The sequence below is a fragment of the Haemaphysalis longicornis genome, unplaced genomic scaffold (assembly GCF_048455015.1).
Source record: "Haemaphysalis longicornis isolate Haplotype H1 unplaced genomic scaffold, Haemaphysalis longicornis Haplotype H1 scaffold_9, whole genome shotgun sequence".
In the NCBI taxonomy this organism is placed as follows: domain Eukaryota; kingdom Metazoa; phylum Arthropoda; class Arachnida; order Ixodida; family Ixodidae; genus Haemaphysalis; species Haemaphysalis longicornis.
The window spans coordinates 36748672-36891732 of NW_027526460.1; the positions used below are offsets into that span (position 1 = coordinate 36748672).

Consider the following 143061-nt stretch of genomic DNA (forward strand, 5'->3'; position numbering starts at 1 on the left):
GCGCCTGGAAGCATTGCCAAAGCTATCGTTATCAACAGCACGGAGCGGCAGCGCGTAATTTGCTCGTCGCAGCACAACTGTCCGCCTGCCGTGTGTGCCTTGCTTTGTGGCTTTTTTTCTAAAACGGCTATGGAATGCGTTTACTGCTGCAACAAAGAGGAAGCGGCCAATAGCCGCGACATTGCTGTAATGACGTATTTCGAGCGCTGAAAGAACGCGAAGACTTAGCAAAGAGAAAAAAAAGTTTTTGAGCAGCTTTCCAAGTTACCTGATGAGCACATAGCAGTAATTTTTGGCTAAGGCACTTTGTGACCCCTATTCTAAGTATGACCGTATTTGTTGACTACGTTATGAAAACATTTAGGATTTAGAAGAAAAAAAGTTCAGAAAAGTGGTGCAGGGCCCCTTTAAACCCATTACAGATGTGACAGATGACAGAGGAAGGAGCTAACGCGACGCTTCGAGGCCCACGTGACTGCTGATTTTACGATGAATGTTCATACCCTTCGCAGGGGCAAGCAGTTATTGGGCTACGCGGACTCGGACTTCATGAGCCAAGGCGGATACGATCTGGTCCATTTTGATGATCTCGCCTACGTGGCCAGCGCGCATCAAGAACGTGAGTATTCGTCACGTGCCCACCTTGCTTTCCCTTTTTCCCGCCTGTCTTAGAGCGCCTTTCACTATGCCTCCAGTTGATTTGCCCTGATTTGTGCTTGCTAAAGTCCTAAGCCACGGCGCTGTTTCCGTGGCGTATGAAAGAGCAACCACGCCGCCCTTTCGAAATCCCTCACGTCTGCTGGACGTGCTTGACAAGCAATGTTTACATTAGAGTGGTGTGTCACACCCTAAATTTAGTTTTTATTAAAACAGCACGAAAATAGTTTCAACTTGGTTGTGTGCAAAAAGTGTCCGTGCATGCTTGATGTGTAAATAAGTGACTTCAAGATACCTGAGTGTATACAGTTTTCAAGGGAGCAACAGGCTATAACACGAATGTCGCGTTTGTATTAAAATTTTTTATTCAAGAAAGGATGCGCAAATTCCGTAATTAGTCAACGGAGCTTAGTTATTAATTTTGTACTTACTGCTTAGTTGCCACCTGTTTGTTATTACGAATTATTATGGAGGCAAGTAGTAAAGTTTGTTTCTTCCGCTGTGCTGTGCTCCATCTGGCATATTTGTGTTGATCATTACGCTGCGCTGCTCTCCTTTGTCGTGCGCTTTTCTCCATGCTGCTCAGTGAGCGAACAATGCGATAATAATAAACTAGCCTGCGCCGGTATCAGGGATAGGCAAGCCGACTGACTACGCCTGAAGGGGTAATGTAAAAGGGGAATATGCGCAGTAACGAGACGGCGGAAAAAACTAGTAAAGCTATTTAAAGATTTACTTAACGCAAGTACAGTCCAGCCCGGTTATAACGAACACATCGGGAAATGTAAAGCAGTTCGTTATAACCGTTTTCTCTATAACTGGACATAAAATCTATGTATGCAAATGAAGGGCTTGCGTTCGGGCTAGTTGGTATTCCATAACGTTCATCTTAAGCGCAGAAAAAAAAAAACGCTTGTCCTTATCCTCTGTGTCCGCGTATTTTTCTGCGCTTAAGATAAACGGTATGCAAATGGTAACGGGAAGATTTGTTCGCTGTATCCGGATTTTGTTAAAATCTGGTTCGTTATAAGTGGGCTATACTGTACTTGCTGTTGCAGACCAGTACAGCAACGATATTGCCAATGACGAGCGCTACTTCAATGAATACATTTATAAAACACGTGGAAAAACAAATACATCCAATTTAATTTTATTTAACACTACTCAGCACCTGGTGCTAAGCGTATACTTGTATAAACTATGGTCATCATCTGTTCCTTTGTGTTCACGGTATACTTTGTAATCCTGAGTTAGCAGTTTTCTACAGTACGATTCATTCTATACTTCTATGTGTTGCTTTTAAAGAATCAACAAATGAAACCGCTCTGTTAGTATACGTTATTATTGCTCGCTGTATTGTTATGCATTTTAGGACTGACTATCATATTTTATGATGTTTGTGTTCTTTTTTTTTCGCCTGCTATGATCACTGATGATATTGACCGTATTTCTAAATAATAATGATATTATTTCCATTTTCTCCTTATAATGCCTTCAGTACAGCTGCTTAAGTGCACTGATTCGACTGTGTTTAGCCTTTAGGTGTTTTACGAGCGCTGACGTCAGTCCTACGCGCTCGGTGCCGATGCAGGTATCGCGTGCTCGGCAAATGGGCCGAAATCTGCCGTTCGTTCAACCGTCGCGCCTCCTAAGCATTCGACTGTCGCTTTCTGCCGCTTTGCTTCTACTTTCCAAGCGGACTCGCAATGCGAGCGCCCTCTCCCTGCTCGACGCGAAATGCTTCTGCGGACACGAAGCGACGCATAATCGCGCGCACAAATCGAGAGAGAACTCCGCCGCGGCAAAACCGAACATTTCTTTTTCCTATTTCCGCAAAGCGGCATCAGGTATCGGTGCCTGGCGGCAGAAACGACTCTGCAGACTGAGCCGAATCGATTCTTAAGGCCCTTCTCCCTCGCTTTCCGCCTTACTTGATCGCTTTCGCAGCAGCCCCCAAAACGAGCGACTGCTCGTGTTTCTTTCTTCGCTTTCGGTTTCCACGTAACGGCATTTCGCGGGATACGTTGCGCGTTTCGTTTTCCCCATTCCTCCTCGAATGCCTCCCCTTTTCACCCTCCCGCTTTCCCTTCACACGCGACCACGCGTTCCGATTTCTTTTCGCCGCGGCGGAAGGTGAACACTTCCGTTGTTGTGGCTCCTGTTTCGACAGGGAAACGCGGAAAGCCGAGCGACGCGCAGCTCGTTTTATGTTTCCCGCTTCATTTCACCGCTCCCCCCTCTTCATCTTCATTCGTCGTTGAGTGCGCGCGTCGAATTTGTTGCGAGGCGCATTGAGTCTGCGTCTTTTTCGCCATCGGGCGGATACGGCGGGCTCTCGTCTACCAACGAATCGTTCGCGTCTCTTTCGGGGAGTTCTGTACTGAGTCGCACACGCTGTGTAGTGCTGTATGTGCATGAAACGAACGTTTTTGTTTTTTCGACTGCCCTGCCACTGATGAGCGGCTGCGGAATACTCGGCCGGTGGCAGTGATGAGACAGTCGGGGCAGAGCTAAAAGCGAGCAATAATTCCGAACGCAGAGCTCCGTGAATATTGGGTTTGTTCAAACGGAAGGGAGACTGCAGCATACGTACCCGTACGAGGACAAGCGAGGACGTCGTTTGTCTCCCTGACATGCTCATCTCTTTACTGAAAAAGAGGAATGCACCCAGAGAGCTGCTTCGTATAGGCACATCTTATTTAGCGCGAAGAGAGAGAGAAAAAAAAGGAACTGTTTAGCGCACACGAAGCGATTACTTCGAGGATGCATTTCGGGACGCGCGGTTCAGAGAGCGCACGTTTTGTTTAGCGGAACTTTGGTACGGTTTAGGGGCAACCAGGCTGTGTGGTATAGCAGAAATGCGTCGTATTCCTGGTGTTCCGGCAATATTTTAGGTGCTTCTTCTGATTACCTTGCAAGCGTGCGCTGCCACATGTAGGGAATTAGAAAAGAAAACAGTGTTAAATAAAATACACACAAACTGAGAAGGATGCCCTTCTTCTGTTCATTTATTTTGCCTTCGGGACCATAGATCGCAAATCACCCGTCGTGACTGAGGGAAAACAGAAGCGAACCGGACGGTAAGCGGTTAGTAAGATGCGGTTATCTTGATGACTTTGTAGAAAGCTCTGGCAGACCGCTATTACAGTGGCGTATTCGCGCAAGACAGTTGGAAAGCGCGGCATTGGCGCACGATTATTTCGGCAATAAAACAGGCTAAGAGGCTGTAGCTTAATGTCGATAGCTCACCAACGAGCACGAGAGTCAGAGGGAACGCCGGTGCTGCTACGGCTCCTACCGTCCCTGCCCTCGTACTATGCATCAGGCTTTCTTCTTTCCGACAGATAACTCTTCGTCTTAGCAGCGCCCCCTTTCGACAGATGCCTCATAAGCATGGTTTATTGACCCGCTCACGGAGCTCTACTCAAGTGTAATAAAAAAAATTTCCGCAGTTTGCACTAGTGGTGCAATGCTGAAGAAACAGGGGAACTGGGGGTCGACCAAGCTTTCTTTTTTTTTTTTTGGTTTTGCTAAGTTTTGGTAGGTTTTTATAGGCATTGCTAAGTTTTGTAAGGTTCAGCGATGTTCTTGCTAGGCTTGACTAAGTGTTCAGGGGTGAGGCCAAGTTTAGCCGGATTTTAAAAGGCCGGAAGGTCGGTGCCCTGCTCTGACAGCGGATCCCAGGAGGGAGGAAGCTATGTCGAGCCCCAGCTCCGCTGTTTCTCCAGCCTTGCACTAGTGCAAGCTGCACCATTTTCTTTTGCGTTTTAGTAGCCCAAAAAAGGCTATCACCTTTAAAATTGTATAGTAAGGGGTGCGCATGCGCATGTGCTCCTTGTGCTCGCACTCGAGCAGTTACGAAAGCCAGCTTCGCTGTTATAATACCCTATCTGCGGCGGTGCACCCTTTACAGGCGTCGCAGGTTTTTTTTTTTTTTTTTGTTTGCTTGTTTGTTTTGTTATTGTTTTTTTTTTATTTGAGAAGGCCACCGGACCAAGCTGCTTCAACAGCTCAGTTAAGAAAAGCCCTCGAGTCACGCTCGCCTACATGTGTGCAGTGCTGAAGACGGGTGCATCGGGGCTGATCGCCTACCGGCTGGCCACCAAGGACGGCAAGTGGCAGTGGCTGCAGACGAGCGCCAGGCTCGTCTACAAGAACTCCAAGCCGGACTTCATCCTGTGCACGCACAGACCGCTCATGTGAGCCCACCTCATTTTCCTACAACGGTTGATTTCCGCGTCACAGGGTCTCGCCACGAATGGATATTAAGAATTAAAGATTTCTGCAGGTAGTTTAAATTAACCTGGAGCCCTCCACTACGGCGCGCCTCAGAGCTCAGGTGGACCTTCGGCGCGTTAAACCACCGAAATTTGAATAGGAAATAAACAGACAGCACCGATTGAAAGAGAGCAGTATTTTGCTTTGTAGCGATGACTACTTTTAGAGGCGTACAGGGCCTCCGGAGTTTTCGTAGCTCGTTGGCTTTAGGACTGTTAAACGTGTCAAAAATGTTGAGGGGTGACTAGCAACTTTGCGCGCTTGTTTGCGTTCGCAGGGAGGAGGAAGGCCGAGACTTGCTGGGAAAGCGGACGATGGACTTCAAGGTCACCTACCTGGACGCCGGCCTCACGACGTCCAGTAGTTGCTCTTCCACGAGCAGCGAGCGAAACAGCGCCGGCAGCAGCAGCGGAGGCAACGCGGGAAGCGGCGGAGGCAGCGGCACCAACTGCAACAGCAACGCCACAAACGCCGCCGGCGGAGGACTCATCTCGGAGAACGACTTCATCCTGCGCTGCCAGCGGAACCGCCGCTACAAGTCGCAGATCCGCGACCTCCTCAGCCGCGGCAAGAGGAGCAAGGCGTCCTCAGCGGGCGAGGGTCCCACGCCCCCGCCGCCGCCCGCGTCGTACCTCGAGGACTACGGCAACATGTACGCGACGGCGGCGGCTGCTCCGTACGCGGCGGCAGCGGCGGCAGCAGCCGCGGCTGGTGATGGCAGCCTTCCTCACGGCTACGGCGTGGCGCAGAACCTGTTCCTGGACAACTCGCGGTTCCTGGCGCCCGAAAACTTCCTCCACTACCGGCACCTGAGCGGCTACTACGCGCCCGAGTACCCGCAGTACGGAAATGGATTCCTCGACCACACCGCCAGGCAAGTGTATGTGCGCTACGTGAGCGCGAGCAGACGCGCCTCCGTCATAACGCAGTGCTCTACCACACGGTTCTTCACCCCTGTTTCTGAGGCATCCTAGGTGCCGGGTTCGAAACTGGCCCAGTCTGTGATTACTTTTTGATGATGGCAGTCGTTTCGCTGGTCACAACCAAGGACGCTAAAGTTCTAACTGCTCTGCCAAAGTGCACGGGTGGTAACGACAGTTCCCGACAACAACTGTTCGGGTGTGATTTTGACGTGTGGACGGCCCAGCTCAACGGCTTATAGCCTAGCACCTAACCTGGTCAGTGCATGCATCCTTAGGCTTCCCTAACGGTATGATTCCTCGAAGATAGGTTTAAGAAGCACTGATTATAGTTTTCCAAAGCACATTTAGTGCGGGGTAAAACAATGTAGGCCAGACAAAGCTAATACGGTCGAAAGCTTAGGACTTACCTTCATCATATGTATACCACAAAGAAACGAAGAAATTAACCTTACCGCGCCCAGAGAGAACGATGTGACCGTATGATGCATCACACCATTACACCACCACCATCACACCATTACACCACTTTAATACAGTGCTGTTCTCAGCTAGGGGGATGAAATCCATAGTACAAGCTCAGAGAAAGTTCGAACAGCGACGAGTGACAGTGTTCGTGCAGGCTCTGGTAAGCGTGCTCACTACTGGGCGGTGGCTTACGTTGACGTGCCTGCGCGCAGGTACACGCCTTACCAGGAGCAGAAGGACGACAAGCTGTACCCGTGCCAGCTGGACAAGTACAACGGCGTCCAGGCGCCCAAGGCCTCGTGCTGCGACCCGTACGGCGCCGTCCTGCCCGACCGGCAGCTGGGCTTCGGCAGCCTCTCGGACTGCCTGCTCAGGCCGGCCAAGGCCTCCGCCCCCAAGGAGGACGTCACAAGGCAGAGCGTGCTCATGTGGGGCGCACCCCCTCCCCCTCCACCCCCCGCGCCCTCCCACACGTCACCGCACCCTTCGGGCGCGTCGGCAGCGGACCCGACCTGCAAGTGGGGCGGCCTCGCGTCGGCGCCCAAGACCACCTCGCCACACAACAGCTCGAGCCCCGTCGGGGCGCGGGTTGCGCCCGCGCCTTACGCCGCGGCCCCCACGTACACGCACGAGATGGTTCCTGAGGTGAGGAAGCGCGACTTGACACTATAGTACACTTCACAAGCTGCGTGCAGCACTGCGGATGCTAAATTGTTCTCAACAATACTTGTTTATCGTGGCAATTATATGTATATGGTGGCTGACCCAACGCCCATTGTCGCTTCTCAAGCGACTGCCGCAAATCAGTGTCACGGTGAGTTAGACACGCCGCTGCGGGTGGATTGTTGTCAATAATGTAGCTTCCACTGCGGTGCACGCAGTTTGTGAAATGAACTCATGAAAGTACGCGAAGGTCAAAGGTCATTCGAATTATACACCCGCACAGATGTCAAAATAGTAACGGCCATCTGACCTCACGATGGACTCTGCGAGAAATATTTCGAGCTCAGTGGCTTTGCTCAGTCCTTCGGGGTGAACACTGCATACAGTAGCGGTTCGATCATCGTCATCCTACTCCGCATGTCCCGTACACTTTCTGTGAGACTGTAAAGCCGTAGCACCAGACATACCTCCCAAGGACTGCTACTTGTTGCTCTGAAAACGTAACCGGATTTCTCGGAATACTCCCGCTATGTCGAGTGTCTATTTACGGGGTCTGGACACAAAAACAAATCATGACACTACATCCGTAGACGAATTCTGCTTTTGTCCGCTATCATAATACAGATACGTCGAGAACGGTCTCAACGTCCGTCGGCCCTTGTATATATTAATTAACTCAATAATCAAGTTAAACCTTACAATTTTGTTTTCGTTTTAGGTAGTTTGTGTCACGAATAAGACTAGTTGAGAATTTGCAGAGATCGGAGGGTGCACAAACACGGTTACTGCAGCAATGATATGCCGGATTATAGACCCTGCGCGAGGAGACAGTTCCACCATTGGTTGGAGGCCTAACAAAAGAAACCACGGTCAGGCGCGGTTGACAAGTCGATGCCACTGCGCAACCGATCAGGCGCCCCGTTTCGACAATTCAGAGGAAGAGACCGAATAAAGGACGCCTGCACACAAAGAAACGGGGCGAACAGCCGGAAGGCGGCGGGGTTGTCCAATAGCTTTTGGCGGACGATTATGGCGAGGGGTGGGCTGACAATATCTGCCCATTCGTGATCGTGTGACATAATAATGCGGGCACGCATGCCCCCGTGCGACGCTGTCGATATAATGATGCAATCGCTCTGTTTCGCCGACCTTCGTGATTGCGTAAATTGGTGGCTGTATTTGTGTATAAAACTTCAGCACCGTTAATGGCTTGTGGAGGCAGTTGTAAATAGCAATCACCAGCATGCTTATTCAGTAGGGAACGTATTTTATGCTATCATGAACATACAATATGCTTGAACTAGGCGCCATGGCATTCGACTGAAGGGGGGGGGGAGAGAGAGAGAGAGAGAGAGAGAGAGAGAGAGAGAGAGAGAGAGAGAGAGAGAGAGAGAGAGAGAGAGAGAGAGAGAGAGAGAGAGAGAGAGGGGGGGGGGGGGGGTCAAATATTTATTGATGAGCGTAAGCGCTGATATTAGGGCACTTGCCCGGTGGAGGTCAGCCCCATTACTGGATTCCCAGGCTACAACCTTTCGTCCAGACCCTCTTTATACGTAGACTTGCCGATGTCTAAAGCCCGGATCGGCTTTGGACTATAACAATCCACTGGTCTTAAGAGCGGGAGGGTATCGGGGTAGGTTTGAAGTTTGTTGGCACTCCCATATCTGGTGGTACAGGGTACCGGGTGTGGGACAGAAATTGCAAAGGGAGGGATACTGAGTGGGGTAGATAGAATGGAGGAGGGTGCTGCGGTGTGGGGATAGAAATTTGTCTGCACACCGAAGAGTGGTGCTTGTTGTCTGGCTAACCGAGGATGAGGTGGTGGTAATTTTCTTCTGCCAATCCTATACTAATGTGCCAGGACGTATGAATACTGGAGAAGTGGGTCCGTTCCTTCTTGGGTAATGGCCCGGTGTATGCACGTGCAGGAAGCGGCGTGTGCCACTTCAGTGTACCGTCGACAGACGGTAATTAGGGGTCCAGACGACGTGAATCTCGGGTAGCTGCGCGATGGTTTTAAAAATGTTCAAGGTAGGAGTGCGGGATGTAGACGATGGCAACGCAGCGGGGTATACAAGCGGACAGTCATAACGGGAGCCGAGATCGGCTAGCCGTACAAAATGGCCACTAAAATTACGGTTCTTCCTCACACTAGCCGTTGCTTTCCTGCGGCAGACTTATAAATCGTAAGCGTTTATGACTGATGCTCTGACGTTTTAGTATCAAGGAAGGGGCTTTACCTGTTGACTGAGTCATTACTCATTAGCATCGTGACCAACTCAAGTACGTACAGATGAACGGCGTGTGTGGGTCGGTCGGTTTTGTGTTTCGTCGTCGCCTTCATTGCCTTCGGAGTCTGACGCTCTCGGAGTTCTTCCGATTGCGTAGGCTTACCAACGGTCCGGTGCCTATGCGCCTCAAGAGTCGTTCCTCTTCTGCACGCTGTTACATTGGCGAAGGCGTCGCAGAACCGACCTCCGTGAATGCCTTGGTAGCGTAGTGAACGAGCGGCTTGCAGGGGAGTTGCCTCCGTCTCGACAATGCAGAGCCAAGAGCGTGGCGAGGAGAGAGCAGCGATGACACAGGAGCGGCACCCTGGCGTGCTTGCAGCATGGCAGCCGAACGGGGAGAGCAACGCTCTCAGTCGAGTCCGGTATACTAACTGATGGGTGCTCGTCGAAAACCCATTTTTATAGCGAGGAGCCCCAACGGTTCACAGCCTTCCAGCGCATTACGCACTGCACCAAAAACTACAAATATACAAAACGCTCTCCACAGGTACCGTGATAGGAGCCATCGTATGCTGATAAGTGGAAGGGAAAAGGAGGCGTCCAATGGACGCCAGACTCAAACACACATTAAAAAAAAGCACTCTTGCAGAGCCGGAGAGGCAATGAGTCAGTCGCCGCTGTCGTCAACGGCCGTTCGAGAGAGTTCTTGCCGCGCCGTGTTTTCGAATTCGCATGGTCGAAGCAAGTGGTGTTCTCCTCCTAATGCCAATGCTGTGTGGGAAAGTATCTTACCGCGCTATTCGCTGTCAAAGCCCGCGCACCATACCAACCCACGCACACACACACAGTCGATTGGTAACAGCTCCTACGCAGCACTGAGTACATTTTCCCCAGGCCACTTAGCGCAGTTTCCTCGAACGGGGGGAAGAGCGCATCCACTTGTCTTCGTTGAGCTCCTTCTCCGCGTCTTATTTCCTGCCGTCAGTAATAATTACGACGTCAGTCATGTTGTCGCTTCGTTGTAGTCCTTGTCCGTGCATTGATACTGATTGTGGGGGTTTAACGCGCCGAAGCTGCACCAGGGCAACCATAGTGGAGGGCTCCTGATTAACTTTAACCACCTGGGGATCTTTAACATGCACCGGAGTCCTTAAGCTCAGCTGCACAACGTTTTAGCAAATCCTTGTCTATGCAGCTGCTCGCAGTTCAGCATAGGAATTGCTGCAAGCTGGCCACCCTGTTTCACAGAAGATAATTCCGAAAGATGCGGTGGGGTCAGCGACAGCAATGAGATTAGGCTGTGCGGCAGATTTGTGTAGAACTAAATTAAGTTCATCTTTATTCTTCCCTCTCACCACACCTCTACCTCCACCCTCCTCGCCACGCCGTCCATTTCTCCACTTTCGGCGACGCTTCACACAGACAACCAAGGCAGCCGGGTTTTAGATAAATGGCACCGCTAGCGCAGTAGAAATGTCTTTATCAATGCCCAAATCTCGCTCGTCTACATTTTCGTGACAAGTGCTGATATACTCCCTCAAGGGCATGCTGGGCGAAGATTACGCGCCTATTAATAAAAACTTTTCTGAGTTAAATTCCTAAAACGCTTTTGCCAGCAACGACGCCACCACAATGATCGTGGCGGCATGTCACGCAAGTTTACTAAACTTCTTAAACGACTCTCGTATGTTTTACGGGTGCTGTTTAGAACAATGGCCCGCGAAGCGTCCCAGAAATGAACGAATGCATCGCTGCTTCGTCGTCTGTTGCTGCGCGCCTGACATCAGCACATTTGCCTCCAAAAAGAGGACAGGGGCGGTATTCCCGTGTTTTGTCCCTTTTGTGTCCCTTTCAAAAGTGTTCTTTTGAGCGAGCCCTGATTGGCTAAAAGCGAACACCCGGATGTGACGCCATGCAAATACGGCGGAGCTATGACCCGTGGCTACTCGGAGCAGACGATTTGGAGCAGACGATTTTTCCTCGCGGTTCGCTCGCGGAACAATAAACACATAAAAGATACTCTGATACGGTTTCAGTTCTTTAAAATGCGTTTGCAAGAACAGTTACGCTATTTGAATAAAAGGCCCACTGCTTAACCGGAAGTACGTCACGATGAAAGGGACGCAAAAGGGACGTTTTCGAAAGGGACAGTTACGAGAATACCACCCCAGGTGTTTGGAGCTATGCGCTCTGTATTATCCCTCGTCCTTCGTTTTTTCGCGCTGTTTTGCTTCAGTTCATAATGAACCAACCGGCCCCACTTCAGACATTAATTTAACCACTGTCTTCGGTGAACGGCTCTAAGTAGGCTCAGCAGTACAGGTGATTTCGGCAATCAATGGCAACATTTTAGATACCTTTAAAACATTACTTTTTTAATATGTTTGAGCCACCAAACGCACCTTGTAAACTTAGCAAGCAGCGGGCACTGCATATACAGTTGAACGAATCTTTTTTGTATTGAGATAAGCATACAAGCAAGCTCCAAAATTTTCACTTCACAAAGGCAAACGCTTGTTGCCCTTTCTTCGCCATGCCTTAGTGATGTTTAAATTGTCTCTCTTTCCAGGGATGGCAAATGGATGCCATGGCTCCTTGGAGGCCGCACTTGCGTAAGTATACCGCGCCATTTTTTCCCGCCAATTGTTGGCCTGTTCCAGCTGTAAGAGGAATACAACTCGACAGCTCTTTGTTGTTATCTTATTTCTAAAATAATTTATCTACGGACACAAACTATGCATGCATAGATCCCATAACTGTTCCAAGTGCAAGGTATATAGTTTGAGCATTTTCCCAAGATGCTCATAGCTTCTACTCCACCGTAAACTGCCAAATACGAAAAGAGCTCCCCAGATGCTTCGCACCTTTTTATGGCAATAGAAACATTTTAAAGGCCAACTGCACTCAAAATTTCGACTTCTTAAAAACCCTATTTTCGTATAGTCTGCTTAAAAAGAAAGCAACATGCAAAATACAACAGCTGAAATACGCGCGTGGTCGCCGCAAGCGGCCTGCAAAAATCGGCGATTTTGAAACCGAAACCGAGGAGAGCACGGCCATTGCAGTGAAGTTACAGCTGGCCAGCGAGCGGCCGGACGGTCACCAGCTCGGGAGAAAGTCTGCGCGCAAGCTCTACGCGCGCACGGGGCAGCAGAGCTCGACCGGTTCTCCAGCGGCGTGGCTGGCCAGAGGAAGAAGCTCTTGTCGGCTGGAACGTCATGGGCGTGTCATGGCTGTTTACGCGCTCCGCCGGCAGGTGCAGCGTGGTCTGCGGTGGAGCTTTTTTAAACGCTTCTAACTGATTAACGAGGCGTTTCACGGGGCTACCACTTGTGTCCCAGCTGATTTGGGGGTACTTACTACGCATTAAAAATAAATTTGGTCGAGGTGAAATCTGAGTGCAGTTGGCCTTTAATGGGCTTAAAAACCATACTATCCTTATATTCGTCGGCATTCTCAATCACCATGATTGTATTGTGGTGTAAGAATTATACTAGCACACAAACTTATTTCACATGGATGTGCTAGTTAATTTCCCAACTCAAAAGATCGGCACTAAGCTGGTAAGCCCTACCAGCAGAATGCATGCAGGCCATTCGTGACTCGACCACCACTTTATATTTTTACCTGTTTACTGTCAGAATCCCCAAGCGAAATGCCTTGTGAACGGAAACGAAACATAAGAGCTGAAGCTATTAAGCGAAGCTTTCCGCGCCTCACTCGTGTCGTCTGTAGTCCACCCAAAACGCACTGAAAGAAAGCCAACTTTCTCTGACGATGATGATGATCGTTGGTGAAGTGAAGAAAAATTAAAACGCTTCCCGTGGTCGGGATCGAATCTGGGTCCCTCGCGCTATGAATCCGACGTCTATCCGATTGCGTCATTACGGCGCGGTCGAAGCATTTTGGATTTGGAGAGGGGTGCATGGACGCAAAAAATTAGACAGAAAGTGCACCCCTCCGTCTAACGATGAAGACCAAAAAAGTAGGGTCCATTCGCTTATGGGTTGGTTTTGATTTTGCTTTTGATATTGGAAAGCTTCGCGTTCCCCCTTCGTTGTTGTTTCGACAGAGGGGTAGTTGGTTTTTCCTGTGCCAATCGTTGTTTCTTGGTGTCACGTTCGCGTGTTCTTTAGACTGAAGGGAGTACCAAACGGGAGCCGGGCGAGGCAAGCCTCATCAGTAAAAACGTTCACCATTTCTTTAGCGTTGCAAGCAGAGTGGTAAAATGAAGTGATATCAGCTAATTTACAAGTACGCTTTGTGTTTTCTCTCCTTTTTTAGCTGCCCTGGGTTAGACGTGGACGTTGGCGTGAATAACGCGAGTGCGTGGCTGTACAGGCGACGGCGTCATCGAAACCAACAAGGCTCCCAAAGGCACTTCGTGGCTCCACAGCACGGCCTCTGCCGGGATGGACACTTGCACGACGGCCCCCGACATCGAATACACTGCGCAGTGAACTGAGTGAACTAAGCGACTGTGCGCGAGCGTGTGTCTTGTGCAACGGGCCTCCAAAGACAGAAAAACGGACAAGCAGTTTCGACCGGTGGATTGACATTATAGACAGACTAAGTAACATCATTATGTGTGCCTGTGTTTGTGAATGTGACCCTTTTGTTACTGTCTCGGCTGCGCGAAACTTTCGATGACGTTAATGGCGAAGAGTCTGCACGAACTGCGAACTGAGACCCGAGATGTGGAATGTGAGTGAGGAACGCTACCACAAGCCTTTGCCCCACTGCTTACCGATCTTTAATTCCGACTATCCTGTGTGTCACGATCTTTTTTTGTTAGAATCGTAATGCCGTAGAGAAAGAACAGGGGAAGTTTTTTTTTTTTTTTTTGGTACCTCTGAGCGCTTTCAAATCATTAGCCCTGCTAGAGCAGAGTGCAAAGTTTGGCTTTTTTATATTTGACTCGGATTACCAATTGGGCGCGTCAGCGCAAATATTAGTGTCGTTTCTCTGTGTCACCGTCTGACGAGCTATTCTTTCTTTTTTCAGGAGAACACTATTAGTGAGCTCAAGTTCAAAACTATTACAAAACTTGTGCTGCACGGAGTGGCAGTATATCTAAAAGCCACAATACTAGAAACGCTCGTGCGGAGCACTGCAGTGTGTCCCAAAGCGGCGAAGGCGCTGAGTTAACGATGCTTCCACAGTCGACTTGCTTACTTTCCTTTTCGAAATCGTATAAAGCACGATGGTGGGGGGCTCTATGGGCTTGATATTGACTCTACCCCACAATATGATCAGATTGGAACCAGAAAGCATTTATCATACTGGCTCCCAGCCTTCGTTACGAAACTAAAAGTCAATCGTGACTGCTCTCCAAAAGGTGGCTACTTAACGACACTAGGATAGTACCCCTGCAGAAAGGACACCTACTCCGCGAGCTACTAATTATCATTAGCCAAGCAAAGAGTTGAGTAGTCTGTTCTACGTAACAAAGTTCCAGAGTAGGATGTCGCTGAGTCACAGCTACAGTTCTTGTTGTGATGGTTTGAGTTCTGAATCCCCACTCTAAAACAATCCTAAAATTCAGCTTCACCACTATGCACTGGATTTAATAATCCACGCAGCTAACAATAAAGCCTCGACAAATGGCGATGTCGAGCATACGGTGACTTCTCTCTGCGTTGTGGCATCCCGCAGTGCAAGCATGGCGTTCGGTATTGCGCAGTGGCGCTGCGCATATCACATTTTTTACTCAAATTGCATACACATTGCTCTAATCCGACGAATTTTATTTTTGTTTTGCAGGCAGGATGAATTGGGCAATGCAGCGTACTGTGGTGAAGCGAACAATGAAATTGCCTTAGAGTGCATTGAATGCACTTATTTGGGGCCTTGCTCCCTTTTCTAATAATGACCCAGGGGTTTTTCTTTCTGATGAATTAGACCGGCTAAAGCAAATAGTATTGTTGTAAGCGCTGGCATGCACTAAAAAGAAGCAACAAAGTCAATGCCGTACTACTTTATATTTCTGTTCAAGCCTGTGTGTTTCGAAAAGCGTTGTAAAAACAAAAATGACGACAAATCGCCGCTGGGCTATTCTGTGGCGTACGACGTGGAATGTTGCAAGACAGACTACCCACGTTAGCACATGTAGCTTAAACCGTGGGTAACTCCCAATCTCTTCATGACATCAGAGCGCTTGCTACTGCAATACAATCCACTTCCATCCGACAAAATAACGCGCATGCAGCGCCCCTTAAGAACCGCGGTGTGCACAGAAGCGCGCGACGTGCAGATTTGACCTAACAACGACGGCATCTAGAGCGGTGTTCCGCCGATTTGATGTGAACGGATACAAATTAAGCGCTCATCTACCTGCATCCAGCGCGTTCTAGCAACAGCAGCGCCCGCAGAAATGCCACGGTTTCTTTTGTAGGACCCTAGGTGGTTGCCGCTTCCGGATGTTCAGACGTCTCTCGAGGGGACACCACACCAACTGCACATTGCTCTCTCTCACACAAACATCCTGATTTCACTCTCTGCTTGACCAACAGTTCCTCCGTTTACCCGACTCTCTTTTCCGCAGTCGCTGGAAGACGACCGCGCGCATGCCGCAAGCCACAACAATACAGGGCGAATGGCCCGAGAAAGCTAAACGATAAAATTAACATAAGCAGCGACGGCAACATAAAATTGTGCACTTCTCCCCTAGTCATACCATCAGGGAAAAGGAGCAGAAAACACGTCACGGGAGTGCATACGAACGTTTAGTATAAAACGATCCCCTGCCTGACGCGTGGATGGTTCGGGATCTTTCAGTGACTTGTTCGTTAGCATGCAGTGCGGATCATTTACCTGCGGTGTCACCAGTGTCCTCACACGTTCATGTAGGATATTACCATCATTTGCATTTCGGGCACTTTTCACGGGGCGACATAACTGCATCATTTGCGCGGCAAGGTTTGCTTTACCGCGGATGCCTACTTCGTGGACTCGAGTTCGTGCATGAGTTTGAAGATGCCATCAGTGCCATAATACTCTGAACAACCATCACGTTACATGCAATACTATCCTGTTAAACCCATTCCTTTTCCCCCCATATTTTCGCAGAAAAATAAATGCTTGCCCAGAAAGAAGTTTAACAAGCTTGGTATCGCTTTGCGCAAGCAGCCACCACAACGCTCGTACATTTAAGTGAGGCAAGATGAGCTCGCCAGATGGCGAGGTAGAGGTAGGTTGCGAGAAGCTACTCCAAGGTTGCTTAGCGATGTTCTAATGCGAGGTTACTTCAATGTTTAGTAAACATATCTGCGCAGCACATGCGGCTTCCGGTGGTTCACTGCGCTCACAAATCACTTGCGTTGTAAAGTCAATCAGTGGAGATAAACAAGTGATTATTGTGCATGACACGAAACTAAGGGCCGTATTCTGGGTCCCTCCTCCACTCCATTTGGCCCCTCCACTCGGCTGAGGGGAGGAATCCGCAATGCTTATGCATGGGGAAATCGATTTCAAGAATCTCCTCCACTAGAAACTCGGGTGGGGGAAGGAATTTAGAATACCAGGGTAAGATTGCAGTATGAAATATCAATTCCTGTGCAACGGCATTGCTTCGCATCACTTGTCGGCCTGCAATAATGAGACCACCAACAGGGACGTGCGCATAGATTTAAATACGGGACTGCTTGTTTTAGAACACACGCTTGTGACTCATTGTGTAACTGTGAAGGATGCTAGCAGGGTATGCTTGCCCTTGTGTCAAGAGACATTGCCTGTGTTTGTACATGAGACTGTGTATATTTATTTAAATATGTACATATTATACAGGTGCACTCTGAACGTGTTGTGCTTTACTTTGAGAAAATAATTACTCCTAAGAAAAAGGACAGAGGACGCAGTGAGATGTTGCTCACTGCCTCTGAAGGAGTAAAGCAAAGTTGATACAAGTGGCTTGTAAAACTGCATTCTGTTGTTTGCTTGTGTGTCAAAAAGTATCTATATTAGGACAGACGAAGCAGTTTTTCCTTAAGACTGAGAATAAAGCCAGTTCTCTGTCAGAATACTGCAACACCTTGGTATCTTTTTGGTGGATTGTCCGCGACCATGCATGTACAGACGCAGACCGCAACCGACGTACCCACCGATTGTTTTGTGAAACGTATTATTTGTTAGTGCCATGGCGACCATTTTTGAATGATTGTGGGGTTTAACGCACCGACGCTACACACAGGCGACGAGGCGTGCCGTAGTGGAGGGCTCCGGATTAATTTTGACCACCTGGCGATCTTTAACGTGCGCCGAAATTTCGAACACATGGACGTTTTCGCTTTTCGACTCCATCAGAACAGCGGCCACCGCGGCTGGGAACGCGACCATTGTAACAGGCTGTTAACCAGGAAAGCAGTCAGTCATTCGTTAGGGTGTAAGCCCGCTGAGCAAAGTCATTGACGAAAAAGAAATGATTTAATTATGACGTACAGCCGTCCACAGGCTTAGCTGGAACATCAGATTCGGATTTATCGTGATATATCTGCAAAATTCTAACAAAAAACTTTTCAAACAAATGTGGAGGGTGTTAAGTGGCCCGTGGCCCCTTAAACTTGAAAGAAATGCAGCCGTTGTGACTATTACCTTACACCAGAGCAGGAGGGGGACGGTAAGTTGGTAAAGCGTTAATGCAGTTAAGACAGTGAACGACTGTACTTTCATAAAAAAAAATAGTAACCACACCTCATACTAATTACTATATTTGTATGGTGATACGCCTGGATTACATCGACACACGAAATAAAAGAAGTGAACTTATGCGTATCGCCAGCGCCGAAGACAAAGCGTAAGATGCAAATGCCACGCGTATTTCTCGCATTATACATGCATGGACTGATTATAAGGCTCTCTGAAAAAGAGTCCGGTGACTCTGCTTGCTCGATTCACAGTCAACTGGACTGCCTTTGGTTGTGGATTTGAAGTTGCAGTGACTGCGTGCTATGGTGTCCTCCATTCACTTTCTCGACTCTTCGTCTGAAGGAGTGCCGCGACTCTCTACAAAAAAAGAGTCTTCTTAAACTCCGCGCAAGGATCATAAATTCAGAATGGTATCAATTCTCTGGCGAGCCAATGACTCCGTTAAGAGAACCTCTATGGATTTCTTTTTGTGTGTGCAGGCTGTCATAGTCGCTTTGTAAATACATCGCTTCACCTTGAGCTATGGGCCGTCTCACTTCTCCTGCCACCATGTGACAAGTTTAACTGCCGTGTTGATACCAGTTAAAATGAGCAATTCCTGTTCGAGGTGCGTACCACACGTTTCGGGTGGTGGTGGTAACAAGGATGATTATTTACAGAGGTGTACAACGACGCAACGTTATAAGGCCCTGGCGAGCTTTGGTGTCTAGGGAAAGGTTACGAGAACTGGAAAAAATAACAAGATAGTAATGGCTTTTATTAATTTAGTAGGAAGCTAACGGAAGCGGCGGAGGCCTGATGTCTCGAGGAAAGTGAGCATGCAGACGCCGTCCACGGCTTGGATTCAGCAGGCCTGGGTAAAGTATCGGCAATCTGTTCCTGTACTTTGTACATACATCTCCTAGTGAGGGATTAGTGTATCGTGGCCAGCACCAATAACCACAAGACGACAACGCCAAGGCGCGTGCTCCCGCGCTCGTGTTGCCGGTCACTCGCCCTTTTTGGGAGCCGCCGTCCAAGTTCCCACGTATACTTCCCCTCTCTATTAAGCGCCACGCCTGCAATAAGTCGTCTATCGGGACGCGGCTATCGGGACGCAACAGCAGCAAACCTGATTAAATTCAGTGGGCCCGAGGAAAGCGAATTTTACCCTACGGTCGGTAAATCAAGGCTAGGAATTTAACCTATGCGGTCCAATTTGAGTGTGCCGTGTTAACCGTGGTTTTTGAAACACCGTGAAAGTCGAAGAGCGCATGAAATGCGAAAATGAAATTCCTGACTCGGAAAGCCAGCAACCAATGAGGCGGGCCGGCCTCTTTATAAGTATGCGGAGGGCAGTTCATTTATTCTACGCCAATGAATGCCTGGGGATGAGCCTGGGGCAGTTTTCGTGGCAGCGGACAACAATATGTCTAGGCTTCAACCGGTTCATATGAGCCTTATTTGGTAAAGGCTGATTTATTTTCGCTTGAAAAACCTTCTTCACAGCAGTGTATGAGTGTATTGTAGTGGATACGTGGATACATTGAGTCTTACGGAGGTATTTACTAAGACTGCTTCATTTCAACGGAAAAAAATGTATTCTGAGCAACGCACACGGGAGATACGTGGAGTATTGTGGGTGTCTACAATGTCCCCGGGGCCTTTATACTTTGATATGACTGCTGATAATGCTCCTGAAAGAATACCAACGAAATCGACTTTAGATGAGCTCTGTACAGAGCGGTCAAGCCCACTAAACAGTTGGTATTTGTAAAGTTGGCTTGCTGATACCATCTTCGTGTACTGCAGTGAACCCTGAACACAATAAATGAGCCGCGTCAGAAAGCCTTGGCGGAGGGAAGAAGGCAGCTTGGGTACGTCTATAGGTATACCTCGGCGAAACTGAACGCCCCTCACTCGCACTCACTAAAAAAGTATATTTTTCCTCAAACACTCACTCGCGCTCACGCTCACCCTCACCCTCAACACTCGCACTCACTCGAACATACAGACAGACAGACAGACAGAGACAGACAGAGACAGACAGACAGACAGACAGAGACAGACAGACCGACAGACAGCAAAATTCTTTGGGTTTAAGTAGCCCGAAAACGACTACCGGCTTTAAAAGCCGCGTGCAGGAGCGCTCGCGTTCGCGAAGAGGTGCTGCTGTGAAAGGAGCAGCCCCCGAACGAAGGCCCGCCAAGTGACCGGGTGTCTGAACATCAGTGACGAAGCGTCTGTGCGCCGATCACGGAGCGCTTCACCTGGCCCAGCGACGTTGCACTCAAAGCCCAACTTCGCATTGTCCCGGCGTCACCACCGTTATGGCTAGCAGTTATATCTGTATATGTAGAAGTTTCGGGGAGAGTTTGCGGGAGCCATTTTCGAGCGTAGTAGCCAGTTTTCGAATCGCATAATCTACAGAGGGCTCTATACTGCCATTACAAAAACTCACCAAGTGCTGACACTGCTATTTGCTGATGTTTGTTAGGGCGATTCACAAACGCAGTCACGGAACACGATACGCAACAAGGTGGACTAAGGTCAGCCAAAAAAACCTTGCTATTTCTCGAACCGTTTGCCGCAGCGGTTGTGGCTATTACTAATTTCCCATGAGCGAAGTATACACTGTTTCCATTCAGGGAAAATTGACGGTTTAAATACCAAGCTCACCGGCAATCTTGGTACCGTGCTGATCCATCCTTCGAGCCAGCCGGCGGCACACAACTTCCGCTGGAAGTTCCTTGTATCATCAGCATCGTCAGTCAAAGCACAAGTTCCAGAACATGTTCTAAGTTGCTCCCCACCTGCAGTCTCCTTCACCACCACTGTGACTGACACCAAGACAGAACTTACGCGCACTGCAGCCCCCGACGCGGAAAAATTTCCTTGCGGTCAACCTGCCCACCAACACCTGGTTTAGAAATGGTGAACAGGGACAGCTGTCACTTTTCAAAGGCTCCAAACAGAAGAAAACTTCTCTTCACCGTAGTTCAGAAGGCAGCGAATACCGACCGAAACTGCCCAGCGTTACCGACGGATAGCGGTCGTCATTTAGGCCACAGGGAACGGCCTGACCCACGTCTCTGTCACTGCTACACATATCCGCACAACTCGCACACCCATCGAGGAAGGTGTTCCCAACAATTTACACGACGTTTCCACGCAGGCAACTACGCAAAACAGCCCAGAATCCAAGCACGGGGACGCGTCCCAGAAGCGACGGAACTGAAGCATCGTCTGCGAGCGAAGACGATGCTTTCTAGACCAACGTGACGAAGCGTTTTGCGCGGCGGGCGGCGCACGTATCACCGGCGTTGGGCAGAAAACGCTATCGCCGGCGTTGGCGCAGGCAGCTCGCAACGCAAGCATTGCAGCATTACAATTACCGACCACGGCAACCATCTTCTCGTCGGACGAAGAAAAAATGAGGCGTATATTTTTTTCTTTTGAAATGAACCATATCTGCCACCAGCGAATTTGATAAAAAAAGCAGAAATTTGTTACCGAACCTAAATTCAACGCTGCCAAAGCTATTATGTGATGTTTTACATGCCAGCTAGGGAAAGTTTATGGCTACAAGTAATTTAAAAAATATTCGGTGCATTTTAACAATATTGAGACGATAAGTTTGTATTTGACTCATATTTAATTTGAACACTCAATTTGATGCGGCATTCTTATGAAAACTTTATTTAAATGGACTTTCAAGAATAGTGCGATTGAGTTTTCGGCGGAAAAGGCACTAAATATATGCAACAGGGCTTCAAGAACAGTAGAACTATACATGCAGAGCCGGTGAGTCCTCTTGGCACCATTAGCAGCTCTTTTCGAATTCTTCCCTAAGATAATTTTCTTGGGCACGTCTGAAGGCACTCACGAAGTAAGGAAGTCCTTCATTGCCTTGCCACGAATTTCCAAAACGCCTAACAAGAAGGCGGCTCATATTTTCTTCTTAATCTTAAAGGGGCCATGCAGCTAGACAAAATACGTTTGTTTCATTCGAAAGATTTGTTGTTTTACAGTGAGCCCAGCGCTTTTTCGGCTGCAAGTGATGCTTTATTCACTGAGAAATGAATCCATTTAAGTTAATATTTTGATTCTCCCGCGAAATCTTGTGTTTTATGACGTCTGCCATAAGGTCACATGGACGGGTCTTCAAACGAACTTCAAGCGCGCTGTTCAGCATGCAGCGGACTGCGGTACGGCTGGCCTAGAGCGCAGGTGCGCTGTGTTGATACTGCGAAGCCTTGTTTACCATCAGTCTTCCTATATGACGCCACATACTGCTATGCACCGCTATTTGCCTTCGCTTTGTTTTTGACAGTATTTGCACCTGGCTTGTTTTTGTTGCTGTAGGTAGTAATCGTTTCGTGAAGCATGGGGTACGTTCGAGAAATTGGGTGTCGCTTGCGCCAATCGGCCAGTGTCGTGCGAGACTACCCCAGAACGCCGCAATGCTGTGCAGCATAGTGCGCGCAGTACCAACAGAAATACGCACTGGTACCACTGGTACTTCTATGTTTAGGTGTACTTTTGTAACTTCCATTGTTTCCCCACACCATTCTCACCGCTCGTTCTGCAAGCTTATGGGCTTGAAGCGAGCCTATAAGCTTGCAGCGAGCTTATAAGCTTGCAGCAAGCTTTATACCATCTGCAAGCTTCATACCCTCAGACAGAGGGGTGGAGGAAATTTGCCCATGGTTTGTAAGCGGTGGCTATTCAGTTCAGTACCAAAATGGTAAATATTGGAGTAAAAAAAATTAATATAACCAGAGTTACTCCGTAGGGACGGGGGAGACGAGATGAAATCATTGTTTCACATCTCTCAGTTTCATTTCGTTCATTTCTTCTTCCGTTCACTTCGTCGTTGACATCTGGGGACAGATCTTTCGCCGATCTCCTAATTGCCAACGAAATTTATCACAAGCCAGCTCCGAAAAGCAAGAAACTTCTGAAAACCCCTACAAAACAGTCTCGACTCTCACAAGTCGAACCAAAGGCGAAATCCCTTTGGACAAATGGATTCGGCTCATTTTGATCCGTGAAACAGCAGGATTCGGCTCATCTTCGATACGAACTACGATCTGCGTACATATTTGCAGGGCGTTATCAAGTTTCTTGCCACCTATTTTTAGAGGAAATTTGCCAAGTTGTTCTTACCACTGCAGTTTTATCTGACTTTCTTGCTGCGAAAGGGAAATTTTCTTTCTGCGAAATGTTGTCATTTTTTGACGTGGTAGAGTACTAGTATTAAAAATACAATGAATGGCCAACGTGCTTAGGCGACGCGAAATAAATGCTTCGACGAGCGATCCACGATAGCCGCCTGCCGCCAGATAGACCACAATTTTGGTCGGATGGGGGATCTGTCCAAGACGAACGAAATTTATTGCTTGTAAGTGCAATAAATTTTCACCTTGATCAATTATATTATCCCTTGAGGATGCGGCGAAACTGCGATGCTTGCAGTGCTCGCATCGTGCCTTCGCCGTGAGATGGGCCGCTCAAGCGTCTCGAAAAAAATATGGTTGCGGCTCAGCTCAGCTAACCTTAGATATGCAAAGCAACAGCTTTGCTTAGTTTGGTCGCGTCTTGGTTTCGCTTGGTTAGCCTCTGATTTAGCTGTATTGCCGACCACGTCTCAAAGCCGTTCGGTGCCGTGCAACCCGCGGGCGAACCCGCTGGACGAAAGTAGTAACGCTTTGAAGTCGAGACAGTGACGGAATCCCGTCTGGCCGGGAGAATACATTTCAAACACACGAGACGCCGACCAGTCAAAAAATCGTTCTTGACGTTTTCTTTGCTTTAAAGCTTTGCTTTAAAAAAATTGCGCCCACCTCCCCGCGAGGGGAACCCTGTGTAGATGCGACGCATCGTGGGGTTCACTTGGTGTTCCCGTTGGATTGATTCTGAAATCGCGTGAAACGTGTCGGGAACGCGTATGATTATGTTTTATGATTATTATTATGTTTCATTGGCCAATCTTGGTCAATCTCTCTAAGTGGTATGCTTGCATGGGGCTTCGCTGTCGCAACGACCTTTACTCCATCATTGTTGCTGTAAGTGGGAGCTTCTTTTCTTTTATTGCAAGTGTTAATCATTGCCCCATCATGCGTTGTATCAGTAGCATCTTGACGTAGTTTGAATGAGTCAAGGATATAAGGCGCGTTCGTAGCATTTGATTCTGTCTCGGTTTTGTGGCGCATATTTTTTTTTTTTTTTAGTGGGAAGAGCACCATGTACCTCGCGTTCCGCCCACAGGGTCATGGGATCGAAACCGGGCGCCGCTAACTATTTTTTTTTATAGTGTAGGGGGAGGGGTGTGGACGGACAACAACGCCGTATGGAGGGACAAGGCGAGTGAATGAGATGCAGTCGCATCTAAAACTCAAAATATCAGTTTGCCCTGGGCGAACGGACTCAATGTATTCTTTTGTTGCGGCCTCCCGACGCTGGCCTATACAGCGGGCGTGCAAGGCCACTAACTCTAACTATCATGAAATAATCACTACCGATAATTCTTTCAGTGCCACCGCCGCAAGCTATACGCACTAACCATATGTGGCTGCTATGCGTGCTTTCATAATGACGATGAACCGTTTCGCGATTTCACTGGGGAAACCGGGCGGCCACTTACGTAGAGCACGACATCATCGCAACATTTTTATTGAATTCATTTTTGGTTTTGGCTTTTTACACCAGTTTTGGTGCTGTGTAATTTACTTTTTTTAATAGATGCTTTACCTTTCCTTTTTTCCCCTCGTCATGAAATCGTGCGTCCGCCACTGCCTCCGGGCGACGCAAAGAAACCGAGAGCAGGGAGCGTATACGCTGCCTGAGGCACCGCGTTCAGCTTAAGCGGAGCTCGAAAACAACAATGAATATGCTTTCCTTGGTATAAAGCATCTTAAAAAAAAAATTCTTGAAACGCGCCGCAACAGCATCAACCTTCAGAATGGCTCATTTAGGCTGTTCTGTCACTCACCCGCCGCGGTGGCTCAGTGGCTAAGGCGTTGCGCTGCTGAGCACGAGGTCGCGGGTTCGATTCCCGGCCGCGGCGGTCGCTTTTCTGATGGAGGCGAAAAGCAAAAATGCCCGTGTGTACGAGATTTCGGCGCACGTTAAAGATCCCCAGGTGGTCAAAATTAATCCGGAGCCCTCCACTACGGCGCGCCTCATCGCCTGCGTTGCGTCGGCGCGTTAAACCCTACAATCAATCAATCAAATGTTCTGTCACTCGCTGAATATTCGAAAGGCCTAGCTCGAGTCACTCGTCAGTTGACCGTACGGTACACGAAAGTTGATTGATTGATTGATTGTAGGGTTCAACGCGCAGACGCAACGTAGGCGATGAGGCGCGCCGTAGTGGAGGGCTCAGGATTAAATACACGAAATTGTTGCGGAGGTTGAGGAGCAGAAAACTACAAGAAGGTGCGATGGCAGCGCTAGGATAGCTAGGCTCCCCACCTGTAAGGTAGGCGGCCAGCGACGGTCCGAACCAATGACACATCGTTCCTTTAGGGCGCCGCGCGGCCAGGTCGAGCCGTCGGCGCAGGCGCGTTCTGCCAACCAGGGCTTTATCCAGAATTGCGATTTTTTGGGGGGGGGCGGGGGGGGGGGGGGTTGGGCGGGTGTTAAGGGGGTGTGTATAAATTCCTTGCCAGGAATCGGGGCTTCGAGGAGCAGGTGCGTCCGTTTCACAAAATTCACGCAATTATGAACTGGAAACGCAACATTGGATGCGCAAATACGTAATTCGCACAATTAGACGAAAAAACAAACCCGAACAAAGAGGCACAACCACGGTACATCAGATAAGCCAGTCGAAGTAATTCGCGCCATACGACGAAGAAATGAAAGGTAAAGACCCGTTCACACTTGCGAAAAGGCGACGCGATTTCCGCCGCGGCGACAAAAATTGGTCGAGACCAAACGACAAAAACTATAGCAGGGAGATTAATGCGACAGAAATACTATCGCTTTTACTCGCTTTCGTCACAAGTGTGAAAGGGCCTTAAGAAAGTGACGCAAATACACATTTTTGTGGAGATACGAGGCGGTACGTTTTTCGCATCACGCATTCGGTGGGGTACTCCCAAAAGAATGCTTACGCATTAAAAATTTCTTTACCGCTTAGGCGATGTGCGAAAACGGTAAGGAGATCGCTCGCACTTACCACGTGGCAATATATGCCAGAACATCCATGGGTATCGCAAATGACGCGCATTGATTAGCATTGTTTGAGAGCTGGGTTCCTCTGGGCTGAGTTGAGCAGACGACACATGGAGAGACGCATGAGGAGACGTCAGGGGCGGATCCAGGTTTTTTCTGAGAGGCGGGTCAGCTTCCATCAGTGATGATAATTATGATGATTATGAGGAGGAGTGTTTTTTATTCACCGATATTTCGGAAAAGCAGAAATTCAAGAAATAGAAGAAATCGTCAACTAGATTTTTTCACGACCTGAGGTATCATCTTCTTCGGGGTATTCAGAAATTAAGGGAGGGGTCCGGACATCCGGACCCCCCCTCTGGATCCGCCAATGGGAGACGTCATTACCGCCGTCACGTGATATCTCGCTTGTTCGCGAAATGAGCTCGAGTTCAGTGTTGCACAGTCTCGCAGTTTAAATGTAATTTTTTGTAACAAATTTGACATTTATTGCATAAGTTTCTTGATAGCCTCTTATCGTGGGAGTACTGCCACTGTGGCTGTTCAAAACGAGGCCAGACGAAGATCGCATGCTCAGGCATCGCCTCCTGTACACCCTCACGAGCAGCGAGCTGAATTTGACTTCTGACGTTGGATTGCTCGCGCGGCCGTAAACATTCACATGCACGGAGCGTTTGCAACGTTTGCCGGTTTGCTGTGACGATTGCATTTGGCATTCTGCTGGGAGTTACCGCACCACTTTTCTTTTACATCATAGCGGTGCAACGAGGGTCATATCAGCTGAGAGGTGGTGCAAAAGCTAAGTTTGGTTTCGCTCGCGTGCGCACTTGCGTACGTTCGCCTTATCGGTGCCCCGGCGTTGTGGCACGTGGTATGTACCACGTACATTGCGGTGATGACGTTTGTGGTACGTTTTTATCTCCTTCAGTGCACTGAAAAACAAGGTGCAGAACCACCGATTTTGGGAACGGACGCGGGAAGAACGGATCATCCTCGGCCTCACTTGCAGCTAGCACGCGGGCTGGTTGTCCGAGGACTGATCATGCCGTGCGATAGGTATATAAAACGAATGCGAGATTTTGCCGGGTAGGGACCGTGGTGAGCTCTGGACTGACTGCAGCCTTGACAATAAACGGTTGATTATCTAGAATACGACCTGAGCGGCAAAGTTGAAAAGACAAAATGATCAGTTCCAAGAAAGTGCGCTGTGTTTCGTGAAATAAAAATAAAATACAAGGTGCGGATGTCGTACTCTGTCATCTCCATTTTTACGGATCCGAAAGCTCCATAAATAAAAACGCGTTCTCTGTCTCTGCCGTCCATGGGTTTATCCTGAATTTCGATTTTGAGAGGGGTGTCGAAGTCCTCCTACGGGAGTGTTGGGTGGGTGCGTATAAATCCCTGCTGGTGGTTGTCGAATCTCTAGGGAAAGGGGGGGGGGGGTGCTGAGGGGGTGTATAAATTTCTGCTGCCACCCGTTGTGCACGTGCGCTTCATGATGTAACGGTATTGACATAAAGGGAGAGGTCCATTTTGGGTTGTGTCCCTGGAATAAATATGGCAGTTTGACATCACCAGAGGCACCATTTGTCCACATGTGAGGCAAAAACATCTTGTCAATGACTGGCTTTGCATTTACGGCCAGCACAGTATTCAGGACAAGCACGCCATGCGGAAAAATCTGCATGAAGTTGAAAACGAAACTCCATGGTTGTTGATGCTTGTTGACGTTTACCGACAGCTATCTCTCAAAACATACATAAACTTGCGGTCTATTATCATCTGACTCGCTATTGTAGCCTTGCTTGCAGGAATGAGGTGTGATGCGCTAGAACTGTGCCCTGCGAACTCAGGCAGAGTGGCTGTTGCGCGAGCCTACTGTAGCTGTAGTACGAATCTAATGCATTGCAGCCCGACCTAACATTTTCAAAATGGAACAATACTAAACCTGTTGGAGACTGTCTGAATAGACAGTTCTACTAAGGTGCAACACTAGACCTCAGGAGATGCCCTCGTATGGAAACGAAATTGGCCGGCGAACATCTGGCGGTGTGTAAGGCCGGTTTGAAGCTCTCTCCTTGTCGGAACTGATATGGCGACTGGGTGTTATCTTTTGACTTGCATTGGAAGTTCTTATTACAGAACTCAGGTTAGGGTGGGGTAAAATTAGGAGCAGCATGCTTTTTTTGAACATCAGTAGCGGACGCTGAAGGAACAATGGCAGATTGGCTTGAAGTGGGTAAGTGCGTAGTAGACCCAAATATGAATTTTGCGGTGCAGAAACGAAGCCAAAACTGTTGTAAACTGTTTGTGAATGGTCCTGTGGTTAGTATAGCTACTATACGACTTAGGACATGTGCAAAGACAATAAAACTGCCTAAACTCAACTCATAAATAACTTTGCCAACAGGCACTGCTTGATATTTTTAGCCGATTCCAGGGATTATTACTGTTACAGTGCAAACCTGACGATTGAAAATTATCTTCTGATTCACAATTCATGCCCTGATAACAAAAAACAAATGCTGATGCAGAGTAATTACCAGTGGCATGTCGCCTTCTCTAGTAGCAGTCACGCTCAATGGCAACGCTTTTTCACACCCAGGTGATGCTAACGCGTGTCAAAAATCCCGTTTGTTGCAAAAATGAAAACAAAACTGATTTTGAAAGGGTATTTTCTAAGCTAACTCCGAATAGCTTTACTCGTTCCAGAAATGCCTCGAACGCTATGAAAAGAGGCTCCCAAGTATCGTTTGAAAACTGAAAAATTTACAAGAGGCACAGTAGCGAAAGAAAACCTCGGCCGGTCTGGGCGCGCGCGTGTGCTCGCTTGCGTGCACGTCCAGCCCGGCAGCGGTGCGACAAAAATGGTGACGTCATGGGCGCCCTTCTGTAATAAAGGCTGCTAGGCTTTCGTTTTGTCAAAACCCAAAATGACACGAATAAACGGCGCCAATGTTTATGTTGCAATCAACCATCTAATGTGCCATTCTATGATTAGTGGGCTTGTAGTCACCCATAGCAGTGAAAAAAAAAAAGCAAAACAAAACTTTTGTGTCTACTCCTTTAAAGCAGGTTTGAGTAAAGAGCATTACGTGGCTCTTACAGTCAGCCCTGACACACGCACACACACACACACACACAGAGAGAGAGAGAGAGAGAGGGGGGGGACAGCTTTACAAAAGAATATGGATTTTGTAAATCCTGTAAGCACGTTTGCGAGCCACTGCAATGGAACAGGCAAGACAGGAGGATTTCAGAATTTTTCTGGATCAACCATTTTGTGTTCAAACCCACTTTCACAATTTCAACTGCTGTGGGGTACATTCTAATTTTTCATGGTGTAGAACAGGAACGTGCTCATGCTTTAAGATGAGAGAAAAATATAACCAGGCACTTTTGTCGGAGCAACTGCTTGCGTGTGAATGGCAAAGAGCACATTTATTTTCATGTGTACATATTATACAGGTTCTGTCCGACGATGTTTCTCTTCAAGGCGCAAAAGGTGTGCTTCCATCACTGGAAGGGAGAACACAAGCAAAATAATGCAGTGAGTCATTTGTTTTCTACACATATGCAAAGAACAACAAAATGGTAAGTAACAAACATACTTCTTTTTTTGTATCTATCATGTTAAAATAACACACACGTCAGCTCACAAAGAAGCATGCCTTAGGCCCAGAACAAAACAATTTTATTTCGGTCCACTTGCTCCTGACAAGTTCTTGAGTGATCTGTCTAAATAACCGCGCAAATTTAGGAACATGCCCTCGTAGGCGCAGGACAAGTGGAGAAGAAATCCTTGCATGGCCTTCTTAAGGATACCACAAGACAAATGCTTCCAGCTAGTGTGTGATGCTGAAGGTCCCAATTTCCAATGACAAGCATTTTAATCTGCCCTGCACACGGCAGGTCACAAAACGTTGCCTTGTTACTAGGCTTGGTAACATAAATGCATTTTAAGCTTCACTGAAAGGCCACGTGGTTGAAATATTCCCTACACAAGGTAATACAAGGGCTAAAGACCAGATAATCACACAGGGATGTTAATTTCGTTACACTGTGCTCAAAGCAAGATTTTTCTGATTGGAAGGTGGAAGCGATTGGAAGTTGGAAGCAATTGTGGAATTCTCAGCCAAGATATGAACTACAAAACACAAAAAGTGCTACATTCGAACCCCACTGATATGTCCCCCGGACTTACGACGACCCGCTTCTTACGTCAAACTACCGTGGTCCCAGCAAACTCCCCATAGCAACAATACATTTTATACCCCGATTATATGTTGCTCGGGTGAACGCGGTCTGCTTCATACGACGAACCCTAGGCCGGATAAACTGTTGTTTTTATATGTTGCTCGGGTGAATGCAGTCTGCTTCATATGACGAACCCTAGGCCGGATAAACTGTTGTTTTTTCCATATTTTACACCACTTCGCCACCTCTTCCTGATATTTCGTTATTCTTAACCCCCGTTTGACGCTGCTTGATGTGCAAAGGTCTGCATGCGGGCCAGACCACTTGCTGAACAGACGCCACCAAGCAGACAGGTACTCGTGAGCGGGAGTTAACCTTCCACATCCCCCTGCGACAGCAGTACGCCAAAGCACCAACCGTGAGAAATCGAAGTTCAGGTAGCCGGCAAACCGTGAATTTGGCGCTCCCATCGAACTGCTGACGAGTGCGAAAGCACATACGACGCAACCGCACGGCAATTACCGAACACCCGCTTTCCCCGCCCGCTCGATCCAAGTTTCTTCCTGTCACGATGCTGTATCCCCATATATCTCTACTCTCTGCATATCAGTGTCTTTCAAAGCCGCGTTGTCACTACACTCGTTTCTTTGCTAAAGTGCCTCGATTCACACACGCCCGCCGCCATGGTGGAGACACGTATACGATGGCGCCGCCATTTTGAGCCACTCGCTGGCCGCCGCAGCAGGTCACCGTAGCAAGACCACGCTATCGTTTTTGCCGCAACACGGTTTAGTCGCAAAGTTTGAATCATATCTATTTCACATTGCTGGGTTTTGTGGGAATAGAAAACAGCTAAGTGCTGAGCACTTTCCGTGCCCTTTCAAAGGGTGTCTCCACCCTGTACGGGAAGGCTGTTTCTTTTCATCTCTACCTTGTACTATCATTCGTTTCACTTAGCCTTGGCAGTTTCACGCTCGCTTTTTCCCCTCTCAATTTGCTCAACCACATCGGCCTTATCTCGCTCGCACGAGGCACCGGGCTAGTAGGCTATAATTAGGACCGGACAACACAGGTGTCGTGTAGCGCGCGCGGCTGGTGGGCTAGCTTGGACTACATAGGCATTTCTTCTTCATTTAATGTGCGATTTCAGCTGAAGGTTATCAATTCACGCGAGAACGCGCTAAATATAGCAGTTTAAATAAGTTCTTTGCCAACCTGTCGAATGAGACAGTCTACTAGGCTGGCATTTACCCACACCCTAGTGGTATGACACTCCAGTCATACGACGCTTTCTCGCGGTCCCTTGAAAGTCTGATCAAATTTCCAAAACTTCAAATATTTAGCAAACAGTGTTTGTTACACTATTCGATTCGCGGGGCAGTTCCACTGTTCGAAGTATTCAGAATTTTCTAATAATAAGGCAATAAAAGTTGGCTTTGCCGCACAAATCGCAATCTTCAGGCTTCACCCCACATCATGCCCCTCCGGGTTGGCTTATCTGCACGACACCGAAGCTGTGCAAAAAAGCATGACACATGCAAACCTTGCGCAAAAGAGAAACTCAAGTTATGCAAACTGCAGTGGAATGCTACTTGCAGTAGAATGCTACTTGTGTAAAATTTATAATGCTGGAAAGAAGCCTGTTAATACCATGCGATGAGTGAGGAATCAAGAGTTATTGTTGTAAGCAATGCATGCAATAAGGTCTCACCACTACTGGTATACCTAGCCTCCTTGCAATGAATGGAAAGACTACAGCCAGCCAAATATACTTCCTGTATTCACAGCATGTTGAGGAACCCGCACTTTTCCATGCAGTGGTGCCATCGATGAATGGTGATTTTAAGCATTTTTTCTATCAGGAAATTATTAACTTGGTGCAATCTGGAGCACCTATATGCCAGTTTTAGAGCACCTTGGAACAACTAAACATCAACTGCTAGATGTGTCCAAAGCGCCTCTCAACACTAAAAATTGACCAGTATTGTCCAGTAATTGACGTAGAGGTCGCCTAACAATGTCAGACCGGATGGAAGGCGCTTCAAGTTGCTTTTCACACATGCGATCACAAATGAACAGCACTGCTGAAGAATAGTGGTCTCCTTGTCCTTGCTAGGGGAAGACTTTTCCAAGGAGTCACTGAAAACGCTTCCCAGTTGGCAGGCTCAAACATGCATTAAAAGTAACTTTCACAATCGGCTCCCCCAATCGCCCAAAAAATAGCCAAATAGCCAATGAAAAAAAAAAAAAATCCCGCCAGCCACAAGAACAAGTAGCCCAATTTGGCGACTTGTAGGCCAACCTAGCATCCCTGGAATCAGGCAATGGGATTTTTTTTTCACATATTTCGAAACAGCTGCTAAATGTCGCCACAAGTTTTATGCAATTAAATCTCCTGAGTATACTCCCCCAAAAGCAAAAAAATGCAGCAAAACATAATTTTCAAGGTATTTAGTTTTTTTTCTAGTGCGGATAAAAGGCAGCATGCAACACGATAATGCTTGAAAGGCTTCGGCAAACCTGTGTAGCAGAAAAACAATGCGTCTCTCGCGCCTCTTTCCCAGTTTATGAATTGTTGAGTTACAGTGGCTAGAATAGGAAAGTGTGATGACCGTGCCCCCTCCCACGTGCCGCTTTGGGGAAAATTCCAGGTGGTGCTGTCACACGCTTACACGTTCGTTGCGACGGCGGCGGAATATGGAGTACGAATGTATTCGCGCGCAGCACCACATCGAGAAAGCCTCTTTGAGAGCTTTTCAACGTGCCCGCGCAAATTGAGATGCAATGAATGTCGTTTTTTTAAGAACTACCGTATTTATTCGAATGTAGGCCGGCCCCGATTCTAAGCCGACCCCCGAAAGTCCGAAGGCGCGAAAAAAAAAAAAAAACTTGCCTCGAATGTAGGCCGAACAAAAAGGCGAGGTCAGCGTTCACAAAAAGAAAACACGTTTATTGAACAGGAAGATGCGGTGCTGGAACTCAATCAGTTTCTCTTGAAAATTACCGGGCAACTTCTGGACGATTGAGGTTCGACGACGGAGGCTAAAGCCGAAGTGCTTCATGAATTTTTGTAGCCAGCCCCGACTGGCTTTGAAGTGTGCCCGCGATAAGCCTCGTTCCCTTAAAAGCTCCCTTGCTTTTGCCTGGAGCACTTCCGTCGTTACTGGAAGGGCAGCTGCTCGCTGCGTCTGAACGAAGTCAGCCAATGCCATCTCCATTTCATGGTGACGGCATTCTCGTGGTTCGGTGATTGCCAACCTCGTTGCGGCGCACGCAAATATCCTCTCCCGTTGCGTCCTCCAACGACGGACATTTTTTTCATCCACGCCGAAGTCCCGCCCGGCTTGAACGTTCGACGACAACTCCGCGGCTAAAACAACTTTTCTTTTAAAAGCGGCACACACCGCTTCTTTTTGCGCTGTCAAAACCAAACGCCACACCGCACGCAGGCCACTGTCCGCACAATTCAAAATGGCGGCCTATGGCCCTTAAGTGGCTACTGGCTCGTCTAGTAATGGCTACAATACTTTCTTTTCTGGGTGGCGCTAGCTGCGCTCTACTTCACTTGGAAATTGGCGCGTATTTCAAAATCCTCGAATCTAAGCCGACCCTGGAGTTTGTTATATCAGTATTTCAAAAAAACTATCGGCTTAGATTCGAATAAATACGGTACTACAATCGAAGTTTACAACCGACTGGACGCGCTTTGACAGCCGAAAATAGCCGGCTGGCTCGGACACTTATGAAATGCAAATCAGATAATTGTGGACTGGTAACTGGTAAATACGCATTTTATTTTCGACGTGCTCGTTACAGACGGACAAAAACTGCTCACTTTTGGTGAATTTCTCATGATTCGTTTAAAATTACAATGTCTCGAAGCCATCAACTTTCTTTGCTCAATGGGCCTTGCCTTTCGCTGCTAGTTCTTTTTTGTGTGTGTGAACAAATTCAAGCATTTTTTCTCGAATTGTCTTCGGAAAAGTGTTTTCGACCTTCGATTTTACTGTTACGTGAGGCAATTGAGCTTTAAGCGCTTCGACAAGGCATGCCTTCTCCTTTTTCAATGCCTTCGTGTAAATAAAGTGCAGTTACAGGACCAAAAGGAATTTGATAACCATGGACGGGGAGAGTGGCAGACTTCTTCAGTATGTCAATTGTTTCGTAAATGCTTCCAATGTCAGGAAGGGTACGTGTACGGGCTTTGGCTTTATCCTGCGCAATGCGACACACGCTGCAAGCCACTGTGAAGGGCGAAACACTCGACCAGCGTGTGGTTTCCCCCATGTTTCCGGAGGTCAAGTTCTTCACAGAAAAGGGGCATGGGGTTCTTCAAACTCTGCACTCACAGAGGAGTCACCATCCTTAGCGTTTTTATTGTTGGGTGGGGCCACGGGTGCGCTTCTCGCTTGACTCTTTCTGCTCGGGGAAGTTGTTTCAGCTTGTACTTCGGAAGATTGGGAAATTGCGTGGGCACAGCTTCCGGGGGCAACCAAGGCCTGCCCCTGTATATTGAGACAACTTCTCCGTTCACGGTATGTTCAATGTGCCAGGAGATTTACCTTACGTCGAAGTGTAGCTCGCACATAGCGGTGTTTTCCCTGAGCAGCTTCTCAGTACGTGGTACTGCTCGTCGCCACTGCGCCAATATAGACGCACGTTCTTTGGAACGCCAAACAACGACAGTTTCTTTTTGCAGGACTTGTACACCGTAGAGCGGCCCGGCGCAAAATTGTGGCTCCGCTTTGGCGGCAGTTAAACCTGCTATGGCACAGGAAACAAGCGGTGCTTCTCTCTGGTCAAAGCAGCAATCGCATTGCAGACGATCCGCGCGCGCCTTACCAGGCGACGTGTAAACGATCGCGCGCGCCCCCTCGCGGATCCCTATCGGCGGCTTCAAAGTGCCTCATAGGCGCTGCATGCCGCTAATCACACTTTCCTATTCTAGCCACTGTAGTTGAGTCAAGCCGTCATATTTTACTTTTTCATTTTATTAAATGCAGGCGCTTGCTATCAGTCTTTGTGAGCATTTCCACCCTAGCTTTTTCCACCCTAGAATGGCCATTTTTATGGCCCACTCTGCTAGTGACGGACTACGGTCAGCAGGAATGTTGTTAACTGCTTTGTGCCACCACTACAATGACTTGCTAGACGAAAACACTGTATCGGCAATACAGCGACAGCACCAACCATACTCGCTTCTGTGGAACACAAACTGCACCAGTAGGCCACGGCAATTGCAACGACAGGTGCTAGGAAGTTCGAGTTATCAAGCCGAATTAGTTATACGTGTCTAGAGACCACTCTGAAATAGTACTTAAAACAGGCCACCCGTGATCTGCACGACACAAATTTTGGCGCACTTGTTTGCGAAATCATGGTTTTTTTATCAGGGTGGCACAGGAGTGGGAGCCCTGTTCCATGGTAATGTGCAGTACATCTTTGTTACACTGCTCCGCCATCTTCTCTTAATGTTCTATTTGTAACTTTTTATACCATTTTCTTATCAGAAATTAGTATATGAGGACTGAGACATGCTAAGTCCCGACTGCCTAAGTTACCTTTTTTTTTGTAGCTATACACGTAGCTATACATGTAGCTATAAAGATATGCACATTCAAAAATATTTGATTCGACTCATAGTCAGTTTTTGTTATCCGTATTCAAAATTTTCAGTCCCAAACGTGACACTTGCACACCTTCAGTGCAAGACCAGACACTCTCCAGACCGAAGTCTCCATTTCATGAAACAGTAAGGTTTGGCCATATGATATCCCACAAACATTTCCTCTAAAACCCAGGTGGCCTGTAAACATTAAATAACATGGCATTTTGAGATGCACCCATATGCCCATTGTTCGAATTCAAATTCTGGGGTTTTGCATATCTAAGTTTCACCTTTGCTATGCGGCGTGCCATAGTGGAGTGCTCCGGATTAATTTGACCACCTGGGAATTTCCAACATGCATTGTAATCTCAACACGCAGGTGTTGTCTTTTTTCGCATCCATCGTAAAAACAACCGCCGTGGCCGGGATCCAACTCGTATCCTTGGAGTAAGTAGCACAACACATTAGCTACTGAGCCACCGCAGCCGCTGAATGGCCATATTTGAGCAACACACTTAAAGAGGCATAAATAGAGCATTGAAGCTGTTCCCAAAAAAATGTTTCAAAAAGAAAAAGCCTTCCAACTTTGCATTTTTAACAACAACCCTGTAACACCGTTACATCTATTTATTACACTGGGCAAACTCGAGGGCTGTCCCCAACAGAACCTTTGACAACCCTCATGCACCGGCTTGGTGTGGCCCAGTTCATTGACTGCCAGTACAAACTGCATGCTGATTCTGCTAATGGATCAAGACAGGGAAGCTGTCACTAGTAACTTTACTCGGTTACAACTCAAGAACAGCACCACCTCATGTAGTGTATTACTCCGCCAAAGCGCCGGACCCGTGACGTCAGTGCGCGCGCGTTTAGAAAGGGGTTTGCTATGAATGCGTGATATCATCTGCCTTGTCTCACGCAGTTTGTTTATCGTCACTGGAGTCGTTTATAAGCATGTTAAGTCCAAAAAATCACGGGAACGCCTCACTCCATGTTCAAAATATTCCCAGTAACGCCCTACTTGCGCCGCGCGGAGAAACATCCGGCTACGGTGATGAGGCACAGCGGCAACTTCCGGTGCCGTTATCGAAGGTCACACCCCACACTGGACACTGCTGGAGTCGGTCACGATGACCTCTGCACATGCCCACCACACACACTGAAGCTCACTTCCCCTCTTCTCCTTTGGCACACCCCATTTGAAGGTTCTCTCTCTTGAAATGAAAGTTATCTTTACATCCCTACTAAGAAGAATGGCATTTCCTATGACCTCACCTGTTACCCAACCCTTTGCTTGTAACAAGAGCCCTTTTTGCAAGCCTAATAAGAAGGGGTGGGGGGGTAGGGGGGCACAAATAAATGCCCATGCCCTCCCTTGATCCCCAAGAAAACCCTTTCTGTGCAAGCCTTCTTGCTCCCAATGAAAGCTCCTCTACACTCCGAGTGGGAGATCTCGTCAGTCATGGCCTACCAACCTGTAACTTGTTGCTTTGTATCAAAACACTGTCTGCATGCCCAGTGAAGGGGGCATGTCACTTCCTGTGGCCTCCCCTCAGCAACCTCACAAAAGTCCAGCACCTATTTTTTGCAACACACATGCCTGTCTGACATTTCAGAGAAATTTTACCATTGAACATGCTGCAAGCCTCACTCAAAGGAAAGTCGCAACCGAGTCACACACTACAGTTTTTTTTGGAGAAGCGGAATCCATCTCTCTTCTAAGTGGGAGGAGTGGATTTAAGCGGAAGGGAGTGTCTACATAGCCGTAGGTAGACCTGTCATCATTCATCTTACCAAATTACTTCTAAAAGGGGGCATGCCTCGCATTTTTTTGCAGGCAATGCCATGTAACGCATTCCGCATTTTTTAAAGTCTGCAGCTAGTTCCTTTTTGCAATAAGGACATCAAAGATGGCTACAAACTATTAGCACAGACGTGTGCATGCAAGAATGCAATTCCACTTCTTTCCAACAAGAGGCGAGGGACACTGGCACACTTCGCTATGTACTGCCCAATCGTGTTCCTCTAACTAGGAAATGGGCCGCGACTGTTCCTCCCTCTAATCTTGTTTAACACCACAAGTGGACTGACTGCATACCATCAGAAGCGGGAACACAATACCACGGATCATTCCGCTCCCTGCACCAGTAAACAGCAGGTCACCATTACGCTGGGCATGCCGTGACACACGCAAAACTGCACTGATTATGACTCGCAGTGTGTGAGCGGTGGCCGGGCTACTTAGGCAGAGACTGGCAGAGGCATGTAGCATCGCACCCGACACAAAATGGAGACCGTGTTCTGCTATTCCAAGTCATCCCCACACTCCCTCGTGTGTTCTGTCCCCTCCAATAAGAGCTGACGCAATCTTCTGGGAAGCGAGCAGCCAAGACAGTGGCTACAGCTGCCACTTGGGCGGCAAGTGGAACTGAGCCCAGCAGCACTTACTTACGTACAGATTTCGGATTAAAGCCAGGCATACACTCCATGATAGGACTGGGAGTGCACTTACCTAAACAGCCTGTGCCGCGTCACTGCTTCTTTTTCCTACGTGGCGGACGAGACGGCCGCTTGCTGTTGTTCTTCTTGCCCGCCTTCGCCTTCAGCTCCTTCTCCTCCTTCTCCTGCTGCTCCCTCAGCTGGTCCAGCACGGGCACCTTCTTCTTGAAGGGCAGGGCCTCCTTGTCGATGGGGTCGATGACCTTCCCCAGCTGGGTGACCACCTTGGGGGCCGTCAGCGCGCGGAACGAGGTCTCGGGGTTCCAGGTGTGGCCCATGGGGTGGCTGATGACTGCCTCAAACTGGCTCACGTTGTTGAATGGGAAGGGGAGATCCTCTACCTGCACAGTGGAGTGAGGGGGGAAAAAGAGGTTGGGCGCTAGCCACCGGGCGAAACTCAAAGGTACGGTGAGACAAGGCAGGGGCAACAAACTACGGAGCGACGTTGTAGAGCAGGAATAAAAAGTCCAATCCTTCTATATTACAGTGTGGTGGAACACAGGACGTAGAGTATCTGCCAAAGCATGTTACTTAGTGTCGTCACTGTGTCAGCAACACTGTCTCATAAGCAATCATGGTCCACCGAAGTTTCCCCATAAGAGGAAGGACCACAAGTGCATTTTGACGAAACACGGTCTACAAAATGTTGTGCAGCTTTTATAAAGACGACCTTTAAAATACTGTCAAATCTAGGGCCTTTCCTTATAAAAAAAAACTTATCCAAAGCACACACATTTATGTAATCGGCAATCTTCAAAACCATGGTGTTTGTGAGGGTTCCAACGCAGCAGCCCATGTAAACTTGGGCCTTGCTGAACATGTAGGTGAAGCGATGGGTGTCCAGCTGTCTACTGCCCAAAAATGCAATGCAGATTTGACATTCGCCATCACCACAACCAAGACTCGAAAGCTCTAAACTTTTGCTAGACTTTCCAGACGGACATGTGCACTTTTGCCAGAAGCAGAACCATTAAAAACACTTGGGAACAGCATCTCAGAAGTGCTGAAAATTTCAGTGTGGCATAAGGATCCTGCAAATGATATCATACTCTATTACGACACTTCAATGTGTGTGTGTTCGTGATGTGCAAGAGAGCGAGAGAGCGAGAGAGAGAGAGCGAGAGAGCGAGAGAGAGAGAGAGAGAGAGAGAGAGAGAGAGAGAGAGAGAGAGAGAGAGAGAGAGAGAGAGAGAGAGAGAGAGAGAGAGAGAGAGAGAGAGAGAGAGAGAGAGAGAGAGAGAGAGAACCACTTTATTTTACAACTGGGATTTAGGGGGGAGGGATGGCTGAAGCCCATACGGCTTCGGCGACCGCAAGGGCCCGTGCGGTTAGAGTTTCCTGAACCGCCAGGTCCGAGCTCCCCAAGGCCTGTTCCCAGTGGTGGGGCGTGGGGTAGGAGGGAAATGGGTCGTGTGGACACTCACACAGCGAATGAAAGTGGGTATCTATGTTGGTGGCAATGAGGGCAGTGTGGTGTTGGAAACTTGTGTGGGTGCGTGTGTGTGAGCGTGGTTCTGTGGGGGAAGCAGTGAGTTTGTAGGATGCGCCACATGTTGGCGGCAGCGAAGTGGGCAATGATGAGTCCAATGTCTCTTTTTCAACTTCCCCAGTGCTCTCAGGCGACGCCATGTCACAGCTAATGCTGAGGTGGATGGCTGCTGCGGACATAAACGGACCCCTTCTATTGACCTCTTGGCACACCCCCTTGTCACCATGGCAAAATTTCGTTCCGATTAAAAATTTTCGTTTCGATTAAAGGTGTTGATATGCTGTGCCCTGCTTCTAAATCAAGCTAAAGGGTACCAAGCCCCCGTAATTTACGGAAACAAGGATTAGAATTGAGCTAATGGCGAATTCAATTGAGAGAACAGGAGCAGCGGCGTTGTGCAGTGAGGAGTAGGGGGCAGAACACTTGGGAGCACTTGGGAGCAGGTCCACTGCACTTGCCAATGGAATATGGCATGCACGCAGAGAGCATGTGGGAGGGGGAAAAAGATGAGCAAGTAGGCTTTTCAGCGATCTCACCACACTCAGAAGCTGAACGACCTACTTCCTCATCTGAGTAGCTTGACACCATCTTTCTAACATATGCCTCCATCCTTGGCCTTTGTTCTGGCATCGAAAAAAGGTGGTGAAACACTGCTGCGTACACTTTGTCATCATCGTCGCTGCTGCTGCTTTGCTGCTTGAACTTGACTGACGTTGGGCCCCAACAGCTATCGCGGCTGTCGTTCTCTAGTCCGTTAAGCACTTCGGCAAGGCAACGACGCTTTGCTGTATCCGTCGCTAGTACATCTAACGACAGGCAAGGTGAACGGCGACTGCCAAAACCTACCGCAATGACGTCAAAAAACTGTTGGAGCCCGAGCACCAAAGACACTTGGCTGCCGCCATTGCCTCCGCACCACCGCGCTCACCACCGCTCACCAGGTGGTGAGCGCGATAAGCGCGGAGGCAATTAGAAAGAAAAAAAAAAAAAAAGTGAAAAGGGGAGGATATGAAGTTAAAAGTCATGTGACCTCCTTTATACTATGCTCCCTCTGTTTTTCAAGCGGAAGCAGATTGAACTGCTCTGGGCTGCTTTCGGTGCAGCGAAAGTGATCTCGCTCTACCACTGGATGACAGTGCACCTACTCCTTTTCGACCACTGAAACACGCCGGCTCAGGAGAGAGTCGGAGTGCTTTTTAGTGCTCCTGCTCTCCCATTGGAATTCGCCATAAGAGTGCATTTCATAGTACAAAAACTCACGGGTCTTCGAAAAAAAAATTAGCACTGCTGGGGCTTGAACCAAGGCTCCTAAACTCATGATTCTACCCCTAGCCTACCTGAGAGCGAACAGCGGGGTTTGTTAAGCAGTCGTTCAAAAGAATAGGAGTGTTCCAAGCGAACCAGTAGGTGGCGCTGGGTGTGCACAGGACATGTCTGGCTTGTACCCACAGGGGAACGGAACGCAGCGCCAACACATCATCTCATAGCCAACAGTGTTATAACGGTGGCGTCCACGCAATCTCATAGTTACCGAGTCTGTGGTGGATGGTCACCTATGATGCTTTCAACTAAGAATGCGTAATTTCTTGGCCACTCCGCAATGACGACAAGTCACATCTGATTAAAATTAGTGATTTCCAGTGCCGTGGCCAATCCCCAGCAAAGATACGTCCCACTTCATTGCCAATGGCGACCATTTCTGGTGTCAGCACCAGCACAGCACCCAAGGGAACCCCTCAACCTGGCAAGTGCGTACCTGGTGGGCTTCTAGCTTCTCCTCCTTGGCTTCGCTGATGATCACATTGCCCAGGGTCTGGTCTTTCCTCGGTGGCGCAGGTGGGGGCTTAACGAAGAACCTAAACACGAGAGAGACAACACCAGGGTATTGCATGCAGACATTATTTCATTTGGCCTCAAACAAGGCATGTTACATCCAGCAACATTGTTTTTAGATTCAGTATGACAGCATGCCCCCTGTTGCTTCAAAGAGATTACACCGCAACCCTCACGACTTGCATGCACTGGCAACGATTCAAACTTGGCCTTAAAGAACTGACTATCAGCCAAGGCATGCGACAGTACCAAGTTTAAATAAAGATATAACCTTACATGCCAGTGGCTTTGCCTTTCCCCTTTCAGCGACATGCATGTCCTTTGGGCAAGAAGCCAACAGGAAGCCAACAGAAGCCAACACAGCAAAAATGGCAGCACAAAGTCAACCTTTTGGCGGGGCTTGTGGCGTCTTTTGTCCCCTCCCACCTCGTCACACTGGACAGTTTCAGATCTGCTGAATGTCGAGGGACTAGACTTTAATTGGGCTAGGGGGAAGCAGGGTATAGGTGGACGTGGATGATGGCATTTGGCGCCTTAATGGCCAATGACAAGGCTGGTGTTTTGAAAAAAGTGACATATTTGGCCCTAGAGACTTCACCTTTACTCTCGGATTCTCAACGGCCAAAACTGCAACCAGTAACACAAATGGCATTTTTTCACCATCCGTAGCATGTTGGACAGTCTTAAACTGTGTGTTATCATTTATGGGCAAACGATGACTTGTGTGAGAGAGAGAGAAAAAATTAAGAAAGCTCACTAACGCGCAAGACTTGCAGGTAGCGAAGCTGCACGCAACCTTTACGACCATCACATCGGTTTAAAGGCCCAACCACATGCACGCGTAAAATCGACGTACTTGCGCAACAACGTATGCCAGCGGCGACATATGCCGCTGCCTTTACGCCGACCGACGACGTCGGAGAGGGCGAGTAACCACATATCGCCACAACGCGCACGTAAACCAATGTGCCATGCAGTGTGGCTCGACTCAGCTTTGTGGCAACCAGTTCAACTACATTTTAACTCAGATAAAACAAATAATGCCTATTCTTACAAAAGTACGTATATTTAATACAGAATCAACTAAAACAGTTCTTGAGACATTAAAAAACGTTGAGGACTAGTATGCATACTTGCCAGGCACAAAACCCTCCGCTACATTTGGCATACCTTGCTCCCATAGTTGCTCGTTGCTTTGCTTGTTTTGTCTGGTTGTTTGCTCCCTGTATTTTACTAATTACTTCGTTTTATCGCATAATTAATAGTAAAGTTAGCTTATTTATAAATTTGCTGTCTTGTTATGCCAGATAACATCACCGCCAGAGGTCTACGTCAACACCGTGCACCCGAAAGTTTGCGTCGATGTCTGGCGGGGTCTGACTTGGGCGTAACAAGCGCGTAGCAATGCATTCCGTGTACGCCGGAGTACGCCAGTTCCTTACGCGCTTACGCCGGTTTATGTCGTTGCGCGAGTACGTCGGTTTTATGCGTGCATGTGGTTGAGCCTTAAGTCTACGACTGCAGCCGATTTGCTTCTTCTTCGCTGCTGCAACAACCTTTGTTGCTATAACGGCGACAAAGCAGCAAATCGAAGAAGCAGAACGAATGAACAAAACGCACATGCTTAAACTGGGCGCCTGCAGGTGCAACGTGTACCCTATCACGTGTTCTGTGTCAAGCAGGTGGCATGATTCCTCTCCCCACAATCACAGCCGAGCGAGTAAGCCGTTTCACTCTCGGATACTAACTCATGGTCACAGCCGAGTGGGTGAGACGACTGACTCTATCTCCGCCAATCTATCAGGCACAAGTTCGAATCCTGCCGGTGCCGGTGATTTATTTTCTTTATACTGTTATACTGAGTTTTGTGGAAGGCCATAATCATGAAAATCCGAACAGTTCTGCTGCTAAAAAACCAAAAAACAAATTTGGTGACAGATTGCCTTTCACACAAACAGATGTGGCTGCCTGTGGATGTCCTGATCCTGAGGCTGCAGCTCGAGCCAGTAAGTATTTGTGCATTCAGAACGTGTGCCTCTCACTTTTACAGTAGCTTTGGATACACTATGCCTTCAGAGAACCTCTGTTAGTGTTTCATCAGAACTGCCAATGTTTAAGGATGGCTTCCACCAACTACACAACAAGTCAAGAGTGCTACTTCTAGAAACTCTGTGGTGCTGTCCTCACCTCCGCCTCTTCCTCCTGTCCACCTTGATGCCACCGCCTCCCCAAGCACCCCAGCCTGGAAGGAAGAGGTCTGTACCCTGGGGGGCGTCCTGCTTCACCTGTGCTTTCTTTTCTTCCCTGTTAAGGAAAAAAAAAGAGGGGGGGAGGGGGGGGATTGCAAGCGACAACTGTTACATAGGAGACAACACAACTTGAAGTGTAAGTTTAAAAGAAGCCTCTGCTTAAATATTTAAACCCTGAAACAATTTAAGTTTCTTTCTGCACTCTGCTTAGTATTTCTTAAAGGTTAACTGCACTCAAATTTCACCTCGACCAAATTTATTTTTAATGCATAGTAAGTACCCACAAATCAGCTGGGACACAAGTGGTAGCTCCGTGAAATGCCTGTTAATCAGTCAGAAGCATTTAAAAAAGCTCTGCCGCAGACTACGCTGCACCTGCCAGCGGATCGCGTAAACAACCATGACGCGCCTGTGGGGTTCCAGCCGACGGGGGCTTATTCGTCTGGCCAGCCACGCGCATCTGGAGAACCGGTCGAGCTCTGCTGCGCACGCTTCACCCACTTGCTGGCCCGTGCACATGTGGAGCTTGCGCGCAGACTTTCTCCGGAGCTGCAAACCGTCCGGCCGCTCGCTGGACGGCTGCGACGTCACTGCAATGGCCGCGCTCTCCTCGGTTTCGGTTCCAAAATCGCCGATTTTTGCTGACCGCTTGCGGCGTCCACGCGCGTATTTCAGCTGTTGTATTTTGCTTTCTTTTTAAGCAGACTATATGGAAATAGGGTTTTCAAGTGGTCGAAATTTTGAGTGAAGTTGGCCTTTAACCCGCTTTACTTGCTGCCTACCCCCACTGTGCTAATGTCAAATTTAGAAGACTTTTCTAACCTCTAAGCAACCAAAAGAGTGACAGGCAGTATGTCTTGCTGGTGACGTGTTACGGAGCTGCCAAAGCACTCCCAGGTGTTTGCAAGGATGGAAGTCCTGCGATTAACGTGATTTTCGCAAGTGCATAACAGACAAGGCGGTGGTATGGTCTAGTTTACTGCTTGACGAACTGCCATTCACTGGAAACAATTTTCCATGAAAGGATGCATGCAAATGGTTGTTTTCCTGATCTTCAGGTTTTGTTTACCTCTGCTTGTCGAACAGCTCCTGTTATGCTCATGCAATGCACGAGGAGTTTGTTAAATGAAAAGTGCAATAGAAAACTCAGTAATTGGCTAAAGGGAGTACATTGCTTATGAGGCAAAAATAAGGAAAATGGAATAGAAATAAAAAGTACTACATTGAAAATTTTGACAAATCCAAGTTTGTTGAATCAAGGTTTGTTATATTGAGATTCGATTGTAGTACACGTTGAAAAAATATCTTTCTAGAAGACTGCTGGCCCCGCAACGGTCTTACAGGTTAGGCATACAAAGTACAGTCCTGGGCAGCTTTACTTGTGCAATGAAAGAGCATCAGTTACACGGTACTGGTAGAGTTGCACAGTAGCAAAAACAGGAGCTCATGATGTGATAAAGCACGCAAACAAGTAGTGGCCGCTCCGGCTCTATGAACAAATTATTTTTGCCTCGCACACGGTTCAGCTGCTGTCTTCTGCATGTTGGTTCCCTTATGCCCTATCATCGCACACATTTAGCAAGGCTAGCTTGTACGCATTGCCTTCTTTCCTGTCAGGCTACGTGCTAACGTAAACCCACCACTCTCTGCAACATGACCAGCAGTCAGTCACTGAATGAAAGTCAGTGAATGCACTGCCTTTCTTTGTAAAATGCTGCCTTGGAGCCGTCCAAGTCAGGCTGAAATGATGGCCAGGGGTCTGATTCTCTAAACACATGCAAGATGATGGATACCACTTCGAAATGACCTGGTTTTGGAGTGAGAAATGCATAATTTCCTGGATCCACATCTTCAATGGACAGAAGTGCATCATTTCAACCAGTCCTCCAACCGGAGCTTCAAGCAGCACCTGTTAGTAAACTCTGTTGTTTTTCATTCATTGAGGACTTTTGAATTAAAAAAAGAAGAAACGAAAAGAGAAAATGCCTTTCTTACGCCAAAATGACCCATTTCAAAGAAACGGGTGTTGTTTTACACCTTTTTACAGAATTATGCCCCAGCACTCTCGTTTGCTTCTGGTATCTGTTTTGTTTGCTGCCATTTGCCATTCTTATGGCTGAAAAGCATTACAGCATAACTCGTTACAACAGACCATGATGGTGATCATGATTTCAGTCTGCTATAACATAAGTATGAACAATCCAAATACTGTTACTACAGACTTTTGTGGAATCACAGAATCAAAGTCTGTTATAACAAAAGCTCAGCCTTTTCAACTGTTAAAAAAATGAAACAATAAAAGTATTCAGTTACATTTGAAACAGGTTGGTATTTAAGGTCAACAAACCTTCAGGATGAAGCTGATGAGTGTTGACTGGTGGGCTAGTTGGTATTTTGACATTCTTCACGCACAGCAACAGTGCTCTGTCAGCGTCTCTTCTTCACGTCCTGTTGCTGTGCACTGTATATGAAGAATGTCTAAATACCAACTAGCCCACCAGTCAACACTCAGCACTGTATCTGCGCCCCTTCAAGATTACCTAAGTTTTTCAGCGATTTTATCCTCTTGTGGCACTATGAAGTTTGCCACAAAATCACACGCATGAGTCTTCTTACGTATGGTGGGCTCCTGTTGCATGGCACCCTTTCATTCACTCATACTACTATTATTACTGCTTTTTTTTTCCACCTACACTTGCATTTCCATTGTCTACACAAGTATAAAAAAAGTCTGCACATAAATATGAATACAAAGGTCTCATTACTAAGCTTGAAGATTCAGCCATCTATATTGCATAGGGGCATAAATTTTTTTGTTTCAATAATGGTAACTTCATACGTAAACATCTGATTTGTTGCACCATAACAATGATAAATTTTAAATCCTATCACTTGACAAGTCCACTGCAGAAGTGCAAAGATGGACTTACTAACCTTTTAAACTGGTCTGTTATAGCCGTATGTATGTTGTAACAGAATCCGTGCTAAAGGAAGTTTAACCAACGGCACAGATAAGAACACCAACCAAGCATCACAAATCAGTACGTTGTATCCAAATATCTGTTGTAACCAGATCTGTTGTAACGAGGTTACACTGTATCAGTACTTTTCGGGCAGTCCCCGTCATTTTGGGTTAAAACATTTACAAGTGTACGATGCTTCCGCTTATTTTCTTGCAATACATTTCATCACAGCCACGAACACTATAGACCTCGAGCCCAGCGTCTCACCTGAAAGCACTGATGACATCGTCGTCGGCAAATGCCTCTGCAATAGTGACAGCCTGGTCTTCCTCCATGTCCTCATCATCCAAGGCATCGTCTGCTGGCCCACCCAAATCCGGCGCCTTCGACCTCAACGTCTGCTGCTTCACCTCGAGGAACTTTGTCGGGTCAACTTCAACCTTGTCAGCCTTTTCCTCAGGCGGCTGAGGCTTCGGCACAGCCCTGCGAGGCGCCTCAGGTGTCGCGACTTCATCCGCGAAAGTCTCGAGATCCTTCAGCGTTCGCTTCCTATCTAACGTTTCGCTCAGTTGCGCCTCAGCTCGCTCAATCTCTGGCTCTCCGTTTACTCCTGCTGGGTCCTCGCTTGCAAGGTGCCCTTCCTTACTCTCAGTTTCACTGGCAGCTTCCTTTTCGACAACGGCAGACTTCTTCCGTTTTGCTTCCTTCGCTGCCTTCAAGCTCTGCTGCTTCTCCTTTTTCCCCTTTGCAGCCAACTTGCCCAGTCTGTCGAAGACCTCCTCGATGTCAGTGGTGTTCACTGTCTCTGCCGCTGATCTTCTCTGCTTTGCATCGCATGCTTCAACCTTGCCCTCACTGCCACCGCTCAAAGCAAGTTTCCTCTTCCGAGCTTTAGTGGCTGCACGGAGCTTAGCTATCCTGCCTCGCTTCGATCCCTTTAGCCCAACGCCTTCTCTCTTGCCGGCACTCTTGTCAGCATCCATGTCCTCCTCTTCACCTTTGACCAAGTCTGGCACAGGTTCCTCCTCAGGTTGAGTTTCGCTGAGACTTTCTTTCTCGCCAACCTTTTCCGCCTCTGCATCCGCTGCCAAGACCTGGTCGCCACCCTCTTCGTGTACAGCGCTGGCTGACGCGTCAGCATCTTTGGCGTCATCGCTGCCAGCTTTGGGCCTTGTCGTAGTTGGGTTCTTGAGCCACGGGTTGGAGGCGTTGAAGAAGCGGGCCTCCAGTTCTCCACTGTGCGCGGGGGGCCGGGCACCATCAGCCTCGCCTGCATCCATTTCGCCTTCGCTTTCGGACGACTCGACCAGAGCCTTTACCGTGAGCTGTCGGCTGAGCTCCAACTGTTTCAGGAGAGCCTCACGACTCTTGACGCAAAAGAAGAATAAAAAAAAAAAAAAAAGAGGGTTTAGCTTGTTGTACAGTGCATCAAAGAACAACAAATTCTCCTTTTAAGTCATCACATAAAGCGAGTCTCCTGGTTCATGTTACTAGGCGGCATTCACTCATCCGAAAATTGCACTGTATTCACTGTTATTCGTGATTAAAGACAGCAAGTGCCCTATTCTTGAAAAATTTAAGGCATGTGGAAGCCAGCATGCCTTCCTCATCAAAAGTCCACAGGCTGTGATTTTGGACAAGATCTCCAAGCTTGTGACTGTCTCGAAATGTGACATCCCACAGCACCAAAGTCAAAAGAGCACTAAGCATGAATAAAAGGTAGACACAACTTGTAAACAGTAGTCAAAGAAAAGGAACATGGGGAGGGGGGGTGGCAGAAACGTAAAGAAGTTGCTGAAGAGGGGGAGACAAGTGCTGTCCACATAGGGGAAAGAAAAAATCCGACTTCCACACCCACCTCTTGGTTGTACTTGGTCCTGAGCATCTGCTGCTTGGCCCACTTCCCTGTGCTTTTGTGCCTCAGCGACACTCTTTCCTGCAGGGAGAAAGCAACAGAAGACGGTTGTCTGTCAACCCCTGCCACGTAAGGCCAGGAGCTTGGGAAGCATGCACACGTGTCAGTAGCATCAAAGATCTGTCTTGCCTCAACCAAAGCCACGAAAACAAGACCCTTCCCTTGCAACTCCCAAAAAATTATCAGCCTCAGAGACTACATACAGAGATAGATTTCACCCTACACTCTCTTAATTTGGTAACATCTGCACCCAACAAAAAAATCTCATGCTTAGCATTTGCCTCTAAAAAATTGAACCTTGACACTGATGCAAGGAACTTGGAAAGGAGGCATGCTGCATAATCCCCCCCCCTCCCCGCCCTCATTTCAATTAGAGGATCAAATAGGCAGGGGGACGGAAAAGGGGGGTGATGCCTAAAACCGCGGAGCACAATCCCGTGAATTTGAATCAATACAAGGTTATTGTAAGAATCAGTATACTCAATTCCGTCTCCGCACTTATTACTCTGTGGTCTACCATTCCCTCATCCTTCAGCTCTTGTTCTAAGTGTTCCCTTTCAGTGTACACTAATGGCTCTAATTAGCGCAGCAGTTTATGTTACCACCAAATTTGTCTCTAAAACATTTACTTTACACACATAAACATGCAAACATGCAAACCCTCCTCCGTTTGTAACTGTGGAGCAGGAATGCACCAATATTTGAAACTTTCAAGTACCGAAGTGAATAACACAAATTCAATCCGGCTGCGAATCAAATGGCATTATTCAAAAACTTCATAGTATTTTCAAAGCCCTTCGAAGTTCGGAACACCGATGCATGAAATTAGCCTCGCTAAAAATGAGCAATTGCCCATATACCACACAGTATATACATACCTTGGAATAAAGTACAGCTAGTTAGGCAGTGGATGTATCACAGTTTCAGCACTCTCAATCGACCACTGCAAAGTTGCACTCGCTTCCCTTAGTAGCAGCTACATGCTTACCTGCAATGCACAGGTCGCATGCCATTGCAGAGGAACAGGAAGATGCTTTTAGGAAGCACATCTTGTCTCCTTGGCGTTGGGCCTGCTCAACTCCTGTACTTCTCTTTTCGCATCCTGATAACACAGCTGTGCTCAAGCTGCACTTGCCAATACTCTCTAAATAAGAAAGCCTACCTACGTATTACTACAACCCCAGTTTTCAGATCAAACAAATGCGCTGAGTCCACCTTTTTTCAAACCCACAATGCCCCCTTTCTTTCTATATAGGAAATTGAAAGAAAAATGAACTTTTATAGCTTTGCACTCCTAGACACTGAGATGGGGCTTTATTGGCACAAAAGGCAGCTGTAAATCAATTAGGCCCATGAAATTCTACTTCCAACCATCAAGTCAGTGGTTTAAAGCAGGGAATAAATAATACCCGTGTACACAGTGTTTAACACTTGTTTGAGAACCTGAATTAATTCGAATCTAGAGTTCAATACCTGAATGCCCGTGTGTTCGAGATTTCGGCGCATGTTAACGATCCCCAGGCGGTCAAAATTAATCCGGAATCCTCCACTACGGTGCGCCTCATCGCCTGTGTAGCGTCAGTGCATTAAACCTCGTAATCAATCAGTCAAGTTAATCGTCACCTGAATTTGCAAGGTAGCTTCAAAGTGTGTCCAGAACATTAGGCCCGCAATTTCGAAACCCCTCAATGTTCATGAGAGAAGTGCACAGACACATAAACTAGGTGAAAAATGTGTCAGCGACATCGTTAATGTTATTTGCAGCCTAACTTGATGCCCAAATGCTCCTCTGCTATACCACATCCAACCCCCTTGACAATAAAATACTGTGCTGCTGAAACAAACCACTCTTCCTGTGACAAACGTTAACTCTTTCGTGACTGCGGGAAAATTGACCGATTTTTAGGGGTCGAAGAAAACATTTTTCTGCTAAAAAATTTGATTAGGCATTAATTACAGAAACACAAAATGCAGATTATTGAACGGCCTTTCCAATAACCAGTTTTTTTAAACAATTTCATCCATTATAGAGTAATTACGAGTGGCATGCATTCTTCGTTGGTAGCACTGATGCGCGATGACCATGCCCCTTTTCCACACCCAGATGATGCAAACGCGTTTAAAAAATCACGTTTTTGTTGAAAAACTGAAACAAAACTTATTTTGAATGAGCCATTTCTGAGGTAACTCCACATAGCTTTACTTGTTCCAGCAACGCCTAGAACGCTATGAAAAGGGGCTCCCAAGGTATCATTCAAACTGAACGATTTTGAATAGGCGTAGTCACGAAAGAGTTAAGGCGCCAAGCGCTTGCGGCTGACTCACCAGAATCCTTTGCTTTTCAAGCTCACGAAGCTTCTCAATGGCCAGCTCAGGGTCTTTCTCTTTGAGCTCCTCAAACTCCTTCATCTGCTTTTTCAGCCGCTCCTTCTTCAAGATGCGGTGATACCTGCAAGGAGGACAAAGAAGATGCTGAAGATGTGCGAGTGCTCACAAATGCATTAGTCTAAGTGTGACTAGCACACATTTTTTGCTCCTTGTCAAAGGAATAGAATCGTTAAAGGTGGCCAGCACGTGCGTGCCGTGCCTGCAGCATATAAAAAGAATTCAGGAAAACTGCTTGGCAGAACTGCAGAGCTTCGTGCACTGATGTACAAATACCTCGGTTAGTTTTTGCTCTACCAGTGCAGTCACTAACAAAGCCTATGCATGCGGGCTGGTTGCATGAAGGCTCTCAGTGACATCTGCTCGTGATGCTCCATTAAAAACCCCACCAGGAGAGCACCGGACCAATACAATTTGGTGGGTGCTCTCTATGGATGCCAATTTAGGTTCCGGCAGATTGCACAACTGCATTGTGGACCGCTTCAGTGTTTTAGCGCAATATCCTGATAACGTGTCTGCCTTTAAAGGGGTCCTGAAATACCTTCCGCCGATGCGTGGATGTACATGTAACCAAATAAAGCAATGTATTAGCAATCTCCTCCCGCAAGAATTTTGTTGAAGCGATGAGTATTAGCTGAGAAATCGTAAATCAAAAACCGCGCATTATCGTCGTTCCGCGTTTCCTCCTCCTTTCAACTTACTCTCCGCTGTTGACAGCGAGCTAGCCTTCCCTCCCATGATGCTGCGCTCCTCGGCGGTGACGTACTTCCGCTATTGCGCTGATCACACAGCCGTCTGCTACGGGCAAGCTTTGTTGACACCATGAATCCCGCACTCCGCTCAAGGCTGGAAAAGCGAACGAAAAATCTGGCCCCATGTGTGCGGCGGCCTGGCCTTGCCCTTTCGCGGTGTACGTTGCCGCAGAACTTTGCTATCGGCGGCACGCGACGTTTTATCGGCGGCGAACTCGCAGCCGAACTCGCAGCCTGCGCTCGCTCCCTTGGATGCACAGCGCACTGTTAATCCAAAAAGCGCCCTATCAGATGTGGCCCCGCTGGTGCCGGGTCTTATTTTGTGGCGGTGGTAATTCCTGCCGGCGGCATGCGAAAAAGACATTTTAAGGGGGGACGTGGCTTTCAAAATCAACTTTTTTATTTCTTTGTGGATTTTGATGAAAATTGGCACAGCAACTGGAAATGCTTCCGTGATAACACCATAAAAATTTCAAACTAATATTTTGAAAACTTTTTTATGTATTAAATTTTCTTTCTGTTCCGCTTGTACCGAGCTTGAGCGGCTTATAAAACACGATAGAAAACTTGTTCGAAGTGCTTTGCATTCCCAAATGAATGGACGAGGTCGTGACAGTTTTAGAATTTTTTTTTTACAACACAATGTTTTTTGGTTTTCATTTTTTTAGAGGTTAATGTGCAATAGGCATGTTGACTGTGAACGATTATTCGAATAAAAAAATCACAAAAAACAAATCTGGAAAACCAAGAGTGTCACGACCTGAACTGTTTATCAAGGAATGTAATGCAAGAAACGAAATCAAAATAGACCCAGCGGTCACAAAAAAATCCCTGGTACAAGCGACGGAGGTGGCAAAAAAAACTGTTTTGAGAAAACGGCTTCCGAAGTTGCAACATAGGTTTCACTTATCAAAAGTCGTCATGGTTGTAGCCTTTCATGTCCTTTTGAACATGGGGCTTCTGGAATGCCTTGCCTTGAAATTGGAGTGCCTTTTACAGCCTTTTTCTTTCCAGAAAACATCATTTTCAGCTCCTCCGTGAAGAGTACATACCCCACTTTGCAGACCAAACGAAGGGGGAGATGGGTTTCAATGGGCTTTCAATGCAAAGTAGGTTAGCTGGTTGGCTGTATCGCACTGAACAGCCTCCTTTTGCAGTGTTGTCACCATGGCAACAAGTTGAGCATTTTTTTTACTTAAATTTGAACATTTTTGGCTTTTTTTTTGTTTTATCATCCTGCCTGGCACAGCAACTTAGTACTCATACGTGCAGAGGTGTTCATTGCCAAAAGTTTGCATACCACAAGGATGAAAATGAGCTACTTTGAAGCTTGGTAGAGTATTCTGCATAACTCCCAACTTCAATGCAAGAGCATATTTTTTTAATACTTTTGACATTCAAGGCATCCAATGTTTCTAGCAGCAAAGCCAGTATGCCTTAAGCAATGGTATCAATAATTTCCCTAAAAAATCACTGTTAAATGCTGCGACAGTAACGTACATTTTTAATGCAGAGAACATATTTTTATTCCTATATTACTAACTCAAGCCTGTTTGCATGAAAAATACAAGTGCACGGGAAACGTTGCGCAATACAGGCGATATGGCTCGCGCGCATCGTAGCGCACGCTTACCGCGACATATCGAACTTTAATTATACCTGATATGGCTGGTCAGGTCGCTTTTAAGATTAAATCTAACGTCGCAGGCATTAATTACAACTACTGGCGTTCAATCGTAACCGGTTGCCCAGTCATGTGCTGCTCCAATGCGCGTCGGCTATGCCGTGCGCGCCAGCGCGTTTGACGCGTCGACCGTTTCTTTTTCAAGGCTAGCGAGTCCACAGTCAAAACACAGCAATAACTAAGCGTGTAAACATCGCAAACCCGACTAAAAGTTCACTTCACGAACCGCTATCGCAAGCGCGCACACCGCGTCACCCTCCGGGGTCTGGCGACGGTAGAGTCACGCGCACCACGAAGCGTTCGATGACCTCCTCCTTTCGAGCCACACAACTTCCCGTAATCTGGCTCGCGATCTCAGGCATTCCCATCGCGATAACGTGCGTGTTGAATACCACAGATTGAACAGAAACTCGGCCGAGCGAAGCGGCGAAAATGAACTCAATGCGCTCGCTACGCAGCTCAGGCGGCCGCCATCTTGCGTTGCGCCCGTGACATCCAATCAGGAGGGTCGTTGCTCTGAGCCCCGACCGGAGGACCAACAGCGCTTCAGCATCTATTTCTAGCTTCGTTTGTGCGTCGTTTCTTTTCTGCCGTTTGTGCGTTTGTGAATGAACGAAGATAAAAGAGACGAGCGGAACCGGAAAGACGATCGCTCGGCCGATCTAACCATATCAAAATGGCCGCGCCCGGTGGCACCGTTGCGGAGATAGAGCGCTCCGAAAATTGCCGTTTTTTCGGCCTTTTGCGCTGATAGTTTGTCACCGCGCCTGACAAAAGTATTTTTTTATGCCACTTTGCGACGCTTTTCAGCATAAAAACTTTGCAGACGCATAGAATAGGAAACATAGAAGCCGAATATGCGGGTTTCAAAAAAACGATGTTTTGGTCATTTTTCCGAAGTTGAAAGCCGCGTCCCCCCTTAAACCGATACAGAACCCGTGCACAAAACGCCAGTTCAGCTTGGAGCGACGCGTGGTGGAGAGCGGCAACGTTGGCAAAACATGCTCCGCCGCGACTCTGAGCTTTCTAGCGCTGGAGCGAGCACCATTTCTTTGACAATATCAAACATCGGTTGCCCTGGCAACAAGGCACAAACTGCTCCAGAAGTCAGTTACGGTTGCGTGATCCCGGTTCAGCTTGGGGCCCCACCTCACGGTACATGGGCACTGCAGGCGTACCGCTCACTCCCATTTGGAAGTGCGAGATGCGTTTGGCATTACAGGAGGCGATGGTGTGTGTGTTGTGGACGCCTTTGCTTCGCGATGAAATGCGACATTGTGCTTCTGCGGGTGGATAGTGCTTCCCATGGTCTGGATTATCTTTCTCAAGCGGCGTATGACTCAACCTCGCATGGGGTATGTGCAGTGTGCGTGGCTAAAAGCCATCTCGGCTTGTGCGCCAGAGTTAAGTGACTTGCTGTTCGTCCCCGCAAACCGCGCGCGAGGTGAGTGCCGAATTTACGAGGGGCAGGAGGAGGCAACCCATCGTCTGTCAATCGCGGTTCGGACTTGCAACGCATTTTGTGACGTTGTGTTCGTTCGCAACGCATCTCTGGATTGTTTGGAAGTTGAATAAAATGTATGCGTCAAACCCGGGCATTCGGCTCAGGGCGTTCTCTGCGATTGCAAGAAAGAAGTGCCACGGGTCTTCAACGCTTTCTTTGTGGAACGTACTCAAGTAAGAGAATATTCATGTCATGTTATGGCCCTGTTGCATTCAATACAAACGGTTAAGCGTTTGTTTACACTTGTTTCGTTTGTCGTAAAATGTCCAAGCACTCCGGCACTCCGCTGGCAGATCAGCCGGCGAGCCGACGCTGAGCAGACGACTCATCTCTTTGGCGGAAGTGCGTGAAAAAGCCGCCCAATAGCAGGATGTCTAGCTCATGACGAACATCTGGGAATCGATGATGTAGACATGTGAAGATGGCGCCGTCCAAAAACACGAAGGAAAGGGTGAGAAAAAAGCGACAAACTTTGCAACAAAAGTGTGAGCTTTCCGCTGCGCGTAAAAGAGTAATACTTGGCACAGATGATGTTGACGACCCAATCTAACGATTGCGCTAGTCAATTTAGTGTGCTCAAAATGCCTTTCAGAGCCCCTTTAAATTGAAGACAATTGAAGCAAAATGCAGCAGATGGGACTTGCTCTCATCACCAAAAAAATGTGTCCCTAATTTTCCTCCATGCTCTCTGCTAACTTACTGCAATTATTTCATGTAATGCTGAAAACGTCAAACGATTACTGTGACATGTTTTGAGTACCTTTTGCCCCTGGTGTCAGGCAGTGCACTGCTATCTTACATCCCTGTCACACGGCAAATCTAATAAGATTTTGAGCAAACGTCGTTTGCTCTAAATGTCAGCAGTTCAGCGCTACATGAGAATACCAAATCACATACGAGGCGAATGGCATTTAGCGACTAAATGAGGTTGGGGAGCTCATTCGGCGGCTAAATGAGTAGCGTCGATAGCAGTGGTGCATCACTAGTTTGGAAATAAACCAAAAAATACTGTTTCTAAAAACTGTCAGTAAACTTATAATTTCCCCCTTCACATTGTTTTTCTAATAAAGAAAGACAAACAAGTACTTTATTTTTGTCTGAAAATATGATTTCACACGCAAAGGTTGCTCCCTGTGGGGCCTTTCTATCATTTGCAACACTGATTTACGAAATGAACCAATTCTGCCCAATTCCCAATGAATACAATCACAACATCAAGATTCGGAGCATTCGGAGGACCCTTGAAATACCTTGTGATTTTGGTTTTTGAACTCAAAGGTACCTGGAGATCCTAATTCAGACTCAGGATGCTTTAATCAGCAAAAGCAGGTCATCAAGCCCACACTGCTGCCAGCTTCAGGCACGCATTTCACTGCTTGCTAGGCGAGATGCTTTCCCAACCCACAAAGCACGTTCAGCGCTGCAATTCAGCTCAATGTGCAAGGCCCTGAGCACTCACTTTTTGCTCTTGATCTTCCCCTGCCTCCGGGCTTTCATCTCTTGGTAGGAAAGCAGAGCCCTCATCTTCCTCAGCTCACCCAGCCTCTCCTTGGCCTGTGGAGGAGAACACGAAAAGAAGGACAGGTGGTGACACTCGCAGCAAATCAGGAAGTTGTTTACATTTTCTTCCTGTCAGACGACAGCTCCCTGCAAGAGCACGTGACAGTAAATGGGAGGATACTACAGTGTAGAGCACTTATAACACACATCGTGGGAGCTGCGGAAATCCGCACATAAGCAGTACCGCACCATAAATAAAACAGGCGCGAATCTAATGCATCGCAACCTACCTCTCAGGCAATTATTTATCATCACTCGTACGGCACTTAAAAACAGATGCAAGGTCTTTTTCTTCTTCTCTTTCACCCCCCCCCCCCCTCTCATCAGCCGCTGCTGCAGGGTCTTACAAACCGCAAGCGCAGTCTTACAAACAGCGGTGCATATGGCTTTAACTTCCTTTGTGATTGTGTTTTGAGGGGGCACGGCTGCGTTTCTTAGTGTCTATCAACAGATGCCACAGGAAAACACCAGAATGCGAGCGGGAATTCCCCCCCCTCCCCCACTTGGCATTCGCGATGCCAAAGGCAGTTGCTTATCAGCACAATGTACAAGCAGTGCAAACCCCCTGTGTCACGGCTTGCTATCTCCAAACGCTCGAAAAGGGAAAGTGCAGTAGCTTATCTGCACAATGTTCTAATACAAACAACTTACCGCACCCGGAGGGAGCGGAAGGAGGCTCGCTATCTTCCGAGGTGCTACACGCGAGTGCAAACAGAACACGCAAACTAAAGGGTGCCTATCTTTTATTTTTGTGTGTAGAAGTTAGAGGATAGCAGGGAGCATGCTGCATCACATTGTTGATCCTGTCTCCTTTTTTCTTTCTCGCGGCTCTAAAATGACGCCCCAGATGCGCCAATCACGACCCTAAAATGCAAAAAAATAAATAAATAAAAAAAGCACTATAAACGGTATTGTGGTTCGGCCAACCGTGTTTTAAGCGGTATGCTTATGCATGGAGTTCTATGGGAAACAAACCGGCAGTCTCAAAAACCTGAGTTATATCCGGTCCTGAACTATAAGCGGTTACGTTATAAATGATCTACATTGTATTAAAAGGCATACCTGCCAACCTGGTGACGTAGAAATTCGTAATATCTGCGGACTGGGAGGAGTGGTGGGCAGCACACTTTAATTTTGAAGTCTAAAATGATTCACATTTTCTTCACGCGTTCTCATGTTTTCACAACCATACATGAAAACCGTCAGTGTTGAAGAGTAATGAGCAGCAACTTCATTGGGAAGGGCAGCAAATTCAGACATCTACGATTTCGAGAACACTTGGTAGTGCTTTCGCGGCTTCGAGCCCGCCTTTGCACTGCGAAGCAACTACCGCAGTCGTGCCACGCACAGGATGCGGCAGTCATACAAAGAGCGCCACGAACACGGAAGTCGTAACCAGCCCGTGAACAACATGCTTATAAGCAGGCTTGCCGGGGTAGCAGCGAGTTCACCCCGCTGCGTAGCCCACCCCGAGAAGACGACAGAAATCGCAGCTTCGCAGATGGTGATAACAAGACTACATATTGCTTTCTCATGGCAGCGCAGGTTCCAGTGTCGTTTAAATAGATGGTCCCAGTTTTTTCGAAAATTCGTAAAATTTCAGGCAGGATTCGTAAAATCGTAAGACGCGACAAAATTCGTACATTTTACGGAAAATTCGGAAGAGTTGGCAGGTATGGCGTGTCTAGCAGCCAAGCCTAGCCACTTTGCTGGTGGGGTGGGAGGAAGGAGGTGGAAAGATCACACCCCACCATCAAGGCAACAGCAGCACTAAGAAAAGGGGAAAAGGATAAGGAGGGAGGGTTAAGACAGCACAACGCAACACAACGGAGGAGACGGCTATTCATGACAACCCCCCAAGCCATATTTCTGAATAACTGATTCTTCGTCTTTGGCATTCAGGTCAATATTCAATCAGAGCTTCCACTTATTTTCACACCTGCCCCTCCCGACAGTATTACTTTCATTTTGTTACACTGCGTCAGCCGTGGCTACATGCCAAAGGTCGAGTCACCAGGCAATCTATTCTTCTGAGCGTTTCTACACCCTCCCCGTTGCTCCTTGCACAACACCATCCCTCCAGTGCTTCTGATGATGATTGATGATTGCTATTCATTTCCCCTTTGTAGCGGGTTATGACGTGTCTTCTTTACCTCCCTCCCTCCCCCACCTCCCTAGTTCTCTCAGCAGTGAATCTGTGGCAGCATTGGATAGCGGTATTTGGTCAGTGACTGCCTTAAATGCAAAGCAGGGAAAAAAGTAGGTGACTTGGGCAGTGACTGCCCAAGTCACGTACTTTTTCCCCTGCTTTGCATTTAATTAACACAACGACCCATCACCAATCCTTTCCACTCAACCTTTGGAAATCGTCCGTTATCCTTGCAAGGGATGAACTTGCAACCCATGACTGTGACGGGTTTACTGGTTGAAAACTTTGACGGCACGTTTAGGCTGTTATGCTACGATAGCTCTATTTTCTCTTTGATTGCGTGCTCACCTCCCACACACTGTTTTGTCATGAAAACAAACATTGAATGCTTTAAATATTGTGCTGCTTTGATTCAGAGCGCAAGGTTCCAAAATAACTTATCTCCATAAAGCAATAAAGATACAGACACATATATGTTTTATAAAGAAATAAGAAAGAACCAAGAATCTCTCCATGCAAACAACAGAGCTTTTCTCTTCAGACTGGCCCAAAGTACCGTATTTAATCAATTCCAAGCACCCCATTTTTTTCATGCTCGCAATGTCCAAAGTGCAAGGGGGTGCTTAGATTCGAAACATCTTAAAATGAACTCCCACCACATAAGCGCACACTTTTCCCAGCAGTAGCAAGATTGGACAGGTGCAAGGAATATTGTTTTTGTAATGGACCTCGAGGTCCTCTGGCTGCCAAGCTGTTATGAGGGAGTGGAGAGCCCACTTCTAGTGTGAATGAGGGCTTTAATCGAACTGGCTGCGGGGGCAGCGTGAGGGTGCAGCGCCAGCGCGTGCCACCGCTCGGTCCGTGCTGATGAGACTGATGATAATGAGAGTCGTCTGCTACAGTGCAGAAGAGGAAGAAATGCCAACCGTTTTATACAGCAAATATTATAAAAAAGTAGGCCCAGACAGAGAACTCACTGCTTACGTCTGATACTCAGTCACTCTCACTACCACTCGAGTGTGTAGCACCGCTTGAACCGCTGCTCTGCAAATAACTGAAGTGCAGTGAAAAGCTCAAGAACAGAGTGAGAAAGCGTGGTTGGCGGCCTGGGCTGTATTAACTCTATCCTCGATATTCAATGGCGTGGAATGTATGCAGGCAACCAAGTGTGCGCCGCCATATCTGTGGCCAAGCGTCTGTTGCTAGGCGACGTTGCGCGCACGGCCCGCAGATCAGGCACCCCTCTTCTCCTCCATGCAACCGTGCGAGTGCGCGCCGCCGGTAGCCGATCGCGAAGGCCACGGTGTGCCGTCACTCGTTACGTCGAGCTCCGCGGGATGGCGGCACTTGTCCATGCTAAGCACGACTGTGAAACACATGACTGTGTTTCACATTACGAACTCTTTGCCGAACACAAAGTATTGTGTCGAGTTCACTGTGAGTGCGATTAATAACATCTCTGTTGGCGCCACAGTTTAGAATCGGATTGGAACGGAGCAGGTGACGCACGCCGGTGTCTTTTTTTTCTTCGGCGTGCGGCCGCAGTGGCACAAGCTGCACCGTGTCCGTGGCGCATCGGCCATGTCTGTGGCCGTTTCCAGTGTTGCTAAGCGAAGAAATTGACCGCTAAACATTTCAACGAATACCGTCTATAGCCTGGGAAAGGCTCGCTTCCTCATCCAAAAAGGGGTGCTTATATTCGCAAGCAAACTTTTTCCCCCATTTATTTCTTTAAAGTAAGGGGGGGAGAGGGTGCTTAGAATTGCAAAAACACGGTACTACCGTATAATGCGGAATATACCGTATAATGCGGAATATAGGTCGAGATTTTTTACAGAAAAATTTGCCTAAAAGTCACCCCTCGACCTATATTGCAGTCATTTGGCAGTTGTCATCTGGCGACCGGGCAGCCCATCGAGCCCATCCAAATCCCAAAGGCACCATCGCCACCACCATCAATCGGACGCGACGCCATCTTTGTTTTGTTGGTTCTCTCGCTGTCGGCGAATGTGTGTGTGCTATTTTCTTCTTGCTCAAAATGAGTTTAGGCACTTGGTGCCAGTTCACAGCAGCATTTAAAGAAAGGGTGCGGGTTTTCCAAGGCCAATGACGCGTCTGCCTTGCGCCAGTTCGGCATCACCAAGAAGTGTTGCTAGCGGCGTTAGCTGAAGGGGCAGCTCTCGGTATGCAATGCTCGGACGACCTCGCTTCATGGGCGCTGCTCTGTGCACCTGTGCTGCTGTACAAAGGGGCAGATTTTGTCCGCTGGCGTCGTGCGATGTCTCTACGAATGGATACCCCAAGATGTTTGCCGACCGCCTGCACAGACTGGCTGTCGCTACGGTCGGCACACGAGTGTGCCATGCTTTGCGCTCGCTTCACGATGACATGGTCTTGCGAGTGTTTAAGAAGTGCTGCATAAGCAATTCCCTGGACTGCACCGAGGACGACCTGCTGTGTGGGCGACAGCGAGCCATAAGCAGTCGTCCGACGATACTTCATACAGTTTTAAATGAGTAATCTAAGACAAAACAAGTTATAGTCTCAATAAAACAATGGTTGGTACCTAATTATTTTTTTTTGCATTTTTCGGCTACAAGGTAAGGGGGTCGACCTATATTCCGCCTCGACCTATATTCCGCATTATACGGTAGGTCGAGATTTTTTACAGAAAAATTTGCCGAAAAGTCACCCCTCGACCTATATTGCAGTCACTGGCAGTTGTCATCTGGCGACCGGGCAGCCCATCGAGCCCATCCAAACCCCAAAGGCACCATCGCCACCACCATCAATCGGACACGACGCCATCTTTGTTTTGTTGCTTCTCTCGCTGCCGGCGAGTGTGTGCGTGCAATTTTCTTCTTGCTCAAAATGAGTTTAGGCACTTAGTGCCAGTTTACAGCAGCATTTAAAAGAAAATTTGGGGGTTTTCCAAGGCCAATGACGTGTCCGCCTTACGCCAGTTCGGTATCACCAAAAGAAGTGTTGCTAGCGGCGTTAGCTGAAGGGGCAGCTCTCAGTATGCAACGCTCGGAAGGCCTCATTTCATGGGCGCTGCTCTGTGCACCTGTGCTGCTGTACAAAGGGGCAAATTTTGTCCGCTAGCATCGTGCGATGTCTCTACGAATGGATACCCCAGGATGTTTGCTGACCGCCTGCACAGACTGGCTGTCGCTCCGGTCTGCACACGAGTGTCCCATGCTTTGCGCTCGCTTCACGATGACATCGTCTTGCGAGTGTTTAAAGAAGGGCTGCATAAGCAATTCCCTGGACTGCACCGAGGACGACCTGCTGTGTGGGCGACAGCCAGCCAGAAGCAGTCGTCCGACGACACTTCAGACAGTTTTAAATGAGTAATCTGAGACGAAACAAGTTATAGTCTCAATAAAACAATGGTTGGTACCTAATTATGTTTGTTTTTTTTTGCATTTTTCGGCTACAAGGTAAGGGGGTCGACCTATATTCCGCCTCGACCTATATTCCGCATTATACGGTATATTTACTTTTTCTTTGTTCCCTTTTGATGCATAGCATAGCATTCAAAGCAACGAAAAAAAGAAAATGAACCAATGAGAGAGAATACAATGTTATCTGAAAGCTTGTTTTTATCATTGCAAATGATTGTTGCACAGACCAACTGGTTGCTTGAATCACATGGACACTTTTTTTCTTAGCCCCAGAAGAAGCTCAATAAGCAAGTTTGTGCCCTTAGAAAGGCATGTACACCCTACCAAATGTTCATTAATATCACAGCAGCGATGACCTATTGGTGTTCCAGCACCTCATCACGGTGTTCCGCGGCGAAATACTAGGTGAGAATATGCGCACGCGCATAGAACAATGTGCTGTATGAATGTCACTTGCGACGCTCTTCTCCTCAGAGAAACACAACCCCTGCCTTTCTTATTAGCGAAAGCCATTTGCTAGCCGCCAAAACTAGCTAAGCAGCGTAAACGTTCATGATGAACATGCCGAGCTAGCGATTCGAGAAAACATTAAACGCGCATTGGATATGCGCGTGTGCTTCAGATAACCCTGGTTTCCCATGACCAAAGTCGTGCAGATACCATGGCAGGGGGTATATCGCTCTCAAGGAAACAGCGCAGCAGACGATGCTCACACACGATAGGGCTTTATGTACGCGTGCGTACTCTCGCCTATTTTGCCACTGGACACCATGATAAAGCACTGACACACTGATCAGTCATCACTCCTGCGATATTATTAAAAATTGGGAGTGCGTACATTCCCTCCTTTGCCTTGTCTCCACGCGAATTTCAGCAAATATTTGAGCACTGGTAGTGAAAAAAGAGAACAGTGAATTGGTTGCTGCCCCTACACAAGAGATTAGTGTGCATCAAAAGTTCCCTGCTTAAAAAACAAAATACATACATAGAGCAGGCCCTTTTTGTTTTTTTCCCCACTTCGTTTTTCCCTCACCTCTTCCAAGCTCATAGCCTTGAGAGCCTTCTCCTCAGCTGGCGTCAGGGCGGCCTCCTGTGGTGCAACGTCTTCGCTGACCTTCAGGATCTTGTTGATCTCCTTCTCAAGCTCAGTCCTGGGCTGGAAGCACAGTGGATGAAAGGAACATTAGAAGAAGAAGATCAGAGCCAGTTCCTTTTTCAGAAGGAACTGGCAAAGACGTAGGACATTGCGGAAAGTTATGGTGCACTGTTCAGATGGATCCACACCTCCTCAGTAGCATGCCCCCTTAGTTAAAAACATGGATGCAGGCCGCACTACTGAAGAGCTGCGGGACAAGAAGTTTACATAGTAGGGCCAACCAACCATGCCCAGTGGGACTCCCACAGTTCTGTGGAAAATCCTTGTTCACCATTTTTGACAGCCATGCTGTCAAAAGAGCAGTAAAAAAGAAAGGAACTGCTTTCCTCCACTGCTGTGGCAAAATTATAGAGGCAATAAAAATTATTCAGACAGATTTCAACATGCATTATGCCTTGGAAGCTGCTATACCATTGACAGGCCATTGCTTACATCTATTAAGTGTTTTCTAATGAACCCAGGTGTAATTATTTCTGGCAAATGCATGTATCAGCAAACTCTAGCTGAGTTTATTTAGCGTCGTGAAATGCACACATCTTGTAACGTAATCAACAGGTCTTCCTGCGTGTATAAAGGTTGGTTAGAACATGCTCCCTGGAGTCAGTACACATTCGTCAGTGCACACTTCCATTAGAGATTTGCGACACGTAATGAGACATCCCAGACAATGAAATTGGCCCCACAAAAATTTCTTGTTCCAGCCTACTTCAAATTTCATCGTTTAACCAATAATTGCCAAGTGTGTCTCAATATCGAGAGTACCCATTCGAATCCAGCTGTCCCAAATTTCCTAAATATATTTACAAAAATAAAAAGGGAAGAATGATAAATAAAGCTGATTTACGATCTGCAAATAGAGGAGTGGCATGTCAAAGCTACACCGGGAGCGAGGCTCGCAATAGTGCAGAGATACGGATTAATTTAGCCTATTTGGGGGTTCTTTTAAGCATGCTGAAGTTTCTAGCCTAAGTTTTCTTACTCTTTGCTTTCCATCAGAACTAAGGCCTCTGCAGCTAGAAATAGAACTTTCGACCTCCCTTGCAACAACATATCTCGAGCACTAAATCTCCACGATTAGTTGGTTTACAAGGAATAGAACGTAATGCACACATTTCCATCTAATGTGCTTTTAAATGTATTTTTAAACAGTTGGAGGAGATGTTTTGTACCTTTCCTGGTTTTGTCAAACAATAAAATCCAACGTGCACATACATACATAAAAAATAAACCTCAGTTCCAACCTGAACATAAAACATGTCTACCTGCTTAAAACTTGCTTACGCAAAGTTAACTGGCTTATATAAAAAGTTTTTTTTTTACAATGAATTCTGCATTTTTGGTGGAGTTCCTTGAATACCCAACTACATCTAAGCAGTCCAAAATACTTCCAATCAAATATTTTCAACGAGTACAAATCAAATCAACCAAACCCCAACCGATTTGTTACCAAAACATTTGAATTTCTTTCACGCACTTAACAACCAATATGCGCCCAACACTGCCAGGTACATCACTGCACTGGCAATGCTGAGCTTCTCGGGGAAAATGCGGAAAGGCTGCCTGGACTGACCTTGATGCGCTGAATAAATGTTCCAGCACGCTCCATCCTCAGATCGGCCTGCTTGAGGGGAAATCGCAACTGGTCGGCCTGGGGGAAAGAAAACACAGAACACCTGTTGCTTGCTTGCACTCAAGGCTTGCCTATGTGCTTGCCTAGTACAATGTAACGGCGTCGAAGACCCAATGCCTGCTTTACTGAAACAGGTGTGTCACAGCGCTTCTGCTGCCATTAGATGGAGCAGATAAGAATACTGTATCTGCGAAGGAAACTTTGGAATCCACCTGAATGCAGCCATACGGCTACAAAGGAAAGCTATACAGCCTCCTCAGAAACTTCGCAGTTGAAGAAAAATTCGTCCTCGTCCTGGTCCAATTTTTCTTCAACTGCAAAGTTTCTGAGGAAGCTGTATAGCTTTCCTTTGTAGCTGTATGGCTGCATTTAGGTGGATGCCAAACTTTCCTTCGCAGAAACTTACTCCACCTTTGGGATTTCCCCTAAAATCTGGTCGATTAACAATGCTGTATATCACAAACAAATATGCTATCAATAAAGATATGGATAAATGAAACAGGTACAGCAGGCTAGCATAATAAGAAATGTGTGTTTGAATTACCTGCAGCTTTTAGCTATCTGAGGTAACAAAGTAGGACTAAACTGTTTCCAATAGATTTCTAAAACACCGAGGGGAATCGAAAGTGAATCAAACACTAGAAAAGTTAAAAACAAAAAGAACCTTAATAACCCTGTCACGAGAAGGCGTCCAACTGGACAGACGAGTGCACGTCTCCATGCCCACTACCGTATTTACTTGAATCTAACGCGCACCTTTTTTTCGGAAAAACAGGTCAAAAAATCACATGTGCGTTACAATCGAGTACGACTCAAAACTGCGGCGCCGCATTGCCATCAACGTTTCAAGATGGCTGCTTGACTACTGAACGCATAGCCAGCGCTTCGTAGTCGGCGCATGTTTGCCTTTGTTGTCTGCGTAGTCTTTTTTTTGCGTTACCCTGTTTTTTCCGCCATGGAATTTCCCACTGCGAAGATACGGCGGGTTCACCACCATGCTGCGTTTTTTAAGAAGAAAGTGATCTTGTGAGTGGAAAGCGATGGAAATCAGGCCGTGCCACGTGCGTTCAGTGTTCCGGACACTTGCGTGTGGGACTGGCACAAACAGAAAGAGAAAATTTTCACAAGCAAGGCGACATGAAAACGGTTCAGCGGACCAAAGAGGGGGCGATATCCCCAAATAGAAGACCCGCTGGCGGAGTACGTGCAGCAGCAGCGAGCGGCTCAGAGACCTGTAATGACAGAGATGCCGCTGCCCCGGACCGTCGTTGTGGTGACTGTCTTGCCGGCAATAACTGGCCCATTTCATTTCGAGCCACCTTTGGAATAAGCCTTGCTTGTTCCAAATGAGAAAAAGTTGCATTTTTGTATTAAATAATGAAAGCCTAGTGCACGTTACCATCGAGGACATTGCGTTTTTTCTTCTTCAGACCACGAAAAATGGGTGCACATTACGATCGAGGGTGCGTTAGATTCGAGTAAATACAGTAATCTCCGAGGAAGAAGCTGTGCGCAGGGTACAGCCAGCGTGGGCTCTGCCATGGCCACCAAATAAATACTGTAAATACATCGTTCTCTTATCCCATGGTTCATGTTCCTTGTCCTGCTGCTACATAACAATATAAAAAATAGGCATTAACTATTTCAGTTACTGGCAAATGTAAATGACATTCAATAAATTAACTCTTTAACATGGGCATACGTGTTGGAAACTATACAAAAAGCAGCATGTGGAAAACACATTTTTGAAGCAGGCCAAATTATGAGGATCACATATTTAACATACCTAGATATGAAGTGAGTTGCATTAGGCAAGCAGCTCTTGCTTACGTAAGAAAGGCACCCATGGATTAAATTATTTATTCTTCATTAGCACATCAAAGCGTAAAAACTTAAAACGCTAGCTATAGCAAGTAGTTCATCCATACAAATGTCAGACAAAAAAAAAATTAAAATTGAGGTGCAAATTCACAATGTTCACTAAATGTTCCTTTCCACCAGCACCTCTTTTTCCCAAACACAAATGACGAAGAAGGAAACAAAAACTACAAATTGAATAACAAATTAGACCACTTAGTAAAAAAGTGCATTGTGAATGGAATAAGTCAGCTAACACCCTTAGAAAGAATTAACAAAAAGCTGAAACATGCAAGTTTCAATTATTAGTAGTGAACAATGAAATCATGTCCAACAGTGGTTGAAGGGACAAAGGGATTTGTTCTAGTTTGACAAAGCCTGTTCTACTTTTGCTGGAAGACAACCCTTTTTTTCTCAAGGGACCCTGAACTGGAGGTATTTGGGTGACTTTTTTTTACTTTTGAAGTAATTTTTGTTTAGCCGACTTTCTTTTAATCTCACAGAGACATCACCGTAAATTTCCTTGCAGACAAAGCAACAAAGAATAATAGAAAAAAAAAAGACATAATTGGATTGCATTACCCCTCAAATCACTTGGAAATGAGATAGCTCAGTACCAGGAAGCTACAGCCCAACATTTTTGCATGAATGTTGACAGATACACAACTTTGTTCTCTATCCTCGGTCATTTGACCACAGCCTGGTGTGTACTACAAACAAGTCATTTTTTCATAGGTTTCTGTGGCAATGGATTTTGTGCTACGGACACGAAGTTATGCAAATTAGGGGCAGAACTCCAACTTGCGTTCATTACCCATTCAATTGAAGTTGTGGCATAGTGTTGGTTGCCGTGCTTGTGACCTGCGTCACAACTGCGATGTATGCCTTCGGCTTAAAGGGACTCTGCAACACTTACCATCGACTACTCGGAATGTATTTTGGGTAAAGTCTATTGTCCCAGCAATCTCCTCCCGCAAGAATTATGAAAATCCGTTCACTATCACTGAAACTACGTGCGATGAGAAATCGTGCATAACTGTTCCCTCTCAACTCGACCGCGGACAACGCGACGAAAGCTGCGCGCCCTTTCCCGGAGAGGGGGGGTGGCTTGCGGTGTTCTTTTCGGCGGCCTTCAATATATCACATGCCGAAGAGTTTTCTTCTTCTTTCCGCAACGTAGAGGGGTCTATTTCTGGTCTGGTGCCACAAAAAAGCAGGCATAACTGCCTGCTCGCAAATGTGAGCTCACGCTGGTAGGGTGTTTTTTAAGCAATTAACTTTTCTTGTCAAGTGGTCTCCCTGAGAGGGGAGTATTGAGTCCATCACTCAAACTCCGTGCGCACTCAAAACACAAAAGAAAGGTGCAGGTATAGAAGTGGTTGGTACACAGCGCCACCGCCGACGGATTTTCACAGGAAACGAGAGAAATAAGCCGCACAGTTGACCAGCAACAGTCAATAGGACAGCCATGGATCAAATGATGTAGTTTAGGCCATGCCAGGGGTGCATAATAAGGAAAATTGAAGAGAGTGCGGTTGGTTTTTCCGCGTCTTTCACAGCGATTTGCGCGCTCACCGCTTAACGTGCGCGTGTAATATTTGGCTCAGGTATTCTTGGCAGTGTAATCTAAACGTCGCGCAGGTTTACTTGCACTGCACAAAGAGTTATGCAGGGTCCCTTTAATAGTGTTAGCTTAACGTGGACATCTTGAAATGAACAAAACGTGAAATTACACCTCTGATGTGAAAAACACCCCTTCCACAACCTGGAGACGTTCACGCTAACACCTAGAATTTTTGAAAAAGGGGAGGGGGTCTGAACACATTTATATTGCGGGAAACCCTGCACTACACGACAATTCTGGAAAAGCGGGTGCCATCCCACTACTCCTTACCAGACGGTTTTTCTGGACCACAGGATCCCAGACGGAGACCTCCTCCCCAACTTTGTCATAGGCCACTTGACGCTGTGCCTGCAATACACACACACACAAAAAAGAAGGCACCACAGCAGAGTTAACCACACAAAGACAAGCACTGAGCAATGGTGCACTATCAAGTCTCCAGTTTATCACTGAATGTTCAGAGACTCTGCTGAACTGGCTACGGCTATGGAAAGCATTTAAAATGAAGCTTTCCAAGTGCTTCTGCCACACAGTAGCTCAAGAATGTGCAGTGCTGTAATAAATTTCAAAATGACTGTGAAAATGTTAGTTCACAATGTACCGAAACATATGGTGGTCTGCAGAGGCCATCCCCATAGGCAATTTTAAGGAAAGCAGGCAAGTGCAGTTGGTGATCTCAGTGTTAAACAAAATGAGCATTGTGCAAAGTTTAAACTCAAATGAGCGAGGGTTAGAATTGAACCAGTTTTAAAGTGCTTCTAAAAGCACTGCAGCGTCTTGCACAGTCAACAATTCTGTTCACAACCTACACAGGCTTTCTGCCCCAATGGAACAAAGTACTCCAAAACTATGGGAGGTCTACCTGCACGGGGAAGACAACTCACCCTCTCGACTTGTGGCCGATGAAGCGGTTTGGCCAGCACTTTGGCGTTGCGGCTGATGGCGCGGACCTGCCTGCGGATTTGTTTCTGGCTCTCGGTCTTTTTGAGGCCCAAGAGTAGTTGATGGACAGCCACCTTTTCTCTAGACGCTGCACATGTGATAGAGAAGTTGCTTTCATACTCCACAGGAGAACAAGAGAAGAATCGCCTTGAGTTGCTCTGAACATTGTTATACAATTTTCGACACATTTCAAATCGGCGACAGAAAGGCACCAACTCAGCACATTCAGTTGCTGCCACAAAAGAAACCAAAGATGGGAGTTACAACCGAAAAAAAGCGTCTGCTTACCTTGTGAGAGGTCATACTCGGAGACATTTAGGCTCGGCTCCGTTCGCGGCGTCACTTTTCTGAAAGTAAACGTTACATTCGCATGGTAATAACTTTTTTTTTCTTTTTGACAGATGCCACATCTTGGTCGTCACCATCGCAGACAACATACATCTGAACGATGAGATGCGGCTTACTTTTTGCCTCCTAGGGATCCAATGGCCTCCAGAAGCTTCTTGTGATGAAACGCGCTCTTCCGATTCTCGACATGTGTCTGCGGAGGATGTGAAACCGTATGGCCACAGATCATAGTACGAGAAGCAATCGCTACTGCTTGTGTCACAGATAATTCTTAAAGTATCCAAGCATGATGATTGGCGTGCCAAGGCACGTCGCTCTCGTTATACGCATATCAACGATTCTGAACGGCAGAATATAATTACTTGCGGCAAGTTCTAGCGTCAATAAAGCACGAAACAAGGCACAGAGAAACACGAACCTCGGGGGAATCTTCAACATCACTACCAAATTCTTCCTGCAAGACGTCGGGCTTCTTGCTGAAATGTGAAAACGCATTCTGAAGTTATGCAAGTAAGGTAGAGGTGCAGAGGGAAACGCAGTGAAAATTTCAAGCCGGGCTGCAAACCTCAAAATATCCAGGAACGTGGAAGCCGCCATGATTTGAGCACATGTCCCGTACTTCGCTCGTGTGCCGCTAAAGGCACAACATTCGCTAAAAAAATAAAAGGCAATTGTACCATATTTTAGCTGTGAAATTTTAATAACAATTTATAACATGTTAATAGTAACACCAACAGCCATTGCGCTTTTCCTGAAAACAGATTTTTTTTTTCTCAGAGGAAAGCTACGGTAACTGTGGTCACAGAACAGGGAGGATTTCTGTGGTTTCGCGGAAACAGCCGCTGGGTGATTCAATGGAGGAGGTGCTAAGTTTATGAGGCAACTCGGTGAAAGCAGACTAGCACACTATTTTTCCTTTCTTCCAGCGCTCAGCTGACAATTAGGCAACCAGAAATGAGTCTCTTTGGGAAAAAAACATCGCCTGCAGGTAAGCTAACAGCGATAGAATTACTGTCACTACTGAACTATTCGTTTTACGAAACCCGATCTGCTGATTCGGAAAGTAATTATGAACTGGTCTATTCTTTTATATTATTGCCAGATCAAATGCGACAGCAAAACAGAGATCTTCGCAAGACACAAAGAGACATCGAAAGGGATAGGCGTGAGCTAGAGAAACAAGAAAAACAGCTGGTAAGGTAACGACACTCTTCAGTGCTTCTTCCAGTGCGCTGACAGTTTCGCTATTTTGCTCTGTTGGCTTTTTTAGGAACTTGAAATTAAAAAGGCAGCTCACAAGGGCGATAAACAGGTATAGGTTTTCACTCATGTCTACTTGTGTGCTAGTTTTTTGCTGCTTCAATTTATGCAGCAATGGTTAACGATGTTCCGCGCCTCATTGTTCAACGTCGTTGATGTCGTTCAAATTTTGGCCCGCTTCATTCAGGTCTGCACGATTTTAGCAAAGCAGCTGGTGCAAGTGCGTAAGCAGAAGGCTAGGACCTACACTGCCTCATCTAAAGTTCAAGCCATTGGCTCCCAATCCAAGGTAAGTGCTGACCGATAAGTGTGGTGCAATATAAAATTCAGCAAGCGTTGCATCCCCCCCCCCCTTCCCGCCGCGCGCGCGCGCGCACGCACGCACGCACGCACACGCACGCACGCGCGCACCCGCACGCGCACACATTTACAAACCATGCCACTCTCGCTTCGCGGCTCATAATTGGAGCAGTCTCTCTTGATTTTGACCCAACTAGCGAAACCGCTACTGCTCACTGACTAGTGAGGGTCGCTATACGTAACTCCAGCTGTGGCTACGTGAGTTCAAGCGATAAACCTGTACTAAAGCCCAACCAAAGCAAGAAACTGATAAATCATTAACAATAGCCCTGGCTAAACAATAAGTGGTAGCGGTTTTGCTGGTTGGGTGGAATTGAAAGCAAGATAGACTTGCTCCCACCATGAGTTTCGAAGCGGGTGTGGCATAGAATGGGGAGATTTGGCATCGCCTGCTAGACCTTTGTCAGAAAACGGAGTTGCGAACAAAGTCGTAATGTTGTTACTTGTTCTTTTTTCAGCTCATGCACGCCAACGCAAAACTCGCGAGCGCGATGGGAACAACCGCAAAGGTACATTGGGCTCATCGCCCTTAGCGTGCGTAGGGAGTCGCTGATGTTTTTAAAAATGTGTCTCACCGACCTGTTCCTTCCATCAGACGATGGGCGAGGTCAACAAGCGCATCAAGCCCCAGGACATCGCGAGGACGATGCAGGAGTTTGAGAAGGAGAGCACGAAAATGGGCATGACAGAGGAGCTGGGTATGTATTTTTAGTTGGAGATGTCTGCAGAGAGGGTTGAAAGGGTTCCTCCCTGAACACTCCTCCCTGAACCCTTTCATTCTTTTGTTTCTAATATCTGCATCCTCACACATGGATTTGCGCCAGTACAGCCACAGTTGATTGATTGATTGATTGTAGGGTTTAACGTGGCGACGCAACGCAGGCGATAAGGCGCGCCGTAGTGGAGGGCTCCGGATTAATTTTGACCACCTGGGGATCTTTAACGTGTGCCGAAATCTCGTACACACGGGCATTTTTGCTTTTCGCCTCCATCAGAAAAGCGGCCGCCGCGACTGGGAAACGAACCCGCGATCTCGTGCTCAGCAGTGCAATGCCTGAGCCACCGCAACGGGTTTACAGCCACAGTTCATATGACTAGCGGCAAATTCTAAATTTTCAAATTTAAGGGGTTTAATGTGCCGAAGCTGAACCTTGGCTCTGAGGCGCACCGTAGTGGAGGGCTCCGGAGTTATTTTAATTTTTACCTTCTGGGGATCGTTAACGTGTGACAAAATCTTAACACATGGGTATTTTTGCTGCTTGCCTCCATCTATAACGGCGGCCAGCTCGGCCAAGTGGCAAATTTCATTGGTCAGCCTGGAACAAGAATCGGAATTCGCCAAAGCATGGCTATCTGACCATTGAACTGTGGAATTTGAAATTATTGCTTATATGTAAAATAATTTTAGACTGAATACCCTTTGAAAATTTTCTGTTTACACTGCCTGTTCTATATTTAAAAGAGAATTTGAACTGTTTTCTTTACTATCTTGGAATTTAATGTACCTTGTTTCAGCTGTCTGTGATTTGTCCGTACCCTCTTCAAAGTGCTGCTGGTACATTCTCTTTTTGCTTGTACAAAAGAAAGTGGCGGTTTTTGCCTGCGTTAACAATGTTAGCTGCATATTCTCAAGTTGCGTCGCGCCCGCCGCCGCTGTGTGTGTTGCATAGCCCAGGTGTGCTTCGCCGTATTTAATTTAATACACGAAAGTCGAATTTTTATTTTAGTTTCACAAGAAACGGCCATCTACTTCCTTACCCTTGCTTTCTTACTCTGGCCGTATGTCCTTTGCATACTCGTTTACGCTCTTGATTTTCCTTTCCCACGTGCAGTTGAGGACACACTGAACTCTATCCTGGACGAGTCTGGCGACGAGGAAGAGCAGGACGCCATTGTCACCAAGGTTCTCGACGAGATCGGCATTGAGATGACTGGAAAGGTGAGCTCCTTATTTGAGAAATCTTGCTCGAGTAAAATTTGGGGCCTCCTGGCAGGTTAGCTGAAAATTATTGTTAATTGGAAGATGTCATAGTTGAAATCACAAAAGATGAAATGGACTCGGGAAGGCCATGCAATGCCGAAATGACTGCCGGTTGATCACCAGAGTAGCAGACGGGCTACCAAGAGATGGAGGTAAAACTAGCGGACCGCCGTTAACTCAATGGAGGGATGAGATAAGAACATTCGGGGGCAAATAATGGACCCGCGCAATACAAGACAAGAGTGGGTAGAGGTCAGTGGGAGAGGCTTTCGTCCTGCAGTGGACTTGGATAAGGCTGATGATGATGACCGTGACAAATTAAACCATTATGTTTGGCTGAGCGAATGTTGTTTGTGGGGAACTGTTTCCTTACCATTCCGGTAGCCAGTCTGCTTTGTTGCCTTGTTGTAGCTTGGGGGTGTGTCGGAATTTAGGATTAATGTTTATGGATAGAAAGAAACAAGTACAGAGTTGAAAGAAAAAAAATGAAGCTTAGCTATTGATTGTCCGTCTTGGTTTAGGGGCTGCGCTCACACTTTTATGTGCATGAAGAGTACCATAACAATGCTCAGTAAGCGTAACAACTTTGCTCCACGAAGTGACAGCACCGAGAAGTGCGGAAATCTGAGACATCTGGCATATGCACACCGACCGAAAAAGGCAGAGCTGGCACACGTCATTTTCTAAGGCATGGCGCCGTGCCACTCACCGTGTAAGAGCCGGGAAATCTCACACTCGAATGCTCAAATAAAGGAAAAAGTACACTTGCTTTTGCCGCTGAAGAGTAAGCGCACTTTCTTGAAGTGTTCTTTGTGTCTTGATAAATGGTTCTTAATGTGTTAACCTTCTTTTGGTCCGCAAATCGCCGAACGTCATATTTTATGCCTTGCTTCATTTTGTTACACTAGTAGCCTGGGCTCAGGCACGACGAAGAGGCCCATTTGGAACAGCTGTTGGGTATAACGCGAAAATTCTATGGCCACGCATTGCTTAAATACTGTTCCCACCATCGAACAAGGCTATAATACCAGCAGTAAACACAGCGACCTCATTACAGCTTGCAAATTGTAAAAAACCAATGTTTAGTATAGCTGGGGTGAAGAAATCCGGATTTCAAATACTGGGGCAGCATTTGCTATTAGTTTACAGATCGACGAAACAACAACGGAAGGCTGGATATAAAATTTTAATGGCCTGCCCTTTTCAATGCTGTATATTGTTTAGATCTGAAAATGGTTTGCTGTCGTTTGACCCAGAACTATTCAATTCACTACTTCATTCCTCACCACTGTCCTGTTTGCAACCTGCCCAGATGTCCTTGCCCTGTGAAAGAAAGCTCACCCTGTCACTTCGATGTCTTTGCAGCTTGCCAACGCTCCATCCGCCAGGTCTGACCCTCTTGGAGAGGGATCGAAGGCACGACTGCCGACCGACGATGAAATTGAACGGCAGCTTGCCAAACTGAAGACCTGAAAGCCGACCTTAGTCTTGCCTTCCCAGCTTTTGCAAAGAAGCGCCTGTATTATACGTTGCTGCCGGTTGTGATGTGCTTAAAGTGGAGGGATAAGGAATAGATGCACTCTTTGTGATGACGCGCGTTCTCACTTTTGTATGCTCGCAGCCAATCGTTGACTGCTTGTGAATGCCAAATGCACTTCTACGCCAGAATTGCCTACTTTCTGTGCAGTTTGCAATTTAGTGGCAAGCATTGTGAGGTGTGACATGTAAAATCTAGAGCAAAGGTTGTTTTACAGCTTTTGAATAAAAGAAAATGACAACATGCTGTTTCAAAATGTCTGAATTACTGTTCTTGATGCGCTAAAAATGAATTTTATTTTGGACTCAATAAAAATTGTTTGGTGTTTTTTTTTGTGGTGATTCCTAACAATACATAACCCAAAAACAATAACAAATGGCATATTTCGCGCAGGAACCTGTATGTAGTAAATTAATAGCATTGCATAAACTAAGTGGAAAGGAAATGCCAGGCAGCTACCCTAAGGTGGTATGACTTGCAGAGTTGCAGTAACAGTTGTTGATGTACTGCCGTAAGATTATTCAGCAGCAATTCTCCACAGTCGATACTCCATGTGGTTTGTCGGAGGTTGACTAATGAGCTTTGCACTAAAAAGTACAGCAGGTCATGTGCTGGGCTTAGTGCTGGTGGCTCTGGTAAGGGAAAGAGCACAGGGTGAGGTATCAACAGAGGTTGGCTTGTTAAGGCCAGGTAGGTGGCATGCCAGCTCCTAAATTCCGTCCTCCAGAATCGTGCTGTGAGATGTTGAAGGGTAGTTGTAAGCTCTTCAGGCGGTGTGACGTACCTGGCCAGAAAGAACATTTCACACCATTTTATCCGCTGTTCCACAAGAAAACAGCAGTATAACTGAATGGGCGGGGCGTGCATGTATAACAGCAACTGCCCGGACGACGGGAGCGAAAGCATTATACTTTTTTTTTCTTGTTTTAGGTATTTACATCATTTTTCAGAGCAAACGGGAGTAGTTTCTTGTCAGTCGTGGCTAGTGCGGAGTGGAACAAGCAGTTATCCAGTCGTGGTCAGTGCATGAACTGGATATAGCATATGGTAGGAGCTTTTCTATTGTTTGTTAACTCTTTACTTGACGGTGCATTGAGAGGGAGACATGCTTTAAGACAGCATTACTCCTTGGTCGGTGTAGTGTGCACAGAAGCACACAGCAACAGCCAAACTTAGTTTTCCTTTCTGGAAGGCTGTGGAATTCATCCTTTGAGATTGCTTTCTTGTGCATTTACCCACCAGCGAGACAGCCAAAGAGGCTGACGGGCAAGATTTGATATGCAGGTTGTGTGTACTGAGTTGTGCCAGAATTGGCTAGAACGGGAAAAGCAACTGCTAGTGAGACAGTTTGAGGAGCTAGTAGGTGACCTGAAAAGATAACAGCGAGAGGCAGTAGGAGGAACGTGAGAGCAAGCAGAAAACGGGGTGTTTAAGGACACCATTCCGTCTAATATCTTCTCGAATAAGCCAAGATGTCCATATACCTCTCATATGTAATAGTATTTTTTTATGTTAGAGAAGCATTTGATTAGGCACCATGTGATACGATTCTGCATAAGCTGCTGCTGGTAGGCATCAAGGGTGCCCTTTACACTTTGTAGGGTCATTTCCATCTGAAAGAACTGTTGGCGCCTGCATGGCTGACCAACTTAGTGCTAGTTACCCACTTACATGGACAGTTCCTTACGGCAGCCCTTGTTTTACAGGAAAGCTGTTTCCCCTGTGTGCATACCCCGCATGCGTTCCCCAAGGGGGGGGGGGGGGTGCACTCGAGCCAGCAAATGAGAGGGAACAGAACGCGTCTTTGTACAGAAAACCGGGCAGGGAGAGAGGAGGTGGCACGGAAGCAGCTGAGGCACAGGAGGGGGAGAGAGAGGCATCGGAGGTGCATTATAGAAGCAGGGAGGGGGAAAGGGAGTGGTGCAGTAGCAGCTGAAACTCGGGGGAGGGGAGAGAGGGTCTGGCCATAGAGAGAGAAAAGACTGGCGTTGAACACGACACAGACGTTCCCGCCGCCAACGTGGACACCACCGACCGGCAAGACTGCAACCTCATCAATCATGTTTGGTTTCGCGAGCATTTGCTACCTAATGAAATCGAAACAGCTTCGTTGGGTAATCCGCCACCAGAGGAATAATTCGGCCCAATGACATTTTTAATGTTGTAATAGTCAGACTACCTCATCGTTCCCTTGCATTGACATTGTCGATGGCTGGTCCTTAGCATCGATCGGGGAGTGTCAGTAAGGTAAAATGCAAAATGACTGAGGATCCCGTCAGTTTTTCGTCTTTTCTCTTGGAGGGAGCGGTCACATCTGCAGCGTTATTACTTCCTTTCGAAAGACTCCCTATGGTGACGTGGCGTCATATTAGCAAAAATTTACTTGGTACCGGTTATCTACCGGCGTGGGCATCTGGGAAGTCAATTATATAATTCAAATCCTCTGCCTCCTATGAAAGCGAAGCGAGGGCTTTGGCATTCTGTTTTGCCAATTTCAAAACCAGGTATGACACTAGCCAAGCTTCTGCATCCCGTGCGATTTGCGTGCATTGGTGTCACGCAGTGAAGATGGCTCAGAGGCACGACCGGCTTTATAAGTACTATTTATAAAGCCGGTCGGGCTCAGAGGGGACCATCAACACGTAATAGCAGGCAGCGCAGAAAAAAAAAAAAAAAAAAACGAAAGAACGCTGACCACCATTTTTAAAGCAAAGCTTCACTACTTTCCAGTGGTTTCGTGGAGGATGCGCAAGTTAACCTTTTGACCAGAGACACACCCCCGGTGACACACCCCTCGCAGCGCGTCGCAAGATTCGCCGGGTCCGCTGTCGGCGCTGCGCACAAGGCCCCGTTTGAAGTCGTTCAGCTCACGTAGCGGCGGCGGCCGCTCAGCTAATTGGCAGACGACCAAACCCGCAGCCTCCCACGCATGCGCCCCTGGGTCGTCTCGGGCTATTTGACCCACCTTGCGCCGCGTTCGCCGTGCAAGAGGAACGCCGCGTTCGCCAAGAATGAAAGCGAGGCCGGGCTTCCTCCTGTGAGCGTTGCACGGGATCAAACGGCTTTGAGCCGTGGTCGGCAATACAGCAACGTCAAAGGTTAACCAAGCAAAACCAAGACTCATCCTGACTAAGCCAAGCTTTTGCTTTGCATATCCAAGCTTAGCTGCAGCTAAGCCGCAACCATTTTCTTTCTCCTTCTCTCTCATTAACTTGCTTTTGCGCAGTTTGTGTTCTCACTAAGCCGTAATTAATTCGGCTGCAGCAAAGATTCATTACGAACGCCTTGCAAGGGCTATGTTCTAACGATAAGCAAGTAACAGAAAACATCTGTGCTTGTCTTCCAATCAAGCAAAAGGGGTCCCGTCAGTGGGAAACGTCGGAGAAATATCGGTCAACGAAACAATTTTGGACATTTGTGATGGGCATTTTTGTTCTCAATGAGAAAAGGTTTATGTCCTGTAAAGACTGTGCACACGCTGTATGGAACGTACCGTATTTACCCGATTCTAACGCGCACTTTTTTTCCGAAAAAATACGCCGAAAAATCGCATGCGCGTTAGAATCGGATACAAAACCGAAACAGCGGAAATTTCGTCCCACCCATCGCCATCTCAAGATGGCGCCAAAGCTTTTAGCAACGATTTTTCGGACGCAGCAAGCCTAGGCGCCTAGGCTTTTATATCGGCGTTCACACAAATCGTCAAATCGTTTCATTTGCGCGCTTGATAACAGCAATGACAGCAACAGCTCCCACGCGTTCAAACGACGAGGAGCGAGATGAGTGAGATTACTTCGGGAAATAAATCGCCCGTTTCTCTCGCATTCGTTTGTCTGGGTCACAAAGTCCCGTGCGCGTTACAATAGGAGATGCAAGTTTTTTCGGTTTTTTTGCCAGGAAAATCGGGTGCGCGTTAGAATCGGGGGCGCGTTAGAATCGGGTAAATACGTAATGATAGTTACATCGTTGCTGACCACCCTTTATTGTGAGCGCTTTAACGCACTCTACCATTTTGGAAGTTGGAATAAGCTCTTCGTAAAAAAAAAAAAAATCGGCAGACACACTTAAGGCTGCTCACGTGCAGGAAGGAATGAGAAAGCAGAGTAACAACCCCAGTGCACCACCGTGCTCTTCTACTGTGCAGTTCCCGCCACTGAGGCTACGTGACTTTTGGTACCATTTTGGTTAGTGCCGCTGACGATGATGGCTGCTTTTCGTGTTTGATAAGATATAGAACGTTTTCTACTCAATGAAGCAAGATCACTAGCAATTACGTCACCTCATAATGCGAAATTCGAGCTCAGCTGTCCAGGCGTTTTGATTTTGCTATATGTTGAGGCAAAATTTGAGAGGGACATGTGCGTACAATTACAAACCCCTCTTTTTGTTTTATAATTAGAAGAGCGCCGTTGGTAGTGTGGCTGGCGAGGACAATGTGTTGCGTGGTACATCGCGAACTGAGTGCAGCATGGCGCGCCAACTGCCTCGCTAATCGGGAGGTCGCGGGAGAGCACGCGTGGGTGGTGCACGGGTGCGTTTCACAGCAGTCGCCGCTGACAGATCTCCCCTCAGCGAACAGACGTCAGCGCGCTTCTCTGGTACCTTCAATTAGCCATCACAGCCGGACAGACAGACCTCGTGCAACGCTGTTTACAAGTGTTCCTGTATCGCCCACTTTTCATCTTCATGCTTCGAAGCACTGAATACACTGCTTTCGAATAATAATTTAACGTGCATCGTTAAAATTAACACACACAAAAATCCTGTTTCGTGTACCCACCCGCATTTCCAAGTATACTATAATGCGTTTCTTGTTTCCAGGGGCACGAGCAAAGATGGAGCAACATTAGATTTATTGTATGGTGAGTATAGACAGCGCGCGCACACAGAACACGGCGCGAAAATGGATGAAAAATGGGAAAGTGGCAAGGAGCGGGCTATGGCCTCGCAGTTGCCTCTCACAGTTATCACTGGAATTCGTGGAACGCCTACCACGGCGGAACAACAGCAGTACGACGATGAAGTAGGAACGAGTGGGAGCGGAAGAGAGCAAGTAGTAGTAGTAGTAGTGGTGGTAGTAGTAATTCGGAATGTCACGCCTCGTCGACAGTCGCCGGAGGAGGAGTCCAGGGGGCGCCTGCTGCTGCAGCGTGCCAGTGACGACGACGACGACGACGACGCCGTAGCTCGCCGGCACAAACTAAGACCGACGACGGGTAGCAGACGTGCGCGTAGTCCAACTCTAACAACACTCCAATATCATTCCAGCTTCGTTATCTTGTAGAACACCCAGCTGGCGGTGAGAGTTGGGAAAGGGATGCGGTAGTCAAGGAAAACGGGGACCTTGTTATGAGCACCTGCGGTTGTGCGCACTACATAGAGCTGTCGAACGTGAAGTCTCTGCCGAGCTCTCGCATGAGTAAGGCTTCAATGATGCTTTGTGGACGCAAGGTTGGAATCAACTTAAGGGCAGTAGTACAACTTTCTGCGAAGTGAAAGACATGGCTAAACTCTAAATAACGGATGGTGGGTGCTGTAACACTCCATCGATGTCATCCAGTGACAGAAAGCAGCACGAGGCCTGTTTCCCAAACCTGCGCTGCGCTCCGTGCCCGGAGCTCGAGCAGTGAGGTGGGGGGGAGCATTCTGCTGTTAAGGATCTTTGGTCGTCAGTCCAATGCAAACCCGCTTTCTTTCGTGGATGCACCACCACAAGGTGAGTACATACAAAGGATACTCTTCCATAAAGGACGGTACGTGAGCAGTGTGCTTGGAGTAGGTGAGCTTGTAAGGAAGCTCGTTGAGGAGCTCCTCGTAGGTCTCCAGGGCTGACGGACAGCTCACACCTATGGCCTGGAATTAGGAAACAAAGGCTTATGAGCATTAACACTTGGACAGTTTATCGCCACCTATTTAGCGTTAAAAATGTTATAAACAATAACGAAAAAAGGCAGGGCTGGAGAGGTGAGTAAAGCAAAATAAAACAAATTAGCTTCCCGCATATTTTATTGCATAAGACCTGTTTGAAGTATAGTTCGCCTAAATTCAGGGTATGCTTTACGGTGGGCTGTGAATAAGCACAACTGTAAGCTGTGAATAGGGAGCGCAAGTGCCTACCAAACTAAATATCAGGTTTCTTACCCAACCGGATAGATTTCCGGAAACGATTACCCAGCACCAAAATAAAGTTATTCGCCATTCAGTTGTGTTTAGTCTAGCAAAGCACGGGCTGTGGTCGAATCCACGTTGATGAGAGACGCAGTGTACGTACGTGATTGAGGAAAAGTCCGTTGACTCTCAGTACCGCAAGGCCCATAGTCACAATCTTTTTAATGAACTCCCAGTGTTCTCCTAGAGAATGAGAGCAGACAACTTCGGTAAAAACAGCATGAACTGATCTAAATTGAAATAATAAGTGAACGCAGAAAAATTGAACTATAGCGAGTGTGGGGCGTATGCGCGCACACCTTGGGGTTCCGTGCTGATAGGAATGTCTGTCAGGTCGTTGAACACCACGTCAAATGTTTTCCCCTCGGTTATGTATTCCTTCATCTTCTTCACGCAGTCATCTATAATGATCTTTCAAAGAATTCGTTGTTTTCTTAGCAAACACATCACGAGTTTCTTACTAAACACAGGTGGTGTAACGCACACGGTAAGTAATAATTACTGCGAATAAGGAAATTAGTGTGGCTGTTTACATCGTAGACGGGCACTTTTTTTTTTTTAATATTTTACGCAGGTTCAGCACGGGGAAGTTCGATTAAAAGTACAACTTTGCGGATACCCAACACTATAGGTTACGAATGCGAAAGAAGTAATGTTTAAGCTCCAGGGCGCTTTGCGCCGTGCTGAAATAAAAGCGGCTTAATCAGAGGCACTCTCCGCACTCTCACCTGACTCTACGTCTGCCCCGAGCGGTCCTTTTTTTGCGGTTTGTTTTCTAAGCCTCGTCGTAGCCTCCATTTGGAATTAAGAAGCCGGCTACAGAAGCTGACGCAGTCCTTTTAACTTTATAGACCATCTAATTTTTTCGTATTGAAACAATTCTGCAACAGTTCAAAAGTATTACGAACTGCAAAAGTGCGCTTCATCCTACAACATTTATGCGTTGGGTGAAGCAAGCTTGCCGTTTACGTCGTAATTATCGTATACACACAGCTACACCGGCACATAAAGCTGAGAAAAGAGCTCATGAAGAGTTGGATAGAGATGCGCTCATAATAGTTGTTATAATGTTGAAGGTCGCAAAAATCTGGAGTATGTTGCCTCCGCGAAAGAACTCACAAATATGACAAACTACGACACTGCGCAGTGTCGTCGCGTGCATTTTACTTCGTTTCATTTGTGCGGTGTCCTTTTTTATCGCGATATGGAGAGAGAGAGAGAGAGAGAGAGAGAGAGAGAGAGAGAGAGAGAGAGAGAGAGAGAGAGAGAGAGAGAGAGAGAGAGTAAATTTAATGGTTTAGTGGAAAACGGCGATGTTAGCCGAGCCGTCGCGCTGGCTTTCTACGCCAGATGATAGCGCGCCTTACCCCGACTGTTCAGATTAATTTATTTCCAAGTGCAGTTCAGCTGTCTATCGACAGCCAACATTCTATTATTTTTGCAGCTGCTGCTTTCACCCATGCAATCGCTGATCGTAACATAAAAAATTATGCACCTGCACCTAAAGTGATTGACAAATGAGTGATCCAAACTAAAACTGTCCGCTGCTTCAGCGAGTCCTGGTAGGTAGTACGACTGTTTTTTATTACAATATCAGACTCGGTGAACTCGGTAACTTAAAGTTGTATCAGTCATTTAACAGGTTTTTGGGCCATGGGTGCTATAAAAATGTCTTTGTTATTGGGAGCAGACGTTGTAGAGAAGGAAATTAATTTTTGCGATATATTATAACGACCGTGTAGTGCCCACGACTTGCTAGAAACCCTACAGTGTGTTTTTCAGGAAATATTTACTAAGAACAGCGCATGCTGGTACGCGGTAGTACTCACTTCGTAATTGTCTCCCTTCAGTGTGTCCAGAACATCCCCGCAAGCGCCCCTGAGGTGCTCACGGCAGGCATTGATTACCATTTCGTCGATGTGCGGGGGTGCCGTCAAGGATGAGACTTTGCGCAGTTATAAATTGACAATAAACTTCTGACAATTTTAGTCTACTGTAATAACTCATTCGAGCATATTGTTACGTGGTGGTAATGATGATGGTTGCAGCCTACTCCCTTGTATTAGTGTAGACGTTAACAACCCCCCTCCTTCCTCCCAAAGCACCCTCCCGCCTAGACAAGGTAACAGTTATTGCACTTAGCAAAAAAAAAAAAACACTTTGGTGTAAAATTAAGTAACTTGAGTTTAGTTCACTGCCCCACAACAGACTTGTGGTGGCCGCCGCTGCGGTTTGTTGGACTCTGCCGCTTCGGAGTTTCCTTTTTGGTAAATTCAGAGGGTGACTTTTGGAGTTGATTTCCTTTCTTGAAATTTCGTCTTTTTCGCGGATTTTATTCAGTAACACGCGAAACATTTTTTCACGCTATATTTAATCACCCCAGGTCTTATAAACTGTATTTTATCCCACCAACACCCAATATGGCTATAAAAACGCTATGTTATTGATAGCTAACATATAAAGAGGTTCTGAAATGCATGCCCATTGCAACTATGATGAAATATCTTTAGTAATAATTAAAAAAACGCATCTTGAGGTCCCGCCTGCGGTTTTCAGTCTTGAGACCTCTTCTTGTATACCCACATTATGCAACACATACCATTGTACTCCTGAAATAAACTTTGAAACTTTGAAGAGCAAGCTCGTGTGACGACGTTCTTGTAAGATTGATTCTCTTAAGCACATAAAAAAAAGAAGTTATTGGAGTCTGAATGCACGTGTGCTCACGCGAGAAACGCAAATGCAGTAGTTTATCCTTGGTTATTTTTCAAAAAGAAGATGAACTGAAGTAAACACACTGCCCATTCAAGTTTAAGAAGATTCCTCTGCAAATCAAACGTTGCATAAATTGCCCAGAGCGAGAAAAGGATATGTCCACCATAGTGACGTACTTGGGCTTTTCCTTGAGCAGTTCTCGTAGGAGGCCACCATCACCACCACCCAAGATCAGCACCTCCTTGTCGGCATAGCTGACACTGGGGTACTTCATGAGGCCGTGCGTGTAGTTAATGTCTTTTTCGGCGAGGTCTGAAATGTTCCAGTCTCGGCTTAGACCGTTTCTGAAGACCACTAAAAGGCAGGTAAAAGGTCTGGGCTAATGTGCCACCCCCAGGCAAGGGGCCCGTATGCACCGTGTTTTTTTTTTTTCGTGAATCAACTCGAAAGAAAAAAGTATCTGCGGCTGTCTGTACGATCTGCTATCGCAGATAAAATAGGCATTTACGTAACCCGGTTTTTCGGCAATTTGCTCTGCCGAAATTCAGAAGTAATGTTATGGCCGGCTGTAATTGATGATTATCATCATCATCATCATCAGCCTATCTACGCCCACTGCAGGGCAAAGGCCTCTCCCATTATTCTCCAATTACCTCGGTCCTGTGCCAACTGTGACCAATTTATCCCCGCAAAATTTTTGATCTCATCTGCCCATCTAACTTTCTGCCGCCCCCTGAAACGCTTGCCTTCTCTAGGGATCCACTCTGTTACCCTTAATGACCATCGGTTATCTTGCCTTCGCATTACGTGCCCTGCCCACGTCCATTTCTTTTTCTTAATCTCTACTAATATGTCCTTAACACGTGTTTGTTCCCTCACCCACTCCGCTCTCTTCTTGTCCCTTAATGTTACACCTATCATTTTCCGCTCCATTGCGCGCTGAGTCGTTCTCAATTTAAGTTGAACCCTCTTAGTGAGCCTCCAGGTTTCTGCCCCGTAGGTGAGTACCGGTAAGATGCAGCTGTCATACACTTTCTTCTTCAGCGACAATGGTAGGCTGCTATTCATTATCTGAGCCCACCCCATTCTTATCCTTCTAATTATCTCTGCCTCATGGTTGGGATCTGGGGTCACAACTTGGCCTAAGTAGATATATTCGCTTACCACTTCCACTGCCTCGCCACCTATCTCAAACCGCTGTGCTGTCCCGAGGTTATTGATGATTACTTTAGTTTTCTGAATATTAATTTTCAGGCCCACGGTTCTACTCTGTTCGTCCAGTGCGGAAAGCATGCTTTGCAATTCGTCCTCCTAGTTACTTAGCAAGGCAGCGTCATCAGCAAATCTGAGGTTACTGAGGTATCCTCCATTAACCCTTACTCCCACCTGTTCCCAATCCAACGTTCTGAATACTTCTTGTAAACATGCTATGAATAACATTGGAGAGATTGTGTCTCCTTGTCTTACACCCTTCCTTATAGTTATTTTACTGCTCTCCTTATGGAGGATGATGGTAGCTGTGGACCCATTGTAGATATTGATGATTATGCATAGGCCTAAAATATTTTTTGAATGTTTTCAGGTGTGGGGCAAACTCAGCTAGCCTTACATGCCCAATCCATTAGCTAAATTATCTGGCTTCCTGAGGTTTCCGGCCGTAAGCATACTAGAATATTGTACCCAGGTTAGAGTTTTAATTCCCAGGTAACGATTCCCCGACAACAAAATGTGGTGTACGAAACGCTAGAGTCACGTACTCCCGGGTAATACCTCTCCTTCTTGAAGCTCACCAACATTTTTTAACATGGGATTCAAGCGATCGAAGACGGGCCGCGGTGAATCAACGTGTGCGAGCACGTTAAGATAGCGTGCGGAAAATTATCGCCTTCGTATAAGGTTTCCGGAAAATGAGTAACCTCGTTTATACACGATACGGCTACCGTGATGACCACCACATCGATGCCCCGACCGTTTCTGTAAGCGATTTAACTCAACGCGACGAAGAAGTTTATCGGTGGTGGTTTGTTTTACAGTTAGGTCGTATGACAAAAAAATATGGTAAACCTTGTAATGAATAACGCAGTACCATTGCTGCAAAAAAAAATGGCGCATAAACTGTGCAGTTATCGAACGTCACACTGCGTACACCGGTGTAATTAAAGAATTGTAAGCTGCTGGTTTTGAAGTCTGGCTTACTCTGGAGCATTACTGGAGCCGAACTGAGCTATAAAAGATCAATTCAACGTGTTTACAACTGAAACGAAGGTGCACGTTTGTGCGATTGAAGTTACACCTCGGTACGAAGCACGCCGATGTAGAGAGCTCCGGATTAATTCTGACAACCAGGGGATCTTTAACGTGCGCCGAAATCTTCACACAAGGGTGCGCGTTTAAGGGCGGGCTTAAAAGAATATTTTGCGCTCTTAGCTCAAAGATAACTGGGGAGTACGGTGTACCGGTCGTAAATATAACTTCGTAATCAATAGCACATGTTGGTTCAGGAAATTTGGGAAATGTGTTCAAGCTTTAAACAAGGTGAATTTCGGTTATGCTATAACTGGGAAGCCTCTAAAACATGGAACCTAAAGAGGTGATTGTAGGTTTTATGACTCATGTTTTCCAGTTGTATATCTAAGGAAAGTCTACATGGTCCGATAATTGCAGTGTCAAGCTAGAACCCATGTGGCTTTTGTAGCCTCATCTATAACAACATTTTTTGTTAATGTTATCGCCTGTACCAGTTACGATCACCTCGTGTACGAAACGCAGGTTGTTTGGAACATAAGCGAAACTAAGAGAGTAACTGCGGTGCTCGCCCAGAAGTGCGCTAGCTGTGCCGCCCGTCTCACTCTGTAGGTCGTCCAGAAGGAGGCAGTTGCCGAGCGTCGGAGAGTGCAGAATTTTGACGTGCTGATACTTGGAGCTCTCCTCAAACACAATCTTGTCAAAGTCGTACTCGAGAATCCGCTCGTCCGAGGTCGTGTAATAGTTTGGCACTGGCGTTCCTCGCTTGATCACCGGGATTCTGCGCGGAAGTACGAAAAAAGTACATCTCAGTTTTAATGCGAAATGATTTCGTGCCCCGTGAAGCGCAGAACCCGGCGTGGGGAGCAGCGAACGGCCACTACATTAAACGTGCCTTCGAGACTGAGAGAAACGTGTCACGAACGGTAATCCAAACCCAGAGACGCGCGGTAAAAGCGAAGTGTGTTAAGGGAACCAGGAAGACAAAATACAACTTTGTCTAGATAAAAATAACTAGCATTTCGTAACTCACTCCAACGAGGTAAACATTTGGGCTTGTTGGCACATATTCAAGAATAGCAAAAACAGCGCAAAGGATGGAAAAACGTGTTGTTGTTCTTCCTTTGTCCCGTCCTTTGCGCTGTTTTTGCTATTCTTGTAACTCACTCAACTCAATTCCAGCCCCGAAAGGAGTTTTTTAACCGAAGAAAACGCAAGAAATATTGCGAAACTTTCAAATTTCGCGCCATAGTGACGTAATTTGGACGGGAGCGACGTGTTGTGGGCCGACTGCGCGTTAGTATTCGAGTGATATAATCTCCCAGTCATGATTTTTGGCGGTGGCGTAAATCGGCGGCCGCCAACCGCACAGACAAGATTGTGTGACGTCATAGAAAATGGCCGGAAAATGGCTGTGGAGGGGCCACAGCTTGGTATGTTTTCTTTAATATCTAGATTACCTATTTGAAGTTTACGATGAAATTGGTACTGTCAGTACAAAACAGCTTTTTTAATGAACCGACCTTGTATTTTGTCTTCCCGGCCCCCTCAACCAATACTCTGCACAAACGCCACACGAACCCCTGCTTTTAAGGTACACATAAATCGGCGTACGTGCTTTGAATGTGAAAGCGTTATGGGTTCCGCTGACCGCAGTCTGCTGCTACTTCGGTTGTCTGTAATACTGGTCCCATGAAGCTACCATAATACAGATTCGCAGCATCTCAGTACTGAGTTCCAAATTGTCTTTGGAATGGTCAGATACCTGCTTATGGAGATATTGGCCAATGACGACGACAGCTTCCGACAGAAGCTGACGGTGAATGCACCAGTTCCCATTTAAATTAGATTTTCCAGAGAATACAGGGAGAGTTTAAAAATATGAAGATCAAAAATTTGATGATCACTTCGCCCTTTTTTGTTGTTGTAGTGCGGCCGACCCGGTGCGAGAATCGTATAGATTCCAAATTCCAAACTAGAACGGAATACATGAAAGACTAAGAATAGATGGTATACGTTTCATTTTCCTGAAACTTCCACTTTCGAGCACTAAAAATATCGCGTATAGTTCTGTGCTGAACATCAATGCGAGACCAAGAGGCTTCATAACGAGTTTCCGAATCTTTTCTTGATGAATTATAGACTACCGACGCCCGGCCCAGACGGATTAAACACAATCGCATCTGGTGGCGCGCGTTGTTGAGTGTCACCGCACTGTTTCTGTGCTAGCGTTACCGCAGGCTGTTCAAACCATTAGTGGCTGCTCATTTTCAGGCAGGAGGGTCCGGCTTACGGTAGGACCAGGAGAACGATGCGCCAAGGACGTATTACCAACACGTGTAACACCAAAACAGGACTGTTAGGGGCTTCCACAAAGTGAAGCCCAATGGAAAGCACATGGTTACGTCTAGCAACACGACTGGCCACGGGGATGGGGGAACAGTGGACGACAAAATTAAAGGCACCCTGAAGCTGCGCGCAATGCTAAAAAAGGGCTGGGATGATAGAAACCGAGATACACGGAATATCTTTCATACCCCACCAAGATATCTGCGCTGATGCCAAAATACTCGCTTGTCAACCTTGAACGTCAGTACAGCCTGTTCGACTAGGTGGTACTGCATTTCAAAAAAAAAAAAAAAACTGCGCATAGAAAACAAGACCACTGCAAAGGTGTCCGTCGTGTCTCCTTTACAAGTGTCTTGTCTTTGATGCGCAGTTTTTTCTTCTCTTTAAACCTTGAAAGGAACCGAGTGCACAAATAGTATTCAAGTGACACGTAATAGCCAGTAACCGTGCATTCGTTTTGATTTCACGGCACCACTGCACTATTTGTAACTGGAACCGATATTTCCTTTTTTTTTTCAGCAGCTTACAGGGTGCCTTTACAGCACACATGAGTACAGACAAGGTGTTGGGTACAGGTGGGCACAGTGAGTTATAGAGTAAGCTCTCGTATATCGCTCTTGGTGAGAACACGGTGACGTGGATGCCAAAAGCGACAGGGGTACAAGACGGTAACGTTACCCCTATGTAGGCAGCCAGCATGAGCAATAACATCATGCGAGGAAAGGAAGATGCATAGGGAGCTCGGAATAGCGTACATAAAGTAAAAAAAAAGTAAAAGAAACAAGTACAGCCACAACAACGAGCTAATTAACTGGAGGTGCACATGATATCTAATCATGTTTCGTCTGGTATGATTGCATTGCTCAGCGCATAACAACGACGGCACCAATAACGGAAGAAGAAAATGAAGCAGAGGTGATTTTTGCAGCACAGCCACAACACTCACGGCGTGTTTTTGTTTGTCACGAATACAAGAAATGTTTGCCTCGTTGACGCAGCGCCACGCCCTCTTTACAAGGCTTTTGCCTGATATTTGGTTCTCGTGATGCCGATAAAAGAAGCGAACGCGTGCGGGGAAGGGCAGTGAGGTGGGCGAGGAACTACAGCTCCGTACGCTACAATCTAGCGCCTTCGCAGCTTGTGAACTTACGGCCTTGCCTCGCATTGATGTGAGCACAGTTCCGACCTGCGTGGCACGAGAGAGAGAGAGTGCACAGCATACGCTCTTGAACAAAGTAGGAGAAAGGTAAAGACGGAGGAGGGATGGAAAATTGTGGAGGACGTTTAACGCGATAGCGTTATAGGGCCCCGTTCGCACCGCATTATCATTCGCTTGGCAGCGCATCCATCACACGTGTATCGAGGGCGAGTGTGTGCTACGGCGCATTACACCCAAGCGCCAACGTCATCGTACCGTCTAGCGGCGCCTGCGAGTGGTGAAAACTTTCCGCTTCTGCTGGCACGCCATCTGTCGGGACAGAGCCTTACGAAACCCTGCGTTTCAGGGGGCGCCGATGGGTGGTGCTTCGGAATTTTTTGTTCACGGTCAACGCCGCCGACAGCACCGACGGCTTTACTGCGACACGAGGCCCTGAACGCTACGCGTTAAAATTGTGATAGACGAGAGCTCTTTGTTTAGAACGCGTATTCTGAGCAACGCGGTCTGTGTGGTTCCTCTCTCCAACGCTTGCTGACGGAAGATCGCACGGTCACCTCCGGGATTTACAAAGTGGTTCGTTGCTAAACACCAGGTTAGCTCGCTGAATTCTTGGTAAGGTGGAGCCAAGAGATTTCCTGCAAAATACGCCACGTGCTGACAGGACGAACTTATACCCGCCACTAAAACGATTGGGGTGACGTAGGTAATGGCGGGTAAACATCATATTTTAAATTAAAAACCACTGTTTTTTTTTGCAAAATTTGCAATCTATGTGCTAGTTCTAGTGTCTATTAACCCATAATAAGTAAATAACACAAGCACAACTTCATTGGTAAGAGGTGAACACATACAAAGTAGACATGCAGAGCGACAGTGCTGACAAATCTTGTCACGAACACGCGGACATGGTTACAGAGGAAATGAGCGTTCATTTACAGACACAAACATTGAGCTAAGGGCAGTGTGGAGTAGAGTTAAATAGCAGGGATCAAATAAGTTACGTCAAATAGATGTAACCTTTATGCTATTTCTGACGTCATAAACGTTCACATGCACACAAGACATACATGCCATCACGAAGAGCGCTTACCTTTCAATACGAGCTTTGATGCTTTCCTTTATTTTCAATTTGAGCTCTTCCATGACCTTGGATGGTTAAAAAAGACAAACACAACGCACATTCACTCAATGCATTTGAAATTTGTACTCAGCAACTGAGAATGGTCACGCCTTACGTGCTGCCAGGCAACTTTATCGTTCAAACTGACAAGTCGGCAGCCGTGCATGAAATTTATTACTAGAATCAGGTTAGTAACCATGCCAAGCGTGTGGTTGCCCCGTAATCGTTTGGCTTAGCATATTCAAGTGTACGGCATTAAAACCCACACACCTGTAGTGAACTGACCTGGACAGTAATTCTTACTTGGAAAAAAAAACTGAAAATATCGTCAGGTTGCAATATTATGGCCGGCCTGGGTATTATCGCGCCCAACGCAGTTTTCGACTGCTTCATCAGAAATTTTGTGCGTAAAGAGGAAAGGACGTCCTTAATACAATCATATCGAGCCACGCTCTTTGGATATCAACAGTTTAAGTTTGATTCGAAAAGAATGGGACGATCTCATGCATATTCGTTGTATAGGTGCGAAAGCACGGCCAATTTGGTTCATTCGCGTCATTAAGCGGCCACAAAAGGACCCTGTTTGATCTGTTTAACGTCTGTGCATCAGACACAGCATATATTCCTGCTTCTGGAACTATTTTGCTGTTCATGCTCTACCGCACAGTGAAGCCGCACTGTGAGATTCAGCGATCTCCCCAGATATTTCACATTGCGCAGGCTCGCCTACTCCTCCCCACTATTTTCGTTCTACACCTATCGCCCTTTCTGCGTTGCTGATAGCGGAGGAAGTGCACAAAAACCGCGCGCTGCGAGCCACGCACAACGCCGCCGCGCTGATGTTGTTGTAAACTTTATTAGAAAGGAAGGCCAAAGGCCAGGTGGGGGCTGAGTATCTATAAACGTTGGCCGCGCTCTCCTCTGCGCGGGCGCGGAGCGTAACGACATCACGCGTCCTCTTTCTTCTCCGCTCTACTATCATTCGTTCTCCCGAGCTTGTTCGCTCTCGCGTCGGCGCACGCGCACAGAATTCAGGGGCGTCAGACAGGCGCGCAGTTTTATTTTTGACGACCTCTCCGGGGCTTGTAGACTAAAATTTGAACGACGACTACCGTGCTGGGATGCCGCAGATTGAAACTTCAGCTAAGGTTATTGTTTTGTTGAAAATGTTGGTTGATCAATTTATTTACCAATCTTGTTGACCGTCTGAAATGATTGGGTTGCTTGGCTGCATTATAAAGCGTTGTTCAATGCAACTCTGTGGCTTTTGGCTACTGAGTGAGTATGATAACTCTATGCTAAGGTTCACGGTACGCACACATTCCTTGTGGTCGACCCTCCTAGCATCTGCGCCCTAAAATGGTTTGAGTTTACGATCAAAACGTGGAGGCATTTAAGTTGTCTGATTTGCGCAAAAAAATAACTACACAGTGCCTGTAACAGTCACAACTGCTGTGTTACAGACAAAGGCTTAAGCACCCAAACCCACATGACGCTTGACACAGTCTTGTTTTTGTCAGTGTTCCGAGCCGAAACTGTTGGTCGTGGGACAACGTTGCGAGAGAAATTAGCCGTGGATAACATTATGTGGGGATATATGGGTTCATAGCTGTAGTGGTTCTGTATGGCACAGATCTAGCTGCCCGCCCTTTGATATGCGTTTGTCTTGTCCCGTGTTGATCACCGTCTAAGCAAATGGACAGAAACCTCCTCGCGACCGAACGTATAGTAAACTGAAGGCTCGCAGCCACTATGGTAGTACTTACTTCGTGACTGCGGTCACTATAAAGGTCAACAGGATAACCCACTACGACTCCGCGAATTAATACCCGTATGAGCGAGCCTGCTTAACTTACCTGGTTGGTAAGAGGAGAATCAGGGTTTGCGTCTTCGATTGTAACCGTTACAAATCCATTAGTGTATACCGTGATGAGGCAAGAAAGCCTGAAAAACAAAATTCTGCTTGATATTCACGGTGTGTGCCCAAAGTCAAACATCGCAGAGAACGCCGTTATTCAGCAAAAATAGAAAGCAGTGTGCCTTCACAGCGACACAGCAACTTCTGCTTGAACGTGCACAGTTAGGTGTTAGAGATGTCTTTTTTAACAGCGGAGCTGTTAAGGTTTGAGTCTGGTGGCGTTAGCAAAAAAATACAAAGAAAAGATACTGCGCCGCCTGTAAAGGGGGGACCCCCACAGATAGAGTATTATAACAGTGAAGCCGCCTTTCGTGCCTGCTCGACTGTGAGCACAAGGGGCATATGTGTACGCGCACCCCTTACTATGCCGTTTTAAATGTGATAGTCTTTCTTAGGCTACTAAAACGCATAATAAAATTGGTGCAGCTTGCACTAGTGGTGCAAGGTTGGAGAACCAGCGGAACTGGGAGTCGACCTAGCTCCTTCCCCCCTGGGATACGCTGTCAGTGGGGGGAACTAGAGTCACTAAATAAGGTTTAGAGTACCGTCACTGAGGTACGCAAGTGAGCAGCGGTGGCCATTTTGGTGCTTATCAGTGTTGCCAGATTGTCTCTTCTACCTTCTCGCCGCTAACTTTGACCGGGTCGCCGGGGTCGCTTGTAAACAACATGGTGGGGCTGGCGGGGCCGTGCGGCCGGCGGTGGTGCCTCGAAGTCAGAAGCTACTAGCTAATGGTCTCAAAATAATACTTCATACGCACAATATTTTCATTTAACACGCCGACGCTACACAGGCGAAGAGGCGCGTCGTAGTGTAGGGCTCCAGATTAACCTTGAAAGCCTGGGGGATCTTTGACGTGCGCCGAAATCTAGAACGCACGGTCGCTTTCGCTTTTCGCCTGTGCAGGATCTTTCAAGTGCACTGCAAGTAATGTATAGTAACAGAGTGCCAACACCGCGCAAGCATTTGTAGTAGCTCACAGTAACCCTTTATCTGCCCGGTTTCTCCGAACTTTTGCGGCAGAAATGTCGCATACGGGCGCTGCGAATTAGCGAAAAACGGTTATTTCGGCAAAGGCAACCGCGCCTAAGATAAAATAACGCTCGGTGCAATGACGAGTGATCCACCTTATTTAGTGACACTAGGGGGAACCTACCTAAACGGCCTTGTAAAATCTGGCTAAACTTGGCCTCACGCCTCAACACTTAGCCTAGCCTAGCAAGAACATCGCCAAGACCTAACAAAACTTAGCAAAGCCTAGAAAAACGTAGCAAAATTAGGGAACCGGAAAAAGATAGGTCGACCCTATCTTATCAAAAATGGCTGCTCCTAATTTAAATTATTGTTGCCATTGAAGTATGCGAAAGGTGCATGTCTTACCCGGCGGATTCGGCCGTGTAAAGGTAAATGTGCGAGCCCGCCATGGCCTGATCGTGCTTGCGAACCAGGCTCAGCGTGGAGAGCACGTCCTCCAGGGATTTCAAGGCCGTAGACCTTCTTCCTAAAAGACGGCAGATGGCAGTGCAGGGCTGTCACCACTCAAGTCCTAGAAAATTTCTCGGGGCACGTAAGTCTGATTACAAGCTTTGATGGCGGAATCCTGACGCACTATTCTGACGGGTACCTTTTATATACACGTCAGAAATTCGATGCAGAAGCCACACTATTTACTTGCCCTTAGACCATCTTAATCCACCTTAATCTTGCCTTACTTGTGATATTATCACCCATCGATCATTATTCCGTATTCATCTTAATCCACCTTCTCTATCTTAGTCCACCTTACTAGTCAATCACTAATCTATTATAAATTAACTGTGATAATCATAAATCCTCTCACATACATGCCTGGCATGCTTCGGTTCGTTTCTGGCCTTCCTTGGGTTTTGTGCCATTCGTGTCGACGTTTGGGTCATTCAAAGGCACTTTCCAATTAGAGAGAGAGAGAGAGAGACATACATACTTTAAAACGCCAGAAACACGCTTTTCGGCGCCTTAAAATGAGGCGCTCGAAGGCGGAAAGAAAACACTTTGCGGGGAGCGTGATATCGCGTGACAGTCGCCGAATCGATACATACAGCGATCGTTGATTGAGATATTTCGGCACGCAGTCAGCCTTGATCAGACGAGGGTCGCTTGAGACGAAAGGGTTGCATCGACGAGATATTTTATGAGAGAGGAGCAAGGAATGTTTATGGACAACGAGTGTTCCAAAAAAGCTAATACAGTCAAAACTCGGTATAACGAAACCCGATCTTACGAATTTCCCGATCTAACGAAGAAATTCGGATCCTTCCGCTGTTGCCTATACGGCTCAACGCTTTTATGAGCTCGAACTAAAGAAAAACTTCCAGCGCCATTTCCGACTTTATTAGGAGCTCTGCAAGCCTTCAACGCGAGCAAGAAGAAGAAATCCCGCCCAGTTCCTGGGAACAGCTTCGTCGGCTTAACGAGATGGCAACGGATCTGAGCTTCCACGACATCTGAGTTCCGACGCAGGCGCAGACGCCGACAAGGTGGAGGTTTCGAACGATAAAGAAATTGTACAGTTGGTTTCCGCGCACAAGAGGTGTCAGAGGATGCTGATGACCCACTGCTGAAGCTCCTGAGCCCGCTTCAGAGCATGTGATGGATGGTACTGACTTGCTCAGGTGCCTTTCTGGGGCTCACGAAGGAACCGAGGACGTGTTGATAAAGATCGCGTGCTACGGAAGGCCTGTCCGCCCAATTTGCTAACGAAGCGCGCGCAGGCGAAAAATCGCAGTTTTTTTTTTTTTTTTTTTCAGAAAGTAAATGCGTTTCTCCAAGAATTCCTAGCGTTTTATTAATATTTTCACCGCGGACTCTTAGCGCATGCATTGTCAAATTATCGGTAGGCGAGCGCCGCGGCCGCCGCAATTGCGATGTCGTGGTAGCTGCCGCGATGCCCCTCCTTTTAGACATCAAATTTATGGAATCAGCTGCTTGTAAAATTAGTCCCGATTTTGCGAAGTTTTTGATTTAACGAAATCATTCGCGCTTCCCGGTGACTTCGTCAAATCGGGTTTTAACTGTATGTACACGGCAATGCAGTACATGCGATTGGGCTCAGGCTCGTCAGCCCTTACTTGCGAGTGTTCGCGTCTGCGTACAGTCTGACCGCAATCGCAAGTTATTCTCGTCTGCTCATACCATTGTCACAACGAGCCACAGTATAACGACTCGCGTAAAATTACGCAGGACAAACCTCTCAAGCGGGACGTGCAATTGTACGGCACACATTTTATCGTTCCCGTCTTTTGATGCCAGCATGCATGCTGGCTGGCCCGGGGCAAAGCATGTCGTCAAGAGGCCGGAGTCGATATGGGACTGCCCGATTACAAGCGTGCACGATAAATGTGTTGGAGAAGAAGGGTTCGGCATATTAACGCCCACAACTGGGTTTGTTAGCAGTTTTGCCGTTTCTGTGGCACTAAGGTATACCACAAGGCATAGAGGAAGAAAGACACGGTACAGCACTGCAAAAAAGTCAACTTTTCTCGCTGTTGTTGCCGCCGGAACACCCGCAGTTCAAAACCGCAAAATGTGTGTTCCAGAGTAACTGCCTGAGCGCTGCTTTCGAGGCTCCATCGCGGAGGAGCTGTTGCCATGGCAACGCAGAGTTACACAGCGGTGAAATCGCAGCAGGTGAAAGCTTTTCAACGCGGGCGTTATTATACTGCATGGCTTTTTGGTGTTATAGTAGCAGCAGCAGAAGTAGTAGTAGAAAACGTTTATTGAAGACGATAGTTTTCTTGGGCTACTTACACCTAAAAATGTTGGTCTGTCGCTCTAAGTATGCCTGCCTGCCTGCCTGCCTGCCTGTCCGTTCATGCATTCCTCGATTCAGCCACCACATCAAAATCAGAATCAGAATCAGAAAAAAAGAGGTTATTTGGTAATTGATAATGCGTACAGTTAAAAGTTAAAAGTAAAATTTAAAAGAATCTCAAAAAGTTTATATACAAAACTTTTCCGAACCACTAAATCTGATAACATGCTTCATGCTTGTAAACATGGTTGAGCAAATAAAAAATGTTAGGCATATTTGAGGCAAAACGTCAATGCACAAATGGTACTTGCAGTGTTTTAATTCAAAAGAATGTATGCTTGATATGTGTGATCGGAAATAAAAAATACGCGTTGAAAACAATATTTTGACCCGACAATACAAAAACAGCTCGCGCGAGCCTGCATCTTAAGGCAGTGTTCCAAGTTCAACAGTAACAAAAGGTTCCAGTAGATGTCGTGAGCAGTGGAACGCGGGAAAATTGAATTCCCTTTAGTACACGTCCTCCGTGTTTATCGTGGGAGGATCGAAAGAGAGGGGGAAAGCATGAGGGGGGTGGGGCAGAGAAAAGGCATTTACGTGGCAGAGGCGGCAAAACTGTCGTCTTTCGGCGACACTTGCAGCTAGGTGAGCAGATACGCGGCCAACTTTTTTGAGCCTGTGATGTAATATTGCGTTATATCATTGATACACGCATAGTTTACCTTTTCTGCAACGATGTTTACACCATCGAGGTATTCACAAAAACGTAATATAATCGCAATATCTTTATATTCCTATTATCACCCTATTTATGCAGTTAATAGAATACCAATTAAACAACGTGAGTATCATGGTAATGGAACGCAATATCATCGCAATAATGACGTTATACTGCTGAATATATCGACGTTATGGTCATCAAAACATCACCATGCGGGATCTGGGCCGTCGCAACGCCAGCTAAACATCCTGAAGAGGCGCTGAACTTTCAAATTATCGCACTCTTAACAAAAATGCTAGTAAAAAAGGTAGTAACGGGCTGCATTGGCCAACTCCTTACAAACTTTACTACCCCCGCAACGGTACGTAGTTCCTGCCACTAAGCAAGGAAGCTAAATGCTATCGTTACTAGTCTAGACCGTGCCCTTAGTGACTGCTGCTTGTTCGGTACTAACATTCATTGATAGTAACAAAATTCTATGAACTACTAACACTCACTGGTAGTAACAAAATTCTATGAACTATTGAACATAATAACTACAGCACTTTTCCCACTCCAAATCACGATTAAAAAGGTTTTCGCAAATCCACATGCTGACTTGTATATGCTCACATTAAAATACATAATCCTAAAATTATCGCTAAAATATTTGATTTTCTTCACCAGCCCACTGACTATCAGATGACTTTACATGTCTGGCTATAAAAGCAAGAAGAGCAGATGTATTTCTAAGGTAACGAAGTTATACTCGATCTACTCGTGCATTCCGTCGGTTGGTTTTCTTGCTCAGTTTATGCTGGCCATAAATAAAGTCTTTCTCTCTCTATATATATATATATATGTTTTATAAGTCTGGTATGTGCGTGTTGAATGTGTCTATGCCGAACTGCGTGCTCAGTCGATCCACGTTGCCACGCGTAGTTTTTTAGTAGCTTATGCATGGCCAGTTAGTAAAAAGCACTAAGTAACTAATGAACACTGTGACAAGTAACTGGTTAGTGTTCTGTTAGTAAGTGTCACGACGTTTTTTAAGAGTGCGGTTCGAATAATCGTCTACCATTTTTTTTTTCTGATATTGCTTAGTAATTCGTTCGAAAATAGTGAATCATAAACCCAATATAACCTTACGATAGTGGCACTTCAGCGTTCATAAATTTTCCATACCAAGTTTCGGCATTCGGAATGCCGCACATCACACAGCCTTCGATATGGATAGCACGCATGCTGCGAGTTTCAACACTTGGATCATCGCTTGCGTGACATTTTGGTTCCAAAGGCTCGACCGTACCTGGGCTATCGATGGCACCCTCGTCCAGCCAGACGTCCATCATCGCTGTGCGAACAGTCATCTCGGCAGCTGTACCTGCGAGAGAAAAGGAGCAGCCTTGATGATGGTAACCTGCAAGAGGAATGAATGATCAGCGTCAGGCTTAGTCGGTGGCTATACGGGCAACATAAACAGCTGGACGGGAAATCGTAGCCTCACAAAAAACGCCGTCAAAAAGCCGGCCAAAGCGCCGAGTGCCCTGGGCACAAAATAAAAATAAAACAAGTAATCATAAAATGCGCTTGAGAATCAGAGGCAGCTGGGCGAGTTGGAAAGGGTTCAGTATCGAACATTTCACTGCCCGAAAGGACGGTTACAAAACAGGATGCAGACGAGCCCAAAGTCACAACAACATTATAAAACTATAGGCGGACGGGTATATGCGTGGGCTAATGGTATCCATAATGTCGGTTGCGGTCCGAAAGCGGAGATTGGGTTTGGGGCATGGAGGGAAAGTAGTACAAAAAAAAAAAAAAATCACAGGCCGTAAACCCATGGTGGTACGGCCGACCTACATTGACGGCTAGCGAGAGCGACTATGCGTTTATGACGGTTCCCAAAGCAAAATATTGTACGTGCTATATCGTAAAGCCGTATATTTAAAACGGGATATATTGAAATGTAAATCAGCCGTGAATAGATACGTCATATGCGTGTTGTCATAGTTATGGAACAACAATGACATCTCATTGAGTTTTTGGGGTGTTAGGGTGCGACGTAGTTATCACAATGCTCGAATTCCCTTTTTGTGGCTACAAGTAGCACTGAAGTTGGTCCAGTGATTTCGTGAAAATTTACTTTGTGAGCAGTTGTTTTATGCTGGTAACGCATTTTCGTGAGGTCGTTATGTCCACTGCTGTTGTGGTGATACGAGTGAATTCATGAAATCTGAGAACAAGGCATGTTGGCCGGCCATTGGCCTCAAACTCACTCTTACCTTCCCAATTTTTAAAAACCAAACAAGCTACCACGAATGTACTTTAACCGACCTCTCGAAGCTGCACCACATATCCTCTGTAAAAAAGCTTGTAGAGTATCAACAGTAACCGAATCGTACCTCCAGGCAGTGGTCAAGTAAAATGAATGGCCCTCATTTTTTACCCACCATCACCGATACGCAACGCCAATCGCATTTACGTAGATATTCATTTCCCCAAGGAAACGTAGTTTCTCAAATTTTACAGCGAGGCTGTTTGCGACCTGAGTTGCGTGCATTTTTTTCTTCCTGCATCAGCAAGGACGAAGTGTACGCTTTCTTTGACGGCGCTCCGATCACGTGCGTGGCTAGTTTTTTTCCGGTTCCACCAAGGTAGTGGTAGTCGTCCACGCTGAAGCACAGTTCCGATGCTTCACTTGCTTTTGAAGCTGTAGGCGTTTATATATGTGTGCGCGCGCGGCGTGCGTGTTCGTGCGTGTTCGTGTGCGTGTGCGTGCGTGTGCGCTTGTGCGCGTCTGCGTGTGCGTGTGCTTGCTTGCTGATAGGCGGTTGCTGCCGAAGGAGGTGTCCGCGGGGGCAGACTCTAGCTATACTGGTAGAGGATGCGACAACAGCGCCGCAACGTTGGCGTTATTGCCGCCACACCACGGCCGGGCTAGATAGAACGCGCGCGCCGCGGCTCTAGCCCGGCCGTGGCCACACATTAGGGTGTTTTAGCATACCGGCTAACGCATGCTAACGATACTGCGGCGGGTTACCGAGACCCGACTGCGCATGCGCGCGTGGGCCCTGGACGGGGAGGCCTCCCCTAAGCGGAATGAATGAGCGGGCTCAGGGAGGCATATGCGACCGTCCCCGCGGAACGAATGCGCACCTGGCCAGTCGGGTCCCGGCACCCGCTAGCGTTAGCGTACGCTAGCCGCTATGCTAAAAAATCTCTATTTTTAGATCAGTACGCCCCGCATGCCTACGGTAAGGGCCAGGGTCGTTCCACGACTGCCACTCTATCAGAAGGGAAAAAAATCACTCGTCGCCCCAAGTTGTTCAAAATTCTGTGTCGCCTCAGCTTCTCTGGTCATCCATCTTGATAGAGTGGAATGACAAGATTTTTTTTTTGCGGCACTTCGCTGTGCTGTTTGTCTGATGTTGTATCTGGTGTGCAATTTTAGTGAACACTTGGTTGAAATTCTTAAGTTTTTTTTTTCGCGGTTCCTCGCACTAAGCCTCTGCATCCAGCCCCAGATGCCGCGTTTTCTTCATGGTATAATTCAAGCACTGCTCATTTGTAAGGCTTTACGACAATGGGGATCTCACACTGCGTAAAATCACTGTAAAATTACACACCGATATGTTCAACGCTCATCCAAATATTCTGTGTAAACTGGAGTATGATTGTTTACGCCCACCTTTTAAGTGCAAAACAGGACACAATGAATTCTGCCCAGATATAGGCTTGGCGTAGCGGATTGAACATGGACATTTAGTGAATGACATTCAGTCAAGGACATGCAAAGGACATGCAAAGTCAAGGACATGCCACACCTGCACCCAAAGGCAGAGCTCGCAACAAACAACTTTTTATGAGGCAGGAAGCCACTGGGACACATCCGGAGGTCAGCGTACTTGTTAGACAATGATACCTTCGATGCGGATCGACGCCGTTACCGAGATACGAAGAGGTCAAAGCGTGCGCTGCTTAGTTAGCTGGTGGCGCTGCCACTTCGAGGGGGAGTCGAAAGGGGATTTTTCAAGAAGATGATGATGATTATGATGCCCTCAAAGCTTTTACGTACCCACAAGGGGGGATTGCCCAGGGCTAGCTCGGTTGTTGAAATTCGTGAGGACCTCAAACTACTAATTTATTTCCGGAAAGACAGAGGACGTAAAATAAAACGTCGCTATGAATAAAGCCCGAATTACCCATTAAGTAGCACCCTTCAGCAATTCAAACGACCTGAAGCAGAAAGAAAACCTTGAATACATTTATATATATATCCCTTTTTGCATACCCCAAATTTGTTGCGCCAATAGATAATATAAGTGGAATTTATAAAGTGAACCCCAAACGCTCAACTGGGTCCTTCAAAAGCAGTTGTCTAGCTGCCGAGAAACGGCGACAAACGAGAAAAAAATGTTCGATTGTTTCAGGCACCTGGCACAGCACACATAGTTCCGTAGGTGGAAGGCCTGCTTGAAGAGGTAGAAATTTAGCCTTAGCTTTCTCGCCATCTTGAGATGCATCAGTATAAATCACAGAAGAAGCAGGATACTTGGATAAATATTCATTCAAAATAGCGGTTAATAGAGAGCTGAAGGGAAGGTGTTTTGAAAGAAAAACTCAGTTTCTCGCTCAATAGTGGATACTGGAATAACTTCGTATAGTTTAACAGAAATACAATCCAGGCATGTTTGAACGAATTGCACTTGGGAGGAAAATACGTTTAGGCCACGGGGATGTAAAAATAAACTCGGATCACAAATAAATGCAGGCTTGGCAGCTCCAGGTGGGGCTTCGTAGATGCGGATCAACCGTCAGCAAGAGAAATCGGACCCTGACTTCAGGAACGCGTGCCTCTAAGTACAAAACCCGGTTCGAGACGAACCGGGGGAGGCCAAGGCAAAATCGAAGGATGCACCTGTCCAACAGGTATAACGGCCGCAGTTTCTAGATAGGGCAATTGCAAAATAAGTCGCAGCCAAACTCCATGACTGGCCGGACGTAGAATCGGTACAACAGCAAAAGTGTGTCCCGGCGCATTCCTGCTCGTTTCTCACATAGCATCTTCATGCGACCAATTGCTGTCTCCGCTTTTGTGACTGATGCGTTCATTTGTGTATGCAAATCAAGAGCAGAAGTGTATGTAATACCAAGATACTTCAGCGAATCCACCTGCAGAATTACTTGATTTTTGTAAGTGAGAGAAATTGAAACTGGTCTCGCAACCGGGAAGACAAGTAGAGCCCTCTTCGACACATTTAACGTTAAATGAATGCTGTCAAGCCATGCTCCTACAGAGCTAAATAGGTCTGCAAACGTTCATATAACGAATGACGACTGCAGCCGCAAAGAACGCTATATCATCCGCATAAACATAGGTTGTTACATGTGGGAGTAGTGGAATGTCACTTATAAGGATGTTGAAAAGTAAAGGCGATAAAACCGATCCTTGGGGTACACCTCTAGTTTGTGGAAATCTTCCTGAAAATAACCTTCCATTTGTGCAAAAGAATTATCGATCGGTCAAAAACAATCCAAGAAAAAAGGTATGCAGGCAGGTTTATGCGGGCTAGTTTGTTGAGTAAAATGCTATGCTCGACACTGTCACAAACTTTAGCTGCATCTAAGGTGCCTTTTTGTGCTGAGCGAATCATCGCCTCTAAGTCCACATGAGCGTTCCAAATAGAACATCCTCGCCTAAAACCAATGTGAGCAGGACTTGCCTGTCCTGCACGAAAGAAGCTATCCGTTTAAAAACTATGCTCTCTATTAATTTTATCATGTTAGAGGTCAGGGCAATCATCCTGAAGTTGTCGAAATTGAAACCCTGACCTGGCTTTTTTTGGAGCAAAATTATCTTGGACACTTTCCAGTTAAGTGGAGTCCAAGAAAACTTGAAGGATTAATTTATTACGTTCAATAAAACCGGTTCGAATTCCTCAGCCTAAAAATTTAATAGCACCAACAGTCACGCCGTCAAGCCCCGGCGCCGCAGATCATGTGATGGACAAGGCCTCCGTCTGATCAAAAAATGATACTCGCATAAAATCATCCGTTTCTGTAGGACTGATAAGCCTATAGTTACTACAACGGGAAGAAATGCACCGCAAGTCCTCAAGCGGAGCGCTCAAGAATCCGGGCCTCTTCAGCAGAAGTCAAGACCTCTGATGACTGTAATTGCTTTAGAGAAACCGCCCGATTGCTTGCCATGAACTTGTAGCTTTATTTTTAGAATTAGAAAGAAAGTCGTTGAGTTTTATAATGTGATCCATTTTAGCCTTAGCAACTGTACGTTTGAACACTGCTACCATATACTTATAGTTTATCCTATTTACCGGACAGTGATTGTGCACGAGAGACCTCAAAGCTGCTTTTCTACGGCGATAATCTCGGCTACAACCAATGATCCACCAGTTATTTTATGCCAGGAAAGTGCAAGCACTGTCGTCTTCGTCAGTGGTTACATGGGCACATATAAAAAAGAGAAAAACCAGGAACGTCGCATCTCATTGGGTCAAACATGCAAATCATCATCATCATTATCATCATCATAATCGTCGTCGTCGTCACCATCAACCTATTTGTGTCCACTGCAGGACGGAGGTCTCTCCTATGTTCCTCCAGCTGTTCCTGTCGTGCGATGTCCTAGTTAATTATTCGCCTCGGAATTTTCTAATTTTATCCCTCCATCGAGTTAATTGTTTTCCTCTACTTCCACTCTAGTCTTTTGGTAGCACTCTGTTACCCTGGTAAGACACTGGTTGTCTGTTCCACGCATTTTTTCTCTCATATCAAACGCTCGTTTCCTATTCCTAAGCGTTACCCTTGTCATCCTTCTTTCCATTCCTCGTTTGCCCTAAGTTTTCCTTCACGTAGCTTAGTAAGGTGCCAAGGTTCTGCCCGATAAGTCATCACTGGCAGTACGCATTGGTCGTAAAACACGACACTCCGCTTGGGTTTTATTACGCGCCTATCATATTTTCGTGGTTCTTCAGCCGCGGGTTCCCAAGTCCAGGTATGCTGATACTCACCATGATGCTAATGGGTGCGTTTTTTTATAATTTTCTGTTTCTGTGCGTACAATACTGACACCTTAATAGAAGATTTGATGTTCATCAGCAGCACTCGGTACTGTAGCTACCATGTTCAACTCAGCGCCGCTCTCTGCAATCGCTCACCACGTCGTTTGGCAGGACCGTAAACAAACACGTCTGTCGTGGACAAAAACAACGCCTCACAGTACCAGCTGTGCAGTGAAGCACCACAGTCACTGTGCCGTCATTCCGGACAGGCTTTATTATCCCAGCACACTACTCGCACATACCAGAGTAACAGTGTCAGTGTACATCATAAGTACAGAAGCTCCAGGCATGCGTTGGTTTCTAAGGCTATTCGAGAATACGGCCTACTGCCAATACAAAGCCTGCTTACTAAAGTTAGGCTCCATATATTGAGTTGCGCCTTTTAATACCTGTGCTTTGCAAATCGAATTTCGGCCCGCCTCGTGCATCATGTTAAACGTTTTCTTTTTATTTTTGCAAGTTTAATTTGTATTTGGAGGGTAATAAAGCAACCATAGCCTAGTGCTTAACACTGCTCTTTTGATAAAACGTTCTTCACTGTTGCTGCATATACAGTGTCACTCCACCGAGCAGGTATCCGATCTAATGGCAGGCTACAGTGAGATTTGTGGAAGGTAAGCACACGCACAGAGCTGTCGAACCTGGCAGCCAGGTGATGCCGCACGTATCGGAGGCTGCAGTTTGTACGCTCCGTTGCTCCTCTTTGTCGACCCTGTTCACGTAATTTTAGTGTTTATGGCTTCTACACCCAAAAAAGGTAACTAAGATCGTTTTGTTTAAAACAACGCCGGACTGATATGCATGGATGTAGACAGAGTGCAGCTCCTTAGTGTGTGTCTGGTATTGTAGTTGCCCTCACGATATTGGCTTAATGCATGTAGTCGCATCCGACCTTAGGGGTCCGTGTCAACCGAATTACAGCGATAAAGCACCCTGATTGGACCAAGCAGCCAAAGCTGTCTACCCTACCAAGACTACAAATCACGCTGCGACAAGAGAGCAGCAGCACACAGTGGATGCGCCATGAATGTAGCTCCTGCATGCCTTGGAATAGTCAAAAATATAATAAGGCTTCCTTTACAAGGTGCTATGACAAATTAATTTATTAAGGAATTGATAACGGTATATTGCACAAAATAACTCTGAACCGTAAGGTTTTTATAATTGAAATGCTCTACCGAAATTGGTGCGAAGCGAGATTCAAAAGAAATAGAGTCAGCATACAAGTGTAAGAACACTGACTTTTTGTGATGAAGTTGCCTCGGCAAAATACAAGTATGGACATTGGTCTAGTTACCTTTTAACCTTTGCGTTATGAGGATTGCATTAGTACTTACTCACGCGGAACCTGAGCTTTACTTAACATCCGCCAAAAATGTGAAATATCGTCGCAGTGCAGCCTCATGGATTTTTCTACACAAATGCGGCCTTTCTTAATTGTTCCCGATTGGTTAAGAGGAAGATCAACGTGGGGAACCAGGGCTAGTGGTCGCTCGCAGCTGCTGAGGACTCGGCGCACGAGCGTTCTCCATCCGCCCTCATGCCGCATCTCTCCTCCGCCGATTCAATCGATGCTCGAACGGCCACGGGCGCGTCCCCAAAGATACCGTCGCATCGCGAGCTCCAGATTATTCACACAAATCTCTGGCGAAGGGATTAAAATAATATCTTCCTTTCACCAACACCGCGGGCCAAGTGGAACCTTCCTCGCCAATCACACGACCACAATGCCCGTAGTTCCTTGCCGGGTTCTCTCGACATGCCAGGCCACTGATCGGCATTCAAAGCACGCGCTCCTCCGAGCACGGGAGGGGAAATCGCCTTACCGTGGTTGGAAGCCCCTGGAATCGGCGCTCGGGCTGGCGACGGTAGGCCAGGCTACCTTGATGTGCATTAACCGGTCAGGGATGCAGCTCTCGCGCGAAGCTTGGCTACAGAGTTGCGTCCCTTGGCTGAGCGCTAAAGGGGAGTGACGCTTCGTGCCCTTTCTATTGCACTTCTGTTCAATTTGAGAAAGGTGGCGAACACCGGCATCTACAGGATCATAAAGATGGTGGTGCAGCACAGCCGTCGTTGTCGTCGTCGCCGGCTTCTGCCGTCTGTACGGGCTTTTGGTGGGCGGGGCTAGCAGCGTCTGGGCACGATAACGGTAGCAGAACAACAGAATCGAGGCGGCGGTAGTGCGGCGCTGGGCTCCGCGCTTGCAGCGTCGCCGCACTGACTCCTTGGCGCGGCCGCCGAGTGCGCAGGCGCCACTTCATTGAACGGTCCCGTTCGCGCCGACGAACAGCTCTGCTCACCCGGGAAGGGGAGTCACGGCGATGCACGAGAGTGTAGTACATAGGAGCAGCGGCGTGCCGCAAGGTTTTCCTGTGGGGCCTCCGATGTTCTTTACCACGGTGTAGTACATGGAAGCAGCGGCGTTCCGCAAGGTCCTACTGTGGGGCCTCCGATGTTCATTACCACGGCTGAATGGAATGTGCTACAGTGCGTAACATGCTCAATCTGCGGGTCTACAATGCGGGAATTCACGACCTTCCTCCCATAGGATACGCCGATACACGCCGACGCCTGATGGATATTAGTCCACTCGGCGGACATCAATAGGCGCATGTTCAAGATAAGTAGAGTCAGAATAAATTGTGTGTGTGTAAGTGTGTTTCTTAGGGATGATCGCTGTCAACGCTCAAGGGAAATAAAATTTGCTCGTACCTTTTACCTAAGACCTGTGTCCCCTCTATATCGTGGGCTGAAAAGTTTCACTGGTCATCCACCTTTGCAGAGTGCTATGGCTAATCATTTTTTGTTTTCTGAAGCTGCTGGTAAAAATAATCTGGGAATAAAAGGTAGACAATGTGGAGCTCAATGAAGAAGTCTTTTATTGAACACTTTGCGCCCCAAAGGCATTGAACAATAAAACATGCGCTAAACAATAAAGGAACAGTATACAGTTGACACTGAATGTAACGATCGAGGTCGACCGGAATGAACACTTGTTTAACAAAGTCGAGACCTCAGACCAGAAAATAAGCCCACTATATATTCGCTTCGAAATCAAAATTTGTGTATTAAATTTGGAAATTCCTCAGTTAACGTTTGATTAGATTCTGTTTAACCTGTAACACTAGTTCTGCACCAATCGCGTGGCGTTCGTTTCTCCATGCACTAATTCCATTTTCTTTACTACGCGATCGAGTTAAAGGTGCTACACCGTGTATATTTTTGCGAAAAACTAGGTTATCGCACCCACAGTGCTAAAAAAGTACATGAAACTTCAAAACAATAAAGTGAAAAAAAAAACAATTCCTTCCTCTGTATGTACAACCGGACAACGTTAACAAAAGCATGAATTTGCGGCTAGGATGGACAATTCTTTCCACACGCACTGAGAGAAAACAACAACGTTGAAGTGTCGTGGCGCTGTGATAAATTAGTATCACTGCAGACGGTACACGCATTCCATGAAAGCACGAAGTGTGAAAGTAACAAAACTATCGCTTAACAAAGCAAGTTTTGCCCAGTAATCTTTCTTGTTGCCCTGTTCTTAAGCTATCACAGTTCAGCCACGTTCTTAGTTACCAATAACATATCTTTAACCTAAGCCATTGGCAATAACCATTTGAACCAGAAAATTCTTACAAGCTTTGAAATACACCTCACGGAGTCACAAAGTAGATGACACGCAGAAATTCGAAATAAATGAGTCTGTCAATTCTCTTCAGCACCTTCAAGGTTCCTACACAAGCTTTTAGGTCGCTGGACAACAAACCAAAAACGGCGCAAAAGAATTGTCACAATATATCAACAATCAGCAGTTACTATTCTTGGATAAGCAAAAAATACTCAATCGACCACAAAAAAGCATTTCCTTATGCTAAGTAAATGGATATAAAGGGACGCCTAACCATAGCGTTGATGATGCACCGAACACAGAGCAAAGCATTCGATCGACTTAAGAATAATCGTAATACAAAAACTCTCTGTCGATTTTAGATTGTGGGATTTAACGCCCCGAAGCTGTGAGTCACGCCGTAGTGGTGGGCTTCGGATTAATGTTGACAGCCTGAGGATCTTTCACGTGCTCCGAAATTTTTACACACGGGTGTTTTCGCCTTCATCTGAAAAGCAGCCTCCGCCGCGCGGATCTAACCCACCTACTTGGGCTCAGCAGCAAAATTTTTGCCTTAGTCACTGAACCACCACGGGGGGGGTAAAAAAAACCCCACTTACTTCGGCATACATAGCATAAACGTCCAAAGTAGATATCCGGCTATTCTAACCCGGCTATTGTATTGCGAGTGGTGCACAGTACCGCATACGTCAAATGTTGCAGGCCCCTGTTCGGTTACTGGCCGTGCTCTGTACATAGTACCATACTTTTTGTTGCACAGCCATAATAGTTGCTTTCATTTGACTTACGCTGACCCGATGAGCGCTCAATACTATAGCGCAACAATAATGCACCTTCATGGTTAGCAGCTGATTTGGTAAGGAAAATCGCAAAGAGAGCGAGTTATAAACAATGAAATCAATAACCTCGTGCACGTATGGACAGTGATTGAATTTGGTTATGTGGTGTAACCTTTGGGCGAAGGCTTCGTGCTCCTTCTTAGAACTTCTTACCGCGTTGCCACGACTGAGTGCTATCCTAGATGGTACTTTCGAGTACCATGGATAAAATAGTCGTGCTATAACTTATTAGGCCATAGAGGTGTGAGACGAGACTACACAAGTATAGGATAATATCAACGGTACACACAAAACACGTACAATATTATGCTGTGGCGTCTAAAGGCAGAAACGCGCTGCCAAGCCAATGAAAGCTTTATTAGCCCGGCAACGAATAACTATAAAGGCGGGGTGTCCGCCATAGCACGAACAGGTTTATTATGACTAATACTACACTCAACTATTTATTTACACAGTACCAGAATCGTGGTGCGAGTATGGACGCAACTGAGCTTGGATCCTTTTAAAACAAATTTGAAGTATCAGAGCCTCAATCTTCTGAGTCAACGCGGAGCGGCAGCCAGAAAAATTTCAGTCGCGAACATAGATAACTGTGTAAAAATAAGGTTTGGAATCTGGCGACTCCCGTCAAAGAGTTTGGCAAATATCTTTATTCTGCTTCGAAGGATGCACCAATCAGGCGTTATGTGTTAAGAACATTACAACTGTCCTACATACCCGCACCACGTTTCGTTTACGTGCCACATAAGGTATACAAATCTGTATCACGTATATTGTCTACATCTCTATCATCGCCACAAAGACCACTTTTGTCGGCGGCTCGATTCCATGCTATTTCCAAACACTTCCGTTCGTCTAGCTCTCGTACGCATCAGAAAAACCGAGGTTTAGGAAATTGCGATGATTGAGGGCAAATACCGATTTCGTACCGGAGACAGACGGGCTATCACGGGCACCGGCAAGAAATTAGACATTGCGTTCCCCCCAGTCAAACGTATCTAGCAAAAAGTAAAGCCAACTCGATAGGGGAGCGGGCTTTGCAAAAGTTGCAATCACATATATTTTTTTTTTTTTTACAGAAAGATACGAATAAAGTGTTTATTAGACTTTTGGCCATCTCAATAGGGTCTTACTATAGCATGTTGTCCGATGCTGTTTGTTTAACAACAGTTCTGAGAAAATTGGTATCTCGTACAACTAAAGCAAATTTTCATTTCCAGCTTGAGGCGAGGGGATTTCTGTATTTCTTCGAGAGCGCAAGTAAACATAACACATTATCTCTTGCGTTCCAAGCGATTTGGACGCCGCAACAACTTGTTTCGTTCCTCCCTGCAAAGTTTGCACGTGTGTCAGTGCAAACGTCATACAGCGCTGACTCTCTTTTGTGGCTCATTTCTCCGTTCCTTCTTAATCTAAACATACGCAGCTTTTCTTTTCAAGTTCTTTTAGCAGTGTTGTCATCGCATGCGCCGTCTTGTGGTACAATTTCGCTCCACTTCAGAAATCATGAATGTGAAAATAAAATGGCTATATACCAACTTTTCTTAACATTCATGCTAATGTGGTGCCTTTGAAAACGCTGTATGCATCTTCAAAACAGTACGTCCTTCGTTCACAAGTACAGACCTCATGGCGACTGGCGTATTCACAAAAAAATGTGGTCGGTTGTGCACGGATTTTCACATTACTGGCACACGAATGAGTATTCTCCGCTACGTCTTCACATTATCGACCGTTCCTCAGTGCTATTACACCAAAACAACATCTCTGTGCAGTTTAGCTATCAACTCCCTGACTTACCGAAGCCCCGAAATGAAAGGGAGAATTTCGACAATTCTGTGGAATTAAATTCACACACTGCATTATGATCGTGGAAAGCATGACGGGATCCGCTTTAATTAAGAGGCCTCGATCTCGGCAGCAGAACACAGAACATGGCTGGAATTTTTCACGGCTCCTTTTCCTACACTTTTGCCGCAACACAACTGTTTAATTTCTGGAAAAAAGTCAGTGTTAAGCGACAGCACACGTTCCCAGTTGTGACTATCGCTAACATTACCCAGTTGTGACTATCGCTAGTATATGCTGCGTGACTGCTTTATGATGACACTGCTAATGAATAGGACGTCGCAATAGCATCCTACTTCCCAAGTCTTTCTCTGGCGTCGTTGAACATTAGCTTTAAATTTTCTTGAGCTTACAAGACGTCTGAAATTTGCTGGAGCAGCCCAAGCACGAGCTCATGAAACGCTTGCTTTAACTACGAGAACAACAGTTACCGTTGATTCCGTGTAACCCATCGAGTTCAGTTGTTTTCACAGTTTCTCCCGAGCTTAAGCTAGTTCATCGGTTCTTCCAATGTTTCAAAAAACTAATTGTAGTAGGTACCCGTGAGACACACCGACCTGTGGGTCTACAGGTCATGACGGCAGGGTTGCAGAGTTTATGGCAGACCCACGTAAAATAAGGAATAGCTATGGTTCCGGGAGAGCGAAGGTATAGGCACAAAAGTTTGGCGAACATTTAACGGAACGCACTACCGTGACTTGAACGGAAACTGGAAACGCAAATGTCACTTGCTCATGACACTTCGCAAGGAGGTATTCAAGTTATCCCCGTTCCTTTTTCCACGCCATGTCGTCCTACTACGCAATAAAATCTCTAGATTTTTTTGCCACTAATGTGTTCTGCTGTTACGGACAGTATGTGCCAACAATAAGATTTCACGTGACGCCATGATAGTCATCCGATGCACAGCAGATGACGTTTTTCGAGCTGCAAACGTGTCTTAGACGGGTCATTCATTTCACGACTGATGATCCCAGTCCTCGCGGTGAAAGAATAAAAACTGGTGCTGTCATCAAGACACAAAGATAACTTTGTTCAAAGACATTTCAACAACCTATGAAATTTGGGCTTGGTCCACCACTGCATCTTATGACACTCAAGATGCTGTTTACCGATTAGTGGCGCACCCAGACGCCCACGTGAAGTTCGGTCAGAGACATAGATGCGGGATGCTGGAGGACTAGGGTTTCTTGTCATTTGGGTATTGTCCAAAGCTTCCCTTGACCCTGAACCCGCCCTTTGGGTCCGCTTCGTAGCGTACCACCTGCAAGCGACCCTTGGGGTCCAGGAAGCTGTACGATCCGCGGACGTGTCCGCTGGCGTCCTTCTCTTCGTAGCGGGTCTGCGGGTTGTACGGATCTGCTGTGTCGAAGCCGAAGCGGTACGAGTACGGTCCCTGGAAGCCCTGCGCACAAGCACGTCTCATGGTAAGCCTGTTGACACTGTGAACAGAAAGAACATAGGCCTAACTCTGTGCAACGACAGCCGCCATTTTGAAATCACGTGGTATTGGTGTGAGAAATGTGTTTTACTTGTTTCGGAAGACCGTAAGCACGCGAGGGCCGAAAGAAAACACAAAGCTTCGCAACTGCATATATAAAAAACGACGGCTCGAACCGAAGCGAAGCATTTCTAACGCCAGTACCCCGTCATTTCGAAATGACGACCGCCGCCTTAGAAAATTCGGCCCCGTACGTACGTTTAGAAAGTGTAAGCCGGAATACACATTCATGATCGGTGGGTTTCTGTCGCAGCTTCGACATAACCGATTGAGTTGTGTAAATAATTGGCCTTGACAGTGAATGCGAAAAAAAAGAACCGTGAAGAAGTTGTATAAAAGAGTGCGGGGGCAGGTTTACCTTCAGAAATCTTATGATGAAAAAAAAAAACAAAACAACAACAACAGAGAAACGAGCTCACCCCATCGGACCAGAACCGACAACCCATGAAGCCCAATTAAATATGGTATCATGTTTCCGTGAAGTATACTTCACGGAAACTAGTTTACCACTTTACACTATTTTTTATACCTTGATTAGTCAAGTAATTGGCTAAGATATTTGGCTTTTACCAAAAAATGTCAATTACGAAGTTCGAAGTTGTAGACCGTGCAAAAATTATAGCGTTAGCGACGTTTCGGCGGCAATTTCTCGAACAGGAGAGTATTTATGGCGTGTGAATAAAAAAATCTGGCAACACGTAAGCACTCCTTATCAATTATTTAATCTAAAGCATTCCGTACAATTGAACGCCGCTTACCGTGCCGCCAAGTTTTGCAATGCGAAAATGTTTTTGAATTTTTCTGCCGGCTAAGTCTTACAGTTTTGCGTTTGAGTACGCGCGGGTTACTGTTTAGAGTTTCTAGGTAGCATGCCGGCTGTGAGAATTCGACTGCTGCGCATAGTGGCCTGGCTTTCTGGTGACTGTTGGACCACTGGATGAGGCCAGCGTCACAACCGATCGCATGACGATTGAATAACGCACTCTACTAGCCGGTCATATGAATTTGGCGCGTTTCCTTTAAAGCGCTGAGAAACCTCCCACGCTTATGAAGCTTTCACGGAAACAACTGCATTCCGTGTTTCTTTTGACGCCCTACAACTTTGGCTGAGTTTGCTCTTCGGCTGAGTTTGCTCTTCGGCTGAGTTTGCTCTTCAGAAAGTTAGCTATGTTACGTAGCGATTTTTTAATGAACCTGTCAAAAAACTCCGTAGAAAAAAGTTCCACATTCCAAATTTAATTCTATCGTGAAGAACCGTGAAAGTAAATATGTACGCGTAAATATATATGCGCACACGTAATTTACTTGTATGCTTCTCCCTGCTTGGGCATTTCTATCGCGAACGCTGTGCGAGATAACCACTCTCACTCCAGACAATTTGCCCATTCAGACGCTTCCGGCATTCAGAAAAAATAAAAATAAGCCGGAAAAGGGGGCTCCGACTAGCGGGGGTTCGGGTGACGTGCCGGACTTCCTCCATTGGTGTACTCGGCACAATGATCCGTCCATGTCCATGCAAGTCCAATGGCGCGTTGGTTCCGTAAACGTTGCAGTGAACGGTGTGAGACCCAGCGAGGTGTTCCTTCTTCTTTTCACGGACGTGCAAACACGAGAGCTCGCGCCACTGTCCTCCGCGCTGGCGACAGTGGTACGCGCGACTGAGCCTTGACGCAAGACTGCCTCGACGCCGTTCGATGCGGACCAACCGACCAACCATGACAGTTTACAGAAGCACGCGTAAATTAGAATTCCGCCACCAGCCTTCATTATCCTTACGTTGGCAACGAGCCCTTGTCGACCGCCTTTTTGAAAGCGATTCCACGAGCCCTGCTCGAACACGCGACCCCCACTTTCGCTAATTGCGGTCCGTAATGCTTTGGAAGTCCTTTCGGCGTATCCAATTATCTAAGGGTCTCTTTCATCCTAAGTCCTCTGGACGGAAGTCCGTTGGCGGCTGTAGTTTTTGCTCTTCCATTGATATCACTGTCATTTCCGAGTGAAGTATCAACATTTATTGCAGCCAGCAACAGGCAGCGGCCAAAGTGCGGCATCGGGAAACGTCTTCATCTACATTTGTCACTTGAGGTAGATTGCCTCTTCGTTTCCGACAAAAAGGGCAGACAGCTGCCCTGGGCCCAGATAAAGGGGACCATGAAGCTGAAATTCAAGCCCGGTTCATTAAAAAGACTGTTTGGTCTTGATAACAGTGGTACCAATTTTATGGCAAACTTCAAGTTAATCTAGATATTAAAGAATGCAGATGAATCACTGAAGACTCTTTAGCTAATAGCCATCCGTGAAGCTCTTCAATACATCATGGAAGCTTCTCCTCAAAAATGGTCCATTTTCACCGACTCCAAAGGCGCCCTGCAAAGCTTCCGAGCAGCCCTGCGCTACGGTCCTTTGCACCAACTAGTGACAGAAATTCGGGAATTATTTCACCAGGCTGTCATAAAGGGCCATAATATTGTATTTCAGTGGCTGCCAAGTCACTGTGGAATCACCGGCAATGTCTCGGCTGATGCAGCCGCCCGGACAGGCCATGACAGTGAAAGGACCATCTTGCTTCCGCTTGCAAGGACTGATGCCGCTAGGCTGCTTCGTCAGTTCGCGCGGAGGACCTCCATCACTCAATGGAATACACCGGACTTTGTGCACCCGCGCCTCCACAACCAGGACCCTCTACTCCAGCGTCGTCTTCCGTGTGGGCTGACTCGATCACAGTCTACTTTACTTTGTAGGCTGTGGTTGGGAGTGGCCTTCACGAAAGCCTACTCCTTCCTCATCGGTATGGCCAGTAGTGCTCACTGCGACGTCTGCGAGGTTGAAGAGACAATCGACCATGTGCTTTGTTGTTGCCCCGAGTATTCATCGGAAAGACGCGTTTTGGCAGCCGAGCTCAGAAGATTGGACAATCAACAGTTCAAGCTAGAGACTATTCTAGGACAAAGACCCCTACAATCGACTTCGCAGAAGGCAACAAAAGCCCTTCTGCGTTTTATGAAGGACACAGGTTTAGCTGAGAGACTCTAGTGCCCACGAAGGGACTAAAGCGTGTGCGCGACCCCGCTCCTATCTGCCCTTTTTCGCCTGCCATCTCTTTTATCCTCTGAACACCCCTTCCCCAGTGCCGAGTAGCAATCCGGGCTCTAAGCCTGGATAACCTCTCGGCCTTTCTTTTCGCTTTTCTCCTCTCCTTCTGGCGACTTCTCTGTCACGTCACAGGATCTTGTTTGTGCGATTGGAGGTCGCCGAATAGAACCACCGCCAAGAAACAGGGCCGTGCGACTGCAGTGGGGAATCTAAGTCCTCTTGAAGGTAACGTTATTTATAGGTGAAGTTAAAGTACTGATGACTATGTATTTAGGGTTTACCATATTGCGTCACTGCTGAAGCCATGTAGCGCGAAATTTGAACGTTTTTTTCTTTTTCAGTATCTCTTGCGCGTTTTTTTTTTTTTTTTCGGTTGAAGCATCTCTCGTGGTTAGCATGGAGCTGAGTGAGCAACCAAAAGCTAGTTCTGTCAGACTGGACGAGGTTTTATTTTGCATTCCGGTCCATTTGAGGTTCTGGACATTTCTGAAACACCTTGTAATTGCGTGGCTTGCAATATGTCGGGTGCGTTTGAAATCCCTTCTTTACGGTGACAGCACGGCACGGTAGCGAATGGCGAAGGTAACAGTGCGAAACGTTGTGTTTTTCGTGCTGTTCACACAGTACTTTCAATTACAAGGCAAATTAAGGGAGACGCTGGCTCGATCCTTGTCTCAGTACCGGGTTTCTTCTTCAGGTAGGTTGTAACGGCTCTATTCGAATAAATTCTTGGTCCTTTCAGACTTTCCTAGGCTTAGAATTTCGTTTTACGCCAAAGTTAGTCAGCCTCTAACTTGCTGGGCTGGAACTGACAACTTTTTCTCCAACGGTGGTATTTTCTTTCGTCCATGTTGAATAATGCGCTGGCTCTTCTGGTTGTTGCATTTCTTCAGGCGGCAAATTGAAAAAGATGCTCGCATGCAGATGATTTCTGCGCAGGTTGTAGAACTCCTTCCCCCCCGTGAGTTATACGAGCACATTACGCATACATACATCGTTTTTATTGGAACGAATCAGCAATTTTCAACTCGCTGCACTCCATTCCGGCCCAAAACGGGGTTGTTTTCGCAAAAACAATACTAATGCCAAACATTCAAATTTCCCGCCCTGAAACCTCAGCAGTGTCGTCATTTGGAAGGTATCAAAACACAGTAAACACCATGAAATTATTCGACCAGCGCGTTAAAATGGAAGCAGGTGCACCAATGCCACTGCACAAGCGTGTTTGATGGTGGCAGATTTCGTCGGAAGCCGCCGATCACACAAACTAGTCTTTGTGACGTCATAGGTACACTGCGAGAACGGCTGGTGAGGCGCCACTCCTTCATTAGCTTTCTTTATTACCTAGCGCAGTTTTAAAATGTTTGCGTCAAAATTGGCGAGATTGTTACCCTGAAGTGGAAGACTTTCGAATAGTTTGAATTTGTATGACGTCTTTATAGTATTTTTAAATGCAAATCGTTTTAAAACCAATACTAACAACCGTTTTCTGTAACCACACTCCTGTTGATGCTCAAGTGGTCACAGCAGACGGTAATACTGCGACGTTTACAACTTGTTCTGTGAAGTTAAAGTTACAGAGCTACAAAAACACGCACTAGGACAAGTAAGGGACATACGCAGCGCTGACACTGTGAAATAACTATGACAAGTAGGTAAATAAAACTCAATAATGATCACTTAGAGACTAATTTTCATATAGTTGTTTTTGGGTAAGGTTTCATAATGCAAGAGGTACAGCCGTTTTCTCGTTAACATTGGAGATAAAGTTGGCTTTGCTGCAAGGCGTTTCTGCACACGTACCGGAAAAATGCATGGGACCATAGCCATACAAACCCGTTTTAAATATGACTGTATCCTGGAGCTACTAAAAGCCGTAATGAATTTCCGAATGGGGAAAACGCCAATAGCAATTCAACTGTCTCTCGAAAATTGCCTCACCTGTTGGTGGAAGAGGGTCCGGGGTCTCCCGCCGTTTCCCGCGCCGCCAGTCGCAGCCGCCGTCCTTGGCTCCGCTCCAGCAGTAGCCGTTGCCGCCGCCTTCTGGTCCAGCGACGGCGTCGGGTCTCGACCCAGGAGAACGAACGAGGACGCCGGTGGGAGCGGGGGCGGCGACACTGGGGCGGGCGTACCATAGCCTCCCCTAGCTCGGTTCCTGTTCATGTTCACGTTTTGTTGCCCGCTCGTTGCCGAAACGGATCTGGCAGCACCGCTTCCACCGTTGAATAGCGACGTAACCGGGGGTCTTGGGTCCACAGGCCTTTGTTCTGCCGGTCTCTGCTGTGCTGGTCTTCGCGGCCTAGCCGCTGTCTGCGTAGGCCTCATCAGCGCGTGCATCTTGTCTTCAGGGGAGTCGGAGCTTTCCTCGCGTCGCCTCTCTTCTTCAGACGACGTCGGTTCTAAGGTCAAGCTGTAACCGCTCGTCGTTGTTTGTTCCCGGTCTCTGGAAGAGCCTCCCCTGTCTTCTTCCTGGTCGGGATCGTACTCTGTGCTGTCCGGAGTGTAGGCGGGCAGGGGCCTCCGTCTCGGCTTTGAAGCGCGCCCTGAAGATGTGTCCCCTCCACTGGGCTGCAGCACCCGATTGTCCTCCGGGCTTTCGGTCGTACTGGAGGTCGGCGTGAAGGCGTCACGCAGTGCTGCGCCACTTGGTGTTCGCCCGTCGTTGGCGTCGATGCCGTTACCACTGTATGAGTACCTGACGTCTCTGACGCCGTCATTGTCCCCACCTGTAGGGACCCTGACGCCAGTGCCGGGTGAGGCTCTGCCGGCATCTCCGTTCCTGCTTCCGGGTGTCTCGGCAAGGAACAATCGTGGTCTACCATTGTCGTTCGGGAAGCGACCGTCGGGAGAGGCTCTGCCAGCATCTCCGTTCCTGCTTCCGGGCGTCTCGGCAAGGAACAATGGTGGTCCACCATTGCCGTTTGGGAAGCGACCGGCGGGAGAGGTCCTGTCAGCATCCCCGTTCCCACGTCCGGGCGTCTCGGCGGTGAATAACGGTGGTCCACCATTGGTATTCTGAAAGCGAACGATGTTCCTCTGCTGCCCGGTCTCGAACATTTCATTTGTCGTCTGATCACGGTTAGCGCCGTCATCACTGGGCCTAATTCCTTGGCCCCTGAGTGCCACACCCCTGCGCGCTTCCTCCGAAGATGCTTCTTCGCTGGTGAGGGCACCACTGTTCTTCACGCGCACGAAAGGACGTCGGCTGTTCCCTCGCGAGTACGCGATCTCGTCGCGGTCGCTAAGGGACGTCGTCGAAGATGGCGAAGACCCATCATCGTCTCGAAGGGGTTCGCTTTCGTCTTCTTCGGAGCTGTCGTCGTCTCTGTCTGGAACGCCCCGGAAGTATGACCCGGAATTTCCGTGTGGTCTCTTCCTCCGGCCCGCTTGAGTTTCCTCCTCGAAGGACTGCGGCTCTTCCGAGTTTCGCCCTGCTTCCGGCCGTCTCCCCCCTTTGCCACCGATCTTGGCGCGATCTTCCCGCGTTCCTTCTGCGAAGTTGGCACCGTTTCCCCTTAGATGCAACGCCTTGTTCTTGTGGCGGCCCGAGTGCTTCGGCGCCGGCTCCATGGGCTCAAGTTCGTCAAGCTTGATGGTAGGGCTAAATGCGTAATTGTCGAAAGCCGAGCCTGACGTGAAGGTCGGGTAGAAGTCAAGCATACCGCCGTCAGGAGACGCGGTGGCAGCGGACACGTAGTCCACGGGGCCCGGAAAACTGTACGAGTCCATGTACTTCGCCATTGTGGCGGGTGAGACGTACATGTCGTCTAGGCTGAGGCCGTAGTCCATGCTAGGCCTGTTGGTCCCTCCCGCTGTTCTCAGAGCAGATCGAGATTGAGGCGAAGCCGCGCAAAAGTCGGGCCTTAGCAGCAGCACGAGCTCTGTGACTAGAAGAGCCGACAGCGTCCAGGATACCTGCGCAATCAAGAGTTCCAACCAAACCATGCTTGTAGAATAACCCTCAACGATGCACACGCAACCAAAAATTTGAATCGCTAAAGTCTTTACTCGTGAGTCGTGACCCTAACCGAAATGCACACAATGTCCTCTAAATCGACTGCACCGATGTGCGTTATCAAAGATCTCAGTCATGAATGAGCTTAACTCACCCGAAACTTTTCCCAGCGTTGAGCAAAGAAAGATGCACGAGCTATACTTGTAAACGATTTTGGTCCAACAACAGTTAGAAGAGGATAAGACTTGTTCAAAACAGTTGAGAGTTACCGTAGATTACCTTTTATTACGGTTTTAACGATTGTCACCGTTGCAAATATGGATAATTGAAAGCCTGCATACCCGGTAACTGAAGATACTTAGGTATACCACATGCAAAAAAAGAAATTGCGATGTCACTCTAATACTCGTTATCATGCAGTAAATGTGAAAGCGTTAGTGTTCATCACCTAATTATCACCATTAACCTTTTATCTTCGAGCCTTTTCCTTCATCCGCATGTTGACACCCTCTTATCTCGCTCTCACTGTTCCGCGCCGAATCCGGAGGTCACCTGTTTGGTGCCGGCCTACGGATTATGTTGAATCGAGATTATATTGAAGCTCTGGTTAACTATATTCAATTCTACTCGATTTTCTCGCGTTCGCACTGCGCGCCATCTGTGGAGACAGCGGTGTACAACAGAAGGTGTTAGTGGATTCGCATGATGGCGCTACTGTGTTACGCCAGAAAGAGTTATCTTGTAATGCCGCTAACCATACCTGCTTTTTTGCTTATTTATGTTTTTTGCCTGCGCGTGGCTGCGCCTGGTTGTCTTATCATGTGTTTCATGCGAGAGAGAGAGCTCTTTATTAGATGAAAGCAGAGAGGTTTGCCGCCTTGTTCCCGCCTGCATGCTACTCTGCGGGGATGGGGAGAAGGGAGTAAAGGCCCTAAAAGAAGTAAGGCAGAAGAAAGAGGGGAAAAGAAGAGATTAAAAGAAAAAGTGAACACGAAGCTTGCGTGGTGACTTAAAAGTCCACACGATCTCACACGTAAAGTTCTAAATTGTCTCTGCGAGGCCGATTCCGTGTAAATAGTCGAAGCCTGCGTTTACTTCTTTCGCATACCGCATCGGCAACCTCTGGATAGGGAAAGGGGGTAGCTTCGCGGTCACTATCCTAGTATGTACTCGTCCCATTGACAGTGTTCTCCATCTAATTCTATATTTCAGAAGCGACAGCACTCGAGATAAATGTGTGGACAGCAAACGTCCCGTCATTCCATTTGTCCATGCTCTACTCTGCATGTCACTTCTTCGGCGTCCGTGCTTCCTCCTTGTATATTGCGGGGCGCAAGTTTACTCCAATAAACATTCTTCCTACAAGGGCCTCGACTCGCTATACGTGATAATACGCTCCCTACAGGACAAATGGGACCATATACAGTAACTCCAACGCCAACCACCGGGGACATTTTGTGCAAACGCACTTTGTTACTAACTCATTTCGTGCTTGTATAATTATCATGCTCATATTAATCTTGTAGGCGCCAGCACATGTCTATAACACACCACCCTAAGCAGAAGGCCGCAACGTTTTCTCCATATGTAGCCAAGTAGAGCCATGGATCCTTCGTAATGTAGGGAATGCAATCTGGTATCGTATTTTGCAGGCGCAGAGTTCGATTACCGGACTCAAATTCAGCCAATTTCTTTTCAATTCAACCAATTTAGTTTGTTTATGAAAGCTCTTCTGAGAAATATGACGTAACTCCAAAAGTTCGTTGACCTATTCTTTGTCCTCTGGAGTGTCCGGCCATTTTGTGGGCCTTCGCTTGCCCACGACAGCGGCCATTATTCGACCCACCGGGTTAACTAATGCTTTCACGCTCAAAAAATTAGCCTAACTTCGCTGACTTAACGTCGAGAACGCTGATGTTAACAGCGGAGCTTCCTGACGTTCCCTAATCGCAAGGCTGAGCTTAATAGAACCTTTCAAAGCCAGAAGATCGATTTCCGTTCGCGCCAGTTCATTTTTGCCGTGCTCCACTGCTCACGCCATCTACTCGAACCTTTTGTTACTTTTGAATTAGAAACACTGCCCGAGGGGGCGTCGCGACTGATTTTTGTTTTTTAATGACGTGTTTTTTATTTACCATCGCGAAAATCAACCAGCCATGTACTTTTAATTAAAAGAACAATGCAAATATTACTTACGTATTGATGCCTTGCTTCAAATATGCTTAATGTTTTCTTTTTCCCAACAATGTTGACAAGTACAACCATTGCCACCGGACTTTGCGTGGGGAAAAGCTTTGCGTGGGGAAAAAAAAGTTTGGAAAAGCTTTGCGTGTATAAGCGCCTCGTTCAAGCATTTTATTAACTTGCTCTACTCCTCGCTAGGCTATGCCCTCTCTACATCGCTGCAACCGCGTTACCACATTTCGCCCCATGAAAGCTTCGACTAAGAACAGCCTCGCTGTTAAGGGGCGAATAATTAAGGTTGTTTCGAGCGATGCTCCTTTGTGCTGGGCAAGCCGTAGCGAGCTGAAAGCATGCTGTGCTTTAAATGTGCTCGTAAGTGACATTTGCGGCAGTAAATTCACATGTTAGGTCACGAAATCGTTAGTGAGTGTTTAGACAATGTGGTTGTAAGCAACAGGTTAACGTGCGTGCGGACGCGCGCATTAGATTTATCAGCTTTCCGATAAAAATTGTGAGTGCGCAATGGACTGACATATATCGTTACTTGAGTGCATACCTCCTCCGAATACCTGCATCTCTGGAAAGGCCAGCGCATTTGGCATGCGCTTAAAAATGGTAGACTATTATACGAACCGATAATGCTAAACACAGTGGCAGCTAACCTGCTTACGTGACGACATCGCTTCAACGTTGCTACGACATTCCTGCAACATTGATACGACATTTCTACTACATTTATATGGCTGTGATTTGGCGACGCGAGTTTGCCTGGGCTCGATTAGCCTTCTTACGAAGAAATCATGAGAACCAATTTTACCGCAATCCTGGCATACAAATTTATTTAACCAAACCTTCTCTCAGTCCTCTCCGGCGGGTACTGTGATCTGTTCTGGCGCGGCTACTTGCACCTGCGCGCTATACCTTCGTTGCCATAGCAACATCACCCGCTCTCACTGTCTCGGCCCAGCTGAGCGTTCTCCTCTTCACCGCAACAACGTCGCTTGATAAACGGGAACTGGACGTGGTTCGGGGAGGAGCGTTAACAATGCTTTGCCGCTGTATAAGCAAAGCTTCCGGTGCTTGAACCGGGGTTTGTGTAAATCCTGAATGAAATTTGCTTGTCTTTGTCGACACCTTTGTGTTGTCTTATTTTTAAATCGCTGTTTAACATCGCAAGGCCGTACACTGCGCATCTACTCAGCACACCCGGTGTTTTCAAATAACTATGAAGTGTCTTAAGGTTTTTCGGATATACGCGAAAAGTTTTTCACGTTGGCGGTGTGTTTATCGCGTGCCGAATGATCTATGGTACGAACAGACGTAACGCGGGGTTGATATCAGTTTTGCGAGAGTATATTACAGGCCCTTACATTGAGCTTTGAGAGCCCAAAAATAAGAAGGCTGCTTAGAAGCAATCGTGTCTCCTAACGCGTGCGTCCTCTGTCTACAGAGTAAGATGTCGACCCAATTGAACTGCCTGCATCTCGGTCCTGTGTGACCTGGAAATCGTGCCAGGTAAGTTCTTTCGTAACTATAACACGCGAACGCTCTACCTGCTTGAACCCTACCCTGACGAGTAATGGCTCCGCGTGCCGAACGACAGCTTTCCGAAAGCCAGGTTTCAAAGGTTTCGCCTGCGAAAGCCCGAGTGAAGAGCAGCAAAACGAGGAAGTAGTCCCCGCGCTTAACGAGATGCGCGCGCTTCGAGTCCGCCAAGCGTGGTGAGTCGTGGGCAGCGGAGCGAGCCCGACGCGTCGCCGCGCGAGACAAGTGTCGCGCTGCTATTCCGAGAGCGGCGGGGCGACATCGGCTGGCAGGAGGGACTGGAAGCTGTCGAATTAACAGGTACGGGTGACGGTAGCGCTTGCTGCGACCGATATATATATATATATATATATATATATATATATATATATATATATATATATATATATATATATATATATATATATATCGAATCAGAATGAGGAATAAGGGGCTCGCTCGTTGAATTAAGCCAGAAGTAAAGGTTGGCAGTCAGTCAAGAATGCTAAGGAAAGCAACGGGGAGAATGCGGTAGGTCATTTGTTATCGTTTAAACAGATGCATACTTTTGAAAGACAGAAAAAAAGTGGAGAAAAAGTGCCCGCCGGGTGGGATCCGAACCCACGACTGACCACTATGGTACCGGCGGGGCTTTTCCCATATATATATATATATATATATATACATATATATATATAGTCGTGAAATAGAGTCCTTAGTTGCTGCAGGAATACGCACAAAGTAGAAGTACGCTCTTCGGAGACTTTATTTCCAACGTTTCGACCTGAGACAGGAAGACCTGTCTCAGGTCGAAACGTTGGAAATAAAGTCTCCGAAGAGCGTACTTACTTTTACTTTGTGTATATATATATATGTATATATATATACAGAAAGAGAGAGAGAGAGAGAGAGAGAGAGAGAGAGAGAGAGAGAGAGAGAGAGAGAGAGAGAGAGAGAGAGAGAGAAAGAAATATTGAAACACAAAAATAAAATTATATGTATATATATGTACACAGTTAAACCTGGATGTAACGGATGTGGAAGTAACGAATTCCTGGATTTCAAGAAGTTTTTCAACTCCCCATTGTCCCCCTCATTGAAACTCATGTGTTCGCAGCTTCTATGTAACGAAAAGTTGCGGTGGGTAACCTTGATATAATGCAGTCGGAAAGCTGATAAGTCATTATTTTTTGCACTTATACTGAAAAATGGGCCGGAGAAGCTAACTAATTTAACTAACACTAGCGCTACTGTAGAGAGCCAGCAGCAACGAAAACGTCTAGAATCGCCTAAAAGCGAAATTTGTCACGACGACGACGACGACTACGAAGACGATGATGGTGATGAACACAGTGGCGGTCACCATCCCGCGGCTAGCAGAGCATCCATGTTTAATTTTGCTTGTGTAGCGTGACAGAACACCAGGTAGCAAGATAAACTACACTTCACGTTTTTTTTCTTCGCCTGTACCCATAACTACTGTGCATTTCAACGTGTAGGTGCGGTTTCGGCCCGAGACTTAAGTTTTAAGGTGCTAGGCCGTCCTGTCGGCGTGTAGAGTCGCTCGTCTTCACTGCTGTCTGTGGTATCCGTTCGTCGGTGATGAGTTCTACTGCTAGAAAACGAAAAGTTACGTCTTTTGAAAACAAGTTCACAATTTTATACGGCGTCTCCACCGGCGAGAAACAAGAATGTCGCGATCCCGTAGAGTAGCCAGCTAGCACCATCTCAACAATCTTGATTGCGGAGAAGCGCATCAAGTTCGCAAAAAAAAAAAAAAAGCCCTTTCAGCACAGGTTTGGCTTTATAAACGCGTTAAGGCACAGAAAGGTGCCACAGGCCAAAAGTGATGCTTAAGTTACGTTTCTTAATACGGGGGCGCATCCCAAATACAAAGAAAGTGTAGCCCACACTTATTGATCTTGCTTATTTGTAGCGCCGCGTAGTGCCCAAGCTCGTTGCGAAAGCAGGAGGCGCCACTCACGCAGTTTTTCACTGTAAAATAGATCTATGAAGGGTGAGTTATCATTCACTGATGTCTAAAATTTCGGCTTAGTTTCTGCTTCATTCCCGTGACCCTTAACTCAAAACCTGCATGTAACAAAAAATTGCGAACTTCTGCCAACTTCGGTACATCCAGGTTTAATATAATCAGTGAATAAGAGTCGGAATATAAGGGGCGTGCTGAATAATGAACGCAGAAAAGAAATTAGCAGTCAAGAACGCGAAAGGGAGGGGTAGGGAAATTTAATGATCATTGTTTAAATCAGATATATTTTTTAAATGTTTGAGAGGAAGGAAGAACCTGGACAGAAAAAAAAAAAACATGCTTCCCGGGTGGGACCTGAACCCAACGACCTTCGGAATGCAGGCCGGATGCCATGCCAACTAGGCTACCAGGGAGGCTGCTCTTCGCCTGACCCCATCGGACGCTGCAAGCCATCAAGTACCGTTCACGGGGAACATCGAGCAACCGCTTGAGATTTTTAAAAATATATAAAAAAAAATCGAAACAACAATGACGACAAAAATGTGTTCCCCGTCTGGGACACGCACTCCCGACCTTCGGAATACGTGTCTGATGCCATGAGCTCCGCCTCAATACAGCGTGTTAAGGCACCGCTACAGTACCTGTATTAGCCGTTGCACGTAACCAACTATAGATTTACCCAGGGATCTGGTTCCTCCGTTTATCAACGAAATGAATGGACGCAAAATGACACATTGCGGCAAACCTGAGCGCATGTCGGACCGAGTAGCGTAAACGACCCCGTTCATGCCCAGTCCTACCTGTTGGTGGTGGCCCATGTCGGCAGCTTGAGGCACGGGCAGACGCCACTGGTCGGCGTCGAGGCGTCCGAAATCGTAAAAGACGCGCCAAAGGCCGGGCCAGTGCTTTTAAATGGCACCGCGAGCGGCGCGCGAACAGCTGATCTCGTGGGTGGACGACAGCGCCTGTGGCGTCGAGAGGGGGACGCAGTGGCCGTAGGATGCCGGCCGTTCGCGTTCGAGGGGAGAGACCCCACTGTGGCAGCAGCGTCCGTGATTGGCGGTCGCTTTGACGATGAGCTCAGTCGGCGCGCGGACCGACCGTATTCGGGTCACCCGCGATGCCAGCCACAGTGAAGAGAAATGGGAGAGAGAAGCAATACCTCCTCTCCATTCCACGAGACGTTCCGTAAAGGGTGCGCCTAGAGAATATCAGAGGACAAGGAAAAGGGAGCGTTGCCACAGGAAGTACACACGCCGCATTGTTTCTGGCAGCTCCTCTCTATCGACTGATCTAAACTGGTGTGGTTTGGTTTCATCATCATAATCATCATCATCGTCATCATCATGATGTTTGTGTCTACGGCAGGACGAAGGCCTCCAGAACTATTTCCAGCAACTTGTATCGTGTGTTTCTCATGTCCATTATTGGCTTCCGAACATTCGCAGTTCAGCTCTCCATCGAAGTCTAGGTATTCGCCTAGCCCGTTAACTTACCATCCCGTGGTGGCCATTCCTTTGAACGGTCAGTCTGCCTGCTAAGTTCAGCCGTTAACTTCAGCCGGTCTAAAATGCAAGTAACGTTATCGACAAGTGACTTTAAATGAGGAGGCTGACGCGCTGTCGTGGTTGTAGGAATGAGGGCATGGTGCCGGTGTAACTGCGTCCTATCAAACAGTCGACGAGTGGTTCAGATACAGAGGTTCAACAAGTAGTTCCCACTTCGCGGGTATCTGGCGACTATCTCTCTGTTCCTTTCGGGTTTCAGAAATGAATAATAACGGTTTTTAAGGAAATATCTGCTTCTTGTGGTGCTTTGGCCCGAATCCAGATCATGAAAGATATAGGCTCCTCAGATCGTTGTGAGAGTTAAACTGTCCGAAAACAACACAAGGATAAGCGCGGATAAAAAGCAATGGCCCCCACGACGACATCCGCGTAGCATATGGTACATTTTCTTTGCTTCTGTATCCGTCATGTCTTGCGCAAGTTCTAAAAGGAACTAGTCCAAGCTGCTGTCCCTCTGCATTTTTCGGAAACCTGAACAAATGGAAACAGTTACGATCATGGTATATTGAAATGAACATAACGCCGAAAATAATATGAAGCTTACGCATCATCTCGGAATCTCCGCAGAAACTGAGTCTAAGAGTCAAATTTGTGCAGAAAGAAAAGCTTGGAAAGACGGCAGGGGAGGTATAGGTGGGAATGCTGTTCTGTGTTTGAGGTTTCGTTCTTGCGCGAATATAGAACGATCACACAACGCGGCCGTTCACAGCGTTGCACTGTAAATTAGAACAAAAAACGAAACCTCGAGCAAAGAACGGGGCTAGCTCAAGTATTAGAATCACGTTTTAGGTGCCTAAACCGTTTTAAAGTTTCTGGCTTTTGCGTGTTTACATCTTCAGGGAACGTTACCGGAAACTCCCTAGCTGTAAGATAGCTTATGGTCTCCGAGGTTTCTGTTGTCGTGAACCCTACCGAATCGGGTAAATTGCCTTTAATGCGGTCGACGCAGAAGTTTGAATACATTAACTTTGGATGTACTAGAACTATTTATTTTTAGTAAATCAAATCAGTTAACATTGATAAAACGAAGTCGTAAAGTAAAACCTGATTTTTTACCGTTATATTTTTAGGAAACACAGAGAAACTGTTCCATATAACAACAAAAAGAGAGAGATGCACAAATATATAAATCTGCACGATTAAGACGACAACGAGAATAGAATTGGCGCGTAACCTTTTTTTTTGAGAAGGTCTTCAGAATGCATAATGCAACAACGGACCTACTTCGTATCGAAGAAGCAATAAGCAAGCAAAGAACCTGGACTGCTAGCATGGCGCGCAGCTTTCATCTCTTAACCAGTGCCCGTGAGGGTGGGACATGTACTGTTGGTGAAATGCATGAGATGCTTGTTATTTCTCAAACCTTTCTTGAAAGGGCCAACACGCCAGTGCACGCACGTACTCATCCACTACAATTTGAAGTTACATTGGGTGCGGCCGAATGGACTTGAAGCCTAAAAATGCTGTTCCACTTTCCCTGACGTTCGCACTTTGTAGGACTTCCATTCCAGGACGAAACGGGTCATTTCTGTCTCTTCAGCAAACTAGAGAAGAAAAAAAAAAAACCGGTAGAGAAATGTGTGAGGAGGAAGAGCCTGGATGATCAAGCAATAGAAAAAAACGCCCGCGCGGTCTGTCTTGGTTCTCCACGTGCGGGCGCCACAGGAAGCCATCCACTGTCCGGGCGCTAACAGCGTTTGTGACGCAACCGGCTTGCACGCGCCCTGTTCGCGGTTGTCGTTAACAGCAGGCGTCAACATCGCGCACGAGGCACGACACGCCATAGTTTGTCCCGAAATGTCACCCAGCACAACGTGTGGTCGGACTCGGCCCCTCCGTGTTGTCGGCCTTCACGGGCACGTTGCACGGCCCTCCGTGTCGCTTCCGTGGCTCGCGTTACGGCGCTTGGAGTCTCGGACGGTGATGGGTTCTTCGGAACGTTGAATGGGTTCGCACTTTATATTTTGTCAGCAAAGTGGATTGCGTGAGCACACCCTTTGTCGGGCGCGTTGTTGGGAGCGCCACTTGGCAGGCTGAGGGGTCCGACGCTAGGGTGAAGCTGTGGAACGTATGCTCAGGCGTTGTCCAGCAACGATGGCACAGGGACTGCTGTGCTGCCAGCCCGTGCGATTTTTCTATATGAAGCGGCTGAAAGCTATGGGCTTGCGAAGAGGAGGATTTTTTTTTGCTTATTTAGGCTCAAACGAGAACTTTCTTGCGATCGGACGGCAGCCGGGTGCTTGGGTTGCTTTTTCCAATGGAGATACTTTGCTACGGAGTTTCCCGCTGCGAGCACGTTCGTTCGTTCGCTCTCTCGCAAACTCATTCACTCACTCACTCACTCACTCACTCACTCACTCACTCACTCACTCACTCACTCACTCACTCACTCACTCACTCACTCACTCACTCACTCACTCACTCACCCAACTCAACTCAACTCAACACAACTCAACTCAACTCAACTCAATTCAACTCAACTCAACCCAATTCAACTCAACTCAATTCAACTCAACTCAACCCAATTCAACACGCGCGCGTACGCATAAGCACACACGCTGAATCACGCTGAAGGTGCGTCTGATTAGGGATAAGTCAATTCCTCAGATCAAACTTGCAGCATCACAGTTGTTTCCACAGCAATTCTAGACGACACACTCTGGGCAAAAAAAAAAAAAAAGACATGTGCGCGTACACGAACAAGTCCACTGAACAACAAGGATGTTCATGCGCGTGCAAGCACACGCACACACGGGTGTATTTTCTTTTTTGTGTGTGCGTAATTTTTGTGCCCTTTTCCCCTCTTTTCCTCCTCCTAGGTCGCTAGCTTCTTCCGCGATCCGCAGGACGTGAGGTGATGGAATAAAAAAGAAGTCCGCTTATACGGCGTCGCCTCGTCTGAAAGTGTAAAGCGCTTCGAGGCGGATGTTGGCACGGGGGCGCATGCATTAGGGCCGGCTATACTTACACGCCTGGTGTGGTCCGTCATGCGTGCATGTTCAGAAACGGTTGCACTTGTCTGGACGCGGAGACCCAGCGGGGTCTGAAGCGCGGGACCACCCAACACACCCACCATGCGCGGCAGCTGTTGGCTCGTTTGGGTACGGTTTTTAAGCCGAAAGCTGAGTCGAAACTCGATCTATCGAAACCCGATGTTACGAATTTTTCTATCTAACGAACAAATTAGGATTCCGCCGCAGGTGCCTATACGGATCAATGCTTTTAGGAACTCGAACTAACGAAACAGGTTCATCGTCATTCCTGATTAGCGAAGTATTTCGAGAAACAGACACATTAAAAAAAAAAACAAAGAAAAAAAACGAACAGTTTCGAAAGTATATCGTCAGAACGCCAACAAAGATTATTGCGCCACGTCAGAAAAAAAAAAAAAAACGATGCATACAGCTTCGTTTTTATGGAGCTCTACGAGCTAAACTCATTAGTCCTGGTTTTCAATCAGCGATATTGCTAAAACTGCTGAAGCTCATGTCCCGCTAAAGGTCAGGTGATGGACGCGAATTGCTCAGGCGCTTTGCAGGAACCGAGGTCGCGTTGAATGCGCTTGTGTGATACGAAAAGTATGTCCATCCAACGTTAACAAATCCCATGCAGGCGAAAATCACAGTTTTTTTTTTTTTTAGGAAATAAATTCGTTTCCCCTAAAGCCCCCACGCGTTTTATTGTGAATATTTTTATCTCGGACTTTTAGCGCATTGCTAAATTATCGGCCGGCGAGTGCCGCGGCCGCCGCAATTACGATGTCGTAGTAGCTGCTGGGACGTGTCTCCCTTGAGCATCGAATTGGAATCGACGGCTTGTAAAATGAGTCCCGATTTTACGAAGTTCTCGATTTAACAAAATAATTCCCGGTGACTTCGCTAGATCGGGTTTTAACTGTACAGTAGACTCTCGCTGAGACGAACTCGGTTAAGACCAATTTCCTGGTTAAGACGAATAAACTTTTGCGCTCTTGTAACGTGCACAATGCAAAAAAAAAAAAACATTAGCGTAATACGAGTTTATAACAACACAAACAAAATTTCCCGCTCCCTTTGAGTTCGCCGTAACGAGAGTTTACTGTATGTATCATTGGAAGGTGATTGGTAGGTAACGTACAGCCACAACCGTACAGATAGATCACGTAATTGACGGCAAAATAGCGTTGCTGCTGTGTGAACGTGACTGACAGTAAAATAGTGTGTCTGCTGTGTCGAAGGGTGGACCTGTATATGAAAGATACTTGTCAGCAGAGTTACTCAATATATACCAGTTGTGAAACCCCCCATAAGCCCCATGTACCAAAAGCCGTTACGCGGTTGGCCCCCCTGCGCCAGGTCGAACAGGGACAAGCAAGGGGAAAGTTGACCAGTCTCGTCTGTCGGCAGAAAGTCGAAGTAGTGCTCAGTTGCTTGCAGTGCTGTAAAAAAAACAACAACAAAGAAACATAAATATTACCTGAGTTTTTTTTTATTTTAAATGTAAGCTGTGTTTTATTAAGTTTTGTTTTTTATAAAGTGTTTAGCAAAGTCAAGTTCTTGTCTCCTAGGTGTCGCGCGCGTAGACTTGCCCCTTAGCTTCGACCACCGTGGCTTCGACGCAGCTGGAGGGCCAGCACCGTCCGGATTCTGAAGCGGAATTGCGCAACTGGTGTATATTGGAGAACCGTGCATGTCAAGATAGTACAACCAGAACCATCCCGTCGACGATGGACGTGAACATAGCGGGAAAGGGAGGTTAAAATGTGCTACCGAGCAGCGGAGCCGGATGAAGGGCTCTTAGCGTCGCGTCTCTTGGGCGATGGATGTAGCAGGCGCGTAGCCAGGATTTTTGTTCGGGGGGGGCTAAGATTGTTCTCGTCCCCCCCCCCCCCCCCCCCCCGAACAAAAAAAGTGCGGTAGTTTGCAAGCACCCTTAAAGGCTATGAAGATAAAATACATGTTTGGTTCATTCAAAAGTCTGCCTTGTCCCGATATCAATGATACCAGTTTTATCGCAATCTTCAAAGGAATAATCAAAATACTAAATTAAACGTTTGAAGCAATGGCGAATCCCCGCCCACTTTCGGCGGCGATTTCACTATGACAGTTCAGGATCTTGTTGGAACGATTGGCGCCCAACGACTTAAGTCACCGCCAAGGAACATGATTGCGCGATTGTAGACGGGCCTCCATTGATCTTATCATTTGAATTCTAACGTGCAGTTAACACACTCATAACTACGCGTTAGTGCTAGCCTATATATATACCACTCCTGCCGTGGCACTTCACTGCAGCGCTAAATTTAAAAAATTTTGACATTTGTTGCATTGCTTCGGTTTAAAAAACGCCTGTGATTGGAATGGAGCTGTGCGAGTTACCAAAGGCTAGTTGCTATTCAATTGAACAAGGTTGTATTTTGTCTTTAAAAGGCTCTTTAAGGTTCTCTCATGATATTGGTGTTGATTATGATTGTATTTGTGCCAGCTGAAGTTGTAAACTGGGCGGAAATCCGCAGACCACGTGGTACAAATCTCTGCCCGTGATACGGGACGTACAGCCGGTAAAACGCTTGTCTATAACAGCGATTTCAACTTCAACCAGCTACATCCGAAAACCGCCGAAACATACTCGTTCCAAACATGTCGGATGCAAAAGCGAAGGGCTAAGACTTCATTATTCCGCTGTAGTTTTATTCAAATCCCGCTCCGGCGGGGCAGGATAGGGCTGAGAGTACGAACGCTGTGTTATAGACAAGCCTTTTACCGGCTGTACATAGCACGCACAGGAACCTTGTGCAGGCATTGCATTAAACGGCCATAGTTTCATGCAATTATTACTTGCTTTATCTCAACGTGTGAGTATGATAGGTGTGACAACCGCAATAAATGACGTAGGCCGTAAGAATTAGATTTTTTTTATTTAGTTGTCCTTGTCGAAAATGCAAAATAAAATGTTTTGCGTACGCCTGCACAGTAGCGGCCAGTGTCAGGCCAATGGAGCTCATTCTGTGCAGTACACATCGATTCTATGCACTTGCGTTATCTGTAGCGCAGATCTTATCTTTAAAAAATGAGAGGCTATGAATTATACATACAAGAAGCGTTATATCTCTAGCAATAATTTTAACAAATATCAACCCTAAACACACAGACATCATGCGCAATAACAGCGCTGTTAAGCACGAAAATTACATGAACATGGCAAGATTAGTCCACACCAAAGCGTAATAATTCAGCCATTGGTATTTGTTAAGTCATGCCAGTTTAAATTTGCGCTTCTGTTTTGAGTCTCAACACAGTCCATTTCGTAGCTTCTATCAGGTCTCCGGGCGGACATGAGAAGCTTGTGCTTTGTAACATAATGGATCTGGTTTACATTTCGGCACAGCCTAAATGTAGAGTCTGCTGTAATGAGCTTGGTGTTCTCAAATAGTTGCATTATTACCTGTCAAGTTTTCAATGCTTCGTGCATAAATGCCCTATAGTCTGCCTGAAGGCGTGTACTATCCAGTAACTTTTCTGGAGCAGCCACCCCATTTAGCTACCACTCCTAGATGAGGTACAGCAAGTCACTGCAAAGTTCACCATTCGATGCTGTATCGAACTTTATATTTAGCAAGAAAAAATAGTAACGCAAAGACGACGATGCCGGACCGTACTCTTGCGGTTAGGCATGTTCTGTGCAATCTGAGCAAAATATTGCTGTTTTGAATTTTGTCGTGAGATCTGAGGAAAGAGTTATAATGCGGTCCTACCATTTTGGTTTCAAACTTTAATGAAAGGACGTACTTTTTTAGCTGACGCGTGCACTGCCATTTTTCAGCCGAGTACACACTGCCGGTTTTAAAGCTAAACGATAAAAAACTATCAGTGCATAAGCATGGGTGGCTCTGGAATGTATATGGCGCACATGAGTTTTGTAGTTTTTTTTAGAGACGCGGGAAATGGAAATTATGTTGGGAAGGCTCCTTGGCCCACCAGAAAACGGAGGATTGGGCAGCTGTGCAGAGCCAGCATGACCTTCGGGCGTGGTGCGATGCGCGAAACAAGTCAGCATTTTGTTTTCCGGAGTGCACCAAGAAACCATGCGCATTGGCATGGCCCCGTATACAGAAAGACCAAAGACTACCATGCTTCAGCATGAAGCGGACAGTAATGACATAGTTAAACTTGGTTGACAGCGAGCGTGATGTTGAAACTGAAGCATGGTTTCAGGCTATACGACAGGATAGATTGGCTAAAAGTTGCAAAGTTGTTTACCGTGATAATTCCTCGGTCATTTCGGTTACTTAGGAAATGCTGACGATTGCTCAAAATGTCCTTCATGCAACATTTTAGAATGTATAAGTAGCAGTTGTGGATTCAGGAATAAAGACAACAGCGCGCACCCGTATGTGTGTGTGCGGGGGGGGGGGGGGGGGGGGTGAGCGGAGGAGGAGGGCGGAGGTGTGCTGGTGCTCTTGAGGGGGCCTGCTGTCTGTAGCCAGTTTATTTAATTAGGAGATTATGTTGTCTTGCACGACCGATTGAGCCTTGAAAGAACGATACTCCTGCGTCCACGGAACTTCAAAGAAGGCCAGGAAGAGTTAAAGGAAAATTCTACCAGAAAGGCACGTTCGTTTCTTCGCCACCAGTACGAAGGTCCTTCACTTGCGCTGTGCACGTACGCTGCTATGGGTTTAAAATTGGGTGTAGCAGTCGATGCACGCGTAGATAATAAACGCGGTAACAAAAGTCCCGATAACGCGCACACAATGCAACAGCGGCTACATCACATGAAGTTTCGTTCCAGTAAAAGCAAACTATTAAAACTGCAGCCAGAACAAATATATTTTTCACTCTTCATGTACTGATACGCTGTCCCGATACACTCTGAGTAACCCTCTCCAACTTCCTGCATAATAAAATATTTAGGCGTTACAGGAGTTGAATTTACGTTTTCCCTCATTAAAAATCACCTATCCGCTCCACCGTGGGCGCTTTTAACAACCAATTCAAACGCAAATACTGCATTCGGAATAAAACGAAATACACAATTTTAGCTCGCAGACGCAAGGTACTGGGGCATCGTATAAATATAAAGAAATTATTATTTAAATATCAGAGAATGCATAACTGATCTCCACAGCACAACTTAACGTACAATGCAACCTCCATCGTCAAAAGACATCAGTGATCATGGAAGGATTAATCACTGGAAGGAAATGACTTACAATTCGAGGCCTCTTTTGGGTGTTGGCACTTGGAACATGAGCTTCTCAAAACCAGGGGCGCTTCTATCCTCGCGACATATTGCCGTTGTGTTTCAGGCCCTTAATATACACTGCTCTGGGCAGCCGCCGTCCAGAGAAAAAGCGGCCGTGGACGCAATGGAGGGGCTTTAGTTGTGATCGAGGTAGAATATGGCCACCTGATCGTTGTTACTCTCGCGACGTCGTCTGCCTGTGGCAGGGCTGGTGACCGCGGTGCCTTCACATTTAGGATAAAGTCTGGGACTGGCTCGTGGAGCTGCAGCGCGCCTTTTTTTGTCGAACCGCTGTTCTCCAGTTTCCTAGGTTAGGGGAGAATACCGCCGAACAAAGCTGCCTAATCGCAGGGGTGAAATTGATTGTCGCAACATCGCCGTCGGAAGGGGACACTCAGTGCGCGCAGTCTGAGCCCACTCCAACAAAACCCTCCCGGGCTCGACAGAAACGTGAAAAAGGAAGAATGAAGGGCTGACGCGAGGAAGAGGGGCGTACCTTGCTGTGTGTCTCATTCGCAAAGGCCCTTTGCCCGCGCACGACATTCATCCAGCTAAACTGCATGTTTCATCCATTACGTAGCCCCATCGCATTCTTCAGTTACCTTGCACGAGTCTTGAATGTGCACGTGCCCACGGCCGCTTGATCTCCCCTTTTCTAGGAGATGGAGCGGCCGTGGTCCCTCTTTTTTTTTCCCGCGAGTTAGTGCGGACCACTCCTTGCTTCCCCGGCCGAGTCAATCTCCTCTGCTGAGAAGTACTCAGCCGGCCTATTATTCTCTGTGTTGCCACATGTCTCGCACAAAGGGACACAACGCATGCCTGTGTCGTCCCGTGCGCTGAGCTTACCTGAAGGCGCCGTGGCTTTCAGGGCTGCCCCCCTCCGCAATCATCCCTCAGCGGTTCGCACCCTTCAGGGGCTTCATTTTGTCACGGCCGGACTCGACTCCCTTTCCGCAGCGCGGAAAAAGAGTCGAGTCCGGCCGTGGTTTTGTGTAAACACCCTTGCGTAGGGAAGACATTGAGTGGTGAATGCTTCTACTAGTGGCACTTTCAAAGGATATGCAGCTTTGTTCGCAGGCGACGTACCAGGCATATATAGGCAGACCGGCGACGGCCGGAAAAATTTCGGGGGGGGCTGAAGCCCGGTCAGCCCCCCCCTGGCTACGCCACTGGGATGTAGGACACCTGGGAGTTTTAACAGTGGAGCTTTTTAAGCTTTAAGTTCCGCCGTGGAGTGTTACCAGAGAACAGCCCACCTTGCTCGTGGGCTTGCGCCACGTGGGGAGCTCACAAAATAATCAAGAAAAATACCGAGCGCACGTGAGGAGCGCCAGGCGTCGTGCAGAACACTCTTTCCAGCATTCGTGGCTTGATATCTCGCTTGCTACGCTCCTCACCAGTTCACGTGCATTCGCGCCTCGAATGGGAAGCACAGAAAAGCCTGCGCTACACACGCCGAGAAAGCCAAGCCGGTTTTGCGGGCTCTAGCGCGTGCTAACGCGGTCACTTTGGGAGAGATGTGAAGGCCTGCGGACAAGACGATCTGGGATAGTTCCTAGCATAACCTCGCAAAACCTACACACAACTTACCCAAGCCACGCAAAAAGTTTGGTGATCCCAAGCTCTGTTGTTGACTACAGCCTTGCACCCCTAGCGCAAGCTGCTCCAATTTTAAACAGAAGAGCTGTTTAAGCTTTTATTTCATTTCATTTCATTTCATTTCATTTCATTTCATTTCATATATTTTACTCTCCGGGCCGTTCAGGCATTACAGAGAGGAGTGGTGTAAAGAAAAGCAAAGTACATAACAAGCAATGGAGGGGTCAATAAAAATGGCTGGCAAGTACAGACTTCAATTTTGCCAGTTCCTTCGTAGAAACGATTCCGGAAGGAAGGCTGTTCCAGTTCGAAGTTCCGCCGTCCAGTGTTACCATGAAAAGTATGACAAAAAAATACCGAGCACACATGCGCCTCGTGAGGAGCGCTCGGCGACGGCCAGCTGGACTTTCGAGAACATCTTCCCAGCGTTCATGGCGTGATCTCTGGCGTTCTGTTCTCCTCGCCAGTTCACGTGCGTTCGCGCTTGAAGTGGGCAGCACAGACGCCGAGTTCGCGCTACAGACTCCGAGCTCGCGAAGCCGGTTGCCGCGGGATCTAGCGCGTGCTAACGCGGTCACCTTTGGGAGAGATCTGAGCGCCTGCGGACAAAACGGTCCGGTGCTGCCAGTTACGGATAACTTTTAGCGGCAAGTTGGTAAATCCATGTGAGGTGCATCAGCGGTGTCTCCGATGAAGGGAAAGGGGCCACCAGCTCTGCTGAATCTCCATCCTTGAACCACTAGTACAAACTGCGCCCTTTCTTTATTGCAGATTTAACAGGGAAGAGGGCACAGTCAAATGTCGCTAGTTTGAGCTGCGGCGAGATTCCGTTCCCTTGCGGGTACAATCCCGGCACTTAATGATGATGATGATGATGCTTAGCGACTTCCCCTTTGTAACGGGGTAGCGTGGCGCAGCGACCTTAGTCGTAATGCCACTGTACAATCACCCGAAAAAAAAAAAACTACGGAATTTTTGTGCTAGTCTTACTCTATGTTCGCATATCTTACGAGATGATTATCTGCTCTTTTCCAACCAACAGTCTAACCTTCTTTTACTAACTTCTACTGCTGTCCAATTCACTTTTCCGCTAACCTTAAAGCCAAGGGCTTCCGGAAGCTGGATGTATTCCTCACTGAGGACTGGACGGATACCTTTGCACTCCGTTACAGTATGACGCATGATTTCTGGCGTCCTGCCGCAACCTGCGCACAGTTCTTCCTGTACCGGCTTGCGGATAAGCGTTTTTGTACGCAAGCAACCCGCCCGGCCTTCAAAAAGCAGTGCACTCCCTTTGGTACTATCAAATGACTTTTCCCTCGTGTTCTCCCGCTTCCCGATTCTGTATATATCTAAGGGCTTCTTTGCGTCCACCCTCTTCTTCCAGGTGCGCACCCAGTGCGCACGAAGAGAAATCTATTAGTTCACTTGAGGCACCACCCTTATTAATTTGAACAGCGGTTTAAAAAACTCCGCTGTTCGTTCTCGGTAGCCTAAGGTAGAATCTGACGTTTTTAGAGCGAGCAACCCGGGATCGAGCTCCAGCCCTGCCATTTTCTTTTTTTTCAGATATCCGTGATTTTTCTTATTGCAAAATTTCCTACTAATCAACTCTGCGCGTTTTTTTTTTTTTTTTTTTTTTGCAAATGATGGTTGCTTGGAATCTCTTATGCCGGTCCCGTTTTATTAACGTCCTGCATCGCACCGCAGTGCGTGGCCCGTACCGTCTTGGAACGGAATATCGCAGGAACGCAAGGGGAAGTGAATCAATACTCCTTAAAGGAGCATCTACACAAGAGGCAAGTTCGGTTCATTCAAAAGGTTGCCTCGTTAAAATAACACTGACACAACTTTTAACGCAAACATCACAAAATAAGCTATGTCATTATGAAAAAAAGATAGTAGCCATGCGACCCATTAGTTCATTTCCCCCACTAGAACCTGTGACGTATTTTGGGCAGCTGTGCGGTTGGCTGAGGCCAGCAAAAGCCAACCCAAGTTATGCAGGGTCTGCAAGTTTGCAGAACCATCTAGTTGCGCTTAAATTTAATGCATACTCTTTTCATAGCAGTAATAGTGGTTGGGTAAACTATAGAAGTTACGCAACTACACGTAAAGATAGATGCACCAGTGCGTCCTGCTGTTGATACTGCGCGCAATATGCTTGTTATGGCTTTCGGGTTGTCCCACACGGCAGACTGAATGGCGTAAGCGACATTGTCTTACGTGACCCTGTATGTCGAGCAGACCACACGTCGCACGAAGCAATCGCTGTCAACCATAGCGAAAACAAGCCATGGGCAAATACGGTCCGAAACAAAGTGAGTGCGGACAGCGGTATAGTGGCGTCATCTCGGAGGGCTGACGGTAAACAAGGCGTTTCGCAGTTCACTGCAGACTAAACAGCGTATTAACGTTCGCTTGAAGATCCGCCCTCGTTACGTCATCGCAAACGTCACAAAACACACAATTTGACGGGAGAATAAAATTTTAAACCTAAGTTGTTTAATTTCTCAGTGGCTAAAGCATCATTTGCTGCCGGACAAGCGCTGGGGAACTATAAAACACCAAATCTTTCGAATAAAACAAACGTGTATTTTGTGTGCATGGCCTTTTTAAACATATCCCTACAACTGCCCTGTCGGCGAAGTACCGGGATACCCATACCCCACCCTGTACAGAGCAGTGAGAGGGCGGGCTGACCAGCTCGCGGCTTGAGAACCAGGAATTCCTGGTCAATCCGGCCCACGCAGCAGCGGGCCCACGCAGAAGACAGTGTATTCCTTTCCTCCTGGTTAATTCAAACCTTTGTCCTAAACTCTGCCGAGCAAACTGCTCCTTCAAAAAAATCGCCCCAGAAAGGCAGCGTTAAGGCCCGTTCACACTTGCGACGAAGCGACGCGACGAAGCGACGCGACGAAGCGACGAAAGCGAAAGCGACCGCCACCCTTGCTGTTCATACTTTCACGCGACATAGAGCGACGGCGATGACGATTTTTTGCTTTTCTTGTTATTGTCTCGCGCTGGGAGCGAGACTTACGGGAATTGTGCCGCTTGTTGAAGACAGAGCATCAGGTTGCTTTGGCAGGATATGACGTCACGAAGTCTGTCCTGCTTTCGCTTCAAAAGCGACGGCGCGACGCCAGCGAAAAAAATTGGCCGAGACCGATCGCTCTCTTCGCGCGACGAAAGCGACATAAATTTTCGCTGCTTTCGTCACTTTCGCTCGTTTTCGTCGCAAGCATGAACGGGCCTTAAAACTGCAACAGCAAAATTTTATCCAGAGAAAGCGTACGGGGAAAGCGAAAGCGACTTCCCACACTCACGGCGAGGGCATGGGCCATGTAAATTAAAACAACCGCGGGAAGGCATCGTCTGCAGCTGCATTTCACTCTACTCCGGGGACGCACCGAGTTTAAAATGTATTTTCCAGAGCTGCTTTCATCTGCATGTTCAACAAAACCAAAAAGATGGAAAAGCGAGGGGTCTTGCAGGGAAGGCGGAGGGATACGGCTGACGGAAAGCGGGCAATGTACTACGGGAAAAACGTTTCGCGGCGGTGCAGAGAAAGTGGCCCCCGAAGTCAAGAAAGGCAGGAAAAACACTTTCGCTTTTCCTCGACCTCGTACAGCATCCTGGCGACACGTTTGCAAGCCGCTGGTGTCTCCTCGTCAACAGTATTTGCATTCTATTAATAATAAAAAAAACACATTGAAATGAGGCGCACAGTGGCAGTCGCTCCGATGACTTCTGCGCACCTTGTCGAAATATTCGGTTCGCTGCTCGCAGCAGAATATTTGAAGCTGCTGTCAGCGTAGCGTGCCAAACCAACCATGTATTGGAGAACTCGCGCTCTGAGTATCGTTTCTTTTTTAAAAAGGTGCAAAGAGCTTGCAGGTGCATTGACTTGTACGATATGTGTGTTCGTGCACACAAATGAAAAAAAGAAACGACGTTCTGAACAGATGTCGATCGCAACCCCTTAATATTCCGTTTCATAGTACGGAAAAACATTGAGAACTAACTAGTATCCTCCGTGCCAAGTTACGAGTGCGTGCGGCCATACTCTGTCTAGTTGGTTCACTGCAGTTGGGCTGGCGAGCAATATTCTGAAGAAGTACTGAACAAAGAAAACTTTCTTATACAGGTTATCGTTACACATCGTGTACATGCTACAGAAACGCGATGTCCACGTTTTGTATGCAGTGCTTCATATCAGACAAGTAGACCTCACTCAACACCAGTCTGTCGTGCCAAACTAGCTCCTCCACACAAATATCTACCTCAAAAGCAGGAACGACATTTACGCGCACTTTAAGCCATTATTATCCAGTGCAAGAAAACGTTATGAAAACAGAGAAATCTTGTTACGATGCTTTAACAAGACCACCTGGAAGTACTCTAAAGTATGATTTGATGAAAATATTGCTTGCTGTAAGAAATATGGCTTGTTGCATATATGCAACTGGCCAGTGAAGGCGCAAAATCAAGGTGAACCTTGGTAGTCGAGGATGTTATTATATCGAACTGAGGCGTGCAGCAAACAGTTTTCGTAAGAAACGATTCACAAAGATAACATGTAAGGAATACAGAAACAAGTAACAAAGATGAAATGACAGAATTCAGTTGATAACACAGTCTGATTATCGAAGAAAAGTGATTTGATTGATTGTGGGGTTTAACGCTCCGACGCAACGCAGGCGATGAGGCGCGCCGTAGTGGAGGGCTCCGGATTAATTTTGACCACCTGGGGATCTTTAACGTGCGCCGAAATCTCGGACACACGGGCGTTTTTGCTTTTCGCCTCCATCAGAAAAGCGGCCGCCGCGGCCGGGAATCGAACCCGCGACCTCAGCAGCGCAACGCCGGCTGCCAACTTTCGCCCAACAAAGCAACAAAACAGTTGCGGTCTTTGCTGAGGCAAAGACTTATGTTAAACTTGGAGCACGCGATGAAGGTGTAGCCACCTGTGCACATCTTGCAGCGGCTGCGCTTCGTGTTCCACACCGGCCAGTGGGCAGTTTCATCCACCCTCACGTCTCGTGGAATCGACGCCGCTAGCTTCTCAGCTGGCGGGAGGTGCTCTCCTGAGTGTCTGCCTGCTGGTCGCTTCTGGAACAGCACCAAGCTCGAAGCCAATTCACCGAGAAATACTCTCAGAGGTGCCGACGGCTGCCTTTGCTGCTGCGCTATTCTCTTGTGAAGAAACCAAGCATTCACGGCTGTTATCTTGATGGTGTGCCAAAATAGACACATGTACCACCGTTTGGAGCGCAAGGCAAAGCGATATCTGAAGCACATTTTATCCAGAAAATCCACACCACCCATGGAACTGTTGCATGTTGGCATGATTGCGGGACAGTCTACAAGGACGTGATCCTTCGCCTTCTTGTCCCATCTTCTAACAGCTACAACTGGCTCAGTGCCGCAGAAATTTGACAACATGGCGACACAATTCTGTTATCAAACCACTTCAGTGCGATTGGTGACTTATCTCCGCATGATGACCCTGAAAAATCATGCGTTACTCGGCCCCTTTTCTTCATTGATTTTTCATCCATCAGCTTACAAGACTGAAGTATGTTCTCGCGAACCGTATCAACACAAGATAACCCTTTCGTCGTCAGTTCTGAAACAAGCTGGTGACTGGCGAAGAAATTGTCTGCAACAATCAACTTGTCAGCACGGTGTGGGAGGCTAGCACACGCTGCAGTAGCACACCAGCACCGAGGCCCAGCTGGTACCCTTCTTGGTAATCACACACACCGTGGTTGCAGCGTTGGTAAACGTCGAAGTCATAACAAATACCCGACTCACCAGCCCGAGCCCAGACCTTTATCCCCCACTTGCTTTTAAATGCGAATGCATTTCTTAGTCGGGGGTTGTCGTGCTCCGTCGGCGTGCGCCCGCAGGTGTTATCTCTCCGCGCTCCTCGCCCCTAGCAACAGCTGTGGCGCGCCTAGCAACCGGAGCAGGTGGTAGCTCGGGCGGGAGTAGCGGAGGGCAAGGGGAGAGGAGGAGCGCGCTCGGGCGTGTGAGGGCGCTCGCATCTCGGAGCTCGGGCGGAGTAGCGGAGTGAGTGGAGAGGAGGAGCGCGCTCGGGCGTGTGAGGGCGCTCGCATCGCGGAGCTCGGCGGGCTCTCTCTCCTCTCCGCTTACCCTCTCTCCGCTCGCTGCGCTCGGAATCTATATAATGCAGTGGAGCGCGCGCCTGGCGCCTTGATAGCGATGGAAGTCGGTGAAGTCGAATCCCTCGCGGCAACGATACCGCAAGCACGAAGTGTAACACAATGCAACCTGAGCATTACACCTCCCGCTGGCGGTGACGTCACTGCAGTTGCTTCAACGTCATCATCGGTTGGAGGAGAAGACAAGTAATTACTCGCACCGCACTCATCGGTGCACCCAATGCATTCGCATTTCCGCACGATCCCCTTCGGGGACGTGGGGGGATTTTTTTTGGCTTGCTTGGCATATGCTGCCTTATGTTGCAGCGGCCACGAAATGGAATTAAAATTTCGTCTACGGCAGATTTCTTTTCTTGGGCAACCGACAGCACGTTTTTCCGCAGTGAGGAAACCCACGGACGCACCTTCCAACATTTACCTTGCTTCAGCTCGTCCGTTGCTTGGTCATTGTCTGTGAAGTGCAAGTGGCTGGCGATTTTCTCAAACCTGTCCCTGGACATCACTTGAGAAACTAGCTCGTATCTGCTTCCAGTCTTCCAGTAGGCACGGCCTCGGTAGATATTCACAAGCCCCATGCAAAAAAACATTCCTAATACAGAGGTAAGCTATTCTACAGTGAGACCGAGAGGAGTTCCATTCTTCTGCATATAGTACGTGTTTGTTTCTTCTACGACTTGTTTGAGCATGGTTCGAGAAACAAACAGATCAAAGTATTGCGTTGCCGTCAGGGGCTCGGCTGGTGGAACAGTAAAATCGTCTTC

At 47.1% G+C, this 143061-nt stretch overlaps 6 protein-coding genes across 7 annotated transcripts in view; 2 read left to right on the top strand and 4 right to left on the bottom strand.

The window, feature by feature from the left end:
• Positions 1-17237, top strand: part of Ss (aryl hydrocarbon receptor spineless) — a 160725-nt gene extending 143488 nt beyond the window's left edge. Inside the window, exons 8-13 of the mRNA XM_077683628.1 lie at positions 513-619; positions 4715-4856; positions 5213-5809; positions 6536-6968; positions 11787-11829; positions 13502-17237. Of these exons, the coding sequence (XP_077539754.1) occupies positions 513-619; positions 4715-4856; positions 5213-5809; positions 6536-6968; positions 11787-11829; positions 13502-13515 (1336 nt within the window). The 3' untranslated portion in view covers positions 13516-17237. The remainder of the gene's footprint in view (positions 1-512; positions 620-4714; positions 4857-5212; positions 5810-6535; positions 6969-11786; positions 11830-13501) is intronic.
• LOC144152669 (uncharacterized) overlaps positions 1-21097 on the bottom strand; it is a 539910-nt gene extending 518813 nt beyond the window's left edge. Inside the window, exon 1 of the mRNA XM_077684049.1 lies at positions 20519-21097. Within this exon, the coding sequence (XP_077540175.1) occupies positions 20519-20546 (28 nt within the window). The 5' untranslated portion in view covers positions 20547-21097. The remainder of the gene's footprint in view (positions 1-20518) is intronic.
• Positions 21098-29417: 8320 nt separating this feature from the next.
• On the bottom strand, positions 29418-70454 carry LOC144152798 (U3 small nucleolar RNA-associated protein 14 homolog A). Its single transcript, XM_077684263.1, has 16 exons — positions 70337-70454; positions 70190-70247; positions 69888-69964; positions 69712-69770; positions 69366-69511; positions 68752-68829; positions 64941-65018; positions 63248-63370; positions 56558-56652; positions 51099-51222; positions 48717-48794; positions 47126-48225; positions 43834-43950; positions 41570-41669; positions 38338-38665; positions 29418-29539 (listed from the first exon to the last, which is right to left on the bottom strand). The coding sequence occupies exons 1-15, from the start codon at positions 70366-70368 to the stop codon at positions 38357-38359; spliced, it is 2574 nt and encodes an 857-aa protein (XP_077540389.1). The 5' UTR covers positions 70369-70454; the 3' UTR covers positions 29418-29539; positions 38338-38356.
• Positions 70455-70590: 136 nt separating this feature from the next.
• Positions 70591-75238, top strand: Chmp2b (Charged multivesicular body protein 2b). Its single transcript, XM_077684264.1, has 8 exons — positions 70591-70759; positions 70874-70965; positions 71042-71083; positions 71219-71320; positions 71850-71900; positions 71987-72089; positions 73224-73330; positions 74738-75238. Exons 1-8 carry the CDS (start codon positions 70726-70728, stop codon positions 74843-74845), a joined length of 639 nt encoding a protein of 212 aa, XP_077540390.1. The 5' UTR covers positions 70591-70725; the 3' UTR covers positions 74846-75238.
• A 4507-nt stretch (positions 75239-79745) lies between these two features.
• Positions 79746-106379, bottom strand: Sms (spermine synthase). 2 transcript variants are annotated; one of them, XM_077685644.1, is made up of 13 exons: positions 105984-106379; positions 98382-98492; positions 93963-94083; positions 92521-92608; positions 90635-90690; positions 89536-89571; positions 86642-86817; positions 83948-84104; positions 82907-82994; positions 81377-81488; positions 81181-81260; positions 80647-80762; positions 79746-80202 (listed from the first exon to the last, which is right to left on the bottom strand). In XM_077685644.1, the coding sequence occupies exons 2-13, from the start codon at positions 98440-98442 to the stop codon at positions 80169-80171; spliced, it is 1125 nt and encodes a 374-aa protein (XP_077541770.1). In that variant the 5' UTR covers positions 98443-98492; positions 105984-106379; the 3' UTR covers positions 79746-80168. The 2 variants fall into 2 exon arrangements, with proteins under 2 accessions (XP_077541770.1, XP_077541771.1); XM_077685645.1 differs by lacking the exon at positions 89536-89571 and having other exon boundaries at positions 105984-106376.
• Positions 106380-107059: 680 nt separating this feature from the next.
• LOC144153890 (uncharacterized) lies at positions 107060-118972 on the bottom strand. The gene is made up of 2 exons (XM_077685646.1): positions 117011-118972; positions 107060-111880 (listed from the first exon to the last, which is right to left on the bottom strand). The coding sequence occupies exons 1-2, from the start codon at positions 118856-118858 to the stop codon at positions 111656-111658; spliced, it is 2073 nt and encodes a 690-aa protein (XP_077541772.1). The 5' UTR covers positions 118859-118972; the 3' UTR covers positions 107060-111655.
• Positions 118973-143061: the final 24089 nt, after the last annotated feature.

Coding starts and splice junctions, on each gene's coding strand:
- LOC144152798 (XM_077684263.1), bottom strand. CDS start 70,368: ATGGCGGCTTCCACGTTCCTGGATATTTTGAG. Junction 65,019..68,751: donor TGGTCCAGAAAAACCGTCTG/GTAAGGAGTAGT, acceptor TCTTTCCCCCAG/GCCGACCAGTTGCGATTTCC. Junction 38,666..41,569: donor AGAAGCTAGAAGCCCACCAG/GTACGCACTTGC, acceptor TCCACTGTGCAG/GTAGAGGATCTCCCCTTCCC.
- Sms (XM_077685644.1), bottom strand. CDS start 98,442: ATGACTGTTCGCACAGCGATGATGGACGTCTGGCTGGACGAGGGTGCC. Junction 94,084..98,381: donor GGGTGCCATCGATAGCCCAG/GTACGGTCGAGC, acceptor GCCGTCTTTTAG/GAAGAAGGTCTACGGCCTTG. Junction 90,691..92,520: donor ATTCTCCTCTTACCAACCAG/GTAAGTTAAGCA, acceptor TAACCATCCAAG/GTCATGGAAGAGCTCAAATT.
- Chmp2b (XM_077684264.1), top strand. CDS start 70,726: ATGAGTCTCTTTGGGAAAAAAACATCGCCTGCAG. Junction 71,321..71,849: donor CCATTGGCTCCCAATCCAAG/GTAAGTGCTGAC, acceptor TTCTTTTTTCAG/CTCATGCACGCCAACGCAAA. Junction 71,901..71,986: donor CGATGGGAACAACCGCAAAG/GTACATTGGGCT, acceptor TCCTTCCATCAG/ACGATGGGCGAGGTCAACAA.
- LOC144153890 (XM_077685646.1), bottom strand. CDS start 118,858: ATGGACTACGGCCTCAGCCTAGACGACATGTACGTCTCACCCGCCACA. Junction 111,881..117,010: donor GGACCCTCTTCCACCAACAG/GTGAGGCAATTT, acceptor GCTTGTGCGCAG/GGCTTCCAGGGACCGTACTC.